Source organism: Camellia sinensis, chromosome 7, assembly GCF_055761805.1.
Source record: "Camellia sinensis isolate YWXY chromosome 7, ASM5576180v1, whole genome shotgun sequence".
Classification (NCBI taxonomy): domain Eukaryota; kingdom Viridiplantae; phylum Streptophyta; class Magnoliopsida; order Ericales; family Theaceae; genus Camellia; species Camellia sinensis.
In genome coordinates this window covers 75,781,891-75,903,786 of record NC_138967.1, presented here as the reverse complement: position 1 = coordinate 75,903,786, position 121,896 = coordinate 75,781,891, and the positions used below count along the sequence as shown (strand labels likewise).

At 39.7% G+C, this 121,896-nt stretch overlaps 2 protein-coding genes across 8 annotated transcripts; both read right to left on the bottom strand.

Annotated features, from left to right (window-relative positions):
* Nucleotides 1–3,076: 3,076 nt before the first annotated feature.
* Nucleotides 3,077–60,082, bottom strand: LOC114274407 (Haloacid dehalogenase-like hydrolase (HAD) superfamily protein). 7 transcript variants are annotated; one of them, XM_082878259.1, is made up of 9 exons: nucleotides 59,795–60,050; nucleotides 55,354–55,423; nucleotides 55,058–55,217; nucleotides 46,789–46,870; nucleotides 32,166–32,382; nucleotides 18,522–18,586; nucleotides 16,929–17,190; nucleotides 4,065–4,103; nucleotides 3,077–3,407 (listed from the first exon to the last, which is right to left on the bottom strand). In XM_082878259.1, the coding sequence occupies exons 1-7, from the start codon at nucleotides 59,888–59,890 to the stop codon at nucleotides 16,936–16,938; spliced, it is 945 nt and encodes a 314-aa protein (XP_082734385.1). In that variant the 5' UTR covers nucleotides 59,891–60,050; the 3' UTR covers nucleotides 3,077–3,407; nucleotides 4,065–4,103; nucleotides 16,929–16,935. The 7 variants fall into 7 exon arrangements, with proteins under 7 accessions (XP_082734385.1, XP_082734382.1, XP_028072117.2 ...); XM_082878256.1 differs by having other exon boundaries at nucleotides 3,350–3,407; nucleotides 55,058–55,229; nucleotides 59,795–59,995; XM_028216316.2 differs by lacking the exons at nucleotides 3,077–3,407; nucleotides 4,065–4,103 and adding an exon at nucleotides 14,849–15,058 and having other exon boundaries at nucleotides 59,795–60,082.
* Nucleotides 6,175–7,014, bottom strand: LOC145795896 (uncharacterized). Its single transcript, XM_082880833.1, has 2 exons — nucleotides 6,677–7,014; nucleotides 6,175–6,364 (listed from the first exon to the last, which is right to left on the bottom strand). The coding sequence occupies exons 1-2, from the start codon at nucleotides 7,012–7,014 to the stop codon at nucleotides 6,175–6,177; spliced, it is 528 nt and encodes a 175-aa protein (XP_082736959.1).
* Nucleotides 60,083–121,896: the final 61,814 nt, after the last annotated feature.

The window sequence follows — 121,896 nt, the reverse complement described above, 5'->3', positions numbered from 1 at the left end:
AGGATTTTCCAAAAACCCTCAACCAAAACACCCAAAAAAAAAAAAACACCCTTGAATCCTAGGTCTCAGCCATCTTGGCAACCAAAACCACATTAGGCAAACAGAAAACACTCTCCTCGACACAATGGGTATGCACAAATGAAGGTTAGATACCTCAACCAAAATAGAAAACTTTTGCCAAGAGTTCGAAAATCTCAGTCGACGTCCATATCAGACTCGCTGGTGAGAATGACTCTATCATACTCGGGGACAATTATATGCCCTTTCCTATGGTATCAATTGTTGAGGGTGGAATCATGTCCCCCTTTAACATCCTTTTTTGAGAGATGATGCACTATTACCACCTCAGCCCTATGCAGCTAGCCATAAACTGCTTTAGGATTATCATCGGTATAGCCGAGTTGTGTCGCCGACATAATAGTAGGCTCACATTGTCCAATGTCCAGTACTGCTACACCATGTGTAGTCTCAAATCCACCAATGGCATCTCCTATTACATAAAACCCATAACCATTTCCTACAAAACGATAGCCAACCTTCCAGAATCCAACAAGGGTGTTGGGGAAGACTATTTGATCGTCTCGAGCTACTGGGAATTTGCTCTAGACGATGACCTGTATCTCTTTCCTTTACGCAGAGGTATTTTTGGGGATAAAGAGGGTAAGCACTTAGTTCCCTAGATCACACACTGTCAAAATTAATCTTTTCACACTTTGTTGATTTCTAATGTGTTCTTTCTTGTCTTTGCAGATCTATTCCAGCCAAGCAAGTCTTTCTGTAAGTCCCACATCAGGGGGAAAGATCTTGTTCGATTTCTTGAACTTCCTATCAAGGATTAGAAGGCTCCTATCTTGCTCAACTATATTCCAACCTACAAATCTCCTCTGCCTAACGTATCGTCCAGAAGCAAAACTTGAACATCTGCAACAACACTAACACTAACAGCAACATCATCCCCTCGTCTAGATTAGGATTCCACCTCTGACCCAATCAACCAGCTATCCACTTCGGCTCCATCCCAGCACATCCCATCGTCCTAGCGCCAACGCCGTCACCGACCTTCCCACGCACCAATAGGAAGAACTCGCAACAAAAGGCGCCGAAGTGCTGACCTGCTGATGTACGACCCTACAAACCCAGCAATCGCACTTCCTGCATACTAACTTGGCACCGAAGTAACAATCGCTGCCACATCAGAAGAGATGGGCCGAAAACAACTATTGCCGAAGATCTCCTCACCGGTATCCCCGACATTGTAACTGTGCAATCAACCCCATCTCCACCCTTTGTTCAGAAATAGAAGAGGGTTAAAAGGGCTAAGGAAAAGGCCAAAGTGACGGTCGCTCATCCCTCTGAGGAGAAGGACCCAAAAGACATCATCCTAATCTCAAATATGGCGGAAGCCAAGAAGAGGTAGGCCACTAATTCGGCCAACACCCCTCCATCAAAGCGCACAAAGTCCTCCATCTTCGACGACACGTCAGACACTTTTATCCCTGACATCTCATCGACGATCGTCCGATCAAACTTAGTGAGGGCACCTTTTGCCAGCCTGAGATTGCCGTTGTACTATTAATCGCTTTACTTCTCCCCGCCAACATGGAGGCCATTAGTGATTTCAACGAGTATTAACATTTTGCCTTCATGCTAAGGAACTCAGTTGTGGTAAGCTTCCTAATTTGTCTCTTATTTAGCACTTTACACTATAGATTTATTTTTATGTTTTACTAACTCATCTTCTTCTCCTTGCAGGACATCCAACATGCTCATGCCTTTGTATACAAAGCCGAGCTGATGAAGAAAGACCTCACCAAAAAAACACAAGATGCAGCAGACTACCTTCATCAGCTCAAGTTGAGACAACAAGGATGAAGATGCTTGATAAAGTGAAGGTGGCCAGAAATGCCGAGCAAAAGGTCGAGGCAGCAACCAAGGTAGCCGAAGCCAAAGCTGTTAAGGCCGAAAAGAGGTTGGCCGAAGCTTTGGCCACCAAAGACCAAAAGATCAAGGCGGCCGCCCGATGAAAAGGCCTATGCTAAGGGTCAAGCTGACGTCCATGACCGATATAAGAAGCAGGTGAACTTAGCCTGTAACAGAGGCTACTACCTCAGATAGATCACCACCCTAAGAAACTGTCATTCCCTGAGGACTCTTCTCTTCGAGATCTTAGCCAACTTGACATGCCTTTCCCTCATTTCCCCACCCAATTTGAGGAGACCGACAACGCCAAGGAGGGAGAAGAAAAAGAGGTCACCAAGGAGGTCATTTCTGGCGTCAAGTCCCCCACCCTCAATGATCAGGTGCTGGACCTGACTAGGGAGGATGATGAAGAAGTTTCCAAGAGCACTTCTTTAGTCAAAGAGGCTGACAAGTCTGTGGCCTACAAGTCTGTCGAAGATATCTTGAAGGAAATTGATCAGGAAGTCGAAGATGACAATGCCACATTGCCATCCACCAAGGCCGACACATCGCCAATTGCCAAAGTGGAGCATTCTGAGACCCCTGCTACCAACCCCGAAGCTAGTACTTAGGATTTTTTTCCCTATAGTTTCTTTCCTCTTGTTGCACAACTTTTGTCTTTAAGGCCGATGTGCCTTTTATCCGATGTAACTGAACAACTTTCTACTAGTTGAATGCACTTCTTTTTTTCTAAGTGTTGGATGTCACTTTTACTTCTACATATCTTCTTTTCTTTTATGTCTTCAATACTGAATTTTTTTTTAAGTGTAACATCTTGGATCAAACATGCATTTTATCTTGGACAACATTATTCTAGATACAATTGTTACCTCGGATAACAAAATGTACCTGGCAATTTCATAAATACTTGAAAATTTCACCCAAGTGTCGCTTTCAAATCATTAACTCATCTACGCCCTCTGCCCCTTAATGTGAATGTAAGTTACAACTTACTTTTACATTAATGGGCTGGCATTCTAGCCTTGCCAAAGTATTACAAACTTGGGCATCTGTCACGTCCCTAACTTGCCCCTAAAAGTTCGGGCATGACCCATTCAAAAACAGACATATAACCTGGCATATATAGCATATGGGGCCTTATCGGAAGCACAAAATATTAAAAGAATAATAAACTAAACAAACTCCATTGAGCTATTTCTAATATGCCAGGATCTCATACATCACATGCACCATAATAGGCCGATAAGGTCCAAAAATATTCCTTAGCAGTACTTATACACAAACACATATACAGACCCAGCCCTATAATCGGGCATGTATAAAACTGTTGAAGTTATATACATTCAACCTTGGAAGGATAGTCAAGAAGTAAGCCAATTATCTTAATAAACTTCACAAAATAAGTGGCCTCGTAAGTGCCTGGATACACGAAGGTTGACAAAAGAAACCGAGCGTCATGGGTTAGGATTGACCACCTGGTTGGTTGCCTACAGAAACAGACATAACAGAGAGTGAGCCGAGCTCAGTGAATAGTAATACATAAATGAAACAATGCTCAACTTGAAACATGGCATTATCAATACATATGGAAATGCAGAGGTCACATAGTTAGCTTGATTCTGTGTTCATCTTGTAACGGCCTTAGGCCCAGTCTTGAACATAACAGCTTGACATATCACATCTTAAATCATAATGGCTTGAAGCCCTTGAACATGGTGGCATGATGCCCTTAAACATGGTGGCACAAAGCCCTTAAACATGGCGGCATAAAGCCCTTAAATAGAGTGGCATTACGCCCTTGGATAATTTGGCACTAAGCCCTTGAATATACTTATACGAACTCAAGAGGTGTCTCACACGGATTCTAGAGGTGGCTCACGTCGTAGCACTTAGTTCCGTGTAGCACTTTGTTTCATATCATAACAACTTATATTGAATGGCCGTAAGCCTAGAGTCTTATAGAAGGAAGGTATTTTATCTTTCCCATTTCCTTCTTTACATACTTGAAACATACTTGAACATTAACATACATACTTGAAACATTAACATAGTTGCATACTTGAAACATTAACATAGTTGCGTAAACGAAATGCTAATGAAAATCATTAGCCATATGTAAAGTGGATAATGATACTACTACTCACAGTGTTGTGATGATGTGCTTGTTCCTCCCGGAGTGTGCCCTGCACACATTCAACCTTTACAATTTAGTTTCCTTTTCATATCAAATTACTTTCTGTTTCATTTTACTTCGAAGGAATTTATACATATTAAAAGGCATTAAATACATATTCCGACAACATTAGAGGGTTCTACACACAAAACGGAGCGATCCACGTTTTTCAGCATGGGCCGCACGTGCGGCTGTGAGCCCCGCACGTGCGGCAAACTCCCCCACGCGTGCGGCAGAATGCCCCCGCACGTGCCTTTTAAGCAGAACCAAACCCAAAATTTTCAGCATTTGCCGCACGTGCGGCAGTGACTCCCGCACATGCGGCGATTCCCCTATTTTGGTCCGAAATTTGCATCAAAATCCCATTCTTTTGGGAGTGTTTGCAAGACTCTAAAATAGATCTTTTCATTGCCAAATTATGGTTCAAAAAAGCATGAAATTTAAGGTACAATATACAACACTCTAGCTTGAATTAAATCCATGCACACAACTCAATTCAATGGACCAAAGGTTGAAACTCATAAACACACTTCCATGTCTTGAGGTTCTTAGCTTCACATGCACATAACATAACATAACATAGATACACAAAATCATGCTCATAATAATGAATACCAACTTGATAATGAAGGAAACACATGATGATAGGATTAACATACCAAAATTTCAACACCCACACACACACACAAGACCTCCATCACAAATTAGATCACTCTATATCAAAACTTCCTATTTCACCTTGGGGAAGAGGATTGGACTAGGGGAAATTGAACTTACCTTAGCTTCAATCCCTCTCAAGGCTTCCTTGTTCTTCCTCTCAACACTTTACTCCCAGAGAACATTTTATGAAGTAGGTCTTAAGTCTTTAGCTTTATGAGAAGCTTATAGATATATATAGATATATTGATTGAATAAGGACAAAAAGTAATCGTTTAAACATCCGAAATTGAAATTTCCCAAAAATGCCTAATATTACCCAAAAATTATGCTGACCACATATATAAAATCAATTTCAGATAATTAAGCCCTTAAGGCCTCCAATTTCGATTCAAACCTTCTAATATAACAGATACTTTTCTTGTTGAACAGATAGACTTCCTTTAAACATATGGTTCACTTACTTAACTTTAATTCCTCATAGGATTTCACAATAAGCATTCGAAATCATAAAAGTGGATCCGAAAACATAACAGAGAACATGTACGAGGGTCAGGTTATTACAACATCCATAACCGATGTCATCATGTTTAGCTCATCTAAACAAAACACTTAAGGCTTGACTTTAGTGCACCGATTTTAGAGTACTATCTACCTCGGCTTTTCTTTACAAACTAACCAGGTTGACTGTTCGAAGTTATTTCCCCCAAGCAAAGTCGTGGTTGGTTTTGCCCTGTTTTTCACCGAAACATCACCTTTAACTTAGATCAGCTCTGTCATTTTGACAAGCCTAAGTTAATCATCCAATGTCTCGTTGGCCTAACACTTAAAAAACCAATTTCATACATACAAGTTTCAACAGTAATTTGCAAAGAACAAATTCGAGCTAATATTTTATTGATTTATACTTAAGCTAATTATCTTCTAAGTTACATAAAAACAAAAGAAAGACTAATGGAAGAAAAACTTCAGATTACTAGTGTTCCATGGTCTTAGCAACTGTTTGCCATCTCAATCTTCAAGCCGATATGTTCCGTTTCAACTGAGATGAATTTTTATGGTCCTTCCTAGTTTGGGCGAAGTTTGCCCTTTCTAAGATATTTCTTGTTACCAACAACTTTCCTTAAAACGAGGTCTTCAATTTTGAATTCTCTAAGATTAACCTTCTTGTTATAAGTTCTAGCCAAACTTTGCTAATATGCCCCCAGCCAAAGTGCTGCTCATTCTCGTTTCTCTTCTATCAAGCCCAGATCTCAGGCTAAGAGGGCGTCATTTCTCCCGTTTTCCATTGCCTGGGTTCTGATCCCTAGAATGCCAATCTCTAGTGGTATGACTGTCTCCGTGCCATAAGTCATGGCAAAAAGTGTTTCTCTAGTTGATTTTCTCGGCATTGTGCAATAAGCCTAAAGAACATTAGGCAACTCTTAAACCCATTTGCCCTTAGCAGCTTCAAGTCTCTTCTTTATGCCATCAATGATAGTCTTATTCAATGCCTTAACTTGGCCATTACTTTGCGGAAAGCTTGGCGTTGAATAGTAGTTTTTTATCTTGTATTTGGCACAGATATTCTTGATCAACTTACTGTCAAATTGGGTGTCGTTAGCAACAATGGCTCTTGGTATTTTAAACATTGTAATGATGTTTCGCCAGATGAAGTTCTTCACGTTTATATCTCAAATCTTAGCCGACGGTTCGGCCTCCACCCACTTTGTGAAGTAATCAGTGGCCACCAAGAGAAATTTATTCTGGCCAATTGCTTAGGGTAGTTGCCCAATCAGATCCATGCCCCACAAGACAGATGGCCAAGAGCTTGACATTGGGTTTAAGTCCTCGGTAGGCTGATGTATTAGAGGTGAAAACCTTTGACACTTCTCACACTTTTTGACATAGGCTTCAGTGTCCTTCTATATATAGGGTCACCAGTACCTGTGTGATATAGCTTTATGGGCCAATGACTTGCCCCCCACGTGACTGTCACAAACCCCTTCGTGGATCTCGAACAAGAAATCTTCTACCTGGGAAAGGTGCACACATTGCAACAGTGGTCCAGTGAAGGATCTTCTGTAAAAATGACCTTCAACTGACAAACAAAACCTTGTCAACCTGAGTCTAATCTTGTGTGCTTCCTTCTTGTCCTCTAGTAATCTACCCTCGTTTATAAACTTGAATAAAGGGTCCATCCAACTTGGTCCCAATTCAACAAACATTGCCTCGCATTCTGTGATCATGGGCTCAACACTTGAGCTCAACAAGTAATCTACCATTATGGTCCTAAGGGAATCTGACTTGATAGGTGGGGCTAGGTTGGCCAGTGCGTCTACATGACTGTTGTCTTCTCGGCAAACTTGCTAGAGACGGCAACTTCTGAACTAGGCTAACAACTTGATGACCTCTTTGACGTAGGCCATTATCATTTCATCTCGGGTGGCATACTTGCCCATTGCCTAGTTGACGATGAGTTGTGAGTCTCAATAAATGACCACCTCATCGGCCTCGACTGCTGTTGGCAGCTACAAACCGGTGATCAACGCCTCACATTCTGCTTCATTTTTTGAGGCCTTGAACCCTAGTTTGATTGATTGTTCTAGCATTTGTCCATCTGATGAAATCAAAACCACTCCTGCCCCCACTTCTTACTGATTTGAGCTTTAGTTGACAAAGAGGCGGAAGGAATCACCGATGTATATACTGCATGGTTTTAGTTTCTCAACTTCCTTCTTCTGGGTTCCTTTCCCCTTAGTTGGTTTTAGGGCTTGTACTGCCATTTGTGATCCTTCTGGCTTTTCTGGTTTTTCCACAGCCCCCAGGCCGAGGTTCACAAGCCTGGGCTTGGGTATCGTGTTTGGTGTAAACTTAGCAACAAAGTCGGCCAAGACCTAACCTTTGATTGCTATCCTTGACCTGCATTCTATATATCATATTGACCTAGAACTATAGACCATACTGCAAAAGGGACTATATGATATAGAATCCTCATACTGCAAAAGGGACTTCAGTGGGTGCTCAGTTAGCGCTATGATCTTTACAATTTATAAAAAAAAAGAAAAAAGAAAAAAGAAAATCTAAAATGAACGTAAATCAATTTTTCTAAGCCATTTTTTTTAAAGTTTTGTTGTATGTACATGTTCAATGTGAGAGTTATATTATTAACAATAAAAATCAGAATGTTTGGATTGTGACAATTCCTACTCAAGTTTTGACTGAATTTAATTTGAGTTAGTAAATTTTTCTCTAAGTCCTAACAAAATTTGAAATACTAAAGTAATGGTTCCATTTCTTTGCTACCATTACCAAGGCAAGTGTCAACTTCTCCAGATGTAGGTACTTGTTTTCAGCACTGGCTAGCGTCTTACTTACATAATACACTAGCTTTTGTTCACCTTCTTCTTTCTAGACTATCATTGCACTAACTATGTGGTCTGAAATTGCCAAATACAAAAATAAATCATCTCCTAGAACTGGGGTTGATAACAAATGTGGGGTGCTAAAGTACTTCTTTATGTCCGCCAAGGCGAGCTTGCAAGCTTTTGTCCAAATGAAGTCTTTGGCTTTCTTTAAGAGTTAGAAGAACGGTTTGCACTTGTTACAACTCCAACTTATGAATCAATTCAGAGCTGCTGCTTTGCCAGTCAAAATCTGGACTTCATTTGCTTTCGTTGGGCTCTTTAGGTCAAATATAGCCTTGATCTGATCAAGGCTAGCTTCGATCCCTCTTCTCGTCACTAGATATCCCAGGATTTTACCTGATCCTTCCCCGAAAGCACACTTAGAGACATTTAGTCGAAGCCGAAATGCCTTCAAGATGTCGAACACCTCTTTGAGGTCAGCTAGATGGTCATGTGGTTCCTTGCTCTTCACGACCATGTCGTTGATATAGACTTCCACTGTCTTTCCAATCAAATGCTTGAACATCTTGGTTACCAGCCTTTGATATGTTGCCCCTGCATTTTTTAATCGAAAGGGCAGGACTCTGTAGCAATAGAGCACCTTTAGAGTGATGAAGGCAGTCTTATCCTCGTCTAGTCTGTACATCGTTATTTGATGGTAGCCTCGATATGCATCCAAGAAACTCATCCTACCACGCCCCGAGGTGGCGTCCACCAGTTGGTCTATCTTTGGTAATGAAAAACAGTCTTTTGGCAAGCCTTGTTTACACTTGTAAAATCCACGCAGACCCTCCATTTCCTGTTCTTCTTTTTGACCACCACGTGTTGGATAGCCACATCGGTTAATGGACCTCTTGGATGGCTTGGGCTTCCAACAACTTCTCGACTTCTTCTTTTACTCTTTCCACATGGACCAAGGTGGGTCTTCTTACTCTCTAAATCACTGGCTTCACCGATCTGTCCACATTAAACTTGTGACAAGTGATTTCAGGGTCTACCCCCGATATCTCATACGGTGTTTACACAAAAACCTCCATGTTCTCTCTTAGAAAAGCTTCCAACTTCCTTTCCTCCTCCTCTGCTAACCTAGAGCCAAGAAGGAAGAATCTTTCATCGTCTCTTTCGATCACTAGAATCTTCTTCAAGAGTTCCTAACTCTTATTGGCTAGTTCTTTGCTAACATCTTGCAAGACCTCATGGTCTTCATCTTTTATCTTTGTAGTCTTCACATCTCGGACGTTATAGGTGTACTTCATTGCTGGCATGGAGTAATTTTTTGCCTGGACTTGGTCTCCTCTTACCTCTTTTACGTCGTACTCAGTCGGGAATCGCAACAGCTAGTGCAAGGTTGAAGGGATGGCCTTCATTGTTGCCATGGAGTAATTTTTTGCTTGGACTTGGTCTCCTCTTACCTCTTTTACGTCGTACCCAGTCGGGAATCGCAACAGCTAGTGCAAGGTTGAAGGGATGGCCTTCATCACATACAACCAAGGCCTTCCCAAGATCATATTGTACGGCGACGAAGTATCTATCACAGTGAACTTCGTTATTATTGTCTTGGTTCCTACTTGTACATCCACACTCGTGGACCCCAGCAGCCACATTGGCATTCTGTTGAATCCAACCATCGGGCTGTCGGATGGCTCTAAGTCGTCCCTATGAAGGCCGAGTTCCTTGTAACACCTGATGTACATGATATCACAAGAACTGCCCTGATCTATCAGTATTCTTATCACCTGATATCCTCTAATCATCAAGGTCACCACCAATGCATTGTTGTGCGGATGTTGGACAACTTTTAGGTCCTCATCTATAAAGAAAATCATCGGTTCCTGACATCCCTCTGTCCTGGGTTTCTTCTGCTGAACTTGAAACACATGTTGCTGATGCTTCACCCTCTAGGTTTCCTCTCTGATCTCATTTGGGCTCACCTTTGAATGGATTACATTGATAACCCAAGGTTCCATAGCCCTAGGTGTAGCGGGCGACAGGAGAGGCGCTCCAAGTGGTGCATGTGCCAGCTTGGCGTACTCCTCTCTGGTCTTTTCTTCATTGATCAAATCCCTCAGATGTCCTTGTCTTACTAGGTCTTTTAAGTACTGTTTTAGAGCCCAACATCCCTGGGTCATATGCCCGAATTCATCATGGCATAAACATGACTTGATGTGGAACCTCCTCATTGACTCCCCTGGGACCTTTTACGGCGGTCTAAACTAGTGTTGGTTCTTGATCATCTCCAGAATCCTGTAAATCGAGCTCTTGAAAATGATGCTGACTGCATGCATCGCCTTTAACCACGACTCCCCATTGTCATTGCCAACTCCATTCCGACTTCGTTTAAGGGAGTTGTTCATTTTCTCTTACTTAGTCATACTTCCCCGTTTCAACCTCTTATCCTCCTCTGCTCTTGCATGCTTTTCGATCCTCGCCGAAGCGGGCAATCATCATCTAAGCCATTCTTGAAAGAAACGACTGTCAGTTCCTGGTTATAGCCTAGGATCCTATTGTAAACCTCATAATACCTCTTGGTATAGGCCCTAAGGCTTTCGTCATAGTCAATCTTCAGAGCCAACAAGGAATCCACCCTCAATGCCTGTATGTTGTTCATTACAAACCGGGCCACAAACATCTCGGCCAAACCTTCCCAATTCTTGACTAGTCCTTGTGGTAGCTTTAGGAACCAGTTCGATGTTATTTCTCCCAAAGTCGAAAGGAACACCTTGCACAATAACGGGTCGTTTCCGCTTCATAAAGACATGGCGTTTAGGTACAAGACGACATAGAAGTTGGGATCAGATTTGCCATTGTATATCTGAAACCTCGACATGCTGAATCTCTTTGGCGCTTCAAAGGCATCCAACTCCACTAAGAATGGGGGCTTCGGTTGTACTGTGGCTATCATCTCGGCCACATTCCTCTTTTTTTGAAAAGTAATCACGTAGGTCTTCCTTCGATCGCCCTGCTGCTTTACTATTCACCGACTTCAATCTTTTCGGTGTGTTGCTTCCCATGCTTGGCAGCGTCCCCTTGGACTTGCTATGGTCCAACGTTCTCTCCACCCGATGGTCTTACCCATTCACTTGGTGTGATCATCTGACTTGGGACACCCTAGCTCTCTGAGGTTCCACTCTCTTGGGCTCCGCTCTTGGAGGCTCCATTCTAAGTGGCTCCGCCCTCCTGACTTGTTGAGATCGCCGTGGCAAGTTTACAACCCTTTTTATATTGTTTTGTGCTATGACATGTCCCGCAGGTTAGGCACTTGCACCCGCAGCGACCAGGGGTGTGGCCGGTGTTGGTAATGCCAACTATATCACCTTACTCGCCATCATAAAGTTAACCATTGTCTGTAAATCGATCAACTTGTCTGCCAACTCTTTCACCTCATTGTCCCTTCATAAGCATCGATCTTTCCTCACCTATAAATCACTTTCGTTATAGTATTCCTCGGGATTAGGTTCCCGTCTCCCTCTGTTGCCCCTCCTCGGGCTAGGGCGGCCCTTAGCTGCATTGTTTGCCTCTGGATTCACTTCGTGCACTTCGTCGCAATCCTTCTCTCTTTCTCCGATGTCGAGATCGACGTCCTCATCCTCCTCGCTAATTAGGTTGTTCCCTGCTCGCTCTTCTTGTCCAATGTTAGCCATCTATTCTTACTAAGTTCCCACAGACGATACCAAATTGTGAGTGCTGATTTTTAACCTCACAACCAAACTATATCTCTCCGCTGAGATCCTAGGAACTTAGTTGTAGAGCACACTGAAGAATAAATTAAGCCCAATACCTGCACACAAGAAAACAAGTAACACCACCATGCCTCGTCCACCCGGGAGCACTTCGACGATCAAGTCAGTCAACAATCTCACAAGATATCAACTCAAGTATGCAACTCACAATAATAAACCTACCTTAGACCCATGGAGGTGCCCTCTTTATATAATCAGTAGCACCCTCGTCCCTTAGAAGTATCACTTTATAGGACTCTATCCCTTACAGGGATCACCTTTATCCCAGACTCCTCTATTAAAATAAGAATGAACTCTCACAAGAGCCTCATCTTTATCCAAACAAAGAGCCTCAAATTATCTAGGACTTTCATCCTCTATTGAATGTCTCAGATTCTGATATGGTCACACCATATCTCGGCATCTCAGCTCATCTATGTGGCACCTTGGCCAACAACCTCGGCCACATGAATATCCCTAAAAATATGTCCCCACACTAAAGTTTATGAGATTTGTGCTTGTTGATTCCATGTTGATATTTGTGAGATTTGTATTGTATTATTGTTTTCTGATTTGCTATGTTGATTCCATCTCTCCCCTCCATATTCCCTTCATGTGTATTTTGGTAAAATCGAAACCAATCGAAAAATCAAGTGAAATGAACAATTGACGTATTTAAATCAAACTAATCGGTTCAATGACAAGCCAACAGTGCACTGAGTCAATGTAACCCTTGAACAACCCTAGGCTAAAACATAACTATTTTAACCAACTTGGAGTCATCCACTAAACAAATTTGATTTGTTCAAGGGTTGTCTGCGCAACAAACACCAAATTTGTTGGGTTTATTGGGTCATTTTGTGTTGAAGGTATCAAGTTTGTTTTGCCTTGGTTGGCCAAGCAAAGCATGATTGTAACTCCTTCCCCACCCTGATGCCCTCACCCTCACCCTCACCCTCACCCTCACCCTCAGCTCCATCCTTCACTTTGCCGTCATCCTCATCAGGGGGTGATGGAAGAGGTGAGAAAGACAAACAAAAGGAAAAACAAAGGTGGGGTATAGAGAGAAGGTTTGAGGTTAAGGGTGCAGTCTATGTGAAATTAAGGAAATTGTAGAGAGTTGAAATGAAAATTTTTAATTTTTTTAAATTAGTGAAATGAGAAAGGAGTAGAGAGTTAAATTTCACGAACAGAAGCTCCTATGTCACAAACTTTGACAAGAATATTTAAAATTTTCACAAACTACAAGGGCAGTATGTATTTTTGGTATATTTATGATTTATCCGAAAATAAAAGGTTCCGTAATTGAACAAATGTTCAAAATGCTTTCTTGTTTACTTTTGAGACAAAGCCTCATTTTCTATTGTTGGCAAAATCAAAACTAGGAAGAGACAAAAAGGATTTTTTTTTTTTTTTTTTCAGACAAAAAGGATTTCAAGATTATTATTTTATGGATAAATTACAATAATAGTTTCTAAAATTTAACACCTTTTTCATTTAAGTCCTTAAAGTTTCAATTTTATCAATTAAATTCATAAAATATTAAATTCGAATCCATTTAGTCCTGAAAATAATATAAGAATAGTATATAAACCTAAAGGTTATATAAAATTGTGATCATGTTGATTTTAATTTATTATCAACTTAATTATCCTCTTATAATTGTTATATTTTTCTCTAACTAATTAATTCTAATCGCTTATATAGGTCATCTTCTATTCCTATTCTACTCTTATTTATTTCTTCTAATTCGCAATTATCCATGTTATCTCTTTTTCACTTCTAATATTATTTTACATTTCATTTTATTTATTTTTTGTTCTGCCATTATTTATAATTTGTCAACACAATAATTACTTAGATTTTTTTTTTTCCCCTGGTGTTATCGTTTGGAGAGTTCCCCTATAAGGATAAGAATAATTATCTGTATTATTTGTTACAAGAGCTAACTATTTACATTCATCTAATAATAAATGCCGAACTTCATATATAATTTATAATTGATTTTTCTTAATATTTTCCTTAAGTTCTTTTAATAACTTGATTATAGTATTATTTGGTTTGATAATTATTTGTAGTGCAATGCTATTATTTAAATTGTCTTATTCGACTTCTCCAGTGTATCTAATGCTCATATATTAATATTAAAAAAATTAAAAAACCAAACTCTGATATCAATTCTAAATCACAAGCAAATGGTAATTAAGTTAATAATAAATTAAAATTTGGGCCTTATAACAATTTTATATAACCTTTGAGCTTATGTTTTATTTTGATATTGTCTTCAAGACTAAATTGATTCGAATTTAATACTTTAAGAACTTAATTGACAAAATTAAAACTTCAGAAAATTTAACAAAAAAAGTGCTACGCTAAGGACTACACTTGTAATTTATCCTTATCTTATTCCAGCACTTGATTTGAAACTTTTGTTTTCTAAAGATGGGAATTATTTTGTTCTCAGCGACCAATTCAAAAGGACAATTTAGGTGTCTGAAGATATGATTTTATGTATTTTTCTACATTAATTCTTAGAAGGATTCATATCATCACCTATGTACTATATTAGAATGCTCCGAATGGATTTAGCTTAAATTAGGCCGTGTGTGATTCAGAAATTTGAAAAAAGATTTAGAAAGGAAAGGAAAAAAAATATATGAAATATATATATATAGAAAGGAAAAAAAATATATGAAATATAATTGTATTTTATATATATATATATATATTTCATTATTTTTTTCCTTTTCGAATTATTTCCCAAATCTATGAACCAAATATAACGTTAGGGAAGCACTACTACTGTGTTTGGTTGAGGGATTTGAGGAGGGATTTAGAAAGGAAAATGAAAAAGGTAGGTGAAATGTGAAAAAAATATACTTACATTTCACACAATTTCACACACCTTTTCCCTTTCTCTTTCCCTTTCCCTTTTCAAATCTCTCTCTAAATTCCCCAACCAAACACAGCGTAAGAGAACAGAACACCATGCAAAAAAATACATACATATATACATATATATCCACACAGATTAAAATCTTTTTTACCTCTAGAAAATCAATTAGAGTGCAAGAATTACAATTTGATCATTATTACAGTTCAGGAAAGGTACAGCATTTCTAGTGTTCACATATACCATCAATGATCTTTTCACCACAAGCCTCCCTCATGAAGATCATCATCATCTCACCAGACTTTAAGTCCTGAGTCGAAAATTTAAATTTTCTTATTCTCAGGAAGAAATTCCTTCTCTCAAAATTGTGCATAAAAAAAATAAAAAAACCATGAAAAGCCTACAATGTTCAAACAAATTGCAAAAATCTCAGAACAATAGTTCGCCTACAAAAGAGCTGAGCCAAGTTTTTGGATGTTTGAGCTTGGCTCAAGTCAACTTGATTATATAAATAAGCTGAGCCTGAGCTTGAAAAGAAAAATCAAACTTTTAATTTCATTTTAGGGGGGGAAAAAGAAAATTGTGAGCAAAATATTAAAAAATGCTTATATTATTAACAAATATGTGAATTTACACAAATGCCATACACAAATAAAAAAATTAATAAAAATATATTTTGATATATCTTTAAAAATAATATTAATTCATATTCTTTATATTCATGGGCCTTGTCAAGCCAAGCTTGGGTCTACTCGAACTTGGCACCATTATTAAACGGACTTAATGTTCAAGCTTAAGCCAGTCCTTTCATTAAATGAACCGAACTTGAGCTGTTCATGAACATTTTTCTTCAACCACTTCGCGATGTGTTTGGAAACAACTTCAAGGAAGAAGAAACCTAATAGTAGCGATGACGGGTCTACCTAACGGCTATCCTCAAACTAAAATGGAAGTCAACCATTTCCATAATGAAACAAGGTCCCGACCTCCAAAAACGGTCATTTTAGAAGAAAGAGCATACTGATTATGCAGGAATGGTTTCAGAGTACAAATAATTGACATAGTAACCAAATTGTGAAAATATACGAATCTACCAAAAAAAAAAACTTAAGAGTTACTATCAGAATAGCTCAGAAATCAAATTATACATGTCATTGGCTAGTTCATAAGTCAAATAACCAAATTGTGAAAATATACGAATTTAACATAAAATTTTGCTCAAAAGTTACTGTCAGAATAGTTCAGAAGCCAAATTATACATGTTGTTGGCTCCATAGTACTACAGTTTTCAGACATCAAATTATTTGTGTATATCTAACCTCAGCGCAGATCCCTGTTTTTCTCATTATGTTTTGCAGCAGTAGAAACTTAAAAGCCAGTCCCAATTAACCAATCTCTTCGTTCTCAAGCTGATATTAATGCCACTTAAGTGAGTTAGGGAGTCCTAATCCTTAATTGGGCAATTCTTAAGTGTGCAAGTGCATACCATATGCACTTGCATAAGTTCTCACAAATATACATAAGTTACCTTACAAAATCGAGTAAATTTTCATAAATATATGTAAGTTAACCCATAAAAATTTGAGAAATCATAACTTACGTATATTTGTGAGAAGTTACACAATTTTGTGAGGTAATTTATGTGTATTTGTGAGAATTTACACAAGTGCATATGATATACACCTTGCACACCCAAACACTTAGGATCATTCTTGTCAAATTGCAAATCAAATCGTGAATTGTTTTCCTAAAATAGTGAATCATGAACCTTAGCATAATATATAATTTTATTTAGTATATATACATATACTAATACACACGTAGTATTTAAAATTAAAATAAAAATATTAATATAACTAAATTATATAATATATACATATAAAATGACAAATATCAATATAATTAATTAATCTCTTTTTTTATTTTGCGAAATCCTTTTTTTTTCATTATGTAAACAAAATTGAATTGTAGTGATTGTAACGAGTCACAGTAAATCACAATGAATCGTTCTAAATCACAATTGAATTATAAGATTCACTCAATTTAAAATTCAGCAGCATGTTTTGGATCGCTTTGGTTGACACTCGTATCGAATTTTTTGAATCGAATCGTTTCATGTATTGTAAGATTCTAATAACCATATGATTAGGACAAATAGGGAAGAATATTAGAATACTTACCAAGAGACTACCACATAAATGCAGGTAATACAAACGATGGATGAGCATCGTATTTCAATGCAAGAGCCTGCACCGAAGATGAATCTGCCAGTTCTCCATAATTACCAAGTCCAAGTTCACTTGCATGGATTCCACCAGTTATAAATGCTGATTGCATCCCAGCTATATTAGCACCCTTTATATCATGGTGGAGAGAGTCACCCACAGCGATACAATCACCAACATCCACACCAGCCATGGCCATAGCTGATTTATAGATTTTCTGAAAACCATCATAATAAACGTATTTGAAAGGGCACAAAAACCAATAAGAGACGACAAGACAAGCAATAGCAGATATTCTAGTAAAAGGAAACCAACACCATTTCTAATTATATGATGTTTGCATTGATTTCACCATTAAACCAAGGTCAAAATTTAATTTAGAACATACGATACAATAATTTTGGAGCTTCTAACATCATTTCAGGAAATTTGAAGTAAAAAGAAATGGTCACGGCCACAAATTCAATAGTACATTTTCAGTTTGCATATAAGCATTTAATAGAAAGATTGGCCTTGAGTTATACAAATAGCTCTACAAACATTTCAATTTGCTGTGTAGTCCACATGGGTGAGCAGACCTAGGCTAATATTCCATCTATACCACGACATTTGTCCTGTTCCATTTGGGATGTCCCAAAATACACTCCTCTTAAAAAATTCAGAACATAGAACTTAACGATTTTTCAAAACTCTCTCCTATAAATGGCTCAAAATAGGTCCTCAAACTCAACCTAAAACCGTGAACCCGCAGAATTTGAACCATTTAATTTAAACCCGTCCAAATCTATAAACAGGTTTGAATGGGTTGCATCTTGCGAACCTAACCCACTACCACCACTACAACCTCCACCACCCCACAACTTCAATAAAGTAAATGGGTTTAGGTCAGGTTGTTTTAACATACAACCCATTTGACCCACCCAAACCTGCCCGTTTGCTACCTCTAATTAAAGTAGGAATAAAGGAGCAATTTGTGAAATCAATTCCTTTTTATTTGAATTTAATAATTACATGTCCTTTAAAAAGTTGGGATTTCCAGGGACTAATATTTTGGAATAGAGGGCATAATGAAATTTGCTAGCAGAAACATCCTTTAAGCATTATTCAAAATCACCTAACAAATCAAGATGCCAACACTAGACACAAATTTTGGGCTACTAACATTGAAAAACAATGGGCATTACTAAATGTTATTTACAACTTTAGTCACTGTATCAACTTTTGAGCGAAAGAGAAGAATTGCAATCTCTCAGGGATGCAAACAACTATGAAATTATACATAAAAAAGGATGTCACAATAGTTCTGGAAACAAGTGAAGCTTTATTAGACACATGGCAATTCATATTATGTTCAAATATGAAAACTCCTACAACAACAAAACCATGATACATTTGTGCATGCATGTGCACTGCTAGATGAATTATTTTAATCATTCATGCGTGAATGGATGAATATGGACCAACTCCATGTATACATGCATAGAAAATATGTTCCAAGATTTTAATTAGGGTAAGGTAGAGGGAAAATACTTCCTCTGACTATCTCACCTCATCAGGCTTGCCCATCCATTTTACTTCCCCACCAAGTTTTTCATATTTGGCTGCCAATGTACCTGACAAAGATGATTATTCTTTTATCAGAACCAAGAGAGAGAGAGGGATACCAACACAAGCAAGAGCTATAAAACAAAGAAGAAAAAAGAACACCAGTTTTAACTCATCATAATAGGCATCTATAAAGTTTTTTTGTTTTTTGTTGAGGGTTTACTTGAAGAAAGATAAACTCTGAACTGAAAGCTTCACATATTCATATCGGAGAGAGGGGTAAACCAGATGCACAACACAACATGATGATCAACAAGATTGAGAAAGGAGGTCATTTGTAGCCACAGCATCTGTATCCATGCAAGTCAATATGCATAATTCCACAATTGTCATATTGTTTCCATCCATACCATAGATTAGGAAAAAGTAGTTTGCATGAATCTAGTACTTTTTCAATTAATAATCACATGAAAGGAGACTTGGGGACATTACACAGCTGTGAATGCAAAAATAGAAATAGCTGCAATGTGATTGCTAGAGAGATCTAACTGGTTCACTTTTACTTGGAGGTCAATGGAGAGACGCGCAAATTATGAGCATCCTCGTACAATTTCATGACTTGGGCAAATTCCCTTGATCTAAGGATTTGGGTCCATGTGTACTAAAATGTGCATTCTAGGCAATCAACTCTTCTAACTGCCAGCACTCAGCACTTAAGTGCATGGAAAATTAAAAATTAATCTGATGGAATTGCAGAAAGCTAATACAAAGTGGAACATATTTAAATGCGGACAACAATTTTTTCCATGAAGCATGGACCACAATTTCCAAATAAGTAGTGGAAACAAAAGGAATTTAGAGAGCGAGATAGAGTGTGAAAAGGGGAATGCGCACGTGCAAGAGAGACAGAGAGAGAGAGTGCCACCCGATTTTCAAAGATCAATTAGGCGGAAACTAATTAACCTAAGTGTGAGCTTTTTAAGTAAAAACTCTCTTTATTACGTGGTTCATATTCGAAATCATTTTCCTTAGCCAATTCTCATTAAATTCTCAAAATTAGGTTTGCATTGGGAAACATGCTGTTTGATAGCTTTTGAAATAATTCACCCTTTAAATCTAAAAATGCTAGTGTTCTCTCTCACATACTAAACACATTCTCACTCAAACCAACAAAATAAAGTATATCATATAATAACATAAATAAATGTTTAAGTTATAGACCTGAAATTAATTAATACAGTAATCTGACAAAAGATGTGAAGGCACGTAGGCCCAAATTAACCTAGGCTCTATACTTAACAAAATAAACCATGTCCTGACACTCACGCCGATTGGCGTCCATCGGTACCTACACAATGGAGGGGCGTGAGTCTTGACACCCACCCGACAATAATCTCATTCTTACTAAGTAAACATGTTAGTGTCATGACAAGAAAAATTATGCAATGAAATGTCCAATTACCTTATTAACTTAATCTTATTAAGTTCATCTTATTTAATCAACTCACTAAAATAATTAAATAAAATAAATAATTTGGAATCAATAACCGCCACCAGGGCGTCAATAACCTGTCAACAGGGCAAATACCCAATCTCACCAACACATACCCTATCCAAGCCGTAAATAAATACATAATAAGTCCCCAAGATCACGCCCTACGCTCCCTTTGAGCTGTGTGTCAGAAAGAAACTCCATTATCATCCATCAGAGGCTACAACCACTCTAAATTGCGTAGCGTATGGGATTCTAACCCGCAGATAGTTGGATCCATTATCTCCTCAAGTGTACTGGACCACAATATTGGCTATAAGCCTATAACCTGGGCCAAGCCTGTAAAATCAATAATACCGGGATGCACCCGAAAAACAACTAAATATAGTAAATACCAACACCAATTATATAATACTTAGATTTCCACTTTTCAATACTTAGGAATCACTCACTCCAAGCAAGACACTTGCAAATAAATTTTAATCAACTCAATCTTGCCTTCTCATTTCTTTTCTTCATATATTTACAGGCACTACAAAATGACTCAACAAGACTCCTATTAAATACTAAACAACTTCCAAAGAATCATGAATAGATACTAAGTACTTTGACTAGGAACTAAGAGTAAATTCCAACACTGCCATTTTTCTGTCAACAATGCTCTTTCTAGCCAATCTTACCAATTTGCCCCTAGGGCTATAAATACTATTAGTGTGAAATGACCAATATGGCCCTAAGACACAATTTTACCAAATTACCCCTAAAATATTAATTACCAAAATGCCTTCAAAGCGTGCAATTACCACTTTACCCTTCATTAATCCCAGAGTAATTTCCTACGTGGAAAATTTCAATAAAATAATCCAAAATATTCCCAAATAACTATTTTACCCCCTAAAGAGTCAAAATTACCTTTTTGCTCTTATCAGTCTCAAATTCATTAAATAATCCAAATAACTCACAAACACAACTAAAATAATAAAATCGTCATGGAAACATATATTTTTAAGAAACTAGTAAGCAAAACTAGGGTAAAAATTATGGGAAAAATAGTAAATCAACTCTAAATCACACCATCTTTTAGGCTAACTCATTTCAACCCATGATTCATCTAACTACATCATTTCCCCCAATTTCTCAACACTTCACATAATTATTAAAATTCAAAGTTGTCCAAATCACATGTTCTTTATACCATTAGTCACCAACCATGCCATAAATTACACTTTTTGAGATTTGAACAAAAAGCCCTAATTTAATGAAATAATGGTTTTCATGATTTCAAGATAAGTATGACAATATTGTATTCAAAGTTCATGAAATCGCATAACATGAACATTTTCAAAGATTTCAAGACAAAAATCTAACTCTAACTTAAAAGTGTCTCAGGAAGGCATGAATTAACTAAATAACTCATAGTTTACACTAATCATGCTTCCATAGATAAAACCATGCCACAAATTTTGGAAATAAAACCCTAGCATGCTTTCTAAGAAAGAGATGAGAAAACCCCTACCTCTTTGAAGCTTTAACAATTAAAGAATGGAGGAAAGAGGTTGAAAGGGAGAGATGTTCGAAGAATAAGCTTTGTCATTCGACTTTGATCTTCGAAACACAATAGAAACCACTTTCAAGTCTTCTAATCACTCCTTAAAGTAAGGTTCTAAGCCTAAAAACACAAGAACACTCGCTTGGAAAAACAAGGATCAAGCCAATGGTTTTGTGTGAGAATTTTAGAGAGAGGAGGGAGAAATTTAGAGAAAGAAGAGAGTGAGAGTGTCACGTTTTGGGGGATAAAGAGGCTGAAATGAAGGCTTCTTCCACTCTAACTCAACCCCTAACAACCTTAAACTAACCCTGGGTTAACCCTTAACCAAAGTTGTAACTAATGGCTAAGATTGAATCTTGAAAACCCCTCAAATCTTCACCCCAGATTCAAAAATTAGATTCAGGTGTATATATATGTATATAACAACGTCGTCAAATGGCCCATGTGCCTACATTTCCCATATGGTGAAAGGGAAAGAAGGTGTAAGTAAAACCTAAGTGTTTGTATGCATTATTCGAGGTAAAGATGACAAATGCGAGGGAAAAGTGTGAGATCCCAATTTTATTTTTGTAAGATAATTGTGATGCACATTGAATTAAAATCTATTTCTAGTGGAATTTTCCAAGAGATACATGATGATTAGCAAATTAGACTTTAACTATTTTAATTTTCCATGACCAAAATTATAGTGGGCCTATTACCTTGATAATTGAAACAAAGGTTATACTACTTAGCTTAGATTTTAGATAATCTTGCATATCTACATGTTGAGATAGATGACCAATTAAAAAGATACATTCAAAAAAAAAAAGGGAGAGGGTGTGGCCAGCCATGTGGGGCCCACAACCACCACTTTTAGGTGTTGTCCCATCACTTGGGGAGGAAGAAAATTGAGCATGCCCTAGAAGGTTGGTTTGTCATAGATGGAATGCCACTCACCCTATCATCTTGCATGCAAGGAAGACCTTTCTTGATTTTCTTAAACTTAGTTTATTTATTTTAAATGTAGGTTTTTCTTGGTGACTGAGTGATGGACAAATCACCTATAGGATAATACAAATTTCTTATCCTAAAATCTAAAAAGAAAAGATTAACAAAGATACTTGAAAGATTGTGCCCAATTAGACTACATGCAAAACTTCTCTTCCCTAAGTTGTCTCATTTCTTGGAAAATATATCTAGTAAATTGGATAAGTGTAAGACATTCCTCCAACTAGAGGACATGCAAGACTTCCATAGCTTATTTTATAATTTTCTTCTTTTCTTTCTTGAAGAACCTAGCTTGATGAACTTGAGTACTTCTCATAGATTGACAAGGTGATGGACATCATGAAAGACTTTCCTCCAATAAGAAGGCATGTGTCACACCCCAAAGAGCGTTACGTACTATAACTATATTATTGTCCATCCTTGAATACCCTAAGTCAAATTATCTGTCTCATTACACAAATATTTAAAGTGAAACTTAGAAATGAGTAGTTAGGGAACTTTGAACATGAGGATCTCACAATCAATTGTTAAGACTTAAAAACTAGTCACCTCTTGAACACAGCGAATAAAAGTGTATCATATCAAAAGCATTGTTATATGACATGACCAAATACCTACCCTAATTAAATTACCTTACAATATCTTAGAGAAAGAAATATGAAATGATAAGAAGAAACTTTAGAAGATGGAACTTGAAGAAAGAAATACGTGAAGATTATTAAGAGTTAGGGGACACCTGCAGTTTAGAGTTTGTGAATGCTAGGATATGCCTATGCACTAATTGAGGAGCTTAAACATCTTAGACTAACATACTCGTCATTTTAATACTATATGTCATTTTGCTAATCGAAATTAGTGTTAATTAAGTACAATAGTGAACATTAATTAGGATTAATTAAGCTAAATATGATTAAGCTAAGCTTTGATTAATTTGTACAAACCTAAAATTACGGAATTTAGTGAAGTACACACATAGGTGATACATACACCTCTCATTTTGTCCTAATTTGGTCTTTGTCTTGTCTTGTTTTGACTTCGACAAAACCAAACAAGAAAAGAGAAATTCTGCAAGAAGCTAGAAACAACAAAAGAAGACTAGAGAGAACAAGAAAAAGAGAGAGAGAAGGAGAAAGAAGAGGGAAAGAAGAAGGGCTTGAAGAATTTCACCAAAAACCCATCCTTTAATCAATCTAAGGTTAAGCTTTGGAAGAAGTATAACCTTGTCAGGGAACTATTTGTGAGTGGTAATTTAGTAACGCTAAGTTTGATAAACTATGTTTTAAATGCAAAACTTATTTATGTTTATGAAAGCTATGCTATGATTCGTTATGAATGAACATCCTACATTTTTGTATCATGTATTAAGACGACAGAGGTGACCATTGGTCAATGGTAAAATCTTGGCCTAATAACCTTGAGATTATAGGTTCAAGTCTTAGGTTAACCACTTTGTACACTATGCCAAATGTTAGGTGTGTACCCAATCGTTTCCCTCGCAAACACACATTAAAGTGTACTATTTGGGCGTTATTTTTTATGTATTAAGATGGCATCCTCAGAGTATGACCCTACCGGGGGTTAAGCCGGGTATGACCTTACCGGGGATTAAACCGGCTATGACCTTACCAGGGGTTAAAGCTGGATACATCCTTGTCGGGGGAATTATACCAATGTCCTTATCGGTGGACTCATGCCAATATCTTTGGAATGTAATTGCTATGTAAATGTTTTCAAGTCAAGTTTTGAATTATTCATACTCAAGTTATATTATGTTCTAATTACGAATTATGCCATGGTTTGTTAAAAGACTATCAGTGTTCATTCATTCACCACTTTATTTTATTACTATTCACTGGGCAATGGCTCACCCCTCTCCCCTATATGTATGTAGATACAAGAGAAGCATCATGAAGAAGTTTGTTCCTTGAAGTTTATGCATATAAACTAGAGACAAGAGGATTGTAATTAGTCTTGTATATGTTGTATCCTTTGTAAATGTGTATGTAATCAAGAACAATGTATGTTTTATTACACACTGCTCTGAATGGATATTCAAATGAATTTAATGGACTCCATTAAAGTAATTAATGGCTTCCGCAACTTAAAACAAGATTTTCCCCAATTATATTAGGAGTCCAACTTACTTTCTATCTAGTTAGGCCTTTGATAGTCAAGGACTACTGGCCAATCACTACACCAGCTTGTTTGGGACGGGTTGGGGTCGTGACAGCATGCAAGGCTTCTCCAATTGCAACCCAAACTCGTTATCTACTTCCATCATCTTCCATTCCTTGACCGCAATGGAGACCATAACTTCCCTTGTTTTACGACTTAATGCATCTACCACTACATTGGCCTTGCCAGGGTGGTAAGATAGGGTAAATAATCTTCCAAATATTCAATCCATCGTCTTTGCCTCATGTTCAAATCCCTTTGAGCGAACAGGTACTTCAAGCTCTTGTGGTCCATGAAAACCTCAAACTTTTCACCATAACGGTAATGTCACCAAGACTTAAGTGCATGGACCACAGCCGCTATCTCCAAATTGTGTGTGGGGTAGTTCTTCTCATGGTTTTTCAATTGTCCCGATCCATACACCACAACTTTCCCATTTTGCATTAATATACATCCCAAACCTTCCTTTGATGCGTCACAGACTCACAGTACATACTATACCCGACATCACACTCTGGGATAACTAGGATTGGGGCACTTGTTAGTCTTTTCTTAAGTTCTTAGAAAGATTTCTCGCAGGCTTCACTCCATTCAAATTTTTCTCCTTTCTAGGTCAACCATGTCATCGGTCTGGCTAGCTTAGAGAAATCCTGAATAAATCTCCTGTAATACCTAGCTAGTCCTAGAAAGCTCCGAATTTCGAAGACAGACACGGGTTGCTTCCATTCAGTCACAGCTTCTATTTTAGATGGATCTACTGAAATTCCATTCTCAAAAACGACGTGTCCTAAGAATTCTACCTCCTTCAACCAAAACTCGCATGTACTTGCCTTAGCATACAGTTGGTTTTCTCTGCAGTTACTGTTGTTGCTTTTTTATCTCCCTTCAATGCTCTCTTTCTCCTCTGCTACTAGTGTTTCTCTCCTCTATTTTCTCCTCCACTACTGCCTCTTTCCCCCTTTCTCTTCTCTGTGACACCTTCTCCACTACTGCCTCTTTACCACACTGCTGATCCTCCTTTTCCATCTCCTCTCCTGCAACTGTTCCTTCCATCTATCCCTTCCCTTTCAGCCATTTATTTCCCCTTTTCTTTGAGTCACATAGGTTTGAATTCAAACCTGATTACATGTAATTGTTGATTCCTACTTCAGCAATGGTTGAATTAAGTTTTGCTAATTGGTATATTCCTTGATATCTTGCTTGCATTCTCTTTATTTGTTATCTATTTGGAGATGGTATACCTGCTGAAGTTTGGGCTGAATCTAGATGTTTTAGAGAATAACAAGATTAGAGAATGATTAGAATATCATCCCCTAATTACATTAATGAAGATTAATAATTACAAGGGAACCCTAAAGTATAGAATAATTACAAAATAATAACCTAAATAATAATATATTATTCTAACACTCCCCCTCAAGCTGGTGTAAAGATATCTCTCATGCCCAGCTTGCCTAAGATGTCATGAAATGGCTTACTCCCAACTCTCTTGGTGAGGATGTTAGCAAGTTGTTCACCAGACTGCACAAAGGGAGAACATATTGTGCCACTAGTGAGTTTCTCCTTAATGAAGTGGCAATCAATCTTAACATGCCTTATCCTGTCATGTTGAACCGGATTGTGAGCGATGTTGATAGCGGCTTTATTATCACAGTATAATTGCATGGAGTCCGTCTAATCAATACCTAGATCACTCAACAATAACTTGATTCATAAGAGCTCACACAACCCTTGTGTCATAACTCTAAACTCAGCTTCTACACTTGATCTAGCAACCACATTCTATTTTTTTACTCTTCCAAGTAACTAGGTTGCCTTCAACAAATATACAATACCCTGAAATCGATCTCCTATCAATTACTGATCTAGCCCAGTCAGCATCTGTACCACACGAAGATGATCATACTTTGAAAAATAAAGACCCTTACCAGGACAGGAGTAGACTTCAAGTATCTCAAAATTCTCATGACAGCCTCGAAGTGAATCTAATGAGAAGCATGCATACACTGGCTAACCACACTGACAGCAACAACAATATTAGGACGGGAGTGAGATAGGTAAATGAGCTTATCCACTAATCGCTGATAGCTCCCCATATCAACAGCTGCTCCTCATTTATCATTCCCCAGTTTCTGATTGGGTTCCAGTAGAGTGTCACAGGCCTTGTAGCCAAGCATCCCAGTTTTCCTTCAACAGGTCGAGCACATACTTCCTCTATGAGATAAATATCCCATCATTGGAGCGAGCAACTTCAATTCCCAAAAAATACTTCAAGCTCCCCAAGTCTTTGATTTCAAACTCACTGGCTAAATGCTTCTTCAACAGAGATATTTCCTCACTATCATCTCCCGTAAGAACTATGTCATCTACATAAAACAATGAGTGTTATAGTCTTATCACATGAGGAATGTTTCACAAATAAAGTGTAATCTGCCTGACTCTATTTGAAGCCATATTTAAGCATAGTCTGAGTGAATCTCTCAAACCAAGCCCTTGGAGACTGTTTGAGACCATACAATGACTTCCGAAGCCCGCATACTTTACTTTCTGTCTGATGATCCTCAAAACTAGGAGGAATGTCCATATATACATCTTCTTCGAGGTCACCATAGAGAAAAGCATTCTTTACATCAAATTGATGAAGTGGCTAATCTAGATTAGCTGCTAGAGAGAGAAGTACTCTAACTGAATTGATCTTAGCCACGGGTGCAAAGGTCTCTTGATAGTCAACGCCATATGTTTAAGTGAACCATTTTGCCACCAGTCTAGCTTTGTAACGCTCAATAGCACCATCTGCTTTGTGTTTCACAGTATACACCCATTTGCACCCCACGAGTCGTTTGTCCTTAGGTAACTCAGTCAATTCCCAAGTACCATTCTTCCTAAGTGCTGTCATTTCCTTAACCATGGCAAGTTTTCACTCAGAGGTAGCAAAAGCAACCTGAAAATGGTTAGGAATGCTAACAAAGGAAATATTTGACACAAACGCTCTATATGAGGACGACAAATGAGAGTAGGACACAAAATTAGAGATAGGATGTTGAGTACAAGATCTCACACCTTTTCTTTTGGCAATAGGAACATCAAGATCAATGGACTCAAGAGATTCAAAGCTACTAGGACTCTCATCAGAAGTAGGAGATGGCAGTAGAGGAGCAGAAGTAATCTCTTGTATCTAGTTAACTTTTTGTTGTCTTTGTCCCTGACATAAACTTGCCCTTCCCTATCCTTGGTGACATTGAGTTTTGTAATCCCAATAGGAGGTGGTGGTGCAAGAACTGATTCCACCATAGGAATCACAGGAATCACCTTATACCAAGGCTCCCCTGAAGGGAGGACTGTGACACTAGATAGGACAAAAAATAGGACTGAGACTTAAAGAATGTGACATCCATGGACACAAACCACTTACGAGGAGGGTGGTAACACTTATACCCTTCTTGAGTAGAAGAGTACCCAAGGAAAACACATTTGAGGGAGCGAGGGTCCAACTTACCACGAGTAGGAGAGTAATTATGAACAAAACAGACACGGCCAAATATTTTGGGAGGAATAGAAAACAAAGACTGGAAACCAAGGAAGACTTGAAAAGGAGCTTGTTTTTGCAAGACTTGGGTAGGAAAACGATTAATAAGATGGGTAGTGGTGAGAACAGCGTCGCCCCAGTAGGGCCGAGGCACACTCATAGAAAAACACATGCACTGAGCCATATTAAGAAGATGGCGATTCTTGCGTTCTGCCACCCATTTTGTTGAGGGGTATTGGTGCAAGAGGTCTGATGGATAATGCCATGAGTAGAAAAATATTGCCCTAACCCAGAATCTATGTATTCACCCCCATTATTAGAACGGAATATTTTGACAGTGGCCCCAAAGTGAGTACAAATCATCTTATGAAAATTGCGGAACACAGAGAAAACCTCACTCTTGTCTTTCATGAGATACACCCAAGTAGTATGAGAAAAATCATCAATAAATGTAACAAACCAGCGATGACCTTTCACAGACATAACACGAGATGGATCCCAGACATCAGAATGTATTAATGAGAAAGGAACTAAACTTTTATTAAAACTGGGAGCAAAAGAAGTTTTGTGTTGTTTTTCAAGTTGACAAGACTCACAAAGAACTTCAAACACATTATTGTTTGAAAAAATAAAGGGAAATAAATGCTTAAGTAAATAAAAAGAAAGATGCCCAAGACGCCGATACCACAGTCATATATCATTTGTGGTAGTAGGACTCATGGTGGAAGAATGAGCAAGCTTGTCCAGTTGATCTAGGAAGTAGAGACCATTTTTTGCACTACCACTGTCAATCGTCCTCCTCATGACAAGGTCCTGAAAAAGACAATGATCAGGAAAAAATGTCACACTACAATTCAAATTCTTTATAATATGACTCCAGGATAACAGGTTAAAAGAAAAATTGGGAACATAGAGAACAGAAGAGAGAGGTAAAATAGGAGAGACATAGACTAAACCTTTCCCAGAAATAGAAGAAACAGTACCATTTGCAATCCTAACTTTGTTTTGACAAGAAGAGGGCTTATAGGCAGAGAAAATGTCAGAGGAGCCAAACATATGATCTGAGGCACCAGAATTAATAATCCAAGGCAAAGACTTATGAGATAGAAAAAGAGACTAAGTTACCTGAGCGGGCAAACGACGAGGAAGATGTACTGAGAGCAATAGAAGACTGGCGATCCAGCAAATGACGCAGAACATCCTCAAGCTCATGAGTAGTCATGCCAGAGATACCATCAAAGGGCTGGCCAACAGAAGTGGAAGTAGAATCAAGTATATCAACAGCACTTGACTGATGAGCCCGTGGACGAGAGCCCCGTCCTCTACACTGGCCTAACCGACCTCCTCTAAAACCAGACCGGTCACCTTGACCCCCGGATCCAACACGGCTCACGAGTATGCCGCGGCTTGCGACAGAAATCACAGAATACAGACTCCTTGGTGACAAACAGAGAGATAGGAGTCAAGCTGAGGCCATATTTAGGGGTAGACAGTAATTTTGAGTGGTTAGTAGAGACAGGTGGCATCATAGCAGACCGGCGACTCTTCTCATTCTGTACATAGGCAACTGCTTCCTGAAGTGAAGGAAGAGTGTCCATACTTAGAACTCGACTCCTAACCGGATTACACTCCACATTGAGGCCCGCCATAAACTTGAAGACCCATTCTTGTGCGATGGACTTCCTGTACCCGACTAAATCAACAGTGCAAACCGGCTTATAGTCCTGCAAGTGATCAAGGCGTTTCCAGCTGTTGGTGAGGAAGGTGAAGTACTGAAGAACAGTCTGCTCCCCCTGAGAGCTTTCAATAGAGCAGCGCAACTCAAATGCCAATGAAAAACTCCCTTTGCGGAAATAGGTGGCAGCCACAATATCCTAAAAATCACGGGCAGTCTTCATAGACAAGTAGCCCTCACTAATTTCTGGAACTATCGAATGAACAAGCCAACCATAATCAAAGAGTTGGTAATCTCCCATTGGTCATAACCTGGGTCAGAGGTGCTGGGTGCCTGTATATTACCATCAACATACCCCATCTTCCCTCTGCTCTTCAAAAAATAGTCAAACTCTGAGACCATGCTAGATAGTTCTAACCATTAAATAGAAAGGTAGTGATTTTCAAACTAGGGTTGGGGTTATCAGTTATGGTAGTAGGTATAGCGGAACTCTCACTCTTAGGTGTCTGAGAAGTAGTGGATACACTGGTAGAATCTACCATGGATACTATACTACCGAACCCTCGACAAAACTAGTGGCAATCACAAATCCGGAAGGTGGTGGTAGAAGGAAAGACACAATGACCACTATAAAGGCATAACAAATTAAGAACGCATAAGTTTTTTTTTATATATTTTTTTATTTATGAGACAAGCTCTTGAATCTAAAGGTTTCCGGATAAGCAGAAATAAGACAGAGTATATGGAGTATAAATTTATTAACAGTAACAATGAAAGCAAAGGAGAAGTGAAGATTGAGAACCAAGAATTGCCTAAGAGTGAATATTTTCGTTATTTAGGGTCGATTATCACAACAGCGGGGGAGATTGATGCGGATGTGGCCCATAGGATTAAGGCTGGATGGTGTAAGTGGAGAAGTGCGTCTATGATACTGTGCGATAAACGAATACCACTAGATTAAAAGGTAAGTTCTATAGAATGGCTATTAGACCAACGATGTTGTATGAGACGGAGTGTTGGGCAACCAAGAAACAACTTGTAGATAAGATGAGTGTGGCTGAGATGAGGATGCTAAGGTGGATGTGTGGCAAAACTAGACAAGACAGAATTAGGAATGAGTGTATTCGGAAATGGGTAGGAGTAGCACCGATAGAAGATAAGTTGAGAGAGAATCGATTTAGATGGTTTGGTCACATTCAACGGAGACCAACAGAGGCAGCAGTGAAGAGATGCGATGCTGTAACGGTAGAGGGGAGTATTAGGAGACAGGTTAGGCCTAGATTAAAGTTGGCTAACGTTGTAAATAGAGATATGGATCTACTTAATTTGACTAACGAAATGGCCTTTGATAGAGCCACGTGAAGACCAAGGATTCATATAGCCGACCCCATTTGATGGGACTTAAGGCTTGGTTTGGTTTTTGGTTGGTATGAGTTCTAGTTCTGGTTTTAAGAACAAATAAGTGCACTACACGACATTTGAGACGAATACAGACAAGAGTGAATACAAGAGACGAAGTGACGAGAGACGACTGAAGGTGATCAAGAGACGATTGCATACGGGAAGTCGACTGAGGCAGAGGGACTACCAAGAGTGGCCGACTGGGCAAACGACACCAGCGAACGACCAACCCAGGTAAGTTTCAAACCCTAGGGTGATCTTCGTTGCTGAGTTCGACCAACAAGGGTGAACCGAAACCCTAGACAGTCATCAACCCACCCAAAACCACTTGGGTCCTTGGCTTGAGCTAAAGCCCCTCAGTGTGGAGTCAACTTGAGCCGACAGAGAGGACCTGTCTACGATGGTGGCTGGTGGCTCCGGTGAATAATAGGAACAGTATGGGTAGATGGGTTTAGGTTTTAGGGTTAGGCTCTGATACCATAATGTTTTTAGAGAATAACAAGATTAGGGAATGATTAGGATATCATCCCCAATTTATATTAATGAAAATTAATAATTACAAGGGAGTCCTAAGGCATAGAATAATTACAAAATAATAACCCAAATAATAATATATTATTCTAACATAAAGTTCTTCATTTAATTTAAATTATCATAATTCATGTTTTAAAAACCTATGACTACATCACTAAAGTAAGATCATATTTCGTGACTTTCAAATTCTTAAACAGAAATTAAGGATTCCGTCCTGGATAATTTTAATCCTTTTCTTATTATTCAATATTTGCATTGAAATTTCAAGAAAATTAAGTAAATGATCTCTACATAAACAACTTTACCAGGCATGACACGTAGAGCTCTGGCCTCAACTGTCACAAAATCTGGATTTGCTACGACCATGGGGATATTTTTAGCTGCACACTGCTCCAATATTTTCTCAAGATCTTCAAGTTTCATAGGAAATGTAGTACCAGAAGAAAGCCCCAAGGCTTCAGTGCCATGGGCCAAAATAAACTCAGCTTCTTCGACATTCTCCACTACTTGTAAACCTAGGCCCTACAGAAAGAAATTTAATAAGAAAAAATTGTAAATTAGTAAGCCAGTAATTTATCTCCAAGTATGATGTCAGTGTTATACCTTGCTCATTTCAGTTAGGTTATCAAGGTTTTTTTGGTTCAGGAGATTCTTTACTAACATGAAATATATGCTTCTTTTCAGTGGTGCTTCTACTCTAGATGAACTTGATTGCAAAATTTTGGGTGACAGCGAGTGACACTGCAGGAAAAAGGGTAAATTACGGTAGTAGTCCCTATAGTTTACCCTCCATTTTCGTCCCTAAAGTTTTAATTGACTCAATTTTGACCCTAGATTTTGAAGTTTATGTCATTTTAGTGCAACTGAAACGAAGGTTAAGAAATTGGATGGAAAATTTGCATGTGAATAACATGTGATTGATTTCCCAGGGGAAAATAGATATTTCTCTCTCTCCCTCCTCACTTACAAACAGAGCCACTGTGCCACCACTCCACCTCCTTCCACCACCCAACCAATGCCAAACCAATCCCAACATCCACCATTGTAGATCCACAGATCATCATAACGATGATAAAAAATAAGAAAAATTAAACACAAAATCCAATTTCCAACCCCTACATAAAAAATCACAACACATAATTAACGTACAAAGTTTAGATCTATCCACATTCCCAAATTTGAAACCTTGGATGTACAAATCTCCATGATAAAACAAAGGAAATGGAACATGAACAGAGAGGGAGAAGATGCGAGAGAAACCATAAATGAACTATTCCCTCTAATCATAATTAATCTTTTTGATAATTCTTCATGAAGTCTTGTCTTTAGCAGATGAAATCATCAATATCCCATGATCGTTATATCTACCATAATGTCTGCCTCAAGAATCTCCAATGAGAGACAGAAAGAGAGTGGTTGAGCCGTCATTGGTTGAGCCATCGCTGTCAATGGTTGTGTCGCCACAAAACCCCTCCCCCCACCCAACCCCAACAGCAGCCACTCTTCTTCCCCAGCTGTGACGCCATCGCACCAGCTCTCTTCCAGCCGCGGCAACGTCGCCCCATCCCCAAACACGATACCAACCCCCTCCCTCTACACCGCCTTGCCCTCCCTCAACCCTCTTCCCCATTCCCTGGTCACCTCTTCCCCCTTCCCTCAATGCCAGTTTTCTTCCACCACCTCCTTCCCTCACCGACAGGTTTCTTCAACCGTCTCCTTCCCCCCCACCCCAGCAACCTTTGTCCCTTTAGCTGTCCCTCTCTCTCTCTCTCTCTCTCTCTCTCTCTCTCTCTCTACATGTGTTTTTGATAGTTCAGTGAGTTCATCTTGAGTTATCGAGTTAACTCAAAGGGTTTGATCGAATATGAATGAGTTGACAATTTTACCCTTCAAAACAATGGGTATGCCTTTCATGTGCAAATTTTCCGTCCAATTTTTTAACTTCCGTTTTCAATTGGACCAAAATGACACAAAAGGCAAATTATAAGGACTATTAGTGTAATTTACGAGTAGGAAAAATAATACACAGCAAAAAAATGGATTCAGGCATACATTTTTCACTCAAACCAAATCCGTGGATCATATGGGTTAATCACATGCCTCTATGATGAACTCGAACAATTCCCATCAGTGGAGTAGAACTACTAGAGAACTACTCACACAATTCGCAGTACAAATGCTTGGTTGTTCTTCAATGGAAGAGATTTAGAGAGAGAGAGTCTTTTTGCAAAAAAAACTTTTTGATTAAACCCCATAATGTATAAAACGTAATACCTATAGATGCAAGAGATGTAACCAACCACAACTCCATCTCCTCATAAGATGAGATTGTGGGATATTCACTCTTATCCCCAAGATAAGGTAGTTTGAGATTCAAACTATTAGAGTCACTAAATGGGTCATGGGTCATGCCACCATAAGCGCCCAAAACTCAAGTCTGAAACCCGACCTGATTTCCAACATCTCCACTCGCACATGGGTTGGCATGACATTGCCACATCTCCATCTCTATCTCAATCTGCCCAAACATTGAACAAACTCATACTTGCCAATCGAGCATGCGACCGCTGAGAGCACATGCATGTAGGAGCTCTACATACACTAGAAACTCAAAAAAGCCAACCTAGAGACATCAACAACCCAAAGATAAAAATAGTGTTTCATTTACCCCAAACCCATCCAGTTACACCGATCTAAGTATCTCTAATCCCTCACAGAGCATGCTCGACCCTCTCAAATCTTGTAATACATTCACACTCAATCCGCCTCTCATACAAAACAACATGAGTTGCCAGCAATGAATATACAACAGAGGTGTAATACTAGATGATCTTCCCTTTGCCCTTATGCCATTTAGTTTAGGATTGACCGCTTTCCTAGTGATGTCCCTTAAGGCCGAATCATACATGATCACAAGCAACATACCAAAGTAGCTGAAAATTAACCCCTCACCTTGTGACATAGTCAAAGGTCACAAAGGGTACAAAAGTGAAAGGCATATCAACAATGACATGTAAGACTCACACGGTGAGGAAACAGGGATCCATTCTCTTACCTCATTACTCAGTCGCCAAACACATGTAGTATGAATACATGCTATGGTGGAGTGGCTCTTCTAAATAGTGACGTCATACTCCATACACCGTATAGATCTCTAGTCACTCTTAAGTGCACAAGTCACTTTCTAGCGCCTAACTCAAATTCTCTATTTGCTCGCCTTCCAAGCGCCAAATGAGATATCGTATCTAGCTAATCATAACAAGAACAACATGGACAGTGGGTACTAACATCCATGTTTGGTCTTTAACCTCATCTAGGCTGCAACCAAGGTGATATACATAATGGATAATTTAAGCTCTCTCGACTCCAAATAAAATAAACCACTAGTCTTATCTTTGCTCGCTCCCAAGTGCCAAGGGTGATTGCTCATGTGAGTGAGCCAATCTTACCTGCTAACATCATCATTTGCTGATCATTATGCTACAAACTATAATAGCATCAATATCCCAAAATATCACAAAAACAAGCAATCGATTGAAAAACACAACCACCACAGTTTGCGCAATTCTAAATTCCAAACATAGACCCTATCAGCAGCTTTTGCGATAGGCATATACAACAAAATCCAACTTGTGCGCCTCACATGAAGTGATTCAAGATCACTACCTTTTGTGCAACTGCCTCTCCAAAGACATTTTGGTGATCAATTTGTGTTCATTCAAGGTGCACCTAGCTAACGCATTGAATCTTACAAGGGCCAAATTTATACACTACCAGTAGAGCATCCAATCCACAGTCTCTTGTATTAGCATAATATCTTCTAGACTATGTCTAATGAGCAAGATCCAAATCTAACAACTCTTAGTTAATCATCTCATCTCTAATGATTAACACTTATCATGCCGAATACGCCCACATAGCGTACTTCAAGCTCCCCACATCAAAAGATCAAAGAATATAGGTTATCTGTTTCTCTTTGAGACAATCTGAGAATTCATTCAATAGCTGAGACTCTAGCTTATACTGACAGGTAAGTCAAAAGGTTTGCAATTTCGCATCTAGAATCATTCTAGGGTATTCCTTATGTAAGTCATCAAAGACAAACCAAAAATTCTCCTAGAACAATACCTGAGGATCATACATCCGAGCATATAAATTGCATCACACATATCCATCATGTTTAAAATAGAGGACCACCAACCCTAGGTGGCGACAACCCTTTAAATTTCTAGCTCATAATGACTAAGGAAAACTTCTTTCAAACCATTGATCATACCTCAGCGGTCTTCATCAATCATCGTTAGCCCTTCATGGCTTGATGAAATCTAAGAACCACCTAATTAGATAACTGCTTTAGATGGTAAAAGATTTACTGGAACTAGCAATCTTTTGCGCTCCTAATGTTTTGCCACAAAAGCAGAAGGTAAATCCCTATGGATCTACTTATCTAATTCTACAATGAAAAGTTGGGTCACAATGTCCACAAAATACAGTTCCGAACCCAAGTCTATCATAGCCTTAGTCAAAGTAAACCTCACTCCGCAGGAGAAGTCTCCTCACAGTATACACCTTCCTCAAATGGTGCGACTTTTCGATATCTAGCGAGTCTTATGCCTCTCAAAACGACTATCCAAATCGTGCAGAACTTTAGAACCCTTTTGTTCACAACAGTTTCGTAGTGGAAAGTCAATCAAATCCTAGAAATGGTTAATCCTAAAAGACTTCATCTTTAAAATGCAGAACATTGATTCACTTTTAAAAAACAAGAGACTAGAGAGCCTTTGGCACTATCCTAGGCTCTTTATCATCTTGCGGAGCAATCATGAATGTTTCTCTCTCAATCACCCAATGATGAAGTGGAAATTTTTGACATCCGCTACCATGCAACTAAGAATGTAGAGTATCCTTATCTAATGGAGTAATCCACTAGTAGGCACGTCGCTCCCACTGTCCCTAGTATACTGAAAATTTCTTTCCATTCTCAACTAGGCTACATTAAAGCGCCTTGGAATTCTCCATGTCATAGAGTTCCAAAACTCTATTCACGTCACCTCTGCTAAGAAAGAACTTTATGTGACTCAATTACACTCAAGCAAAACTACTCACCCATAAACACAGGACCCGGAGGGTTTACATGACAACATATAATAATGTGCCACATAACCCTAATTGTCTACAAGACAGCATACAATAATGTGCATTTTTTTTTTGATAAATAAAATTTATTACCAAAGCATCAAGATGAAGAAAAAAAAAAAAAAACTTAAATAGGGAACATAACCAATTGACTCATCAACAAAATCCAGAAAAACAAGAAATTGGGAGCCACACTACAAGACACCCAACTATACAAAACACCAAAAAACGAAACTCCAACTGAGCCACCACCATAGCACACCTTTGAAAGTCCGACGATTCCGCTCCAACCAAATCAGTCACATCAAACACAAAGGGGCTAAAGCCCGAGCTCACCACTGCCTCCACCTCCGCCACCGCCACCGCCCTACTCGACCACCCCCCCAATGACGAAGAACCTCCATGACCCGCCTCGGCTGAACTCACACCACTCCAAACAAAGAGAAAATGTTCACCCACAAAGAGAAGCAATCGGACAATGAATAAGCAAATGATCTACTGTCTCCGCATCAGCACAACACATACAATAAGGGGCCTTATTGCTCTAGGTCTCAACTGAAGCTTGGGTAACCAGCTTAGGGTATGATAGAAAATCACCCCTTATTTATAAATGAAGATTAGGGTTTACAATTACAAGATGATCCCTGAGTGCATGAAATGATTACGGACCATAGTGACTTTCGGCTAATATAATATGCTAATACTTTCGGCTAATATAATATGCTAACACTCCCCCTCAAGCTGGTGCGAAGATATCTCTCATGCCCAGCTTGCCTAATATGTCATGAAATGGTTTATTCCCAATTCCCTTGGTGAGAATGTCAGCAAGTTGTTCACCAGACTGGACAAAAGGAGTACAAATGGTACCACTAGTGAGTTTCTCCTTAATGAAGTGGCGATCAATCTCAACATGTTTTGTCCTGTCATGTTGAACTGGATTGTGAGCGATGTTAATGGCGGCCTTATTATCACAGTATAACCGCATGGAGTCCGTCTGATCAATACCTAGATCACTCAACAATAATTTGATCCATAAAAGTTCACACACACCTTGTGCCATAGCTCGAAACTCAGCTTCTGCACTTGACCTGGCAACCACATTCTGTTTCTTACTCCTCCAAGTAACTAGGTTGCCGCCAACAAAGGTGCAATACCTTGAAGTTGATCTCCCTATCAATTACTGACCCAGCCCAGTCAGCATCTGTATAGGCTTCTACACGAAGATGATCATACTTTGAAAAATACAGACCCTTACCAGGAGCAGATTTCAAATACCTCAAGATTCTCATGACAGCCTCAAAGTGAATCTGATGAGGAGCATGCATAAACTGACTAACTACACTGACAGCAACAGCAATATCAGGACGGGAGTGAGATAGGTAGATGAGCTTACCCACTAATCGTTGATAGCTCCCCCTATCCACAACTTCTCCTCCTTCATCATCCCCCAATTTCTGATTAGGTTCCAGTGGGGTGGCACATGCCTTGCAGCCAAGCATCCCAGTTTCCTTCAACAGGTCAAGCACATATTTTCTCTGTGAGATAAATATCCCATCCTTAGAGCGAGCAACTTCAATTCCCAGAAAATACTTCAAGCTTCCCAAGTCTTTGATTTCAAATTCTTTGGCTAAATATTTCTTCAACAGAGGTATTTTCCCACTATCATTGCCTGTAAGAACTATGTCATCTACATAAACAATAAGTGCTGTAGTCTTACTGCATGAGGAATGTTTCACAAACAATGTGTGATCTGCCTGACTTTGTTTGAAGCCATATTTAAACATAGCCTGAGTGAATCTCTCAAACCAAGCCCTTGGAGACTGTTTGAGACCATATAATGACTTCCGAAGTTTGCATACTTTGCCTTCTGTTTGATGATCCTCAAAACCCGGAGGAATGTCCATATATACTTCTTCTTCGAGGTCACCATGGAGAAAAGCATTCTTGACATCAAACTGATAAAGCGGCCAATCTAGATTAGCTGCGAGAGAGAGAAGTACTCTGACGGAATTCATTTTAGCCACGGGTGCGAAGGTCTCCTGATAATCAATGCCATATGTCTGAGTAAACCCTTTTGCCACAAGTCTTGCCTTATAGCGCTCAATAGACCCATCTGCTTTGTGTTTCACAGTATATACCCATTTACATCCCACTGGTCGTTTGCCCGTAGGTAACTCAGTCAATTCCCAAGTGCCATTCTTCCTAAGTGCTTTCATTTCCTCAATCATGGCTAGTTTCCACTCAGAGGTAGCAAGAGCATCCTGAAAATGGTTAGGAATGCTAACAGAGGAAATATTGGACACAAACGCTCTATATGATGATGACAAATGAAAGTATGATACAAACTGTGAGATAGGATGTTGAGTACAAGATCTCACACCCTTCCTCTGGGCAATAGGAACGTCAAGATCAATGGACTCACGGGATTCAAAGTTACCTCGACTCTCATCAGAAGCAGGAGATGGCAGTGGAGTAGCAGAAACGGTCCCGTGTATCCAGTTAACTTGTTGTCTGTCTATGTCCCGGACATAAACATGCCCGTCCTTATTCTTGGTGACAGTGGGTTCTATAGTTCCAGTAGAAGAGGGGGGTGCAATAACAACTGGTTCCACCATAGGAAGCACAGTAGTAGAGGGTGGTGCAAGAGCAACTGGTTCTACCATAGGAGGCACAGCAACTGGTTCTACCATAGGAGGCACAGGACTCACTTCACACCAAGGCGCCCCCGGAAATGAGGACGGTGACACCGGAGAGGACAAGAAATAGGACTGGGACTCAAAGAAAGTGACATCCATAGACACAAACCATTTACGAGAAGAAGGGTGGTAACATTTATACCCCTTTTGAGTAGGAGAGTAACCAAGGAAAACACACTTGAGGGTGCGAGGATCCAACTTACCACGAGAGGGAGAGTGATTATGGACAAAACAGACACAACCAAATATTTTAGAAGGAATAGAAAACAAGGACTGAGAACCGAGGAGGACGTGAAGCGGAGCCTGTTTGGCCAAGACCTGGGTAGGAAGACGATTGATAAGATGGGCAGCGGTGAGAACAGCGTCGCCCCAATAGGGTCGAGGCACATGCATAAAAAAACACATGCACCGAGCCATGTCAAGAAGATGCCGATTCTTGCGTTCGGCCACCCCATTTTGTTGAGGGGTATTGGTGCAAGAGGTCTGATGGATAACGCCATGAGTAGAGAAATATTGTCCTAACCCAGAATCGATGTATTCCCCGCCATTATCAGAACGAAAGATTTTGATAGTGGCCCCAAACTGAGTACAAATCATCTTATGAAAAGTGCGAAACACAGAGAAAACCTCACTTTTATCTTTCATGAGATACACCCAAGTAGCACGAGAAAAATCATCAATAAATGTAACAAACCAGCGATGACCTTTCACAGACAGAACACGAGAGGGACCCCAAACATCAGAATGTATTAATGAAAAAGGAACGAAGCTTTTATTCAAACTGGGAGCAAAAGAAGCTCTATGTTGTTTTCCAAGTTGACAAGACTCACAAAGAAAGTCAGACACATGATGATTTGCGAAACTAGAAGGAAATAAATGCTTAAGTAAATGAAAGGAGGGATGCCCAAGACGCCGATGCCACAGCCATACATCAGCGGGGGTAGTAGAAGACGTGGTGGAAGAATAAGCAAGTTTGTCCGGTTGATCTAGGAAGTAGAGACCATTTGCTGCACTACCACTGCCAATCGTCCTCCCCGTGACAAGGTCCTGAAAAAGACAATGATCAGGAAAAAACGTCACACGACAATTCAAATCCTGGGTAAGGCGACTTAAGGATAATAGATTAACAGAAAACTTGGGAACATGGAGAACAGAAGATAGATGTATGGTAGGAGTGACTTGGACTAAACCTTTGCCAGAAATGGAAGAAACAGTTCCATCGGCAATCCTAACTTTGTCCTGACCTGAAGAGGGCTTATAGACAGAGAAAAGATCAGCGGAGCCAGACATATGATCTGAGGCACCAGAATCAATAATCCAAGGCAAAGATGTATGACACAGGAAAGCACAAGGAGAAGATGCTAAGTTACCTGAGCGGGCAAAGGACAAGGAAGCGGTACTGAGAGCAGTAGAAGATCGGCGGTCCAACAATTGGCGCAAAGCATCCTCCAGCTCAGTATCAGAAGCTTGGGTAACAGAAGTAGAAGTAGTATCAAGGGTATCAACGGCACTAGACTGATGAGCCCGGGAATAGGAACCACGTCCCCTAGATTGACCTGACCGACCTCCTCGAGAACCAGACCGATCACTGCGACCCCCGGATGGAGTCCCATGAAGCTTCCAACACGTCTCACGAGTATGCCGCGGCTTCTTGCAATAATCACAAAATACAGACTCCTTAGCAGCAGACGGATGAGGCAGGCTGAGGCCATCTCGAGGAGTAGACAGTAATGCGGAACGGTCAGTAGAGACAGGGGACATCATAGCAGACCGGCGACTCCTCATTTTGTACATAGGAAAATGCCTCCTGAAGTGAAGGAAGAGTATCCATACTCAGAACTCGACCCCTAACTGGATCATACTCCACATTTAGGCCGGCCAAAAATTTAAAGACCCGTTCCCGTGCGATGAACTTCTTGTACCCGACAGAATCAGTAGGGCAAACGGGCTTATAGTCTTCCAGGTGATCAAGGCGTTTCCAGCCGTTGGTGAGGAAAGTGAAGTACTGAAGAACAGTTTGCTCTCCCTGAAGTGTGCTCTCAATAGAGCGACGCAACTCAAATGCCTGTGAAAAATTCCCTTTGCGGGAATAGGTAACAGCCACAGCCTCCCAAACATCCTGGGCAGTCTCCATAGACAAGTAGCCCTCACCAAGTTCTGGAACCATCGAATGGATAAGCCAACTCATAATTAAAGAGTTGGTAATCTCCCATTGTTCATAACTTGAGTCAGTGGTACTAGGGGCCTGTATCCTGCCATCAACATATCCCATCTTCCCTCTGCTCTTCAAAAACATAGTCAAACTTTGGGACCATGCTAGGTAGTTCTGACCATTAAATAGAGAGGTGGTGATTTTCAGACTAGGGTTGGGGTTCTCAATCATGGCAGTAGGTAGAATGGGACTCTCACTCTTTGGTGTTTGAGAAGAAGGGGACACACTGGTGGAATCTGTCATGGATACAATACTACCGAACTCGCAACACAACTAGGGGCAATCACAAACCTGGAAGGTGGTAGTGATATAACAGGCACAATGACCACTATAAAGATATAACAAAATTAAGAAACCTTCTTTTCTTTCTTTTTTTTTTTTCTTTTTTTTTTTTTCTTTTTTTTTATTGATTTTTTTTTTTTTTATATATATTGATTGATTTATGTAGATATCAGGATATATACATATATTTATATATAAATATATATTTATCAAGCTATTTATATATATATATATATATCAGTATATATATATATATTTATAGATATACTAGAGTCGGAGATCATACCACAGTGAGGACGACGAGGGACGACGAGTGACGAAGCTGAGGGCGACGAGTGACGGAGACGACAGAGGAGCTGAGGACGACGAGGGCGATGAGATCGACGAGCTGAGGAGAAGACGAAGACGAGCTGAGGAGCTGAGGAGATCGACGAAGCAGGAGATCAACGAAGACGAAGCAGATGATCCACGAAGACGAAGCAGATGATCCAATCGGCTGATGAAGACGAAGCGGCTGATGAAGACGAAGCGGAGTGACGACGGTGGCTGAAGATCGACGAAGCAGATGATCCAACTAGGTACGGTTTTGAACCCTAACCCTAGAGGTGTAGCTCTGATACCATGAAGCTTGGGTAACCAGCTTAGGATATGATAGAAAATCACCCCTTATTTATAAATGAAGATTAGGGTTTACAATTACAAGATGATCCCTGAGTGCATGAAATGATTACAGACCATAGTGACTTTCGGCTAATATAATATGCTAATACTTTCGGCTAATATAATATGCTAACATCAACGTCTTATGAGAAATAATAAAGATAAGCTGCTATACATGATGGTTACAGATCGCCCCAAATTGCCTCTCTGCCAATCCATTACCCAAATGGAGTGCAAAATCATGATATGGAGGGCATTTAGTTAGGGAAATAGGCAACAAACTAAGGTGCAACTCCTAATTAGGAAACATATTGCGTCATTATCCACCTAACATAAACAATACTTAATTCCTCCTCTCTACCACACCATTGTGTTGTTCAGTACCAGGAATAATCAATTTTCAAAGCATCCATTTCTCTTTACAAAGCCCACCAAAATGCTTAAATAGATACTCGCTACCTCGGGTCAAAAACTAAGAGTCCAAATGCTCGTCTAATTGATCTTGACTTCATATGTGCAATGTCAAAAATCATCTTAAAGTTTTTGACTTATGGGAGACCAAATAATCTTGACTAAGATGCGTATTTGTAATCTATTAATGTGACAAGATTGGATCTAGCTATCATGCCCTCACACATATCGAGTCACAAATATCAAAATGGACTAAATGGGCCACTACAAATGGCATAAACATCTGATATAGCTATATATGCATAGTAGTAGTAAAACTTGACTCAAGCACATATGAGTGGCAAACTAACAACTTATCACATTGTCAATATTTATTGTCAAACCTAGAATATTTAAGAAAAAAATTAACAATTAAGTGAATCAACTGAACTTTATACTCAACCAATTTTATTATATAATTAATATATATTATGTTTAATATGCAAAACTTTCGGTCGGTTTCGGTTTAATTCAGTGCAAAAGGTACCTAAACCAGTACCGAACCGAAAACCAAAAAAAAAAATAATTTTAAAAACCGCACAGACTGATTCATATTAAAAAACCGAACAAATATAGCCGATTTGGTTCGGTTCAACCGATTTGGTCAGTTTTTTTGATTTTTCTTACATCCCTAGTGCCTGGGCATCAGCACGTGTCAGCGCTTACATCAGCGCGTAGCCTACGTTACACGGACTCAGGTGTGGGTATCGGGTGCAGGTGCAGATGCGGGTACGTATCTAGGGGTTGGACATTTCAAAATTAAAAAGTGAGGATACCTTGATATGGATCCAAATGTGGATATGCGTACGGGGGTGGGTAAATAGTTATTTTTTAAATATATTTATTATATAAAGATGAGTTAAATAGTTATTTTTTAAAATATATTTATTATTTTTCTATCTTATGTATTTTTTTTATTGATAATATTTTTAATTTATTTATATAATTTATTTTTTTATTTTTAATTGATATATGTTATAAATAAAAAAATATAACAAATAAGGAATAATAAAATATGTTAAAATAAATAAAATAATAAAAATTGGATGATTTATTGTATATATTTTATTAGATTTTTTTATTATATATGATTTAATTAGATTTATTATTATATAACAAAATAATATATTATTTATTTATTACATGTTAAAAACAAGGGGGAGAGAAAACAAATCGACAAAAGAGAGAGAAGAAGTACAAGAAGAAGAAGAGGAGATGATGAACAAGAGAAGACGAGGAGATGAGAAAAGGAGATCGAGAGAGACGAAGACAGAGAGAGAGAAGAGGAGATCAACACAAATGAAGCCAGAGAAAAGACGACACAGATCGACACCCTTTTGAAATCGCAACTAGGTTCTCACCTTGCTCTCTTCTCTTTCGTTTCTTCTTAACATAGTCGTATCTGTTTGTGAAGTGCCATATCCTGGCCGTATCCCGCCCCCGTACCCGTGTTGTGTTGTGTCAACAAGGGTACCTCAGAAATTCTGAAGAGTCCATGTAACGTAGCATGTGGCAATGCAGCTTCGCCAATACGCGCATGGACCCCACACACCGTCTTCCAGCGGCCATTTTGGCTCGATTTTTTGCACCGTTTGACTCAATTTCTCGAGAGAAATCCAATGATGGTCTCGGTTTTGGCATTCGACGACTCTAAATGAGGGAGTGTTCGACACACACTCTCGGTTAAGAGTAGGAAGCCTCTTATGGCTTCCAACTCTCACCCAAATTAGGGTTTGAGTTTTTCCCTGAACCGTAAGTTGGAATCAAACGCATAATATACTGTTTCGAAAGTCTCGAAACAAGGATTCCAAATATGTAAGTTTCACAGCATGAAAACAAAGCATGTAAAAACAGTATGCAGTCAAAGTTTTGAAAAACAAAAATTGGTCTTCATTTTTATCAAAATCCGACCGTCCGATTTTAATATAATTTTACAAATATGCTCTACATGATATGAACTACAACATATACGAAATTCATGACGATTAGAGATAGTTTGAAAATCATCAATTTTCTTACATGAAAAACATGTATACATATATTCATGCACAAATAACATGAAAACACCTGACAATGGCTCTGATACCAATGTAGGAAAAATGGATTCAGGCATACTTTTTTCTCTCAACCTGAATTCGTGTATCATATGGGTGAATCACATCCCTCCATGATGAACTCGAACAATTTCCTGGAGTGGGGTAGAACTATTAGAGAACAGCTCACACAATTCACAGTACGAAGGCATGGTCTTCAATGACAAAGAGTTAGAGAGTCTTTTGCAGAAAAACTTCTCAGTTAAAACCCATAGCCTATAGTACGTAATACATATAGATGCAAGGAATGTGCGCGGTGCGGTTCGGGCGGTTTGAGAGTAAAATTACAAACCGAATGGCGGGTTAACAGATTGGCGGATTGAAGAATATTCTAACTAATTATCATACTTTTGCATAATATTTTTAGACATAATATTTTTTAGATATATAATACAAAGTAATTTTGCATAATATGTTTCATATATATAAATACTAATTTGTAATAAATTTCATATCTTAAATCTCTCACACACTCATTTTTACATTGATATTTCATTGGAAGTTAAAAAACATATGTATTAACTATAATGGTGCGGAGCGATTCGGTTGGCATCCTATAACTTTTAAAGTTTAAACCACGGTTAGCGGTTAGAGCAGTGCGGACTGATGCGAATCGGTGCGGTTTTAGTGAGTTTGGCAGTATTTTGCAAGAGATATAACCACCCATAACTCTATCTCCTCATAAGATGAGATTGTGGGTTATTCACTCTTATCCCTAGGATAACATGGTTTGAGATTCAAACTAATAGGGTCACTAAATGGGTTGCGGGTCAAAACCCGAGTCCAAAACCCAACCCGATTTCTAACATATACAAAAGAAAGGTTTACAGGATGAAAATGGATACCACGCTGATGCTTCTTTTCAGTGGTGCTTGTACTCTAGATGAACTTGACTGCAATATTTTGGGTGACAATGAGTGACACAAACAAAAGAGAGGTCATAAATGGATCATTATAGGATGAAAATAGACCTCATACCACCCTGATTGATAACAGGACAACTTCATCAGCACATGAGTTGCTATTTCCAATAGTTTCGCAAAATTGAATCCCAATTCTCAGGCTACGCTGGTTTCCTTCATTTTCAGTACCAGGCTATACTTCAAATTCACAGAATCAGCAAAGTTTCTTCAGTAAACAAGTAGGTATCTTGACATCAGTTTAAGAGCCTTCTCAAAGAGCATTTTTCCTACAGTTTATTCACTTGCTGGTGCAGAGATTCTACATATAGTAGAATGGAAACATAGATAAAAATGAATAATTATATTCACATGAAGAAATTACATCTAACTTGAAGAACAGAAAGGGGCAGGAGACACACTAGTAGATACTCAGTTAATTTGGAGAGAGAAAATAGGGGAGAAGATATTATCTAAAAGCAGTCTTTCATTCACCATACCTCAAGTGATATAGCACCCCGATCACTCCACGTCATGTGAATGCAGGACCTTCCAAGTGCTGCAAACCAATCATCGCTTCTCCTGTTCACAATCAATGACATGAAAAAGGAGTTGTCATTCAACTATAATACAAGTACCACCCAAACAAAAATGACAGTTCCGTGCTCATTTCAACAATTACAATAAAAAGGAGAGGTTCTGCCCATAATCCATTAGTGAGAATTCTTTCATTTCATACTATGAATTACCAAGATTGAACACGAGCAGGTTATCTTTACCAAAACTATGGGGTTGCACATAAATTTAGTGGCATAGAATAACAGTGGATCATCTATAATTATCATGCCAAGTTAAACTTGAAAATGGAACACAGTAAATTACACTCACCTCCCTTGAGGTTTGGAAAAAATACAGTTAGCTCCACACTTTTAACATAATTGCACCTACCTCCCTCAAGGTTTTAATTCACGTAACACTTGGGTCCTTTTTATCAGTAATTCGTAAATTGTATGGATGAAAAGATGATGTTGTCATATATTTTCTACGAAAATGTACATTTACCTTTGTTTATTTAGTGTCTATCCACCATCTGCATTAGTTTTGATCGCTTTAACTTTACTAAAAGAGAGGTCAGTGTAATTATGCCAAACTTTTGAGGCTAACTGTATTTTTCTCAAACCTCAGGAGAGGTGAGTGTAATTTACCCAATTTTTTAATTGCATTGATCATCCTGAAATAACTATGGGAGCTACTTCTCCTAAATCCAGAGTTGTTAACTTTAACAACTAGTTAAGCAGATCCTAATCTAGTCTGTCTGTAAGAATGACTGCTCCAACTACTCAAGTACACAACTACTAAATCCTGAACTAAAACTTCAAAATATAAATAAAAAATAAACAGAAAATTGAATGCCTCCTCAGAATGCAATAGAACTCTTAGATTGATAAATAATTATTGATACATATCAATAAGCAGGTAAGTGTTGGAATGACCAGAACTACAGTAATATATAAAGAACCAAAAATTTTATGGATCAGAGTTTCACACACAAACAAACAAACAGAAAGAACAAAAAAAACTTGTTTGACCAAATGCAATAGTACAACTTCAAATAACCATGTGACAAGAATGGGTATAACTAATCAGATTGAAAGACATCAACTTTCAATTATCTTACATTATTAGAATTATAGTCTAGATTTTCAAAATCTTATGACCTATTATTAGCATAATGAGAATATCTTAAAAAACTAAGCCCTCCAGTAAGACCAATAAGAGCAAAAGAGAATTCAAAAAGTTTCTTGAGAGCCAAAAATGAAATGTATGCATCAAAATTGATGCAATCTATGCCAATCCACATCCTCGTAAGTCTATTGGTTTTGCTCACCTTAAATCCACCAAATCACACACATACGAGCTATCATCCAAATCTTACTCAATCGCCTCGCTGTATAACCTTATGCAGGACAACTTTAGGAAACTTGGGGTGTGTTGCTTCTTGCAATTGGTATTATGGTGGATTTTGGTTATAGAAAGCTTCTAGTGTTACGGTTCTAACAGGTAGAAGAAAGATTTATGTATTTTATATCAAGGAAGAGGGTGAAATTAAATTGATTTCTAATGTATTAGGTTGCAGGATTAGCAGAGGCTGGATTTCTCTGGACAGCAACTATTTTATGGTGTTTAAGTGAAGATGGCCAAAGGGTAGCAGAAAAGGTTGTGAATAATTTGAACTTATTGGCAAGGTTTAGGGACTGAGAAGGGCAGTTTTTCAAGACCAATGAACAATAACCCAAGAATAGTACTTCGGTTATTAGTGCAAACAATAAGAGAAGAGTAAGAAGAAACACACAGAGAACTTAACCTTGCAAGGGTGGAGCAAATCTCACACAAAACACAATATCAATTCTTCATAATATCATCTCCATTGAGACATTGAGATCTCACACATAGTTAAGAATGAAACACAAGAATTGAAAAAGAGAGAAAAGAGAATTAGAGATTTACTGGAAGAGAGGGTATAAAACCTAATTAGCCTTCTTACCTCTCTAAACACATGTATTTACAATAAGAAGGGAATAACTACAATGAACTATTACCCTCAAGCACATAACTTAACACTCCCCCTCAAGTTGATGCATAGATATCCTTCATGCCCAACTTGCATACAAAAGGATGAAACACTTTACTCCCTAACCCTCTGGTAAATACATCACCTAACTGATCTTTAGATGCGACAAAAGACCAACAAATGATGCCACTATTCACTTTCTCCTTGATAAAATGTCAATTAATCTCGATGTGCTTAGTTCTATCATGCTGAACCGGATTATGAGAAATGTTAATAGCGGCATCATTATCACAATACAGTCTTATGGGACTACCACTCAACAATCCTAGGTCAACCAATAAAATTTTCCACCACATCAACTCACAAATGCCCTGCGCCATGGCTCAATCTCCGCTTTTGCACTCGATCTAGCAATAACGGACTACTTCTTACTCCGCCAAGTCACCAAATTTCCTCCTACAAATGTACAATAGCCTATGGTAGACCTCCTATCATCAATAGCCCAATCTTCATCGGGAAAAGCCTCTAACCTTAAATGACCATGATTGGAGAACAAGATACCTTTTCCAGGCACTGATTTGAGATACCATAATATTCGATGAACTGCATCCAAATGCCCCGTCCGAGGATCATGCATGTATTGGTTAACAATGCCAACAGCATAAGCAATATCTAGCCTAGTATGAGAAAAGTATATCAGTCTTCCCACAAGCCTTTGATACCTCTCCTTGTCCACATGTTCTCCATCACTACTACTCAGCCTGTGATTAGTCTCAATAGGAAAATCAACAGGCCTACATCCCAACATGCCTACCTTCTCAAGTAAGTCCAAGATGTACTTTGAGAAATAAAGATGCCCCTATTTGATCTAGCAATCTCAATTCCAACAGAGTACCGTAAGGGTCCGAGATCTTTAATTTCAAATTCTCTAGAAAGTTGAGCTTTGACTTTGGACATTTCTTCTTCATCGTTGCCTGTCACCAAAATGTCATACACAATAGACAATAAGTACAATGATCTTATCTCCACACTGTTTGATGAACAAAGTATGATCTGCATGGCTTTGCTTATAACCAAATTTGAGCATCGCTTTAAGGAATCTGTCAAACCAAGCTGTAGGAGATTGTTTCAACCCATACAAGGCCTTCTTTAACCGACAAACCTTCCCCTCGATGGCTGGAGAAGAAAAACCTGGAGGAATATCCATATACATTTCCTCTTCTAGATCCCCATGAAGAAACACATTCTTCACACCCAACTGCTGTAATGGCCATCCCAGGGTTGCTACACAAGAAAGAAGAATACGGATGGAATTCATCTTGACCACTGGTGCAAAGGCCTCCTAGTAGTCAATGCCATAAGTCCGAGTGAACCCTTTGGCAACTAGCCTCGCCTTATATCTCTCAATGGTCCCATCAGCTTTTTGTTTGACAGTGAACACCCATTTTCACCCCATAGGCTTTTTCCTGATTGGTAGAAAAACTAACTCCCAAGCGCCATTCTTACTCAATGCTCTCACTCCTCTACCATAGCTTCTTTCCACTTAGAATCTTTAAGAGTTTCCTTCCAACCCTGCGGAATAGAAACAAAAGACAAAGACGAAACAAAGGCATGGTATGATGGAGATAATGAGTCATATGACACAAAATGAGATATAGGATGTTGAGTACAAGATCTAACTCATTTCCTAATAGCAATAGGAAGATTGGAGTCACCAACTTCATGAACATCACTAGCAGGGACAGGAGAATTAGCAACCAATGACTCATTACCTGAAACTGGAGATGGAGATGATTGGCATAGCAGCACATCAGGCACCTGTTCCCTCTGTCGCCGTCTAGAGATCTAATCTATCCAACAGACATGACTCCCCCTGAACACAAGGAATTACCTCCCCCTCACTACATGGCTCACCTTCCCTCTCACAACCACTAGAAAGAAAAACCATAGAATCCGGAAAACCAATCTCTTCTGGAATAGAAACCTCCCTCCGAAGAGATGATCCTTGGAAGAATGGCTCAGACTCACAAAACGTAACATCCATAGAAACATAAACTTTGCGAGTGTGGGGGTAATAGCACTGATAGCTTTTTGAGTAGAGGAATAACTGAGAAAAATACACCTTAAAGCCTTGGGATCAAGTTTGTTGCAAAGGGGATGAGGGGAATGGACAAAGCAGACACAACTGAAGACCTTAGGTGGAAGATAGATAGGGTGAACAGATGTCCGGGAAAGAAGGGGAACAGGGCATTGAAACTGGAGGACACTCGCAAGCATGCGGTTAATAAGATATGTAGCGGTAAGGACCGCATCACCCCAATATGGTTTAGGTACATACATTGTGAACATAAGAGCACGAGCAACCTCGAGTAGATGATGGTTCTTGCGCTCAACAACACCATTTTGTTCAGGGGTACCGACATAACTGATTTGACAAAGAATGCCATGAGCCTAAAGATAGGCCCAAAATGCACCGTCAATATATTCAGTGCCATTGTCACTCAAGAGGACTTTAATAGGGGTAGCAAATTGAGTAAGCACCATCTTATGAAATGTCTGAAAACATGAAAAAACTTCATTTTTAGTCTGATGCAAGTAAACCCAAGTCACACGAGAATAGCAATCAATAAAAGTAACAAACCACCGATAACCAGATACAGACATAACACGAGACAGATCCCAAACATCAGAATGAATAACCATAAAAGGAAAAAGACTTAGTTTATTAATGCAAGGATAACAACATTTATGTTTAACACTCACAAGCATCACAATGAAAATTATTCTTATGGCAATCCTTTACTAAGGAAAAAATATTTCTAAAACTAAACTAGAGGGGCCGTTCTAAACACCGATGCCACCAATGTAACAGGGGACGGGCAGAAGTTCCAGTCGCCTGAAGAGGCTGGTGAGAAGATCCAAGGGAAGAAAGTCTAGCATCCAAAAAGTACAAGCCCCTAATGTGCTTTACCACTGCTAATCGTTCTCTCTGTACCCAGTTACTGAAAAACACAATGAGAGGGATAAAAGGTTATAGAACAATTTAGCGAATTGGTAAGATGACTAACAGAGAGTAAATTAGTAGAAAACTGGGGAACATGAAGAACAGAAGAAATAGAAATAAAAGAAGAGCAATGAACAGAGCCTATCCTAGACACACAGGATAAAGACCCATCAGCAACTCTTACTTATCCTTGCTAGAACAAGGAGGGTAAGAGTGGAAAAGATGAGACAAACCTGTCATGTGGTCAGTAGAGCCAGAGTCAATGATCTAAGGACATGAAGAAGAAGCGCTCAAGGCACTTGTAGGAATACCTGTGGAAGCAAAGTTGGAAGTAGAGGAAGGATCAAAAGTTGGGACAGAGGAAGAATCAAGCCGAGCCATTAGACACCAGAGTGTGCAACTCATCACGGGAAAGTGTAACAGAATCACCCGGGGCACTGGCCGAAGACTCAGAGAGATTAGCATGGGAACGAATAACGCCACCACGTCCACTAGTACCACTACGAGGAGGACGGCCATGTAACTTCCAACAATGTTCCTTATCATACCGGTCTTTCTCACAATAATCACAGGTAATCTGACCACGATTAACACTAATACCTTTGTTCCTAGACTTGGTCATTACCACATTGGGAATACATCTGAGCTGCAACAGTCCAAATCTCATGAGCTACATCCATCAAAACAAAGAAGCGGATAATACTGGAGTGGATAGAGCTAATAAGCCAAGTCATGACGAGAGCATTCTCCTTTTGCCATTTATCTTGGGCTGGTCCATCCTCCTTGGGAGCCTTAGTAACTCTCTTGATGTAACCAGACGTGCCACAAGCAGTAATGGCCAATTGAAAGGAAAGCGACCAAACCAGATAATTGGTACCATCCAACTTGACCGAAGTAAGTTAAAGAGAGGAATTATCACCAAGAGAAACATTGGAACCAGATTCTTTCACTTTCGTTGACTACAGGGGTCTTACCATCATCTGCCATGGCCTAGAATGGTGCTAGTACACCCAACAAACAAGACAACCGCAGAAAACTATCAAAAGAAAATTGTTACTCAACAAAAATAGCCCAACAACATTAAAAAGGGCCAGAAAAAGAGTGGCTGAAGCAAGAAGCAAAAATGCAGACCCCTGGAAGAAGCTCGACAGCTCTATGAAGCCAAAAAAGAATTAAAAACCATCCAAAACCGAAGCCAAAGAGTAGCCTAGAGCATCTGGTCGGCTCCCATAGGTGGACCCAAGTGATGAATCAATCAAAAAATTGACAAAATGAAGAAATCAAAAAATCGGACCTATTTTCCCAAAAAATAAAGAAAAATTAGAAAAATAGGCAACTAAAAACCAAAAAAAAAAAAATTTGAAACTTTTTCTGGTAAACCCTCTTTTTTTATTTTTTATTTTTTACATTATCGGGAAGAACAAGGAACACTTGAAACTAAAAAACTAAAAATAAAAGAATAGAAAAAAATTTCTTTGCTCTGATACCAAGTTAAGAATGAAACACAAGAATTGAAAGAGAGAAAAAAGAGAACCAAAGATTTATTAGAAGAGAAGGTATAAAACCTAATTAGGTTGCTTACCTCTCTAAATACATGTATTTATAATAATAAGGGAATAAGTACAATGACACTATTACCCTCAAGCACATAACTTAACACACATATTTATGGGCTAAAGACTTTCCTATTTCTATTACAAGGACTAAAACTTGAATTCAGACTAAGAATCTTTGGTAATTGAAACCATTCGAGACTAACTTGGACACCAAATTAAATTCAACTAATATCTCTTGCCCCAATTTATGACCCATGGACTATGACAACTAACCTATGTTACACAGACTCTTCAAAATAAATCAAATATCCATGTCGGACACTCAACATTCGGACAAGGGTATGGTACATATGTCAGATACTTTTCAACGAATACTTCTTATATAATTGTATATAACACTATTATTATATATACATATTGTCGTATAATTGCTATAAATGTCTTTTTGACACTGCAAGTTACATATAGCAGCATTTTATCTCACTAACTTGATTAAAAATATAAAAATTTCACATTTTTTTGCCAAGTCCGCGTACCCTTAAATTTATGGTTTGATGAGTCCGACCTCTAGATACATACCCGCACCTGACATCCTGTACCCGAGTCCATGTAACAAACTACTAACCATGACTAGCAATTATTGAATTTAGCAAATAATACTTAACTACTAAAATCTAATATAATGATATAAAATTCGTCCAGTAGCATGCTAAATCAAAATAGACAAATAAATACTCAAAATTAAATACTCAAAATTATTCCAAAACTTTAGTCCAAGTGAAATTCCAGACTGGGCCTTTTCTTCTTTCCATGCTTGTCATCATAACCGTTGCCCAAGATTCATACAACCAAAATACTAAATCTGGAATTGCAGAACTAATTTAGCCAAACATAGAAAAGAACAAGCTCAAAAGATCCCAGATTGATTCACTAACACATGCAACACCAACTAGGCAACATCTTCCCCTTTCCAAATTATGAATAGTGAACAGAACTTAGATAGAAACCCCACTTCCCAAATGTTCTTCAACGGAAAAGATTTAACCCTACCACCACCAATAATATTGTGGAAGCACTTTCAGAAATTTCTCATTATTGCCTTTCGACATTGTCCTATCCTCCTCTCTTTGTACCAATTTTTTTAAGGGCATTAAGTTTAATATTGTCCATTGCATCCCTCCCCCCCCCCCGGGCCGGGGCCAAAAAAAAAAAACAAAATAAAACAAAAAACTCTATGTCTGAATATTATACTATTAGAGACCTTCAAAAGTCTTCCAGAGAATTTGATCTCTCTCTCTCTCCTTTTTTTCCACATGTTGGACATGGCCATGAATAGAGAACAAGTATAATTGAACAATATGAGTAATAGGAAGTATGCACATTAGAGCAATTTTTCATTTCATTCTCAATTGCAACTTGGGTAGGATACATGATATTAGTCAACTCTTGCTTTACTGGTGGGAAAATGCAAAATATAATTTAGAAAATAACTGGTCAAATACCAAAATAGTATCGACAACCAATTGCAGTTGACAATGTTACTAAAACTAGTCATTATAGTCTAGTTATGAAACATATGATGGTCATGACCAAAAACAAAAAATGATGCTGATAGTGATGACAATATGATAGTCAACCTTTGCAGGTACTGATGAGTTAATTCCCCACTTGTGATGGCTCCTAGAAACATAGAGGGATCAAATCCAAGGGTTTTTAACTTTTCCATGGTTATTGATGCACGTCTTGAGGAATTACTGATTATCACCATCTTGGCACCACTGGTAGCTAGCCTTTCCACTGTTACACAAACTAGAAACGTTAAAACTTAAAAGCAATCACATGGTGTACCATAAAACTAGTTGCAAAGCAAACAGTTAACAATATAACTGAAACACGCTTACCAAAATGCCAAAGCTAATAGATGAGAACATACATGTTGAAATTGCACCAGGATAAGGTTGTTTCCCATCATGAAGAACACCAAACTGATCTAAGAACCATGCCTGCGAGTGCATCAGCATATTTAAGTTGAAATATTTGTACAAACAATCTCATTAAATGTTGTATACATATACCTCTGGTGTTTATCTTGAAGGATGGTTTGTGACCTTAGTCAATCTAATTTGATCATAGCTAGAATAATTAATGGCATGATTACCAAAATCAGGATCCAGATCGTTGGATCCTACAATCCTAAATTTCCAAAATCATCCAAATCATTATAGAATTGGTGTTATAGCGGGATCACAAGTAGGATTGTGTGGGATTGTGCAAAGATTGTGTAGGATCGTGTGGGATTATAGAGGACCGTAGTAAAATTGTAGGTAGGATTGTAAGTAGGATCATTGGATTTGTAATTTTTCACCTTATTTTTAATATGCATCATCCTTATTTGCATTTTTATTTTTAATAGAAAGTAGAACCTTACGATTCTCAATCCGATGCTATGATCTGATCCACGAAACCCTCTCATCGATCCTACATAGGATCCCAATTTTAACAACCATGATTAATGGTGTTGGACCTTAGTTTCTGACGCAACCTGCTGTTCATATTAAATTGTTTTGGCTGCCAGCAATTATTTTATACATGTTTTAAATGAGGAAGTTGGAATGGTCATTCAGGGACTTTGAATAAGCTCAGGTTCATTAATTCTCTTGGGCTCATGTGTTGAGCATTTAAGGAACTCTTTGAATACCACTTTTTTTAGTTTTAAAAAGAACCTGTAAGAGGTAAGCGAGAAGTCAGTTTTTTTTTTTTTTTTTTTTGAGAAATAATATTCAAAACATAGCTTGACATGGCTCCACCCCCAGCTAAGGTTTCAAGCATTGGAAGTTTGGGTTTTGAGGAGTCGAACTACGTCTACTTCTAATCCCTCCACTGCTGTGTTTCTTTACTGTTCAGATTCGAGTTTTCCTTAAAAACTCCTTGTTTTGGACTGAACGTCATAAGTCTCAATTCTACGTCTTGTCATAAGTCTTGCTATCATATTTTGTTAATAAAGTTTGTCGACAGTTCACATCAGTTCCCCATAGATTGGTTTTTACTTAGCTTTTCCTAGCTTTATTTTTGTTGCTTAACATTGGCGCTTGTGTTCAAATGCAAGTGACCCCATTCAAATGAGAATAGAATGTCTATTGCAAATCCTATAGAGGTGAAACCAATAGCTTCATCGTCCAAACGCTCCAGTGGTTCGTAAGAAGGCATGATATTCTTGAGTTTCATTTCATATCAGAAACTTGAATCCAAAGACACTGTTCAAACTGTGCTCTATTTCATTTGAACGCATTATGTTTTGGGGAATATGACCTGAGTCGTAGTGTGTTTTATTCCTTGCTGGTTTAGGTTTTTCATTGAACTTTACATAGTTTCTTATGACTTCAGTGTAGAGTTTGGTACATAGAGATATTATCATTGAGTTTTTAAGTGTTCTTAGGTCTATAGTATTGTGAGTATAAAAGTTAGGTGAGAATCTTAGAGAGTGCTACACATTCATAAAACATGCACAATCATTGTCAAGGACAGCACATAAGATATTTGTGGATTGAAGGTTGGATGCTTCATAATTGTGGGTTCATGATGTGCTAGTAAAAAGTAGATTGCCAAAGTTCAAGTAGATTGGACTACAAAACTGCTTTGGGTTTAAGTAGGTAGGATCTTGATTTGGGTCCTGTAACTTGCACTTGATTTGCTTTACTAGTGGACTACATCGGTGGATTTTTACCGTCTGCTTGGAAGGGTTTCCCCACTATAAATCATTTATATCCTATGAGTGAATGCTTGGATATCTTGCTTAGGAAGTTCCTGGAACTAAAATTTTTATATCTTTAATCTTTCATTATCAAGTAATACAATCAGCATTCCATGAAATAAAAAGTGTGTTACAATGAAGTTTGCCCTAAAATGTAAATAGTACAGATAATATTTTCCATGTAATTTCTCTTCTTATAAGAACTAAGTAAATGGCCTATTTTGAGTGAAAATAAGTTGAACATGAAAGCCCCAGAAACCAGTCCAAAATAAATCTATAGTCAAAATCTCAAGGGTGTCTCAAAATCATTGCATTTGAAGAGGTAGAACTAATCGAAAAGCAAAAATACATTTAACCTAGTAGTAGTAGATAATTAAAAGACGAATTATACTAACCGTCCCTATAGTTTGGGGCTTGTATCACTTCAGTCTCTGACTTTTCAATTGTGACACATTTGATCCTGAATTTTGAAATTTATTTCAAATAAGGACAATTGAATATATCATTGCTCAATTTCAAGGGTAAAGTCATCAATTTGATAAAATATAAACTAATTTGACAAAAATAAATGTCAAAAAATATTTTTGAATTTTTGAAAATTATTTCTATGCACCAAAAGAAAAGAAAAGAGACATTCATATAGTGTTTATCGACCTTGAGAAAGCATATGACAAAATGCCCCGAGATATAATATGGTGGGTGTCAGAGAAGAAAGGGGTGACAAAAGGCTACATTGACATGATTAGGGACATGTATGAAGCGGTGGTGACCACTATTAGATCGCCAGCTGGAGAGACAAATGAATTTCCTATCACTATAGGGTTACACCAAGGATCTACCTTAAGTCCTTTTCTTTTTGCTTTAGTTATGGACGAGTTGACGATAAATATTCAGGATGACGTGCCATGGTGTATGCTTTTTGCAAACGATATTGTATTAGTGGATGAGACTAAAGAAGGGGTTAACACAAAGTTGGAGATTTGGAGAAAAGCTCTTGAATCTAAAGGATTCCGAATAAGCAGAACTAAGATAGAGTATATGGAGTGTAAATTTAGTAACAGTAACAATGAAAGCAGAGGAGAAGTAAAGATTGAGAATCAAGAACTGCCTAAGAGTGAACATTTTCGTTATTTAGGGTCGATTATCACAACAGCGGGAGAGATTGATGCAGATGTGGCCCATAGGATTAAGGCGGGATGGTGTAAGTGGAGAAGTGCGTCTGGGGTATTGTGCGATAAACGAATACCCACTAAACTAAAAGGTAAGTTTTATAGAACGGCTATTAGACCAGCTATGTTGTATGTGTTGGAGTGTTGGGCAACCAAGAAACAACATGTAGATAAGATGAGTGTGGCTGAGATGAGGATGCTAAGGTGGATGTGTGGTAAGACTAGACAAGACAGGATTAGGAATGAGTGTATTCGGGAATGGGTAGGAGTAGCACCGATAGAAGATAAGTTGAGAGAGAATCATTTGAGATGGTTTGGTCATATTCAACGGAGACCAACAGAGGCAGTAATGAAGAGATGCGATACTGTAACGGTAGATGAAAGTGTTAGGGGACGAGGTAAGCCTAGATTAACGTTGACTAGCGTTATAAATAGAGATATGAATCTACTTAATTTGACTAATAAAATGGCCTTTGATAGCGCCGCGTGGAGAAGAATGATTCATGTACCCGACCCCATTTGATGGGACTTAAGGTTTGGTTTGGTTTATTTCTACCCACCAAAGATAAAATTATATAAAATTTATAAATCTATTATGCATTTATTTATTTATTTATTTTACCAAATTGATTTTTATTATGTGTTTGGGTGATCATCATGTAACGGATGGTTGTTACGCTTTTAATGTGTAATCAAATATATTTAATATATAAAATATTTTTAGTTTTGGATTTTTTGATTTAATGGATTGGTTTAATATTGATATCAAAGTGTCGCCATATTTGACTTTTAAAAAAATAGAAACTAATTTAATGAAAATAAAAGCAACTATCCATTACATGATCATCATCCAAACACATAATAAAAATTAATTTGGTGAAATAAATAAATAAATGTATAAAGATTTATCAATTTTACATTTTATCTTTAGTGTTTAGAAATAATTTTTAAAAATTCAAAAAAAAAAATTTAACATTTATTTTTATCAAATTAATTTATATTTTATCAAAGTAACGACTTTACCCTTAAAATTGAGCAATAATATTTTCAATTATTCTTATATTTGGAACAAGATTCAAAATTCAGGATCAAATATATCAAAATATCAGAAATCTCAATTTATAAGGATCGTTAGTGTAATTTGCCCATATTTAAATTTAATAACAAAAAAAATATTTAAAAAATATTTTTAAACAATTATCATTTTAAATATGTTAAAATTTCAACATTAGCAGAGACCATCAAATGAAGACACCATTAACTGAGAACTTTGAAAAGGGCCTTGATGCTTTTTTGAAATATAATATAAATAAATAAATAAAATTTAAAATTAAATAAAGAATTAAAGCAACATATACATACTAGCGTATAAATATTATTTAGGATAAATGTTGATGATGTAAATGAAATAATGTGTTAGTATTATTTTTATTATTATTGAGGAGGGTGGTTACCTTGAAACGACGAGATTGAGAAAGTTGTTGAATCCCATTCAAGGTCTGGAACAACTGTGCCTCTTCCGATGATGAAATCGAGCATCTTCCCATCATTTTTTCTCAAGTTTTCCTGAAATTAAAAAAGGAGAGAGAATACTCGAGTGCTTGTGGTAAGTATAACCTTGTGGTAAGTATAACCTAACATTCATGTTTTTTTTTTTTTTTTTTCAATGAGAAAATAATAACGGGTTTGGATGCGGTGAAAGAGAGAAATGACACGCGAAATAAAACAGTTTTGGTTAACATAAATGATTCATCTTTCTAATTTAGAAATTCTGATAGAACACTGCTGAGGTAACATAAATGATTCATCCTTTTAATTTAGAAATTCTGATAGAACACTACTGAGGTAAAAATTCAAAAAAAAAATAAAGATCAACCCTTTAAAGCTCATAGTTTAAAACTTCCAAACATTTTTCTTTGAGTTAATTACAAAAGAAAAAAAAATTAAATTTCACGTGTTTTTTATTCTAAATTGATAAATGTGTTCTCTCTATTTATTCTTATCTGTGTAAGGTAACGAAAAATTATTTTAGGATTTAAAATGAAAAATATGTGAGATTTTAAGATTTTTTGTATAATTAAATATTTTTTTAAAATTAAAATACTAAAAATAAAAATAAATAAATAAAATTAATTACAAAATAAACCCCACGATTTTACATGTTTTTTATTTTAAACTCCTTACGTTACATTACACGGACAGAGATAAAAAGATGTGGCACATTGAAATATGGATGGAGCTCTAACGTTTAATTTGTCGAAATTGAAACTCTTGTTACGTTACACGGACGAAGAGGGATGGATGTGGCACATTGAAGCACAGATGGAATTCCAATATTTAATTTGTTAAAATTAAAACACTGGGTTTAAAGGGAAAAAAGCGTGAAATTTTGAAGTTTTTTTTGTAATTAACCCAACAATTTTTTTATCTTTTGGCAATCCAAAAAAAGTCATCTTTATTTTTGAATTTTTTTGTATTTAGTGATTTTTTTCAAAATTATGTCAAAATTTTTTATTTTTCTGGTCTGCCTTGTCGAAACGAATCTCAAAAGTATATTTTTTAAAAAATTAAAAAAAATGAAAAAGCCAAAATAACCCAAAAAAGATTGTTTATTTTTGTCTTTTTTGGAATTGTTTTAAAAAATTAAAATTTCTCGGTTCGTCTTATCAAGCTAAATCTAGAAACCTAAATTTTTTAAAAAAATTAACTAAAGACGAAAACAAACAAAAAAAATAAAAAATAAAAATAAGCTAATCCCAAAACAACCGTGCACATCGACCTTATTACCTATTATTGTGTACATTTTTTTATAAATAAATATTATATAATTTTTTAGTACAATTATAAGAATTATCGGGTGCTTCTCAATTTTTTTTTTTTTGCCCAAAGAACCACACAAAAACTATTTAGTCCGTAAGGACATGATTTTATAAAATAACCAAACTACCACTTCTCTAATATACTTCACGTGTTATGTAATTGTTAAACCTACTGCTTCACGTGTTATTTATTTAAAAATCAAATCCACTTTCTCTCTCTAAATCACCTTTCTCTGTCTATTTGTTTCACCTCTCTAAATTATTATTAGGGTTTCTTCTTCTCCTCCGCTTCGTCGGCCCTAACATCAGCATACAACAGTTGAGGTCCGCCGTGAGTGGCAGCGAAAGAGGTAGAGGAGAATGGTCATTTTTGGTATAACTGTTAAAACATATTATAGATTATAACTTAAAAGATTATAAATTATGACTTTAATCAGAAGCTGTTAATCTGTTTGGTATAACTGTTGGATTATAGATTTAAGTTGCTGAGTAATGTTTATTAAATAAGCTGTGAAGTAGCTTTTTCAACTAACTTTTATTTTTTATTATTCACTATTTGTCTACATTTCTCATAACAAATAATAATAAAATTTTATAGTTCATTTGTGTCTTTTTCTATTTTTAAAAAAATAAAAAATAAAAAAATATAAGAGTATAACTGTGAATTAACATGTCCACAGCAGAAACTGATAATCAAAAGCAAGGGGTGAGCAGCATCTCAGAATCAGCTTTTTTGACTTAAAATAAATAGTTAGAATCAGAAGCTGTTTGAAATAAGTTTAACCAAACAGTCCAAAATAACTTTTTAAAAGCCAGAAGCCATAAGTTGGCTAAAAAAAATAGTTTAACAGACTACATGTGATTCGCTTTAACAAATACAAAAAATAAATTTCTTGTTTAACAAATTAAATAAAATGAACAGATAAAAAGTGAAAAATTAGGACAAGAATTTGAACAAAAATGTCCAAATGATATGATTTTATTGGAATACAAGAATATATTATGGACCAATTTGGATACTAAGTACTTGAAAAAGAATTTCTTAATAAATTCCCCTTATAAAATTTAGTAAAATTTTGTACCATAAAAAAAAATGATTTTACTTGCTTACAATATATATATATATATATTATCCCACACCCTTTGTCTACCACCATCAGCTGTCTCCACCTCCAACTACTACCATCGATGGTCTCTTCCAACAATAATTTTCCACTAGTGCCAACCACATTTGGCTACTACTTGTCAAAATCACATTCGACCACCATTTCCAATGGTTGACTATTATTTCCGACAATAAGCAACCACATTCAGCCATCATCTCCAGTCACCACACAATAACCTTCGATCACCATCTCCGCACAACCAACAATCGCATCTGACAAAATCGGCGATTGTCAACAACCACATCTACTTGCCAACCACTACTTTTACTTATTTTCCAAATATTTTTTTTAAATGTGTATTAAACATGTTTTTATTTGCATTTTTTATTAAAAATAAATATAATATATTTAAGAGAAAATTGATAATAAATCCATATTTCCATCCCTAGAAGTCATCAAGGACAATGTTGATTTTAGTAGGGACATAGGACATTTGTTGAAAATTTGTTGGTCAAAATGACATTTGTTGGTCAAACGGACATCGCCACTTATCTGTTGAAATTTTTATTTTAATCTATCTATTCAAATCTTTTTTTTTTATCTATTCAAATTTGTATCTATCTATTGAAGTTTACCAAGCCTATTTTTCTTATTTGTTGAAATTCGCCAAGATTGTTTTTCTTATCTGTTCAATTTTTTATTTTATCTGTTCAAATTCTCATACATACACACAGATTATATAAAAGAGAGCGAGAGAGGCCATATCTGTCAAAATCTTTTTTTATTTGTTCAAAACCCAATTCTCTCTCTCTACCAGTACTACTATTTCTCTCTCTATTTGTCTAATACAAAACCAGAGAACAAAAGATATATAGAATCGGTGACCATCCCTTTATCATCAACACATATATATTTAGAGAGAGAACAAAGCATCTACGGTTGCTACCTCGCCACCTTCGCTACCCCTTTCCTTCTCGGCATAACGGAAAATAAGGTTAACATTTGAGTGATATGATGCCTTTACTAGTTAGACGATAGCTTCATCAACCGGATCTAACCATTTAAGAACAACTTGTCTGTCGAACTCGTCGATCCATTTCCTACTAAACTGCTCGTAGAGAACTTAGAAGAAAATTCAAATTCAAACAAGCCAGACTTAGTTGACAAGAAAGAATCAAACCTAGGAATGATGGATAACACGAAGTGTAGAGGACTTGCCGGAGCATTGAAGAAGTAGCTGGCAATGAGGCAGCCACAGTCCAGGCTTGAAGATGCTGAGACATACGGAGTGGAGCATGTGCTGTCAATTTCTTTGCTAAGACGGTGGCTTTCGTGTGCATTGTTGGTGCCGCTATTGTTGGAGGTGTGAATGTCTGGTTTGAAGACGTTTGGTTCACCATTGTTAAGGTTTGAAAATAGCATTATTGGTGTCTATTTGTGTGTGTGTGTGTGTGTGTGTGTATGTGTGTGTGTGTGTGTGTGTGTGTGAGGGATGAGGAGAGAAAGAGAGAGAGAAAGTTTAGTGGGCTTGGTGTAGGACTAAAATGAGTTTGACTAGCTAGTTGGACGCGCAACAATTAGACAAAGAGCTTCATGAACAAAAAGAAATGCATATCTCTCTTAGATGGTTTTGATTATGGAGATGTCAATTTGAACAAATAGAGAGCTTCATGAACAAGAAGAAATGCATATATCTCTCTCTCTCTCTCTCTCTCCATCCCTCACACACACACACACACACACAAATACAAATAGACACCAACAATGCTATTTTCAAACCCTAACAATGGTGAACCAAACGTCTTCAAACTAGACATTCACTCCTCCAACAATAGCGACACCAACAGTGCACACGAAAGCCACCGTCTTAGCAAAGAAATTGACAGCACATGCTTCACTTCGTACGTCTCAGCAGCTTCAAGCCTAGATCGTGGCTGCCTCATCGTTAGTTACTTCTTCAATGCTTCGACAAATCCTCTACACTTTGTGTTATCCATCATTCCTAGGTTTGATTTTTCCTTGTCAACTAAGTCTGGCTTGTTTGAGTTTGAATTTTCTTCTAAGTTCTCTACGAGCAGTTTAGTAGGAAATGGATCAATGAGTTCGGTAGACAAGTTGTTCTTAAATGGTTAGATCTGACTGATGAAGTTATCGTCTAACTAGTAAAGGCATCGAATCACTCAAATGTTAACCTTATTTCCCATTATGCCGGGGAGGAAAAGGGTAGGGAAGATAGCGAGGTAGCAACTGTAGATGCTTTGTTCTTTCTCCACATATATATGTGTTGATGATAAAGGGATGGTCACCAATTCTATATATCTTTTGTTCTCTGGTTTTGTAAATAGAGAGAAATAGTAGTACTGGTAGAGTGAGTTGGGTTTCGAGCAAATAAAAAATGATTTTGACAGATATGACCTCTCTCTTGTATAATATGTATGTATGTATGTATGAGAATTTGAACAAATAGAATAAAAAAAAAATTGAACAGATAAGAAAAACAATCTTGGCAAATTTCAATAGATAAGAAAAATAGGCTTGGTAAACTTCAATAGATAGATACAAATTTGAATAGATAAAAAAAAAAGATTTAAATAGATAGATTAAAACAAAAATTTCAACAGATAAATAGTAATGTCCTTTTGACCAACAAATGTCCTCGTGTCCCCAATAAAATCAACATTGTCCTTGATGACTTATAGGGATGAAAATATGGATTTATCACCAATTTTCTCTTAAATATATTTTATTTATTCTTAATAAAAAAATGCAACAAAAACATGCTTAATACCTATTTTTAAAAATTTTATTTTGAAAATAAGTAAAAGTGGTGGCTGGCAAGCAGAGGTGGTTGTTAACAATCATTGATTTTTTCAGATGCGATTGTTGGTTGTGCGGAGATGGTGATTGAACGTTATTGTGTGGTGACTAGAGATGATGGTTGAAAGTGGTTGCTTATTGTCAGAAATAGTGGTCAACCATTGGAAATGGCAGTCGAATGTGATTTTTGACAAGTAGTAGCCAAAGGTGGTTGACACAAGTGGAAGGTTATTGTTTGAAGAGATCATCGATGGCAGTGGTTAGAGGTGGAGGCGGTTGATAGCGGTGATGAGCGTGATAGACAAATGGGGTGGGATAAAAAATAATAATTTTTTTTCTTTTTGTATACAAGTAAATTTTTTTTTAGGGTACAGAATTTTACTAAATTTTTGTGATTACCCAACCCGTATTATGCTTAATTATCTATGTGACCATGTGTTTGGTATGAATTTGTATGTTACTTATGTGATTTTCACATTATATCTGTTACTTGTAGGAAAATCTGTTGCAATTACAACTTTGCACTGAAAATTGAAAGCCTTAGAGGTGCCAGAAACCAAAATCGACTTCATATCTGTGTTTAACATGATTTTTAGACCCTACTGTGAAATTTTGTAAAATTACAATTTGTAATGAATTAATTGAGTTTAATTAGCCTAAGTTATATATGTATATAGCTATCTTGAGATAATCTATTATTGAGAGCATTTGCTAGAGAGAGTTAGAGAGAAGAAGAAGAGAAGATATAGATTTGGAAAAGATTCAAGGGACAATCCCTAGATTTGAGCTAAGGTATGAAAATCTATCTAAAATCCTTGTGAATAACTCATCTTTTGTTTAAAATCAAAAGGAAATTGGAGATTTTAACCTATATGAGTTAGGGTTTTAGGTTGTGTGATTGCTTGAAGTAAATTCAAGAAATTGAGCCTTAATCTATTCAACTTTGTTTGATTTGAGTTCAATCTTGTGAATAATTCATGAAATGAGTTCTAGGGTTTTCATTCAACAAAAATTTGTGTGAAGATCATCCATGTATATATTTGTATTTTGAACTTGATCATATGATTCTTGAATTTATAGAAATGATGAGACCTTGATTTTGACATAGAAGCAAAATTGATGTGTTTGAGTTGAGATTACACTTGAATCATGTCAGTATATCATGTTTTTGAGTTAGTTTTGCATGTATTTGGGCTTGGAAATGAGTATGGAAGATTAAATTTTGTGTCATTTTCGGATTGTCTGGTTTTTGCCCAGACCGCTCGTGCGGCTGCGAGCTCTACATGAGCGAAACATGAACAAAATCTGTGGGTTGCATTTTGCTCACTCGAGCAACCACCACTTCCATACGAGCAAAGCCTGACCGCTCGAGCTATGAGGCCTGCCACATTAGAGGCCAGTAGGGGAAAAATTTTGCTTTCTTTTGTTGACCTGGCTGACCCTCTGAATGTATTCTCAACCTTATTTAAACCCTTCAGGAAATGAAATGATAATTAGAAACCCATTGAAAAAGGTTGTGAATTATTAAAAGAAAAGTGGAATGAATTATTTGTCAAATGTGTATATGTGAAATGTTATGTAGATCGTGTGCCGAAGGAAACGCCGCAAGATCAAACGCACTGTGAGTATTAGTATTGTAAAGATATTAGTATTGTAAAGATACGTTCTCAATTACCTATTTTGATCCATGAACGGTGATTTGTTTCGAAATTGTGTTTTGATCAAAATGAATGAGGTTCATAAATGTTATATGACATATGCAATGTGGACCTAAGGTTATTCCGTTTATACTATGATATGTTTGGGCCCGAGGCCGTTCTGAACTATGTGTGGGCCTGAGGCCGTTCTGTTAATGATATGATAACTTATGATTGGACCTGAGGTCGTTCTGAACAGTTGTTAATATGTGGGCTTGAGGCCGTTTTGTACTATAAGTGGGCCTAAGGCCGTTGCGATAAATGTTGGGCCCGAGGCCGTTCTATAATATCAGTGAACCCAAGGTCATTCTGTAATTATGATCATGAAACCATTACAAATTGATGATGTTATATTTACTTTGATAATGGGCTCATTCATTTAAACCTCTTTACTGTATTATTACTCATTGAGCTTCACTCACTCTATATTATGTATGTATATGTAGGTGATCAGTAGCATGGAGCCTAACCATAGAGTTTGCTTTGGGAATTATTTTTGTGAACTCGATTGGTCGAGTCTCTAAGATGGAGTTTTTGTTTTTAACTTATATCACGTTATGACTTTTGATTTGATTTTGTTATGATGGTTTTAAGATATGTGACTAAAGTATGGAAGGTTTGCATGGACATGTAAATGTGTAAATGTGCTATGTTGTAAGAAAACTATATTTTTGATCATATTGGCACAGCTTAGTGGACTTTATCGTTGTTCCCCATTATTATAATTATTCTTTATGTTTGTATGAGGCCATAGATAATCAAGTGATTACTGGCCGGTTATGGTCTAAATCTCTAGGGGTGGGTTTGGGTCATGACAATTTTATAATGGAAAATTATTAAGAATTCTTTTTCAAGTACTTGTATCTAAATTGGTCCATAATATATTCTTATATTCCAATAAAGTCCTATTATTTGGACATTTGATCCACTAAATCCTAATTCTCATATTTAAGGTATTTTATAGATAATTTTACCTTTAGAGAATGTATTAACAAATAAATACAAGATTTTTCTAAGGTTACGAGTCTAGGAAACGTCACTAATGAGTCCTTTGGTCAATAACCAAGTAAGATCTCAGGAAAAATCGAAGGAGTCAATATAGCAAAGCTACCTTTTTAATAGATCTTAACAATGTATTAAGATAAGGTTTATATAACTTGATGGAAGGATAAAAATAAGGACAAGTTCACCAAAAGATATATGTATATATAAGCAAAATAATAATTACAGTGCTATAACTTAATTACAAAATAGAAAGTTCCATCAATTTTACATTCCCAAAACAAAAATAAGACAACAGATGGACTTAAACAAAGACAATTGCTAACTTCTTCTATGATAGCCAAATGTTTTCAAATGTTTTGGTTTCATCTTTGCCCAGATAATCATCTTCAATACTTGGCATGAAACGTCATGAGTTTAGAATGCACAGTGAATGCATACACACCTTGTTCCTTTTTCTCAATCTAATACACTATACAACAATGGCATGGTCATATCATAAAACGAAAGCAATAATCAAGTAGAGTTTATAATAAATTTTAGTTTTTAGGAATAACAGTTATTCAAATTAGTTCTAGGCAACTCCCCGTGGAATGCCATTTCTACCCAACACTCCAAACTTGGCTTTAGGCAAACCGGTATCGTTTCCTACTCACCATTCCAGATGTCCTACTCTTAGGGTTATATACCAAGGTCATGACATCTTGAAATATAGGATAGTCACAACCCGTCATGGCCACCAGAATTCTCATTTGTGTTATGATTTGCATATAAATTCTCATCTGTGCCACAAACATTTTCATTTGTGTGCCACAAGACCCGGTCTGCCATAGGAATTCTCATATGTCCCACAAGCATTCTCATTTGTGTTTAACAAAACCACCGCATGATTGATATAAAGGAACGCTGTAGACACCCCATTTTTGACCGTCCTTAAGACTTGGACGTCATCGTTTGAACGCTCGATGATTACCCTTGTTTGTGTTCGTCTTGAGTTCTCGGAGGTTTCGGCTACGCGCCTTGCCTCAAGACCTCTCGACTTGTTTGTTTTGTGTTTGGTTTTACATCAAACACTTCTTTTTTTTGCTTCTGAGGGTGGGAAATAGCTTGTAGGCCATCCCCACACCTCACCGGCCATGGCTTGAGGCCACCGGCCTTGTTTCTTTGCCACTGGCCATTGGTGATGGCCGGTCGGCACTATTGATGGTCGGTCGGCATTGTGTTTGGTCGGCCGGCCACTGTTTCTGATCAATCGGCCACTTTTCCTGGCCGAGACCTTTTCTTAAGTGAGCTTGACCCTTTTGAACCTTTTTTTTAGCTTCTTGAGGAAGCTTGAACCTTTTTAGCTTCTCCAAGAAGCTTGATCCTTTTTTAGCTTCTCCAAGAAGCTTGACCCTTTTTTAGTTTCTCCAAGAAGCTTGAACCTCTTGACCCCTTTGCCTAGCTTCTCCAAGAAGCTTGGCCCTTTTGCTCCAAGCTTCTAAGAGAAGCTTGGCCTTTTTGCTGAAAGCTTCTAAGAGAAGCTTTGCCCCCTTGGTTTCTCTATAAAAAGAGGGCCTCTCCTCCCCTTTTAAGGGTTAGAAAATCTGATATATAAGATATATATATCACTCTCTCTATATATCTCCCTCTCTCTCTACATTTGGGTGGGTTAGAGGGTCCAAAAGGGTCTTGTTCTTGGCCAATTGCACACCACTTCATAGCCACACACTTCCATCATCACTTGGAGGTTCTTGGAGCTCATTTTCAGAGGCCAAGGGACTAGTTTTTGAGACCTAAAGGCTGCTGGTTCTTGCTAGTCTTCAAAGGTAACTTCTTACCCTCTTTATTTCCCGTTTTTGCACACACTTTTAACCTGTCTTGAAAGATGTTTTGGGCTTTGTCATAAACTGAAAAAGTCTTATTTTGAGCTCCTTTTGAAGTTTGTTTAAGACCACTTTTGTGTTTGGGGTCGTTTAACCCCTCTTAGGCCTTGTTTGGCCCCATTTTTGTGTGATTTTGGTGAGCTCCGGGACCACCTTGTTTGGGCCTCCTCACCACTGAAATCTTGAGGAATTTTAGTGGTGAGGATAGTGGTTTGAGGTCCTAAGAAGGAGAGGGGTGACCCTCTCCCTTGTTGCCTTGTTTGTTGCCCTTTTTGGCCTTCCAAAGGGGCTCCTATTTGCATGCTTCCAAGCCTTGTTTCAAGCATTTTTCAGTGGGTTTTAGGACCCCCATAAGCCATTTCCAGAGTTGGTTTGGTCTTGTTGAATGTCCTTATTGCATGTGTAGAGTAACCCTCTTGTTGGCCTTTTAAAGGAACACCCCATTCTAGCATGTGTGGACCTTGTTTCCATGGGTTTTTGGGGCTTATTTGACATACCATGTTACTGTTTTGGGCTGGTTTGGTGACCTCTCTTGTGCTTCATATACATGTAGTGTAAACCATGTTTACTAGCCTATGTTGCATGTTGTTTTGGCCCTTCATGTTAGCACCTTTTGGCCATGCCTTGAACTGATTTCATGCATGTTTTGGACTGCCTTAGCACTGTTTTCATGCCTCATGGTCGAATAACGCTTGTTATGCATGCTTGTAGTGCAATGCCCATGCCTAGCTTTGAGTTTTGAAGCTTTTTGCATGCTTAAATGGTAGTGTTTTCATGTTTTGGGGTCATTTTGGAGTCATTTGGTATGCCATTTCGGATCTGGAATGTGCACCATTGTATGCCATATTTCCTCCTTGCCATGCTTTGGTAGAGTTGTATTTTTGTGCCTTAAGCTTGGTTAATGCATTGTGCATGCATTCCATGTATTTTGTTGCCTTACTTGCATCATTGTGGCCACTGTTTTGGACCTAGTAGAGAGCTATCCAAATTAGTTTAAGACCATCCCTTTGGCATGTCGTTGCATGCTATACATGTTTGTATGTTTAGGTACTTAGTCTATTAATATGTTGTATGTTTAAGTGCCTTTGCATTTGGCATGCTTCTTGTGTTGAGTTGCTTTGCATATTTACATGTGTTATGCCTTTCATGTTGTTGCATGTGTGTCATTAACATTGATGTTATATGCCTTGCATGCTTACTTGTTTAGTTCATGGCCCATTGCACATGGTTTTGTTGTTTGCATGATCATGTTGCACACTTAGCTCACATGCCTAGGTTGCATTACATTGGCATGCATACTTTGCCTCTTGAATTGAGTATGATAGAGGTTGAGTTCATTGTTTGTTTATGTGCATTTCATTCCACATTGAAATTGCACACTTTGGTTCTTTGGGCCATCACGCATTGAAATGCGCGATTGGTGGTCCGAGAATCAAGTACCATGCTCCTTTGAGCCATAAACATGATAAGAAGTGTGGTTGGTGCAAACATTGCTTGAAATGCATTGCCATGCCATGTTTTGCCCTCTGTTGCTGTCAAAACAGATTCTGGAGGAAGATTTGGCCGACCGGCCATATGCAGTGCCGACCGGCCATCCATCCGTGGTCGATATCTCAATCAGAGGCCGGTGGTCATTCTCCATGGCCGGTGGCAAATCCCCTTAGACGGTGATGTTCCGAAGCATTTAGAGAAGCAACCCTGGGACTTGTGCAGTCTTCAGAGGAGGATAACAATCAAAGTGGAGGCAACTTGTGCATGGCTGTGACTTTCCGAGCGGAACCGCGCATACATTGCATGGGGCCCTCTTCCCAAGGCTGTTTACTGTTTTCCTAGATTAGTTAATTTGCTTAACTAGTTAACGGACTGTAATAATTAGTTAGCTCGTAGTTAATTAATTGTATTATTCTTTTGGTCCCTCCGAGCGAGGTCGAATTTGTAATAAGTGTGGGTGCGTGTGTGCATGTCTTCCAATCCTCACTTCTTTCTCCCTTTTACTTACCTGCTTTCGATGGTTAGTATTAGGGCATATTTAATTTAGCATACCTTATGCTATGCATGCGTGCATCCATACATTTGTCTTGCATGTATCGGGCTCGGCGCATCATACTAACTGCATTGTACTTCAATTCCAAGTTGAATACGTGTTAGTTGTATCATCATCATATGCCATCTTAGAATAGCCGAGCCTGTCTAGATTGCATCTTTGCATGTGTTGCACTAGCCATTTTTAACATGAACTAGGATCATGCATGTGATTACTAACTAGTTTCTGTTTTGGCTTGGAGTACTCGGTAAGCATTTATGCTTTAGCATACCGTATGCGTGTGAGTGTTGCCATAATAGTATGATTACCATGAGGCTAGATGCTTATGTGATATAACTGCTTGAGTGCCTGTGGGTGGAGGTTGAATTAACTAAATTGGGACAATGCATTAAAACGGTGAGTTTTAAGCCCACTAGATAGTGGCAAAACCATCTTTTCTAAAGCCCACTCGAGGGTGGCAAAACCTGCATTTTAGCCTACTTGCGAGTAGCAAACCATCTTCAAAACGAACATGCAATATTTTGTTCCAATTTAGGCGATTTGGTCTATACTTGTTTGCTGTGCGCATAACATAGTAATTCTAGGCTAATAACCGGAATATGAACACATAATGTTTTCAAAAACGGATATCACGGTTAGTAGAGGCCGATCTTAGGATCGGGCGAGAGGGGGTGCTCATAGCTGACCTTCCCCGATCGTACCCAAGCTCCCGAGCCGAGGCAACTTTGGTGATGACGGACACGTGGCCTTTGGCACCGAGTCAGGATTTCCTAAATTTCCCAAAACAAAATATTTAGGTAGCGACTCTGTATCTGGCAAAGCAGTCCATGTTTGACACTTCTTTTTCAAAATCTGTTTTCTCAAAACGATTTGCCGGATTTGGACTCTTTGGTTCAGATTTAGAACCGTGACAAATTAAGAGTCCTGAATTGTAGTAGACCCGCAAAACGAACAGAACGGGGGGACTCGTCCTCCCGGGGTGTTTGGGGACGTCTACAAACGCATTCTAAACCTGAGCCAACTCAAGTACCGCGACACAACTTGCACTAGACTTTAACTTCAATTAGGGAATGCATCCCATTAATTCATACAATATTATCTCAAAAAATTATTCAAGTGATCTAAAATTCAATACCACTCCTATTAAGTTTTTTGGTGAGTTAAATGTTGTAATGCCTCGAAATAATTACAATAATCCACCCACAATATCCAATATATGACAACAACAATAATAGGGGTATCTTCCATTAAATCCAATATGATATACAAAAGAGAAACATATGCATCATACATTCATAAAAGCCTAGCCCTGAATCTATAGCATATGTTGCAAGTTAAAAGAGAGAAGGGAAGATAAATAGATAAAAATGCCCTGAGGGCTTCCATATTTCCAAGACGAGACTTGGTTACAACAAAAGTGGACTTTAAGTCCAATACATTTAAAGCCCTTGGCTACACAGAACAAACACAACAAAAGTAGCTCTTGCTCCAAATCCTCCCAGGCTAGTGCCTTGGCAGAGGCATATCATCAGCACTTGAAATGTTTTTCCCACATAGGGTGAGCCAAAGCCCAGTAGAGATAATCTAACATAATATATGAATCTTAACAAAGATAAAATGGTGAAATGCATATGCAATGCTCATGACAAAACGGTTTACATTTTCTTTCTCAAAATCATGCCATGCTCAATTTATATCACGATTCTCAATTCCTATTCTTTACAATAGAAAACAAGGGGGATTCTCAACTGATACAACCTTTCACAGGTATTTCATCTGCGGGAGACTGTCAAACGGCACCCATGTAAACGTAGCCTATACAAGCGCTACTATTGCCATTTTACGGATATTTTGTTCGCGGAAACCGGCATCCATGTATACGTGCATTTTTCGGTACTTTCACCCATGGCACACAGGCTAACTTAATTTTGTGATACACACTTCTTCCATATCCATCCCTTTTTATCGAAACCATATACATTTGCAATGTAATAAGTGATCAACAATGTTTAGTGCACATGGATGGGAATTTAGTTTTAATTCACCTAATCCTCATGCAATTTCTACAACAATCATAACTATCCTCCACCGATAACCCAAAATAGATATTTCTAGACAGATATAAAATCTCCAATATATATATAAACTTTTCCAAATTTCAAGGTGAGTGATAAGACATATCTAACTCCAACATCCATATCAATATCCATCCAATTCCACATTTTCAACATTAATTCCATTTATTTATACAAAATAAATGTTTGGAACATTTAGGGCAAAACCCATTTTTATTCCAAAATCCAACCCAAGGGTCAAAATCAACAATTTGTTCACAATTCAACCTCATTTCTATTCCTACAACCATTTTCTATACAACCATTTAAAAATCCCACTTTTGATTTCAAACCAAATCCTAGATTTGTTCAAAATCCTCCAAAATCACAATGTTGTTTATGAAAAACAAATAACTAAGTCAAAAATCATAAAAAGAGTGTAGAAAATCCCTACCTCGAAGCTAGAAAACCAAGGAAAGAGAGAAAAAAAACCTCAAGGAAGCCAAAATCCAACTCTATTCGGATGAAAACAAAGCTCTAGGTCAGCTCTACCTTTTTAACAAAGGGAGTAGGGTGGAGAGATGGATAGATCCAAGTGTTTTTGTACAGAGAAGGTAGGTTTTAGAGAGAGAGGCTCTAGATTTAGGATTTTGAAATGTTTTAGAGAAAGAGAGAGATGAAAAAGTGATATAAAAAGTGGCCGTTGTGAACTGATATACGCACAGTCTGCTCTAGTGCCAGACACAATAAGTTGTTCCGCTCGAGCGCAAGAAGTCTCGCTCGAGCACAGAATGCACACTCTCAGTAGTTTTACAAACAGAAGGCCAATGCTCAAGCACAAGAAGGGCCACTTGAGGTGAGACCGCTCGAGCGTAGGAAACACCACTCGAGTGTAGAATACACTCTCCTAGTATTTTTGTAGACCTGCAAAAGTACTGGGAGTTCACAAAGCCCGCTCGAGTGCAGGAAGTGATGCTCGAGCACAGGAGTAAAATTCTGGGCAACAAAAGTTTGAAAACCAAGCTACTAACCTGTTCCAAACACAACTAATACAACCCAATAGCCAAACTCAAGGAGGGAAAAGAGGAATAAGACAAGAACAACAATACAGAACCATGAAACTCGAGTCTAGAATATCAAATGAGCTAGGAAACTCCCCGTGGAATGCCATCTCTACCCAACACTCCAAACTTAGCTTTAGGTAAACCGGTATCGTTTCCTACTCACCATTCCAGATGCCCCACTCCTAGGGTTATATACCCAGGTCTTGTCATGTTGGAATACAGGATAGTCACAACCCGTTGTGGCCACCAGAATTCTCATTTGTGTTCTGGTTTGCCACATGAATTCTCATTTGTGCCATAACCATTCTCATTTGTGTGCTACAAGACCTGGTTTGCCATAGGAATTCTCAGATGTCCTACAAGCATTCTCATTTGTGTTCAACAAGACCACCGTATGACTGATATAAAGGAACACGTTCTAAACCTAAGCCAACTCAAGTACCGTGACATAACTTGTACGAAACTTTAACTTCAATTGGGGAATGCATCTCATCAATCCATACAATATTATCTCATAAAATTATTCAAGTGATTGAAAACCCAATACCACCCCTATTAAGTTTTCCATTGAGTTAAATGTTTTAACTTAAGGTTAGAACAAGCTATTGAGATAATAATTTCTATACACGTGTGAGCATCATCAAAGAACCATGGTAAAGAAATATAGGCATAACAATGTAAAAGTCATACGAATGTCCAAACAAGTGATAAGAAGCACATTTATGAAATTAAAAGTATGAAATCATCAACAAATATAAATTTCTAAATTAGATACACTTTATAGATCACAATTTAAGAAACATTTCTAGATTTTTTCCAAACTTGGCCTTCTATTTTGTAGAGAATTTTATCTAGTTTCTAGATTATCTTTCAAAAATGTGATAGCTTACCTAGATTTTTAGTTATTTAAGAAATACTCTAGTACTGTACAAATTCGTCGACTGTTATGAAAATCGAATTTTCTCTTAAACCACTCACTTTTTTTTTTTTCAGCAAAACCATTTTTACTTGAAATCTAACACTCTAACGAAGTTTTGATATAAAAATGTGGTCAAGAGCATTTTTTTTGAATTTTAGAATTTTTGAAAGTGGGCTGAAAAGACCAATCTTTCTTGTTCAAATCTTGAAATAAGAAAAGTAATAGAAAATGAGGGAAACATGAGTAATTTTCCACTTCTCTTATGATGAAAGCACGCTAAATAGTATATAAATAACTCAGATTTTTAGAATGAAGGTATGCTTTTGGAAATAATGTGAGAAGTGGGTAGAAAAAGATAGTTTTGCCCTTATTAACTAAAAATACGAGTAAGGAAGGAGATAAGGCTGTAATTATTTTATTCAAACATAAGAACGCTATGAATACACATCTGAAAATGATACATTAAACCTCTAAGATTATGTATTTTAATGAAAAAATAAAAGAGAGAGTTGTGTTGTGGCTTACTTGTTTGTCTAAGGGTGGCGTTGTGCAAGCTTGCTCACTTTTTCTTCCTCCTCCTCCTCCCAAAACTCTCACTCTCTCTCTCTCTCTCCCCTCTCTCCCTTGTTGAAATATAGTATGTGTGTGTGTGTGTGTTTGCGTATGTAGAATATGCAAGGAGATGGTGGTCTATTTATAGTAAAAATGTGGTAAAAGGTCCTAAATATCTTGGTTGTGATGGAATGGAAAAGTTTTTGATTTAGTTAGGGAGTAATGGAATAGAGGTTGCTTAATAGAGTTAATTATGGTTTGAAATATCATTTAGTTTTGATTTAGTTAGGTTAGAACTAGATTTAGAGATGGTACAAGACAATGCTCCAAGAATCAAGGGTTTTGGTAAAAAATATTTCTTAATTCAAGCTAGTTATTCCCAAAAGTACACACTAATACACCTATATCTATATGGTAGCCATGTGGGGGTGATTCTGAGATTTTTTTTAAAATTTATTTTTGTGTACAAAATCATATATATGTATCAACAATCCTAGATGGCCCGAAAAATCATGGCTCGAATGGCTCGAAACACCCAAAACGACGTCGTTTTGACACATTCGAATCAGTTGAGCCACAAAAATTTGGGCTACCAAACATTTGCCTATATATATTGTAGATATTTTGGTGGAAAAAATATTATAATAATGGATTGTACCTATTATATATATAAAGAATGATTTCGAGTTAAAGTGCAATTTCAATAAAGTGTGAGGGCATGAGCTCAATTAAAGTATCTATTCTAGATGTAATTAAAATATTGATAGGAAAAATAATTCAGGTTGTACCATTTCGGTTTGAATTAAAAGGTGAACAACCACATGAAAACGATAAAAATCGAAAATTAGGATTTTGAGCATTTAATCTATAATTAGAGAGTTAAATAATTAATACTAGAGTGTTAGAATTGATTACTAAGTTACGGGGATCGAGAAGGGTTTGTACTAGTTCGTCTGCGATGCGTTTTTGGTTCTAAGGTTAAATTTGCGATAAGGTGAGAATTCAGGGTCTCAATTGAATAATTTCAAGAAATTATGAAAATTTAGGTCTCTTCATTTTCATAGAGAAATTTGACACGGAGAAGATATAAATTTCTTTGATATGATTACAGAGAAATTTTATCAAGTGACCTTAGCTAATAAAAAAAATATATTGGACCTCTCTTACTACCCAAAGTTGGAAGGAATGCTTCACTAATTTTCCCTTTTGGTAACTGTCACTCCACTACAACATATAAGAGTTTTAGAGATCAAATGTTTTGATCTCTAAAAGTGAAAATTTTGTTGCAAAAGACAGTTAGGGACCAATTTCCATCGTTGTGAGGATAGTCGTTAAAAGGTCATCCCGAAAAGTCAAAAACAAAGCTTTAAGCGACAAAATTTTGAAAATGTCACTAATAAATAGACTTTTAGGGACAAAATAATTTGGTCTCAAAATAGTTTATTTTTTGAGACAAAAAATTTGGTCCCGAAAGGATAATAATTCATCATTAATGTTCAATTTTTGTTGCTAAAAATATAATGACGACACTTTTCGAAACAAAATTATTTGGTCCCTAAAAAATAATTTTGTCCCTAAATTTTGGTCTCTAAGACCTTAATTTTTTGTAGTGCTTATAGGATTTATTAAAATATAAGAAAATAATTTGAACTAAGTGGAACATTAAAAGATAAAGAGAAATTTATAAATAAATGCCCCATTTTACAAACTATTTACAATTTTTTTAAAATGAAAACAAATATTAAATAAATTTTTGTGTATAGTTTTTAAAATTTTTGTAAATATAAATAGAAAATTACAAAGATAACCGTCACCAAATATGCCCTGAAAATCATGTTCTGTAAACAAAAATTGTTGTATCATTTTTTTTCAAATATTTAAATTGTACACCTATATATAAAATACTTGTAAAAAAAAAAGAAAAAAAAAAGAAACATGTTATGTGACCTTTTTATTTACTAGTAATGTCACGCCCCACTTTTTATATCAACGGATACCATTACCAAATCCTTCATTATAACACAACTTCAGAGATCATGCGCAGAAATTTAATACATTAACGAGTACTATTATTAAAGATTCTCTCATTCGAATATGAAATGAATGCAACATGAGATAAAAATAAATAAATTGTCCGTAGGCTTACATCTTTTAAATTAAAAGAAAGCGTTTAACCCTATTACATCAATGCCATTCCGCCTACAAATAAAAGGCCCTATGGCCAACACATAAAGAAGATCCTCGATCTTGAAACCCTTCTCGACGTTCGCCTAAAAAAGGATTAGCAATGTGGGATGAACATAAAGTCCAATAGGGATCCCAATATGATCCTAAACAATAACAACATATAGATAGCTATGATCATGAATGCTTTAGATCATATCATATACATGATGTGATGGTTTATACAGAAATATACTTATATAGGAACTTTTCTCAAAATCATTCATTTCGTTCAACAACATAAGCATTTGCTTTTCTTTCATGATGTTACTTTTTTCAAAATTCGTATGACAATAACAAGTTCTTGAAAACAATTTCACAAAGCCCATTACATTTTCTCCCATTTTTCGGATGTACACTTGATTTGCCTTTTTGAAACATGTTCACAAGTATCCGATGTCCTTCACATTATTCACAATCTCAATGCAATACTTGTGTCCATTTCTAACACATTCATGTCTTTACATAAATACATTCAGTACAAAAGGAAAAACAACAAGCAACCAATAACTATCTGCTCAACAAATGAGGCAACTCCGCCTTCCAGAACCATAACCATCATAACCCATAATATACACAGATATACCGAGACAATAATGATAAACAAGTTCCACTCTACTTGCCTTAAGCATGGTAAGCCAAGCATACACCTTTCCATAACAAAATGCCAAGCCAGGGATACACCTTTTTATAACGAAATGCCAATTTACCAGACACCGGCTGGAAGGTAATGGTACCTTTGCCAAGTTCTCCAGGCGCTACCTGGAAGGTACTGGTACCTCTTATTCTAAGCGCGACCAATTCTCCAGGCGCTAGCTAGAAGGTAATGGTACCTCTCATTCGAAGCGTAAGCACATTCCCAACCAACCCAATATACTAGAATGCATAATAACACAAGTGTAATACATACACGATATTATTCAACACAACAATGCCATCCTCCACCGATGACCAAGGACAAAACCTCTAAGTAAAGGTATTAAATACTTGTAGGACAGCAATCCAATTCCAGCAAGACTTTCAGTCCAATAAAAGTGATAATATGTAAAGGTTCCAAAATCCAACCTCAAGTTCATTATCAATTTACAAAGGGTGATGATTTCATTTTCTTTCAAAAAGACCACTTTTCTTTATTTTCCAATCCACACAACTCCAACCATTTTCTAAGAATTCATTCTTGTATTTTACAAAACCAAAACCAAACCCATCCTCTTTATTTTACAAAACCAATTCCATTGGTACCAAAATCATAACTCAACTCAACTTCACGTGATTAGTCTAAAATAATACCAACACCGTGGTTACTTCTCCTTTTATTTTCTTTTGATATAAACACAATTATACAACCCATATTAGCAAAATATAAAGATTATTCAACTTCCTCCCTTTTAAATCCATTATATCAATAATATTAAATTAGGGCTTTCACCCCTCTCTTCACAAACATAGTAAATCATTTCCCAAATAACCCAATAACAAACAACTTAACAACTCCAATCACAAATATCAAACACTAGAATTCCCTTTCATGGCTTTCAAGAAAATCCATAATGAATATGGTTTTTATGCAATAAAATTTACCACATGTCTATCTATAGACGAAGTATTGGAAAGGAGCAAAGAAATTCCTACCTCTTGAAGCGAAGAGAAAACAATCCAAAAATCACCGGTGACGAAACCACGAACTACTTGGATCAATAGAAAGCCCTTGACAAGATTTACAATCTTTCTCAAAGGACCATGGTGAAAAGATCACTCTAGGTGAGTAGATCTAGAGATCTAGGTGCGAAAAGTCAAGTTTTAGAGAGAGAAGAGAGAAATCACGGTTTAAGATGAAAAGAGGAGAAAAAGTAATGAGAGGAAAGTGGTTTGGGTCTATTTATAGTAGAAGAATATTTCCTTGAAGTCAAATAAAAAGGACAAGTCCAAAACCCCCAAAGGTAAGGCCCATTTGAACCCCAAAATTCTGAAAAGAACACGCAGGGGTTGACCCTTGGGCCAGGGGGGTCGACCCTTCAGGTAGAAAAGACAATCTGGCAGCAAGCAAGGGGGTCGACCCTTGGATAGGAGGGGGTCGACCCTAATTTCCAACAACTAACATAGATTTTGCAATATAAGAGGGTCGACCCTCCCCAGACTGGTGTCGACCCTATATTCTAGCAACATTTCCAGAAACTTCACCAACAGGTAAGGGTCGACCCTTAGGAAGACTGGTGTCAACCCTAGAATAGAATTTCTAAGTCTCCAATGAACTTTTGACAAGAACAAGTGCGAACAACCAATCCCAATAAGTTTAAATCGATTTTCACTCATCCAAAACCAAGATACAACAACACCAAAGATCCCCAAAATAAAATAAAGGATTCAAATACACTTTCCAAAAGTTTTTAAAGGGTACAAGTGCTACAAGTAAAGAGTGCATATCATAAAATTGTATATCTAAATTGTTAGGTTGTTCTTTGAATGCGAACTATGAGTTGATTTTAAAATCTCATTAGTAAATTGTGGCATATTTATTCATTCAGATAATAATTCTATCATTTATGGTCATTTTTGAAAATTAAAATTGTGTGACAACATAAAATTTAAAAAAAGTTTGAATTGTGTGCTCCTTAAAATAGAATATAATGTTCATCCAAACTCAATAATCACAAATCATAATTGTTTATATTTTTCTCACCTAAGTGAGAAACTATGTTGTTTGATAAAATTGAAATTGAAAATTAAGTACGAAAAACTGAATTCTAAATTTTTTAATCTAAAACGTTGGTTGGTATGTACTAGAATTTAAATACCGAGTATCAATTAAGCTGTTTGATCTATACAAGTAGCTGAAATATGAAAAATAATTAAATTTTAATTTTGTCTTTTTACTTTTTACATTGAAATATTTAATTACATTCTTTTATCACTCTAATATAATTGGTAAAAAAATTATTATAATCACATTATATTTCAAAATTTTGAAAGATTATGATTATTAGAATTTTTCTCTGTTGTATAGGTACGAAATCATTCATACAATAAAATAATAATTGCAAAGGTAATTAGTAAGAAACTTATTTCATATTTCATCATTTTTGTCATGACCCGAACCCGCCCCCGTGGGTTAAGGACATAACCGGCCAGTAATTGTAAGATTATCTACGGCCTCAAACCAAACCAAACGTATTTTAATAGAGTTAACGGGGGCCAAACGGAAGCAATTTAAAACTTTGTCCATAGAGCTGTGCTTACATGGCACATCATAACAAACCATACATATGTACATTAATAACTCACAACAAGATATGTACCACACAAGGTTCTGTACATACAGGATCATAATAGTTTAAGTCAACCCATCAAAACTATATACACCATATTCAAAGACTTTGCCCACATGACAAAATAAAACAGAATGACAAAAAGGCGAAGATGGGTCTCGTGCGTGAGACGCAAGGGCTGACTCTTCAAAACCTTTGTTGTTCCGCACAGACATTACTGAGGCTGGGTCTGGATTTCTCTTGGCTCACCTACAAACACATGAATGAGGGTGAGCAATAGCCTAGTGAACAATATCAAATAAAGGAGTTATGCAAACGGTACGTAGAACAATATGCTTCAAACAGCCTTGGGCCCAATTCACATTTCTATTTAACATATATACATACACAATTTAAGTCAAGTGACTGTGGTTCCAAGCATACTGGCCTTTGGCCCATTTATCTTCCATTTGTCAAACTGGCCTTTGGCCCATTCAGATTTTCATGTCAAACTGGCCTTTGGCCCATTCAACTTTCATTCATGTCAAACTGGCCTCTAGCCCATCCATTCACGTCAAACTGGCCTCTGGCCCATTCTTTGATGTCAAACTGGCCTCTGGCCCATTCATTCATGTCAAACTGGCCTCTGGCCCATTCATTCATGTCAAACTAGCCTCTGGCCTATTCATTAATGTCAAACTGGGCTCTGGCCCATTCATTCATGTCAAACTGGGCTCTGGTCCATTCATTCATGTCAAACTGGCCTCTGGCCCATTCATTCAAACATTTGTCCATGATTCAAATTAGCAAACTTATAAGGCTTATAAGGAAATAAGCAATTGGACAAATGACAATTTCAAAATATCGATATTACTCACAGTGATCGGTTGGTTGGTTTGCCCTGGAGCTCGACTCTATGCATTTCATGAACACAAAAGGGTCACAAACAATTCAATCCGTTTTAAATTCACATTTTCCTCTTCAGGCTTTATTCTTATCTCTTTAACTCAATTACAATGCCCAATGCATGCCTAAGAGTACTTAGAAGTGAAAGAGAACAAAAAATGAAACACAAAATGTCTTTTCAAAATTTCTGAAAACAGGGTCCCCGCTCGAGCATGGACTTCCCCGCTCGAGCGGACCCTTGAGGCTTGCAAAAGTACTGGATATGTCAAAATCACGCTCGATTGTGCACTCTAGTGCTCGAGCGGAAGGCCTCTCTACATGGCTTCCCGCTCGAGCATGAAATTACCCCGCTCGAGCGGACACCATGTTTGCAAACGTGCTGGATGCATCAAAATTACGCTTGAGCGTGAGATCTGGCGCTCGAGTTGAAGGTCTGTCTAAAAAGTTCCCCGCTCGAGCGGACATCCAAGTCTACAAAAATACTGGGAGCACGAAGACATCAAATTTTATGGGTTTTCCAGAACGTGTTCTTGAGCTCAAATCCGGCATTCAAACAAATCCAACTTACATTTTATGGCTCAAACTTCAAATATGTTTATGCTATCATGATACAAACACCCATTCACATCAATATGGAGCTCAATTTCATAAATCAAACACATACATGTCCCAATTGACACCAAACTCATTTTCAACATGCAAATTCATGCATTCAAAGCTCCTATTCTTATAATTTGTACATGCATGTGATGTATTACCCTTATTCATAACCTAGATAATGCAAATAGTGTTCACCCTCATGAAACTCAACAAAACATACTTGCATGTATGATTTAACACTTATTTTTCCATATTCAACTTAATACATGCTTGATTATGCAAAATCACGGTGATCCTATACATGCATGTGCATTTTAACTTCAAATTCATCAATTAAGCACAACTCTTGTTCTTGATCACTAATTAATCTTTAATTCACAAATTACAAGTTCAAACTCATGAATTTACTCACCTAGGAGCTTTAATCCTCCAAATTAAGGTTAATTCTTGAGCTAGCCTTCAATTTATTCAAGCTTCTTGAGCAAATCTTCAATTGTTTCTCTCTCCCTCTCTCTAGCCGACCCTCTCTCTATTTTAGGGCTGAAGATTAGCCAAAATGCAATAAAGAAGGAGAATTAAGGGTGTAGTGCCCTTATACAACAAATCCCACTAATTCAATTTAATAATAATAAATAATTGGGCACTAATTCAACAATTTAATCAATTTAATCTGGTTTGAATCCATTTTTCAATTAAACTTCACCGAAGGCTCTAAAAATTATGCCAATCACTATGGCGTAATCAAATTCGATTTCTGTGGCCGATAAGACCTTCAATTTAATTTCCAAAGTAGACAATCAAACATATATTCCTACGGTGAACAGATAGAAATTCAAAACCACATATTTTCACATAATGGCACACAAAAACATATCAAACACACAATCATATTCATGTTAAGGACCAATTAACATATTACGGAATAGGGATATCACAGTCTTCCTCCCTTTAGGAAGTTTGGTCCTCCAAACTTATTTTACCTTCGTCGGGAAACAAATGTGGATAGCGTAGTCGCATTTCCTCCTCTTTTTCCCATGTAGCATCCGTCCCATAATGTTCTTTCCATTCCACTTTCTCCATCCCGATCAACAATTTGTTCTGGCCATTCGGCGTATTCCATATTTTCATCAATAGCTACCTGGTGATAATCAATCACATGAAACGGGTCTCGGAGGTAACCCCTCAACATCGACACATGAAACACGTTATGGATTTGTTCGAATCCCGGTGGCAAAGCAACTCTATAAGCAACTGGGCCAAGCCTTTGCAGAATCTGAAACGGCCCAATGTAGCGGGGCGACAACTTGCCCTTCTTTCCAAACCTGACTTGGCCTTTCATTGGGGACACACGAATAAACACATGGTCACTGACCTCATACTCAAGAGGTCTTCTTCGAACGTCTGCAGAGTTCTTTTGTCGGTCCTGAGCTATTTTGAGCCTCTGCCGAATAGTTTTGATTTTCTCAGAAGTGTTTTGCACAATTTCAGGCCCAAGTAAAACTCTATCCCCGACTTCTGTCCAACAATTTGGTGACCTACACTTTCTACCGTACAAAGCCTCATATGGTGCCATACCGATGCTGGAGTGGAAGCTGTTATTGTATGCAAATTCTGCAAGTGGCAAATAGTCTTCCCAACTCCCTTGAAAGTCCAAAGCACACATGCGAAGCATATCTTCCAAAGTCTGTATTGTTCGTTCTGATTGCCCATCTGTCTGTGGGTGGAATGCAGTACTGAACCTTAGTTCTGTTCCCATAACTTCCTGCAAACTCTTCCACAATCTAGATATAAATTTTGGATCTCTATCCGTCACAATAGATACCGGAACTCCGTGTAAACGGACGATCTCATCAATATAAATAGTAGCCAATCTATAAGCATTAAATGTAGTTTTGACAGGCAGAAAATTTACAGATTTAGTCAGTCTATCAACTACAACCCAAATAGAATCCATACCTCGAGAAGTCTGAGGTAGGCCAACAACGAAATCCATAGTCACATGCTCCCACTTCCATTCAGGAATAGGGAGAGGTTGAAGTAGACCGCCTGGTTTCTGATGTTCAGCTTTGACTTGCTGACATTGAAGACACTTAGATACATATTCTGCAATCTCTTTCTTCATTTTAGGTCGCCAATAGGTTTGTTTCAAATCCTGATACATTTTATTATTACCCGGATGCATAGCAAATACGTATCTGTGGACTTCATCTAAAACCCTTTTCTTTAGTTCTGGAATATCTGGGACACACATTCTGTTCCGAAATCTCAACACTTCATTTTCAATGCCAAACTCTGCTTTTGGACTCGTCTCAAATTCTTCAATCACTTTCTTGAGGAATTCATCCTCTTTCTGTTTCTGTTTGATCTCATCAATGATTGTCGGCTCGGCTGTAACAGCGGCTATCAACCCGCCCTGTTCACACATCACCAGTTCGATTTCAGACTTCTCAAAATCTTACAAGATCTCTTTCTGTTCAGTAAGCAAACAAGCCATACTCCCCGTTGATTTTCTGCTTAAGGCATCAGCAACTGTGTTAGCTTTCTCGGGGTGATACTGAATCTCTAAATCATAATCCTTTATTAGTTCCAGCCATCTCCTCTGTTGTATATTCAACTCCTTCTACGTAAAGAAGTATTTCAGACTTCTGTGATCCGTGTAGACTTCACACTTTGCTCCATACAGATAATGCTGCTAGATTTTCAAAGCAAAAACAACTGCGGCCAATTCTAGGTCATGTGTTGGAAAATTCTTCTCGTGTGGCCTCAACTGTTGGGAGGTGTAAGCAATAACCTTTCCGTTCTGCATTAACACACAATCCAAACCTTTATAAGACGCATCACTGAAAATCACAAAATTCTCCGTACCTGAAGGTAGTGTCAAAATTGGTGCAGTGGTCAGTCTTGTTTTCAGTTCATGAAAGGCAGCTTCTCTTTCGTCATTCCATTCAAACGGTTGCCCTTTACGTGGCAATTGGGTAAGAGGCACAGCTAATTTCGAAAAGTCCTTCACAAACCTCCTGTAGTACCTAGCTAAGCCCATGAAACTACGAACTTCTGTCACATTGGTCGGTGTAGGCCAACTCACAATCGCCTCTATTTTCTGTGGGTCCACTGAAATTCCTTCCTTGTTGATTACATGCCCTAAGAAAACAACTTCATCCAACCAAAACTCACATTTCTTTAGTTTAGCAAATAATTTTCTTTCCCGAAGTATTTGTAGGATAGTTCTCAAATGATGTTCATGTTCAAGTCTATCTTTAGAATATATCAAAATATCATCGATAAAAACCACAACAAATTCGTCAACGTAGGTTTTAAAAATTCGGTTCATTAAGTCCATAAATGCTGCCGGAGCATTAGTCACTCCAAATGGCATAACAAGAAACTCAAAATGTCCATACCTCGTTCTGAATGCGGTTTTCTCAACATCCTCTGCCTTAACTTTCAGCTGATGATACCCGGATCTCAAATCAATCTTAGAAAACACCTGTGATCCCTGCAACTGGTCAAATAAGTCAACAATACGGGATAGGGGGTATTTGTTCTTTATTGTTACCTTGTTCAGTTCCTGATAATTGATGCACAAATGCAAAGTTTCATCATTCTTTTTCACAAACAATACCGGTGCACCCCAAGGCGAAGTGCTAGGTCGAATAAACCCCTTGTCAAGCAGGTCTTGCAACTGTTCTTTCAATTCTTTCATTTCGGCAGTAGCCATTCTGTAGGGAGTCTTAGAAATGGGCTGGGTGCCTGGCACAGTTTCAATGGTAAACTCTATCTCCCTATCTACTAACTCCCCTAGTAATTCATTTGGAAACACATCTGGGAATTCTCTAACAATAGGGATATCATTCAATTCAACATTCACAGATTGTTCAGACAACACATAGCACAAATAACCCTGGCACCCTTTCCTGATTAGTTTACATGCTTTCATTGCAGCTATTAAATAAGGTGGAGGCACTACCCCATTACCCACAAACACAATCTCTTTCTGTTCTGGTGGTTTGAACACAGCCTGTTTTGTTACATAATCGATGGTGGCACAATATTTGGTCAACCAATCCATGCCCAAAATTACATCAAAATGTCTAAATTTCAAGGGCAACAAATCTACATATAGGATAGCATCCTCAATGCGCATATCACAAGACCGGTATATAGATTCACACAATACAGATTCCCCAGATGGAGCAGGCACACATAGCAGATATGGCAGTAATTCTAAGGGTCTATTCAATCTAGATGCAAATGCATATGTCACAAAAGAGTGTGTGGATCTAGAGTCAATTAACACAAAAGCATCCTGATTACATATAGAAATAGTACCTGAGACAACTGCGTTGGCATTCTGCGTATCACCCGGAACAAGCGCAAAAACTCTCTCTTGTCTCACGGCATCCCCGGTGATGGCAGGTCTCAAAGTATTTCTCGGATTTGGGATCGATGCAGTTGAGCTAGCAGCTAGCTTCGCACTGTTCTGATTACAATCTCGGGCCATGTGCCCTTGTTTACCACACTTGAAACGGGCCCCTGACACATGGTAACAAACCACATGGTGCCGTTTGCAACAAATATTGCACATGGGAGATGCGTCTCGGGAAGAATTTGAAATACTTAAGGAGCCCGTGTTTTGTTTTTTCAAAAATTTCTTCTTTGAAAAGAAGCCTTGTCTTTTATTGCCTTTCCACTTTGTTGGTGGCTTAGCCTGTCTAGCTATGTTAGCTTCTGATATGATGGCCCTGTTGTAACCAGCCCGCGGGGGACCTCGCTACAGCTCGGACTCGACTTTGTAGTCACGGTTCTAAGTCTGAACCGAAGAGTCCAAATCCGGCAAATCGTTTTGAGAAAACAGATTTTTGAAAGAAGTGCCAAACATGGACTGCTTTGCCAGATACAGAGTCGCCACCTAAATATTTTATTTTGGGAAATTTAGGAAACCCTGACTCGTTGCCTAAGGCCACGTGTCCATCATCACCAAAGTTGCCTCGGCTCGGGAACTTGGGTACGATTGGGGAAGGTCACTTCGTGAGCACCCCCGCTCGCCCGATCAAAGATCGGCCTCTACTAACCATGATATCTATTTTTGAAAACATTGTATGTTCTTATTCCGGTTATTAGCCTAGGTTACTATGTGATGCGCACAGCATACAAGTATAGACTGGATCGCCTGAATCGGAATAAAACATTTCATGTTTGTTTATTTGAAAATGGTTTGATGATGCTACCCACAAGTAGGCTAAGACGTGGATTTTCCACCCTCGGGTGGGCTTAGTAAACATGATTTTGCCACTATCTAGTGGGCTTAAAACATACACTTGATGAATTATTCCAATTCAGATAACCCAACCTTCACCCACAGGCATTTAGGCAGATATATCACATAAGTAATTAGCCTCATGGTAAGCATGCTATTCATGGCAGTCACTCACACGCATGCAAGGATGCTAAAGCATAAAACTTACCGAGTACTCCTAGCCAAAACAGAAACTACATTAGAAATTATGCATGATCCTAAGTATACAGAAATGCCTAATGCAACACATGCAAAATGCAACTATAGCAGGCTCGGCTATTCTAAGATGGCATATGAAATGCTACAACTATCATGTATTCAATTTGGAATTGAAAGTACAATGCAGTTAGTATGATGCGCCGAGCCCGGCGCATGCAATACAGATGAATGATGCAAACATGCTGTCATACTGTATGCTAATTGAAATATGCCCTAATCTAAACACCATAAGCGGATAATTAAAAGGGAGAAAGACGTGGGGTTGGAAGACATACATCACACTCACGCACACTTATTACAGTTGTGCCCTCGCGTAGAGGGTCCGAATAAATATACAGTCCCGAATGAAAGAATACTACAGTCCAAATATTACAGTCCAAATAATATACAAATTCCTAATTAATTAACAAATTAACTAAGAAAGCTGTAAAACTGGCGTGCAAGCCAGGGACTGCCTTGCTCCTGATGAATGATGCATGTCCGGGTTGCCTTGCACGGAAATCCACCGGGGTGCCCCAATTAGCCTCTGTTTAGCAGTTATTCTTGAAATGCGCGCCAAACTCCGGAAGTTTGCTGATTCTTCATTTGCTGCAACAGAGAGCAGGAAAGGGGCATAGCAGTGTATTTTCACAGATATATACATGCCTCGATCCTCGTGCCACCAATCACGCATATCGATGCATGATGGCAGAGGAGTCGAAATGCACAATTCAATATAGGATGAATGCACATGAAGACACAACTAAAACCTAACTCCATCATGGGTAATCCGGAGTGTCGGTGACTGGGGAATTGAGACGCGTTCCGTCACTCGGAGTACGAAACGCACCACGTTTCCTATGCCCGGGCTAACTCCTATTCCGAACACAATGCAATATGCATGACATGCATGAAATGCGACTAAGATACAATCCTAACATACACAATGCTATGAAAATGAGATGCCTCGAAATGCGTGTACACGAGCACGCAAACCGAGAAAAATGCATGAATGCGATCTAAGATACAACCTAGTATGCACTATGCTGTGAAAATGAGATACCTCGAAATACGTGTACACGAGCACGCAAACCGAGAAAAATGCATGAATGCGATCTAAGATACAACCTAGTATGCACTATGCTGTGAAAATGAGATGCCTCGAAATGCGTGCACACGGGCACGCAAACCGAGAAAAATGCATGAAAATGTGATATGGGCTTATACCAACATGAGTGAGCCTCAGCCACACTCACATAGGATGCCGATGGGTGAAAATGAAGTGCCTCGAAATGCGTGCACACGGGCACGCAAACCGAGGCGATGACATACGCAATGCAAATGACATGAAAATGTGATATGGGCTTATACCAACATGAGTGAGCCTCAGCCACACTCACATAGGATGCCGATGGATGAAAATGAAGTGCCTCGAAATGCGTGCACACGGGCACGCAAACCGAGGCGATGGCATACGCAATGCAAATGACATGAAAATGTGATATGGGCTTATACCAACATGAGTGAGCCTCAGCCACACTCACATAAGAGGCCGATGGATGAAAATGAAGTGCCTCGAAATGCGTGCACACGGGCACGCAAACCGAGGCGATGGCATACGCAATGCAAATGAGGCAAAAATGGTATGCAAGCATGCTAATGGATTTTCAGCAATGAAATGTGGGGTAAAACAGCCCCGAAATGAGGCGAAAACACACCCGATGCATGGAATCTCTCCCGAAATGCAAATTAGGCGCATAGAAATGAACTACAGCTATACAAAGCATGCATAATTGGTACATGGAATGAAAATACAGAAGCAAGGCAGCCCCAAAATAAGCACTTTACCAGTACAAAACATGGCCAAACAGCAAACCAAGATAGGGCAAAACTAGCATGCAAGAAATGGCCCTAATCATGAGATTAAGAAGAAACTCATAGCTGCTGGCCCCAAACAGGTTAGGGTCCTTCAACAATGTTGAAGAGGGACCCAAAAAAAGATGTTTTACAGTTTATGGCAGCCCCAAAAACAGTATACAAATATATTAGAAATGCAATGCAAAAATGAGGCTCAAAAGTGGCTATAACATGAGGTATACAAAACATTCACCAACCAAGAAAATACCCTTAATAAAACATGTTTAGGAGGTCAAAATAAATCCACTTTTAGTTCGGACCAAGGTCCAAAAACAGCAACATCAGGGGTTGCCAAGGCATACAAAAATGGGACCAAAAAGAGGATATAAAGGGAAGTACAACATGGAAGTCCCAAACAGTGTTGAGCCCTTCTTCAATGTTGAAGAGGGGCTCAAAATAAGCCTACTTACAGTTTACAACATGCTCCAAAACAGATCACTCACAAGCTAAAAATATCATGCAAGAAAATGACATTCAAGAAGGGTATTGAAGCAAGTGCAAGATGGAGGGCTCAAACAAGGTTGAGCCCTTAATGAGACATGAAAATGAGCTCAAAAAAATGACCTTTTCAGTTTTGGTCGGAGCTCAAATGTACAAGAAAGAGAGGCTAAGAAATGTTGCAAGAAATGAGCTAAAAAGAGAGAAATGGCAACTCACCCTTGTAGACCAAACTCTAGCAACTTCTTGGACCACATTTGTTGCCTCTAAGCTGCTGGAATTCCTCCCCTTGCTGCTGAAATGGAGTGGTGGTGGTAGAGCTTGGTGGTGATGAAGAAAACAAGGTGTAGGACTTGTAGGTTTTCAAGGAAATGAGAGGGATGGAGGAGGATTTGTGTCTTGAGGCTTGAAGAACAAATTTTCTAACCCCTAAATGTGATGCCACCAGCTGGTTATATGGACAAGAAAAGGGGAGTAAAGGAGGGGCAAAAGGTGGGGGAAAATAGGCAAGTTTTCCCCCACAAAATATCCCCCGGATTGGGATATTTTCTGGGGGAAAGGGCTACACAGCTGTAAAGTGGAAGGAGAGAGGAACATGGCCGGCCACCTATTGGGCTTGGAAGTGGCTGGCCGGCCACCCCCCCTAGCCGGCCAGCTAGGGGTCAAAAGGGTCAACTTGAAATAGTGGCCGGCCACCACATATTGGTGGCCTCCCAGGTCTCCTCTTCACAACCCTGTGGTTCGAATTTGGAAACTCTAAAACAGGAGAGAGAACAAGCCATTTTGAGGAGGGGTTCAAAAGGTTCAAATGGAATTAATGGCCGGCCATAAACTTTTAGGGTCCTCCCATGTGTGTACAACACAAATATGTGGTTCAAAGTTCAAGAAAGTGGCCCAAGGGTGTTCAACATTGGCTCGGAAGGAGGGGTTCAAAAGGGTCAAGAAGCATTAGTGGCCGGCCATGAACTTTTAGGGTCCTCCCATGTGTGTACATCACAAATATGTGGTTTGGGTTTGAAGAAAATGGCTCCAAGGTGTTCAACATTGGCCCGGAAGTGCGAAAAACGGGCGTCGGAGGGCGCCGGAGGAGTAAAAAACTGGTTGTTGAAACAATTGCTGGCCTCCCACCCTTCCATGACCTTCCTGGTGATAAAACAGAGGTACCTTCCAAAAATGAACGAAAACCGATGCAAAACGAATGTTCGGGGGCCAAAACACGCAGTTCGGGGCCCCGGAAACTGCCCGTTAAACACCGAAAGTGGCGTTCGGCCACGAAGTGGGTTTCTCAGACCCCAGTGTCCCTCAAAAGGGAGAAAATAAGATGTATGCCAAAAATCAGAGCAAATGGAGATGGTTAAGCGGTCCCGAACCGGGGCACATGGCCAACGGTCCCGAAAAACCGGAAACCGGACTCCGAAATGGGCAAAATGGCCTGCGGCCAAAAAATGTAGCCCACGGCCACTGAGAGATGGTCTACGGGACCTCTCCCTCCCCTCGGGAAAAGAAACAGAGAAAACCGAGTCTGGTTCGCAACCCGAGACAAGGCACAGAAGAGGGTTCGGAAATCTGGAGGCAGGGCTTACGGCCGTGACTCTGAGACTTCTGAACGAGCACGACATGCAACGTCACCGAACGCTCAATCGGTGATGTCTGAGTCTTAAGGTCGGTCAAAAATGGGGTGTCTATAGTTGCCCCTCTTTGACAGAACTCGGAAGTCACAAGTGACGGGAGTGAATGTCAAAGCCCGGAGACGACCCATTTTTGACAAGGCCGAAGACTTAGACAAACATACAAGATAAACAGAGATGTGCCCGCAGGCATGCCCGCAGGCAAAGGGGGCAAAATGCAAAATGATATGCAAGGAGATTTTGATGATTGGACTTATACGCTACGCGAAGCCGGTTTTGAAAGTTGGACTTATACGCTACGCGAAGCCGGTTATCACTCATGATCATGCAAAGAGAGCTGTAATGAAGCAAATATGCGACAATTTTAAGCAAGTGAATACAAATCTAACTACATTTCATGCATAAAGGATATAAGAAAATTATGCAATTCTCACTGCGTCTCACACGGAGAAGGCTAAAAGCGACTACTGAGAAGACCCGGAGTCTTACACACAACATCTCTCTGCGTATCACACATAGGAGAGGAAGAAGGTAAACCTCTCAGCGTATCACACGCAAAAGAGGAAAGGCAAATTTCTCAGCGTATTACACGCAAGAGAAAACCTCTCAGCATATCACATGCAAGGGAGGAAAGATAAATTTCTCAACGTATCACACGCAAGAGAAAACCTCTCAGCATATCACATGCAAGAGAGAAAAGATAAATTTCTCAGCGTATCACACACAAGAGAAAACCTCTCAGCATATCACATGCAAGAGAGAAAAGATAAATTTCTCAGCGTATCACACGCAAGAGAAAACCTCTCAGCATATCACATGCAAGACAGAAAAGGGAAGTTTCTCAGCGTATCACACGCAAGAGAGAGAAGGGAAATTTCTCAGCGTATCACACGCAAGAGAAAACCTCTCAACATATCACATGCAAGAGAGAAAAGATAAATTTCTCAGTGTATCATACGCAAGAGAGAAAAGGGAAATTTCTCAGCGTATCACACGCAAGAGAAAATCTCTCAGCACATCACATGCAAGAGAGAAAAGGGGTGGATGAACACCGGAACTCATCCGAATGTTCGAAACCAAAGATGCCCTAACGCATCGCATGCGAGAGGAGAAAAGACGACAATTGCAAATGAAAAGGTGCATAACGATGCAGGTGAAGTGTACATAACAATGCAAGTAATGAGCATAACAATGCTAGATAGATGTGCATGACAATGCAAGCAATGAGCATAACAATGCTAGATAGATGTGCATAACAATGCAACGAATGAGCATAACAATGCTAGATAGATGTGCATAACAATGCAACGAATGAGCATAACAATGCTAGTGGAACGCGCGTGACAACACCCGTTTGAAACAAAAATACCGAATAAGGGCATGCAAGCCTTAAGTAGACCAAATTCCAAATGCAACCTTCGATTTACCTCTCGAAGGGGTCACCATACATTCCAAAAAGGATACACCTCGTGCATGCCGACTGACGATGAGCTACACATCGAAGACATGAGTTGAAAATTCCGCAGAAACATTTTGAGCTGAAAAGAGCGGGTTCTTCTTGCACTTTCTTGACTGTACTTCCAAACCGCAGTTACTACCTTTCCTTCCTGGCCATGTTCACAACTTTCCCTATTCTCCAACGGGGTGACAGACTAGGTTGATTCAGTATCCAGAATCGAGGCGCATTCACATGCTATCCCAATCTATGGGGCTGCCATACAGATTTCAAGCCGAGGATAGACCCCTGGGTATTTAAACCAGACTTTAGTCTCGGAAATTCCGAACCTTTGCGTTCTAGGCAATAGCCGTCCGAACTCTAGTTTCCACCGTCGCAGTTGGTCTCCTAGGAACTCATTGCAAACACAGCCAAGATGCATATAGCAGAGAATGGTACTCGGGGAAAGTACTTTTGATCGCCATTCTGGCTTGAAGCAGACTTGATCTTGAGCTTGAGGTAGAGGCACACTCATACTTCGGAGCTTTGGCAAGACTTGAAGGGGTACACACGGAATGTAGTCTTGAAACTTACTGAAGTTGAAACAAACTCAGATGCTCGACATTTCCTCTTTTGCTTTTGCTTTGTAGTCTGGAACCCATATAGCTTCAAATAGGTCCTAGTTCCACTGTTCTCGCATGACCTGGGTTGTACCCTGCGGTTTTTATGAAAGAACGAATCTTGTTTTGCACAGATGTGGAGAACGGCACGGCACTCGGAGCGCAAAACGATTTTATTTTTTAATTGATAAATGAGCTTTTGACCGGGTATCGAGCCTACGACTGAACATAGCAAGACAACTCAACAAGGAAATAAAAGGCACACAGCCTAGACACATCGAGTAACACTCAAAACGACTCAAAACAAGAATCGAGATAAAACAAAAAGACACGACACTCAGACGTGCACAGGGAGCCTGTTTCACCGGGTATTGTTTCCCATCCTTTCTCATTTGTGATTCTCACATCACTCTGGCACTCAATCTCTTGTTTTCTGAAAAAGCCCTTTTCTCACTTTTTCTCTCATCGCACATCTCTCTATTCTTCAATCTCTCATTTTCCAATCCCTCCCCTGGATGGTTGATGGATGAACAGGAAGTTGCGGGCTCACACCCAACATAATCAGCTCGTGGCTATTTCCTTCGGTGACGTCTGTCGATGCGCCGGATGAGGGAATGGAGCATCTCGATCTATTCCAATTCGTGTTTCGCATTCGACTTGATACCTCGCTGCTTGGAGGATGAGAGAACTTTCTGCCCTTTGTTGTGCCCTTTTCTGGCGAATACGGTGCCTTTTCCGACAAGTAGAGTGCCCTTTTTGGCAAGTATTTTGACAAAGGAGAAAAGACAGAACACCTGACTCAACTGTGCCCCTAGTTCATCATTTTGACCATTTTTGTTTTAGTTTTCTCTTAAAAATTTTTGACCAAAATGAGAGTTAGATTAACGTGTTTGTTCGATTTTCTGATTTAAAATCATGCAAGTCAGGCTGTGAGCACTGAAAATTTTCCTCTTTTGGGTCCAAGAAATCGTCCAGTTTTGAAAAATGGAGTACTTTTCAAGAAGATTAGTCAACCTTAGTAAAAATTCTCAAAAACTATTTTTGCAAACGGCCACTGCTCAACGAGCACGGAACCTGCTCTTGAGATGCACAACTTCAGATTCGAAGGAAAATTGCCCCTTGCTTGAGGGAAACTGCATGGCAACGGAAAGTTGCCCCTTGTTTGAACGGCACCGCGGCGCATTTAATGGCAACGGAATGTTGCCCCTTGTCTGAATGGCACTGCATGGCAACGGAAAGTTGCCCCTTGTTTGAAATGACACTGCGGCGTTTTGAACGGCAACGGAAAGTTGCCCCTTGTTTGGACGGCACCGCGGCACATTGTAGGAAGTCCTCAGAGTGACGAACACAACCAAATCCTCAGATACAGAGAAGACAAAGATGATCAGAACCATCGCATGGACACAATCGAATTGGAAGTGTTTTACGGCTGGACTTCAGAATGAAGTTGCCTACGTATCCCAAACATGGGAATCAAGCCTTACGTAGTTCGGGGTTAAGGTACACTCGGGTATTAACCTCTCCTTTTTAGGCTCTAACTTTTGCCAAGGCGCCCGTCGCGGGTTTTCGACCTTGCGAGCTTTGTTCTTCTTTTCTTTTCAATTCTTTTCATTTCTTTTTCCTTTTTTTGTTCTTTTCTTTGCATCTTTCCTTTTTTGTTCTCTTTTTTTTTTTTGCATTTTTTGCTTCTTCTTTTTTTGTATTTTTCTTTTGCTCTAACTTTTGTCTGGGTCGCCCTTCCGGGTTTTCGGCCCAGTGAGCCTCTCAAAGGGTAAAATGCTAACGAGTCCATGCCAAATGGTTTTGAGATCCTGAAATTATCTGAATCCAGGAGAATGACTGCTGTTCTAGCTTTGTAAGCTTCTCCTGATGAGATCTGATCTTTTTGATCTGACTTTCCTGGCCTCTTGTTCGAGGGCTGCTTCAAATCTGGCCACGCAGGCCTCACGTCGTAGTTGACCGTTGAACATTCTGAATCCAAGGTCAAGGTTTGAAAGCAAGGGCTCAAGTCTCGAGGCTGAGAGCGATCCTAAACTGCACAATCTCAAGAGCGATTCCACACAGGTCTTCGCAGGACCGCGTAAAACATTTTTGAAATCTTTTAAGAAAGCGACCAGTCGCTCACGCTGAAGACAGTGTAGAACCAATCTGGATCAAGCCAGGATCCTTCTCAGTACTCACGCTAACAAGCATGATTCCATTCGTTAAAGGCTTAGCACGCCTCTCTTTCTCTCAAATGATCAAAGTTTTGCAAATCCCAAGGAATTCCTTCCTCTTCGTTTTCACCGCAGTGTTTAAAAAACGTTTTGAAAAACTTAGGTCAATGTAATGATTTTGGGGTGCAGAAGAGTAGGCGAAAAGTACCGCCGTTTCATTCAAACTTTCTGGCACAATTGGCACACGGCCGAGGCAAACACAAGAGCGTGAAAAACCACTGCTGTTTCATTCAAAATCTGTTGGTACAACTGGCTCCCTGGCAGAAACAGACTCAAAACAAAACGAAAAGACAAACACAAAACAAAATGGTGATGCCCGAGGCAACACCCCCTGGAATCACCTGACTCCTATACAACAGGACTGACTCGATACAACAAGACAGACCCAAAACAAAAGAGACTGACTCAAAACAAAACGACAAGACTGCCTCAATACCCAAGTCAGAATGTAGCATTCGCCAACTGCTCAAAACGGTGCATGCCATACGCCATATCTGGAGTAAACTGAGCGCCGCCCGCAGGTGGTTCATCCCCCCAATCATATCACATTATCCCCTACAAGTTCGCTGATCAAGTGCCGATAGACTTTGCAGGACCTGGTGCGGGGATGACCCCATTGTCGATCAGATCTTGTATTTCGTGGCGGAGACGAAAGCACATGTCAGTGTCATGGCCAGCTCGCTGATGGAAGGCACAGTAGTTGGCTGGGTTGTGCGAGAGAGGGAGGTTCTTTGGTAATGGCTGCGGTTCCAGGGGCTTCAGATGCCCTTTCTTGATCAAAGCCCCTAGAGCCTTTGACAAAGGCATATAAAGTGGGGTGAAAACCTTCTTGGCTTGGGGTGGATGTTTGGCTGCTTGCGAGCTACTTCCGGACGCACCGGTGAATGGGGTAGCTGTTTTTGATACGGTGGTAGCCACCATGCCCACATCAGGAGATCTTGCAGCTGCATCACCACTGGTGGTCGCATTCGAACTGCGGGAAAACGCCCTCCTGGGCTGCTCCTTCTCCTGGTCAAAAAGGCCCTGCTTCATAGCGTCCTCGATCTGTACTCCCATCTCATGCAAATCTGAAAAGGTAGGGAAGGGGATCAATATCATTTTCTGCATTAGCTTGGGCTGGAGATTGCGCACAATCATCCGTATTTGATCCTTATCCGTTGGCCTAATGGTCATCATTGAGGCTTTGGCTCTCCAGCGGGTCATGAATTCTGAGAAGCTCTCCCTCGGCTCCTGCCTCATCGTCTCAAGATCACGGGTCGTAATCTCGATTTGGGTATTGTATGAATATTGTGCGACGAAGGCCTCGGCCATCTCCTCCCAGCTTTGTTTCACTGAATCCTCCAATTTGGCATACCAGGTGACTGCAATACCCGACAGGGTCCTGCCAAAGAGGGAGAGCTTCTGTAATCTTGTCAAGCCCATCGGGTGCAAAATATCTGAAAACAAGCTCAAGTGGACCATGGGATCTCCTGACCCGTCAAAACGGTCGATGTGAGGCATCTTGAACCTGTCCGGCAGAGTTACAGCTGTGTCGGTGTACCCGTCCTCGATGCCCGGGATGGACTTTACCCCCTGGGATTTCTTGAACAGCTTTTCAAGCTTGCTCAACTTCAATGCTGTGGGGTCGACCTCGAACTCGGAGGGAGAGTCCGGTAGATTGGTAGGTGTTTTGGATAGTTGAGGTAAAATTGGGGGCAGAGCTGGCCCTACCGGAATGTCCGTACCTTCCTGGACATTTGGCGTCTCCCCAGGTGCTGGAACTCCTGCTGGGGGAGGAACTTGTTGTGAAGCGGACGCGCCGCTTTGCTGTTGCAGCTTGGTGATGAGCTCGGCTTGCTGGGCCATGATTGCAGCCTGCCGTTTGGCAAATTCCTCCTGACGGGCAGCATCCTGCTGCATGAGTTTCATACTCTCTTGCATCTGGCGCATCATTGCCTCCATCTCTGATGTGTTCGGCTGATCCATCTAACTGGTTGGTATCTATCCCTGCAATAGGAACTGAGACCTCAGCCTGCCTGTTCACTGGTGGGGTGGATAAGGGCCACTGATCTGGTAACTGCTGAACCGGTGATTTGTGCCCGACTAGCCCTTTTTACCCTGCCTCTGGTAGAGGAACACTGATTGCCCTTGAACTGAATCTCTGGCTTGACAAAGTCTATCAGCACAAGTTCGATGAACCTCGGGGGATATCGGAGCCTTCTGAAGCTATAGTTCCAAGACTACCCAGCAAAAGAGAAAACAGACAGCACCTCAGCCTGATTCCATCTGAACAGATACGAGCATAGTTGAATGAGTGTGCCCTCTACTGAATTCTGCCCCAAAATTCGGCCTCAAATCTGAGTCTGATACCCACAGGTAAAGCTGACTCCAAATATTGATAGTAATGCCCGCAGGCCTGATGCCCAAACTCATACACTGATACATGCATTCCTGTAGAGACGCACTCTAAAGCACATAACAGATAAGTGAAAGCCAAAACACCCCTATGAAGGGGTAGGGTTTCCCTGTCCTATTTTGTCAGGAGTTAGGGTTTCACTACGCACGCAGCGGTTTCAAACAACCTATAAACGGGTAAGCAACCTGTCCTAGTTTGGAATGGTCACTATGGATCCGAATATGCACTAGGTCGAATGGTCAAAGAGGGTGCCCCGGTAAAACCGGGGTTTGTGTTCCCATACTGGCAGAGCCCGCAACCGGTCAGCCTTATGGTCATGCCTTGATAAGACAAGCCTCCGGCAAACCCTTCAGGAATAGCAGATGGCAAACACGGTGTCCTAGGCGCACCAATGCAAATGCAATGCAAAGAAACACACAAGTGTAGTCAAAAACAAATATCATGAGTTCGAGTCAAGTTCTCTAAATCCCCAGCAGAGTCGCCAGAAACTGTAACCAGCCCGCGGGGGACCTCGCTACAGCTCGGACTCGACTTTGTAGTCACGGTTCTAAGTCTGAACCGAAGAGTCCAAATCCGGCAAATCGTTTTGAGAAAACAGATTTTTGAAAGAAGTGCCAAACATGGACTGCTTTGCCAGATACAGAGTCGGCACCTAAATATTTTATTTTGGGAAATTTAGGAAACCCTGACTCGTTGCCTAAGGCCACGTGTCCATCATCACCAAAGTTGCCTCGGCTCGGGAACTTGGGTACGATTGGGGAAGGTCACTTCGTGAGCACCCCCGCTCGCCCGATCAAAGATCGGCCTCTACTAACCATGATATCTATTTTTGAAAACATTGTATGTTCTTATTCCGGTTATTAGCCTAGGTTACTATGTGATGCGCACAGCATACAAGTATAGACTGGATCGCCTGAATTGAAATAAAACATTTCATGTTTGTTTATTTGAAAATGGTTTGATGATGCTACCCGCAAGTAGGCTAAGACGTGGATTTTCCACCCTCGGGTGGGCTTAGAAAACATGATTTTGCCACTATCTAGTGGGCTTAAAACATACACTTGATGAATTATTCCAATTCAGATAACCCAACCTTCACCCACAGGCATTTAGGCAGATATATCACATAAGTAATTAGCCTCATGGTAAGCATGCTATTCATGGCAGTCACTCACACGCATGCAAGGATGCTAAAGCATAAAACTTACCGAGTACTCCTAGCCAAAACAGAAACTACATTAGAAATTATGCATGATCCTAAGTATACAGAAATGCCTAATGCAACACATGCAAAATGCAACTATAGCAGGCTCGGCTATTCTAAGATGGCATATGAGATGCTACAACTATCATGTATTCAATTTGGAATTGAAAGTACAATGCAGTTAGTATGATGCGCCGAGCCCGGCGCATGCAATACAGATGAATGATGCAAACATGCTGTCATACTGTATGCTAATTGAAATATGCCCTAATCTAAACACCATAAGCGGATAAATAAAAGGGAGAAAGACGTGGGGTTGGAAGACATACATCACACTCACGCACACTTATTACAGTTGTGCCCTCGCGCAGAGGGTCCGAATAAATATACAGTCCCGAATGAAAGAATACTACAGTCCAAATATTACAGTCCAAATAATATACAAATTCCTAATTAATTAACAAATTAACTAAGAAAGCTGTAAAACTGGCGTGCAAGCCAGGGACTGCCTTGCTCCTGATGAATGATGCATGTCCGGGTTGCCTTGCACGGAAATCCACCGGGATGCCCCAATTAGCCTCTGTTTAGCAGTTATTCTTGAAATGCGCGCCAAACTCCGGAAGTTTACTGATTCTTCATTTGCTGCAACAGAGAGCAGGAAAGGGGCATAGCAGTGTATTTTCACAGATATATGCATGCCTCGATCCTCGTGCCACCAATCACGCATATCGATGCATGATGGCAGAGGAGTCGAAATGCACAATTCAATATAGGATGAATGCACATGAAGACACAACTAAAACCTAACTCCATCATGGGTAATCCGGAGTGTCGGTGACTGGGGAATTGAGACGCGTTCCGTCACTCGGAGTACGAAACGCACCTCGTTTCCCGTGCCCGGGCTAACTCCTATTCCGAACACAATGCAATATGCATGACATGCATGAAATGCGACTAAGATACAATCCTAACATACACAATGCTATGAAAATGAGATGCCTCAAAATGCGTGTACACGAGCACGCAAACCGAGAAAAATGCATGAATGCGATCTAAGATACAACCTAGTATGCACTATGCTGTGAAAATGAGATGTCTCGAAATACGTGTACACGAGCACGCAAACCGAGAAAAATGCATGAATGCGATCTAAGATACAACCTAGTATGCACTATGCTGCGAAAATGAGATGCCTCGAAATACGTGCACACGGGCACGCAAACCGAAAAAAATGCATGAAAATGTGATATAGGCTCATACCAACATGAGTGAGCCTCAGCCACACTCACATAGGATGCCGATGGGTGAAAATGAAGTGCCTCAAAATGCGTGCACACGGGCACGCAAACCGAGGCGATGACATACGCAATGCAAATGACATGAAAATGTGATATGGGCTTATACCAACATGAGTGAGCCTCAGCCACACTCACATAAGAGGCCGATGGATGAAAATGAAGTGCCTCGAAATGCGTGCACACGGGCACGCAAACCGAGGCGATGGCATACGCAATGCAAATGACATGAAAATGTGATATGGGCTTATACCAACATGAGTGAGCCTCAGCCACACTCACATAGGATGCCGATGGATGAAAATGAAGTGCCTCGAAATGCGTGCACACGGGCACGCAAACCGAGGCGATGACATACGCAATGCAAATGACTTGAAAATGTGATATGGGCTTATACCAACATGAGTGAGCCTCAGCCACACTCACATAAGAGGCCGATGGATGAAAATGAAGTGCCTCGAAATGCGTGCACACGGGCACGCAAACCGAGGCGATGGCATACGCAATGCAAATGAGGCAAAAATGGTATGCAAGCATGCTAATGGATTTTCAGCAATGAAATGTGGGGTAAAACAGCCCCGAAATGAGGCGAAAACACACCCGATGCATGGAATCTCTCCCGAAATGCAAATTAGGCGCATAGAAATGAACTACAGCTATACAAAGCATGCATAATTGGTACATGGAATGAAAAGACAGAAGCAAGGCAGCCCCAAAATAAGAACTTTACCAGTACAAAACATGGCCAAACAGCAAACCAAGATAGGGCAAAACTAGCATGCAAGAAATGGCCCTAATCATGAGATTAAGAAGAAACTCATAGCTGCTGGCCCCAAACAGGTTAGGGTCCTTCAACAATGTTGAAGAGGGACCCAAAAAAAGATGTTTTACAGTTTATGGTAGCCCCAAAAACAGTATACAAATATATTAGAAATGCAATGCAAAAATGAGGCTCAAAAGTGGCTATAACATGAGGTATACAAAACATTCACCAAACAAGAAAATACCCTTAATAAAACATGTTTAGGAGGTCAAAATAAATCCACTTTTAGTTCGGACCAAGGTCCAAAAACAGCAACATCAGGGGTTGCCAAGGCATACAAAAATGGGACCAAAAAGAGGATATAAAGGGAAGTACAACATGGAAGTCCCAAACAGTGTTGAGCCCTTCTTCAATGTTGAAGAGGGGCTCAAAATAAGCCTACTTACAGTTTACAACATGCTCCAAAACAGATCACTCACAAGCTAAAAATATCATGCAAGAAAATGACATTCAAGAAGGGTATTGAAGCAAGTGCAAGATGGAGGGCTCAAACAGGGTTGAGCCCTTAATGAGACATGAATATGAGCTCAAAAAAATGACCTTTTCAGTTTTGGTCGGAGCTCAAATGTACAAGAAAGAGAGGCTAAGAAATGTTGCAAGAAATGAGCTAAAAAGAGAGAAATGGCAACTCACCCTTGTAGACCAAACTCTAGCAACTTCTTGGACCACATTTGTTGCCTCTAAGCTGCTGGAATTCCTCCCTTTGCTGCTGAAATGGAGTGGTGGTGGTAGAGCTTGGTGGTGATGAAGAAAACAAGGTGTAGGACTTGTAGGTTTTCAAGGAAATGAGAGGGATGGAGGAGGATTTGTGTCTTGAGGCTTGAAGAACAAATTTTCTAACCCCTAAATGTGATGCCACCAGCTGGTTATATGGACAAGAAAAGGGGAGTAAAGGAGGGGCAAAAGGTGGGGGAAAATAGGCAAGTTTTCCCCTACAAAATATCCCCCGGATTGGGATATTTTCTGGGGGAAAGGGCTACACAGCTGTAAAGTGGAAGGAGAGAGGAACATGGCCGGCCACCTATTGGGCTTGGAAGTGGCTGGCCGGCCACCCCCCCTAGCCGGCCAGCTAGGGGTCAAAAGGGTCAACTTGAAATAGTGGCCGGCCACCACATATTGGTGGCCTCCCAGGTCTCCTCTTCACAACCCTGTGGTTCGAATTTGGAAACTCTAAAACAGGAGAGAGAACAAGCCATTTTGAGGAGGGGTTCAAAAGGTTCAAATGGAATTAATGGCCGGCCATAAACTTTTAGGGTCCTCCCATGTGTGTACAACACAAATATGTGGTTCAAAGTTCAAGAAAGTGGCCCAAGGGTGTTCAACATTGGCTCGGAAGGAGGGGTTCAAAAGGGTCAAGAAGCATTAGTGGCCGGCCATGAACTTTTAGGGTCCTCCCATGTGTGTACATCACAAATATGTGGTTTGGGTTTGAAGAAAATGGCTCCAAGGTGTTCAACATTGGCCCGGAAGTGCGAAAAACGGGCGTCGGAGGGCGCCGGAGGAGTAAAAAACTGGTTGTTGAAACAATTGCTGGCCTCCCACCCTTCCATGACCTTCCTGGTGATAAAACAGAGGTACCTTCCAAAAATGAACGAAAACCGATGCAAAACGAATGTTCGGGGGCCAAAACACGCAGTTCGGGGCCCAAGAAACTGCCCGTTAAACACCGAAAGTGGCGTTCGGCCACGAAGTGGGTTTCTCAGACCCCAGTGTCCCTCAAAAGGGAGAAAATAAGATGTATGCCAAAAATCAGAGCAAATGGAGATGGTTAAGCGGTCCCGAACCGGGGCACATGGCCAACGGTCCGAAAAATCGGAAACCGGACTCCGAAATGGGCAAAATGGCCTGCGGCCACAAAATGTAGCCCACGGCCATTGAGAGATGGTCTACGGGACCTCTCCCTCCCCTTGGGAAAAGAAACAGAGAAAACCGAGTCTGGTTCGCAAACCGAGACAAGGCACAGAAGAGGGTTCGGAAATCCGGAGGCAGGGCTTACGGCCGCGACTCTGAGACATCTGAACGAGCACGACATGCAACGTCACCGAGAGCTCAATCGGTGATGTCTGAGTCTTAAGGTCGGTCAAAAATGGGGTGTCTATACCTGTCTAGCACCCTAATGTCAGTCTCCAACTTCAAGACATTCACTCTTTCTAAAATGTCACTTCGGAGCCCACCTTCAAAGTGTCTTGCCTTCTTATAGTCAGTATCAATTACATGTGGTGCAAACTTGGCCAATTCAGTGAATTTGGCCTCTTACTCGGCTACAGTCATGCTGTCTTGCCTTAGTTCCATGAACTCTGCTACTTTCCTATCCCGAACACACTGCGAGAAGTACTTGTCACAGAAAATCTCCAAAAATTTCGCCCAATCCACATCCCTGTGATTTTCTCGCATTAACATCCACCATCTTCTTGCCTCGTCTTCTAGCATAAAAGTGGCTAAAAGCACCTTCTAGGTCTCCGAGCAAGGGAACACTTCAAACAATTTCTCGATACCGAGAACCCAAGCTTCGGCTTTCAACGGATCTAATCCACCATGGAACTGCGGTGGTTTCATTTTCTTGAATTCTATGGTGAGAGCGATTATTCGATCATCATTCTGATTATCTGGCACGAGTGGTGCCGGAGGTGGAGGTGGCGGATGTGGTTGCTGCCACTGTTGTTGCCACTCCTATTGCTGTCTCAAAGTTTCTGCCATTTCCTGTATCAGTCTTTCCATTCTGTCTGTTCTGGCAGTAGAGGATTCCTCTGTCTCATCTCCTCTTGTTCTCACCATCTGATTAAACTTGCATTATTTTTCACACAAAAGATTCACAAGTATGCATCTACTAAAGAGCATACATATTCAGATAATTTGCAATGCAAGCAAATCACAACTTATAACACATAATTGTTCATATCAAAACATTTAAGCATATTCTCGATGCTTCCAAGTTCATACTTATCACATGAATGCATCCTAGATCTTTTCTAGATGTTTATTGCTCTTTTGGACAAGTGTGTGAGTTATTAACTCGTGCTTTGATACCACTCTGTCATGACCCGAACCCGTCCCCGTGGGTTAAGAACATAATCGGCTAGTAATCGTGAGATTACCTACGACCTCAAACCAAACCAGACGTATTTTAACAGAGTTAACGGGGGCCAAACGGAAGCAATTTAAAACTTTGTCCATAGAGCTGTGCTTATATGGCACATCATAACAAACCATACATATGTACATTAATAACTCACAACAAGATATGTACCACACAAGGTTCTGTACATACAGGATCATAATAGTCTAAGTCAACCCATCAAAACTATATACACCATATTCAAAGACTTCGCCCACATGACAAAATAAAACAGAATGACAAAAAGACGAAGACGGGTCTCGTGCGTGAGACGCAAGGGCTGACTCTTCAAAACCTTTGTTGTTCCACACAGACATCACTGAGACTGGGTTTGGATTTCTCTTGGCTCACCTACAAACACATGAATGAGGGTGAGCAATAGCCCAGTGAACAATATCAAATAAAGGAGTTATGCAAACGGTACGTAGAACAACATGCTTCAAATGGCCTTGGGCCCAATTCACATTTCTATTTAACATATATACATACACAATTTAAGTCAAGTGACTGTGGTTCCAAGCATACTGGCCTTTGGCCCATTTATCTTCCATTTGTCAAACTGGCCTTTGGCCCATTCAGCTCTTGACGAGTTGTTTCGAGATCACGAGTTGTGACCTCGATTTGAGTGCTGTAGGAATATTGAGCAATAAAGGCCTCAGCCATCTCTTCACAGCTCCTCTTTATAGAATCTTCCAGCTTAGCGTACCAAATGGCCACAATGCCCGACAGGGTTCGGCCAAAGAGGGATAACCTCTGCTATCTAGACAGGCCCATCGGCCGCAGAATGTCTGAAAATAACTGCAAGTGGACCATGGGATCACACGAGCCATCAAAGCGGTCCATATGCGGCATTTTAAACCTGTCTGGTAAGGTCACCGCTGCATCAGTATAGTCGTCCTTTATATCCGGGATTGAATTAACACCCTGAGCTCGTTTAAAAAGCTTCTCAAGCTTGCTTACTTTCAGTGCAGTGGGGTCAGCCTCAAACTCAAAGGGAGCCTCTATTGGGTAAACCGGTGCTTTGGAAGTCTGGGGTGGAATCGGATCCACTGGGATGTCCACATTTTCCTGGACATTAGTTGTGGGAGTAGGAGCTCTGGGTATTGGAATGTTTGCAGGAGGTAGATGGGATGCAGAGGCAGCCTGCTGCTGCTGTTGTTGCCATAGTCTAGCAATCAACTTAGCCTGCTGGGCTGCAATTTCTGCTTGGTGAGGGGTGACTTCCGCTTAGCGGGCAGTGTCAAGCTGCATATTCTCGATAGTCTGTTGAAGTTGGCATAGCATTTCTTCCTTCCTGTCTAAGGGGTGCTGATTTATCAGAACTGGTGTGTACTCTCTTTCCGAGCTGGAAGTAGAAAACTGGACTTCGCTGAAGGAAGGTAACTGCCGAATCGGTGAGTTATGTCTGACTCTCCTTGGTCTTGTAACCGGGGGTAGCGAAGCAAACACTGGTTGTCCTCTTACAAGATCTCCAGATCGATAAAGTCACCTTACTCGAGTCCAGAGAGCTTGGGGGGTAACTGCCTCATTTGAAGCAATTGTGAAACATTACCTTGCAAAAAGAAAATAAAGCAAAAGAAACAAAAATTAGAAAACGCACAGCACCTCGGCTCAGACAGAAACAACACACAGTTGTAATCTTAAGCTGGACGACTATACTCAAACACTGATTTCTGCCCCAAATTTCTGCCTCAAAACGGATACCCTCAAACTGATAGCCAGACTTGCAACTGATACATACATTCCTGTAGAGTTTCACTCCAAAAGCATGTATCAAGCAAGTGAGAGCCAAAACACCCTTATGGTGGGGTAGGGTTACCCTTTCCTAATTTCGTCAGGAACTAGGGATTCACTACGCAAACAAGCGGTGTCATACAATCCTGCATTCGGGTGAGCAACCTGTCCTAGTTTGGAACAGTCTCTATGGCTTCCGATATGCAACTAGGCTGATTGGTAAAAAATGGTACCTCAGCAAGGCTACCTAATATACCTCTCACACCTAACACCGAGAAGTGAAAGGAGGATCAAACGGTACAACGGTAGTCCAGATCCAAGGATTGTGTTCCCATCGTGGTAGAGCCCGCAACCGGTCAGCCTTTCGGCAAGCTTTTCTAAGCAAGCCTCCGGTAAATCATTTAGGAATAGCAAATGGCAAACACTGTGACTTAGGTGAACCGATGCAAATGCAATGCAAAGAAACACATAAATGTAGATAAAACAACATATCATGAGTTCAAGTCAAGTTCTCTAAATCCCCAGCAGAGACGCCAGAAACTGTGGACTCACCTTTTTCCATGCCCCGGCCTTTCGGAAAGAGTTTGAAAAGAAGGCCTCATAGTTCGGACTCCCGTAGTTCTGAATCTAGTCTCACAAAGTGCAATGTGAAACTGGTAATCACCAAGGAGTCCAAATCCAGCAAACCTTTTTGGAAAATCGATTTTAAATCAAATAATGTCAAAATTGGACTACTTTGCCAGATTACAGAGTCGCCACCTAAATATTTTATTTTTAGGAAAATTTAGGAAACCCTAACTCGTGCCAAAGGCCACGTGTCCGTCATCACCAAAGTTGCCTCGGCTCGAGAACTTGGGTACGAGGGGGAAAGGTCATGAAATGAGCACCCCCGCTCACCCAATCAAAGATCGGCCTCTACTAACCATGATATGTCATTTTATAAACATTATGTGTTCTTATTCCGGTTATTAGCTAACTTTACTATATGACGCACACAAGCAAGTATAGACTAAAATCGCAAGTATTGGAACAATTCAACTCACGTTTGTTTGGAAAAATGGTTTGAGTTTGCCACCATCAAGTGGGCTTAAAATAGGATTTTGCCACAACTAAGTGGGCTTAAAACTCACATTCGTTGAGTTGTTCCAATTCAAACAATAAAGCCTTCATCCATAGGCATTCATGCAGTTTAACAAATAAGCACATAGCCTCATGGTAAGCATGCAAAACATGGTAATATGGCAATCACACTCATACAAGTATGCTAAAGCATAAAACTCACCGAGTACTCCAAGCCAAAACATAAACTAGTTAGAAATATGCATAATCCTAACTATACAAAATGTCTAATACAACACATGCAATAATGCAATTAATAGGCTCGGCTATTTAACATGGTATTTACAACACTTTGATAGCATGTATTAAAACACGTATTCAAAGAAGTATTGAAATTACGATGCAGTTTGAATGATGCGCCGAGCCTCGGCGCATGCAATACAAATGAATGAATGCAATCATGCAAGCATAAGGGATGCTAATTAAAATATGTCCCTAATCTAACCATCGAAAGTGATTAAATAAAAGGGAGAAAGACGTGGGGTTGGAAGACATACACATACACACACACGCACACTTATTACAGCATTACGCCCTCGCGAAGGAGGGTCCAAATGAATATGCTAACTAGCTACGCTAATTAAGCTAACTATTACAAACCAAAAACTAATTACCTATTCTAGCTAATTACAACAATTGAAATAAATTAACTAACTATTCTCAACTAGCTAAATATTACAAACCGAATTAAGCTAATTAATTACAAAATGAATTAATTAACTAAATAGTTACAACATTTGAATTAACTAGCTATTCTAAGCTAACTAAAGTAATTAAATGGCCTCGAGGGCGAGGGACGCATGCGTGCTCGGTTGCTCCACCCGAAAATACAACCGCCTTGCCATCGGATGCCTCTATTTGCACTCGTTTAAACACCAACAGTGTCGCCAACTTTCAAAATACCTCTGCTCCAACTCAGGAACACACTAATGCAAAATTTCATTCCTGGTCGGTCGGCTACCAACGGTGGCTGTCGGCTACCATTGGTGGCCGGTCGGCTGCTAGTGGTGGCCGGTCAGCCACTACTAGTGGTGGCCACCCTTTCCCTGAACTTCCCTTTTTTCCTGCAACAGAGAGCAAACAGAGGCAAAGCAGTGTATTCTCAAGGTTTGTGTGCATTGCTACTCTCCTTATCATTACACAAGTTCAAAGGAGTGTAATTCTCGGTCCTCAAACCATCAACCAAGCATTTTCAATGCATGATGGCTAAGGAGCCAAGCTTGCACAAGTTAATGAATGCAAAACAAGACTCGACAAAACCACAACCCTATCATGCATGATCAAGGGTGATGGTGACCAAGAAAAGTGACACGTTTCATCACTTTGAGTATGAAACGTCTCATTTTTCTCATGTTCGAATTAACGTTCGATCTGAACACATGCAATGCAACATGAAGATGCTTAATCTTACCTCTATTACTTTGTTCATTTTGTTTACACATTTTAACTTACCAATCCATTCTTTAATTGATTAGTCCAAAAGGTAAGTGTACTCTAATGGAAAGAGGACTTAAACCACAAGTACCTTCAGCATGAAAGAGGCCTCATGGAATTGGTAATGAACTCCCCAATGAATTAAACCATCAGGCATAAGGGTCTTAATTCCACACTCAAGCCAACAAGGGGCTCAAAGCCACTTTCAAAACAAATGAAAGAGTGAAGAATAGAGGGAGGTTACTGTAGACACCCTATTTTTGACCATCCTTAAGACTTGGACGTCATCGTTTGAACGCTCGGTGATCATCCCTGTTCCTATTTGTTTTGAGTTCCCGGAGGTCTCAGCTACACGCCTTGCCTCAGGATCTCTTGACTTGTTTGTTCTGTGCTTGGTTTTGTAGCAAGGACTTATGTGTTTTTGTACCTGAGGATAGAGAGTAGCTTGTTAGTTACCCCTGACCTCCACCGGCTGTGTATTCTTGCTACTGGCCATTGGTGAAATATAACGTTGGACGGTCGGCATTTGGTGTGGTTAGCCGACCATCTGTTTGACCGATGGCCTCTTTTACTGGCCAGTACCACCTTTTTGCCTTTTACAGGCATAATGCATGCCAGCTGTGCCAGCTGGAATGCACGGACCCTCCTCCCCATGCACGAGTGTGGCTGTTTTGCCCCTTTTGCACCTTTTTGGTCTAGCTTCTTGAGGAAGCTTGGACCTTTGTCTTAACTTCCTCAAGAAGCTTGAACCCTGTCCCAGCTTCCTCAGGAAGCCTTGGCCCCTTTGCCTTGGCTTCTTTAAGAAGCCTTGGTCCCTTTTGTTAGCTTCTCTTGAAAGCTTAACACTTTTGTTGGTCTATATAAGAGCCCCATCCTCCTCCTTTGTGGAGGTTGAGAAAAACCAGAGCAAAATACACATATATATATATATATCTGATATACATCTTCTCTCTCTATATCTCCATCTCTCTCTTCATTTGTGTGCGTTTGAGGGCCTAAAAGGGTGATTTGTTCTTACTTTTGCACTAAAACACACACCATTACACCATACTTTGACTTTGGGAGGTGTTGAGAGTTTATTCTTGGGGTTTTGAGCTGGTTTTGATCAGAAGAAGGTGGCTAGACTTGCTGTTCTTGAGGTGTTCTTCAAGGGTAACACTTTTGCTTTAGATTCCCCAATCTTGCACTAGCTTTTGACCTGCTTTTCATACTGATTTGAGATTCATGTATAACTGAAAAAAGTCTTGTATTTGCATGCTTAAGATACTTCATTAAGGTCATTTTGTTGTTTGGGGTCGATCTCCCCCTCTTAGGCCTTGTTTGGCCCTTTTTGTGCTCTCTTTGATAAGTTTTGGGGACTTTTGTGTATTGGCCTTCTCACCCCTAAAATCCAGTGGTGAAGAAGGGGTTTTGAAGTATTGCATAGGGGAGGGACATCCCTCTCCCTTGGGCTCTCTTTTGTTTACATTTTTGGCCCATAAGGATAGCATGTATGATTAGTTGTTCTTGGCTTCATTCCAGAGGTTTTTGGGTGTTATTGGGTCATATTATGCCTCTGTTTTTGGTCAGATTAAAGGTCCCTTGCATGCGTAATATACTTGCTTTGTATTCCCCCGTTATGCCTAGAAGTGCATCATGCATTTAACCTACTATGCTCTCATGTTTTGGGCCAACTTTGTGAAGTTCTTAGCCATGTCTTACCATGCTTAAGGTCTGTTGGGAGCTTATTTTATCATATTTATCATGTTTGGTATAGCCCCTTTGTATTTTAGCTTGTGAGCCTTGAGGGTGTGAGTCATGAGCATGTTTTAGTTGGGTTGTTTCAATGATTTGGAGTCATTTCACATGCCATTTCAGTCCCTAATCCATGTTCCTATGCTTGTATCCATCACCCTTTTCATGCCTTGAAGAGGTGTCCTTTTGTGCCTTGAAATGAGCATTATGCATGCGTATGTATTTAAGTTTTTGGGGCTGCCATATCAGTGGGTTTTGGGGCATATTTTGATGCATAAAAACTCTGTTTTGGGTTGCTTAGTTCATGCCATGTTTGCTTGGGGTAGGTGTTGAGCAATGCTCTCTTTTGTGGCCTTGAATACCTTATATTTTGCATCCAATCCCTAGCATGTCTTGGTGTCATCTTTTGCATGCTTTTCAGAGTTTAACATGAGTGTTTAATGTCCAAGCATATTGCCTTTAAGTATGCTTAGAGTTGTCTCCTTCCATGCTTAGATGATAGGCCTTGGTGTGTGCATGCTTGCATGCATAAGTTGTGCAATTTTTAACCCTTTTGGCCACTGTTTTAGGGTGTGGCTGAGGCCTCCCATTTCAGTCTAAGTCCATTCTTGTACATAGTTGTATGTTTGACTTGTTGCCTCTCATTGCATGCTTGCATTGTACCATGTTTGCATCACATGTTAAATTGCATTGTATTGCCTCTTGCATGATTAGCACATTGCATGCTTGCATAATAGATTGCATTGCATTTGGCATGTTTTGTATCTTAGCCTCATGTTGCATTCTTGAGCCATGTTTGTATACATGCATTGCATTGCTTGGTTTGGGGTGTCAAACCAAGCATGAGGATTGAGAGTGTTCGTACTCCAAGTGACGCAACACGTCTCAATCCTCGGTTGCCGACGCCCTTGATCTCAATATGATAGGGTGTTGGCATTCATATCTTTTGTTGCATGCATTTTACATTGAATGGAAAACTTGGCCTCTTAGGCCATTATGCATCAAAATGCATAATTGATGGCCCGAGGGCCGAGGGTCATGCTCCCTTGAGTCCATTGCATGATGGGGAGTGTAGCCATGCTCACATTTGCTTGAAAATTCCATGCCATACACTGCTTGCCCTCTGCTGTTGTCAACTGCAGGATTCTGCAGGAAGAAATAGCCGGCCGGCTACTTGGAGTGCCGACGACCAAATACAATTAGCTGGTGGCTGAACCAATGGTCGATGACCATTCCCTTCGGCCGGTGGTGTTCCCACTTGGTCGGTGATGCTCCCCAGTGTTCAGAGAAGTATCCTTGGGACTTGTGCAAATTTTCAGAGGAGTAGGGCAGTGTAAACAGAGGCAACAGTGGCATGGCACGGGTTTCCGGGCGAGACGAGTCAAGTATGCATCATTCGCGCATTCCGAGGCAGGGCTGCGGCAGTCTCTTTAGCTTCACATTTAAATTATTTTTGTGATTAATTGTTAATTAATTAAGTGGGTCTGTAATAATTAATTAGCTTGGATAGTTGATTCATTATTCGGACTGTATTATTCTTTTGGACCCTCCGAGCGAGGGCAATTGTGTAATAAGCGTGTGTGAGTATGTGTATGTCTTCCAACCCCACTTCTTTCTTCCCTTTTATTTACTAGCTTTCAATGGTTAGTATTAGGACATATTTAAATTAGCATACCTTATGTTAAGCATGCGTGCATGCGTGCATTCATACATTTGTCTTGCATGCATCGGGCTTAGCGTATCATACTAACTGCATTTGTGTTTCAATTCCAAATTGAATACGTGTTAGCTGTAGCATTTCGCATGTCATTTTAGAATAACCGAGCCTATTTTATTCGCATTCCTGCATGTGTTGCATTAGGCATTTCTGTATAGTCAGGATCATGCATGGATTTCTAACATAGCTTTTGTTTTGGCTTGGAGTACTCGGTAAGCTTTTACGCTTTAGCATCCTTGCATGTGTGTGACTGTTGCCATGACAGCATGATTACTATGAGGCTATTTGCTTATGTGATATAACTGCTTGAATGCCTGTGGATGGAGGTTGAATTACCTGAATTGGAATAATGCATTAAAACCGTGAGTTTTAAGCCCACTTGATAGTGGCAAAAATCATCTTTTCTAAAGCCCACTTGAGGGTGGCAAAACCTGCATTTTAGCCTACTAACGAGTAGCAAACTGCTTTAAAAAAAACAAACATGAAATGTTTTGTTCTAACTCAGGCGATTCAGTCTATACTTGCATGCTATGTGCATCACATAGTAAATCTAGGCTAATAACCGGAATAAGAACGCATAATATTTTCAAAACAAGATATCATGGTTAGTAGAGGCCGATCTTCGGATCGACCGAGAGGGGGTGCTCATAGCAGACCTTCTCCAATCGTATCCAAGTTCCTGAGCCGAGGCATCTCTGGTGATGACGGACACGTGGCCTTAGGCAAACGAGTCAGGGTTTCCTAAATTCTCCCAAAATAAAATATTTAGGTGGCGTATCTGTATCTGGCAAAGCAGTCCATGTTTGGCATTTCTTTACAAAAATCTGTTTTTCAAAACGATTTGTCGGATTTGGACTCTTTGGTTCAGATTAAGAACCGTGACAATTAGAGTCTGAACTGTAGTGAGCCCAAAATGAACAGAACGGGACTCATCCTCCCGGGGCGTTCGGGGACGTCTACAGTTTCTGGCGACTCTACTGGGAAGAATAGAGAACTTGACTCGAACTCATGATATCTTGTTTTGACTACACTTATGTGTTTCTTTGCATTGCATGTGCATTGGTACGCCTAGGACACCGTGTTGGCCATCTTCTATTCCTGAGCGGTTTGCCGGAGGCTTGCCTTGTCAAGGCATGACCATAAGGCTGACTGGTTGCGGGCTCTGCTAGTATGGGAACATAAACCCCGGTTTTTACCGAGGCACCCTTTTGACCATTCGACCTAGTGCATATTCGGAATCCATAGTGACCATTCCAAACTAGGACAGGTTGCTTACCCGATTATAGGTTGTTTGAAACCACTGCGTGCGTAGTGAAACCCTAGCTCCTGTGCAAATAGGACAAGGAAACCCTACCCCAACATAGGGGTGTTTTGGCCCTCACTTATCGACTATGTGCTCTTAGAGTTGGCCTCTACAGGACTGCACGTATCAGTTTGCAAGTTTGGGCATCAGGCCTGCGGGCACCAGTATTTTAATAAGTTATCTGCGAGTATCAAATCCAGCTTTGGGGACAGTGATTTGGGGAATAATGATCAGTGTTTGAGAACAGTGTACTCAGCTTATCTACAGGGTGTTGTCATGCCCAACCATGTGTTATGTTTATTTAAGCTGTTATGCTGTCCGTTTGTCTGGTCATTTATTTCCTTATTATCGCTTTATTTATTTTTTTGCTAGGTAGTTTAGCACGATTGCTTCTGACCCAGTAGATATTCCCCAAGCACCCTGGATTAGAGGTCACCGACTCCATCGATCTGAGGATCTGGTAGACGGATAACTAGTGTACTACTCATTACCCCCGGTTCCTAGACGGAGGGCAGTCAGGTAGAGAATATCAGTTCAGCGATCAGTACAGAGGGCTTTATCTACCCCACCTGAGTATAGTAGAGATCAGGGTTCTGTTTCTCCTACTGAAAGGGAATATATACCAGAAATTCAATCAGATCAGAGCAGTATGGCGAGCTTAGAGGAGACGGTGCGCCAGCTCCAAGAGAGCATGAAAACTATGTAGCAAGACGCTGTCCGATAGGCGGAGTTCGCCAAGCAACAGGCCACGGTTATGACTGAACAAACAGAGTTAATCATGAGGCTACAACAGCAAGCCGAAGCATCTGCTTCGCATCAAGCTCCTCCCCCACCAGGAGTTCCAATACTCGGGGAGACAGCTAATGTTTAGAATGATACGGACATTCCCACAGGGCCACCTCCGCCCCCAATCCTACCCCAGTTATCCAAAACACCCACCAAACTACCGGACTCTCCCTTTGAGTTTGAGACAGATCCCACCGCATTGAAGTTGAGCAAGCTTGAAAAGCTGTTCAAGAGATCCCAAGGAGTCAAGACATCCCTGATATTGAAGATGGGTACACCGATGCAGCTGTGACGTTGCCGGACCGATTCAAGATGCCGCACATTGACCGGTTTGATGGATCCGGAGATCCTATGGTACACCTGCGTTTGTTTTCAGACATCTTAAGGCCGATGGGCCTCACCAGACTGCAGAAGCTGTCTCTATTCGGCCGGACCTTGTCGGGCGTGGCGGCCATCTGGTACGCCAAATTAGAAGATGATGTCAAGAGAAGCTGGGACGAGATGGCTGAGGCCTTCATTGCACAATACTCATATAACACGCAAATGGAGATTACGACCCGTGATCTTGAGACAACGAGGTAGGAGCCTAAAGAGAGCTTTTCGGAGTTTGTGACCAGATGAAGGGCTAAGGCCTCAATGATGACCCTAAGGCCCACAGATAAAGATCAAATTCGGATGATTGTGTGCAATCTCCAGCCTAAGCTGATGTAGAAAATGATCGTGCTCCCCTTCCCTACCTTTGCTGATCTGCATGAGATGGGAGTACAGATTGAGGATGCCTTGAAGCAAGGCTTAATTGATAATGATCGGGAGCAACCCAGAAGAACTTTCAATCGCAACACCAATGCAGGCCCGAGCGGCGTTACAACTGTAGGAGCCTCAGAAGTGAGCATGGTCACCACCATTCCCCCTCCCCCTCCAAGACCCATGGCAGCTAAGCCTTTCTCCGGTGCATCCGGAAGCAATACAAAAACAACCAGATACCCACCCAAAAACCAAAGAACCTTCGCTCCACTATATATGCCCCTGTCCAAAGCTCTGGGGGTTTTAATCAAAAAAGGGCACTTGAAGCCCCTAGAGCCGCGGCCATTGCCGGAAAGACTTCCCCTTACCCACAACCCAGCCAAATATTGCGTATTTCACCAACAGCACGGTCATGACACCGACCAGTGCTTCCGATTACGTCATGAGGTTTAAGATCTCATCGATAACGGAGTGATTTTGCCTCCTGAGAAACCTAATGTTACAACAAACCCTCTCCCACCACACAACCAAGCTCCACCTCCCAAAAGAATCAATTTTATCCAGACTGGGGCCGTGTCTTACGATCCTAGCATATATATCACTCCTTCCTACCTACCTAAGTCGGAGGTGTTCTTTCCTGACTGCACTGACTTGTGCATGTTGGACATCTCCAGAACCCAACTAGAGCCAATGGTGATGACCTTCGAAGATGGGACATGGATGATTTCAGAGGAGAATGGGATTGTTGAGCCAGAATCTGAGGAATCTGAGAATTCTACTAAGGAAGCCTACAATCCGAGTGATTATATTCTGTCAGTAGGCCAGGTTCGGCCCATTGTAGAATTGCCGGAGAGGGCAGAGCTGTGTATGATCCGAGGGGATGGATTTGAGCAGGAGACAGATAATTTGACGGCTATGGAAGAGGACCTTGCCAACCTCCAGTTTTTCAATGACCAAGACCCAGGGGATGCAGCAGTCAACTGGTTTGATTATGAGGAATCGACAGAGGCTACTGGGTGGTTGGATGATCAACTGGATGTTGTGGAAGAATTCCAACCAGAACGAGGCCCGATAGGGGCAAGAATGTCAATGACGGCCGGAAGGGCCGAAGTGCAGAGTACATTGCCGGAGAGTGCCGGTGTCGAGGATTTCACTCAGGATCGGAGCATTTTGAATACAAGAATTATTGGACAGACAGTTGTACTGACACAGTCGGAATAGGAAAGGTTTGAGGATTCTGAGAGAATCGGGAAAGCTAAAGCCCATAGGAAAACTGAAAGTGCTGCGTGTACAAGGACAGAGAATGCTACGAGCATGTGGACGAAAAGTACTGCGAGTGTGATCATACCGGAGCCGGACAGGTGTCTGTCGGCTGTCGATGGAATGTGGTGGGAAGACGACGATCTATGTCTTGCCCACACGGATGAGGATTGGGGAAGTAACTAGCCGGACGATACCTGGTACATCGGCGAGGTCGATCATATGACAAGAAGTGGACGATATTTCAAGCCTCTACGTCTAGATCAGCCAGAGGCGTTTGGAAAGGATAAGGAAGCTGAAAAACAGAAGAAGAAGCTACTTGAAGATGAGGCTGTACTCAAACAATTGAAAAAGATACAGGCAGACAACTCCATTTGGGGACTGCTTATGGCATCGCGAGTGCACAGACAGGCTGTCCTATCGGCCATGGACAAGGCCAAGCTCTCAATAGACACCACACCCGAACAGCTGGTGGGCTTAGTTTTTCCAGGAGGAGCTACCCCGATGTTGATTTTTTCTGACAAAGAACTACCACCTGAGGGTGCGAACCATAACAAGCCACTCTACATCTCTGTGGAGTGCAGAAACAAATGGATACCCGTGGTGCTTGTCAACACAGGGTCCGCCATCAATGTGTGTCCAGCAAGGACTGCCTATGCAATTAGTTTAAAGACTGCGGACTTTGTGCCGACAGCCCAGGTGATTCGGGCATACGACAACACAAGTAGAGAAGTCATAGGGACAGTGAAAATTCAGACCAAGGTTGGGCCGGGGCAGCATGAAATTGACTTTCACATCCTAGAGGTTCTCGCCACTTTCAATCTACTCTTGGGGCGGCCGTGGCTGCATCAAGGGAAGGCAGTTTCTTCTACCTTGCATCAGATGGTGAAATACCCCCATGGAAAGGGAGTAGCCATTGTTTTTGGAAATTCATTGATCTATCCACCGCCAGAGGTATCTACACTAGTTCTAGAAATTGAGCACGGTATGGAGGAAGTGTTCTTATCCGGTTTCACTCTGGCTGAGGCCTGAGTCGTGCAGAACATTTTGGCTGTTAATGAGGGGGTGTATGTCAGTGCTCAATCAGTATACCTCATGAACAAGCTTCAACACATCCCTGGGATGGGATTAGGAAAGAGTGGCCGGAAGGGCGTCGTAGCATTGGCCGAAGTACCACACAACCCACATACCTTTGGTTTGGGTTATCTACCTACCAAAGAGGATTGGATAAGGAAAGGCAAGGAGATGGCTGGGAAAGCCAGAGCGAAGCAGGCAGGGAAGCCTTTTGAATTAATGCACCGACCCATCCAGGGTACCCTAAACGGACGCTTCGTCCGGAAAAGGGAGGACTTTTCATTTTGTGGCTTCCTAGAGCCATGGTTGAATGCGGAGAGGAAGCGCGTGCCGGGGTTTGAGATCTTCTTCGACCTGCAGTTATCCGGGGGTGACGTTGCCGAAGAGTAGACGGACCCATTAGTTGAGGCTGAGCAGAACAAGAAAGTGGAGTCTGAGGACATTGAAATCGAAATGGGGGTAGCACTGGCTTGTCTACTTTCAGATCCTCCGATCGAACAGAAGTGCTTGGGGGATAACTTCTCGGTGTCCATGATCGGGAATGAAACGGTTGCGGGCCTACCAGCAAACATTTTGGATGCATCCATCGCACCCTCTCTCATTTGGCAGTATGAAGAGGGATTTTTATCAAGCAGCACCGGGTTAGGTAGTGAGCTGGAATCTGATTCCATCGAGTCTTGTGAGTCGGAATCAGGTTCCAGCTCAACTGAGTCTGAGTCTGGTATTCCTGGGGGTGATAACTCGGATGCCACAGTCCTGTTTAGGTCATCTTTTTCTTTCTCTTTCGAGTCTATTGTAACAGAAGAATTGGACGGTTTGGAAGTACTTAATGAGAATGATGTGGATGTGGTTTCTGAGTACTTTTCTGTGCCTTTGATTTATTGCTTGAATCAGGACTTTCAAAATTTTGACAAAAACGACGAGGAAGAAATTCCTCCGATTTTGCAACGATTAATTGATCAAGAGCAGGAAAGATTTGTTAAACCTTTAGTGGATGAAATCACTACTATGAATATTGGTACTGAGAAGACCCGCAGCTGGTCCAGATCGGGTCCACGTTGTCTTTAGAGGAACGCGAGCGCTTAGTCGCTTTATTAAAAGATTTCAAAGATGTTTTTGCGTGGTCCTACGAAGACATGCCTGGAATCAATCCTCAGATTGTACAGCACTGGATCCCTCTTGACCCCGAGGCCCGACCCATCAAACAGAAACTCAAGAGGATCCACCCCGACTGGGCCATCAAGATTAAGGAAGAGGTCACCAAGCAAATTGATGCAGGTTTCCTACTGGTATCTAAATACCCGACTTGGTTTGCCAACATTGTTCCAGTGCTGAAGAAGGATAGCAGGATCCGGGTATGCGTGGATTTCAGGGACTTGAACAGAGCCAGTCCGAATGACGACTTTCCCTTGCCCCATATTGATGAGTTGGTGGACTTCACAGCGGGGCATGCTTTGCTTTCGTTCATGGATGGCTTCTCAGGCTATAATCAGATAGTGATGGCACCTGAAGACTGGGAAAAGACTGCATTCACCACCCCGTGGTGGACTTACTGCTACAGAGTGATGCCGTTTGGGTTGAAGAATGCTGGAGCTACATATCAACGGGCTGCGACCACAATATTGCATGACATGATCCACAAAGAGGTTGAGGTGTACGTGGACGACATGATTGTCAAATCCAAAGAAAGAGAGGGCCACTACACCGCCTTGCAAAAGTTCTTTCAAAGGATCAGAGAATTTCGGTTGCAGCTGAATCCTCAGAAGTGTACGTTTGGTGTTACAACGGGAAAGATGCTGGGGTTTCTGATTACACAGAGAGGTATCGAAGTCGACCCTTCCAAAATCAAGGCCATCTTAGAAATGCCACCACCAAGGACTGAAAAGGAGGTGCGAGGCTTTCTGGGTAAAGTGCAATTCATATGGCGGTTTATCTCAAAATTAACCTTGACTTGTGAACCACTTTTTGGTCTCCTGAAGAAAGGAACGAAGTTCCAGTAGGACGGTCGATGCCAAGCTGCTTTTGAACAGATCAAAGAATACTTACAGAACCCACCCGTGTTGTCACCGCCAGAGCCAGGGAGACCGTTGATATTGTACCTTTCAGTGACTGAGACTACAATGGGCTGCATGCTCGCGCAAGAATCAGAGGACAAAGTGGAGAGATCCATCTACTATCTGAGCAAGAAGATGCTAGAGTATGAGACTCGTTACACGCCATTGGAGAAAGCTTGCCTAGCTTTGGTATGGGCTACCAGGAAGCTGCGACACTACCTGTTAACTCACTCCATAATGTTGGTTTCATGACTAGATCCCATCAAATATTTTTTCGAGAAACCAGTGTTTACGGGTAGGCTAGCTCGTTGGTTGCTGTTGCTTTCCGAATTTGATCTGAAATATGTGACACGCAAGTTAGTCAAGGGAAGGGCAGTAGCAGAATTCTTAGCCGATCATCCCGTGGAAGGAGGGGAAGCAGTTGAGTATTTATTCCCAGATGAGGCCATTTTGCATATCGAAGATGAGTCTTGGACGATGTACTTTAACGGAGCATCGAACCAGTATGGATATGGGATAGGGGTATTGCTGATAGCACCCGACAATTCCTGTATCCCTTTAGCATTTAAACTCCAATTCAAAGTCTCAAACAACGAAGTAGAATATGAGGCGTGCATTGCCGGTTTAGAAGCAGCCCTGGAACTAGGGGCAAAACGGTTGGACGTCATCGGGGACTCAAACCTTGTTGTGTCTCAAGCAAAAGAAGATTGGAAAGTCAAAGAAGAAAAGATGATAATGTACCACCAGACCTTAGACTTGTTGATTTCTCGGTTTGAGAAGTTAAACTTTGCTCATCTAGTAAGAGAGAACAACAGATTCGCAGATTCACTAGCAACTCTATCTTCCATGATAGACATTCCGTTTGGAGTTTGGATGTGTCCAGTCATTATTGACCAGAAATTTGCGCCAGCCTACGAGTCGATTGCTGCTATAGATGAGGTTCAGGACAAAGATAAAAGGGCAATCAGAAGAATGGCCGTTCAATTCATCATCTGCGGAGGTAAGCTGTATAAGAGAGGTCATTTGGGAATGCATAAGTTGTGCATTGAAGCTGAAGAATCGAAGCGCCTGATGGGGGCCATCCATGGAGGGGAATGCGGTGCA

Bases quoted from the DNA above. Each gene is read 5' to 3' on its own strand.
- LOC145795896 (XM_082880833.1), bottom strand. From the start codon at position 7,014: ATGGTAGATTACTTGTTGAGCTCAAGTGTTGAGCCCATGATCACAGAA. The intron at 6,365-6,676 runs GTACTGGTGACC...TAAAATACCAAG, and splicing joins CATAAAGCTATATCACACAG to AGCCATTGTTGCTAACGACA.
- LOC114274407 (XM_082878256.1), bottom strand. From the start codon at position 59,890: ATGATGGGAAGATGCTCGATTTCATCATCGGAAGAGGCACAGTTGTTC. The intron at 46,871-55,057 runs GTTGACTATCAT...GATTGTGAACAG, and splicing joins ACTCATCAGTACCTGCAAAG to GAGAAGCGATGATTGGTTTG. The intron at 17,191-18,521 runs GTGAGATAGTCA...GATGGTTTTCAG, and splicing joins GGATGGGCAAGCCTGATGAG to AAAATCTATAAATCAGCTAT.